The sequence below is a fragment of the Falco peregrinus genome, chromosome 5, assembly GCF_023634155.1.
Source record: "Falco peregrinus isolate bFalPer1 chromosome 5, bFalPer1.pri, whole genome shotgun sequence".
Classification (NCBI taxonomy): domain Eukaryota; kingdom Metazoa; phylum Chordata; class Aves; order Falconiformes; family Falconidae; genus Falco; species Falco peregrinus.
The window spans coordinates 65,042,234-65,148,345 of record NC_073725.1 but is presented as its reverse complement, the minus strand read 5'-3'; the positions used below and the strand labels follow the sequence as shown (position 1 = coordinate 65,148,345).

Here is a 106,112-nt window from a genome sequence, read left to right as displayed (position 1 = left end):
CCCTGTGGGACTGTGCTGTGGTGTCAGTCCTAAAGCACCTGAGCTCAGCAGTGATGCCCACTGGCAACGAGTCTGGGCAAAGGGATGATCCCAAAGTCCTCCCCTAGGACGCACCACCAAACAATATCTGCCTAGTCCCCAATTATCGCATGGCAGACGTAGTCAGAAGAGAGGAAAGATCATTTTATTGATGACATCAGCTGCGGGCTGGGGAGGTGGTGGCTACCCAGGAGCCCCAGGGCTTCAGGCGGGAAAACAGCACCTGCAACGGTAAGAGCCAGAAAGCACTGCTAAAGCCACAAAGCCAGGACAAGGCATGACTTGGTTGCCCTTGCTTTGGGGAACGCTTTGCAGAGTGCCTTGCCTCAGCACTCCTGCCCAAAAGACTGGTTCTTTTCATTTACTCCAGCACCCGCAGCAGACAATAAAAGCCTTACACAAGCAGCCTGCCACAGCAAGAAAGGATCTTCCTGACTTGCTGTTCAGTTCTCAAATGGAATGTTACTGCCTGTGGAACAGGGTTTAATAGGCTGTATTCCCAAGACCTCTGACTCCCCTTTACTGACCTGGGCCCCTGCGTCCGTGCTTTTCCCAAACGATATTTGTTCTAGTGTTTGGTCCATAGTTCCCCATTCTAGTATCTAATATTGCATTCCACCACTTCATACATTGACTTTTCAATCACTCCATCTGTCTCTGGCTGCCCCCCTTGCGGGCAACATGGAAACGCAGATCAGGACTTGCTTTGCAGTTAAACTGTGTCTCACACACATCACTGTTGGAGGAAAATGCCAGATCAGTGCTACTGTAGGCTGTACACCTCAGCTTTGTCCCCTGTATAGCCCAAACCAGGACTGCAAGCGCAGTCAGCTGATAGATGCTAGACAATAAAAGTTTAATATTAATAAGATTATGCCTGACAGTTCAAAGGAGCTTTATAGAACAGGAGACCCTGACCTTTAGAAGGCTGAAACGATGGAGATTGTCTATTGTGATTACTCAGAACTGGGACGTACGGAACCTGAAGCAATCATCCTTGAAAGCAGCAGCAAAATAGCAAAGTGATCAAGATACAGAACAACTTGTTAAGCCAACCGTCAAGATAGGAACTGATAGAAGATTTATTATGGAATCAAGAGATTATGTAATGTTTAGGTAGATACTATAAATATGTGACTGAAAATCTTGTAAGCTTGTCACTCTCTGGGGAGGTGACCCAACGCTGCTGGACCGATTAAAACATGCAAACCTAGAGTAACCCATAAGAGTTCGAGTCTCTTCTTTTACAATCACACTCGCCGGGCAGCCCTCAGCCACGCAGTCAGTATGTTACAAGGTACTGTGCACTTACATACAACTCTAGGAACACTGACAGTTTGCGTTAGCACACAGAGTACATGTTTCAATGAACAACTGCCAAAACCCAAGTTCTCATTTTTTCTGGCCCTAAGCAGCATGTTAAGTTTTCAGCTATTCACCTAGAATTACTAGAATATTTTTTACTCACAATTCATAACTAATTTTGAACATGTAACAGGACAACACAGACAAACAAGACACAGAGCGCCATGTCAGTTGTTACATTCTAGGAATTCCCCAAATCTTAAGACACCCTAAATGAAGTTTTCAGCTTCCTAGACCTTAAGACAATCAAATATTCAAAACAAAGAATAAATATAAATACCTTTAATGCTGTGTAGAAGTCCTTGTCCACCTGTGTGAGAAGTCCAGGTGTAGGGGACTCACCAACAGAAGATCCAGTTGAGGGCCCCGAGGGTCCCCAGGCCCCTGGATTCCAGCAGCGGCGGAGAGTTCTCCTGCCTGGCTCGCCAAATTGATGCCAAAATGGCACAGAGTAACTGCTCACAGACCAATTTTTTCTTTAAGCAGCAAAGTTATTTATTTCGTGCAACGTCAGGGAGCTAGCCGATTCGCACCAGACAAACTAGCTCCCAAGTTTTCAGTGAAAAGTTAGGTATTTTATACAGTTTTCCTGAGAGGTTACACAACATCTTTACATACATAGTCATTTGATTTGGACACCCAATCATTCCATTCATAATAGGGGGGGGGGGGATCTAGGTGGAATAGACCTTTCCATTTTCTTTCTTCAACTATTTCCTGACTTGGTCTTCTCTCCTTCAGGTGCCCACCTTATCTTTTCTAATTCAGAGTACATTCCTTTCAACACAAACAGAGCATTGCCATTTATTTATTTATTTATTTATTAAGACCTTGTTCTCTTTCAAAGGTGCAGCAGCTGTTTCTTGGCTTTCTCCACACCCTGGGCTGGGGCCCTGATGGTCACAGTGTCACTGCCAGAGCTCTTGGTGGGGAAGTGGATGTGGACTCCACCACACTCCTCCACGATGGAGCAGATGAAGCAGCCTTTGGCAACAATGAGGGAATTGTGCAGTTTGGAAGGAAGAGACCTCCACCTCTGTGCTGTTGGCCTAAGAGAGGACAGCACCAGCCTCTTGAGTCAAGCTGCAGAAATGTGTTTGCACCCACTTTGCTTACCCTCTCCCACCTTGCTAGGATCTTTATAGATCTGGAAGAAATGCCTGAGCAGAGGGCTTTGAGACTGGCTACTCCTGACAGGAGCAGTCACAAACTTCAGTTTACGAGTCAAGAACTGACTGACACATTTGTCTCCTCCCTGCCCTCACCCATTACAACCACATCTGTATCCGTGTCTTCTAGCAAGATTCTCCAGTCCCTCAACCGCAAAAGGCCAGTTGCTTCACTCACCAGCTCCTTCTGGATGACAAGAATCCTGTGGCGAGCAGCCTCACAGTTTGCTCTCTTGCCTGTGATAACAATCGTTTCTGAGTTGCTGCTCTTTGCTGGGAGATCAATTTTGGTGTTGCTTTCTTTATGGATCTGCCACAAAGGAAAAAAAGATCTCAGAAATGTCCCATGTCAGAAAAAAAAAAAAGCCCTTGCAGGCCATATTTGACATCACCAATGAGCAGGAGAGCGCATCCAGTGGGATTTTGCTGCAGGCAGTGATCATCACAAGCACTTGAGTTAGGAAAGATAGTTCACCTTCTTGATGTTGGCGCCTCTTTTCTTGTGGAACTGTTTGCAGATGGGGACAGAAATAGAAAAGCTGTTTTCAACCCAAGGGAGAAAGGAAGGGAGAACTGAAGATTACACTGTTGTGGCAAGTGAGGCTTACCTTCAGGAACTCTGATAAACAAGCTTTTGACAATAGGCTTAGACCCCAGGAGGTTCTGAGAGACTTGTAGGAATAAACAAAGGCAAGTATGTTCTCCTATAGCCTTCACATAACAGGTACTACCCCCCACCTCTATTCAGCCAAAACAGCGTTGACAGCTCCCTCTTGAGGTGTTTTAGCTCTACCCAAGCCAGCAGAGCTCTGCTTTGCCCCAGGGTTATCCAGGCACGTAGGAGGGAACAGCAGACAGAAGACCTCCTTACCAGGTCTGCCACTATCTTTTGCATGTACTCTGTGCACTTCACCTCATTTTTGGGACCTCTAAGTTGGACGATGTCACTCGTGTGCAGGGTCTGGGAAGCTGATGATAACCTGCAGGAGGTGGTCATTTACAGTCAATTCAAGCAAATGCAAGAACCCTTGTGTCAGACATGCAAAGGTTGGGGGGATCCTACACATCCCCTTTTCCCATTGAGAAAAGGGGAACCGTGTTAGCGGCCTCTGGCTAAAAGAACCATCTTCTCAGACACTTGCGCTACAGAGCCACTAAAGTTACAACTTCAGTGACAATAGGCCTACTAGCCATGTAGGAAATAACCCCTCTGGATTCCTCATCTCCTAAAAAGCCTTACCTCTGGGAATTTCTCCCAGATTTCCCAGATCCGCTCACCCTTCTGCCCAATGATGGTCCGGTGGAATTTCTGCTCAATGATTAGGTCCGCTGTGCGTTCATTTTCCTGATGGGAACAGAGCTCACACTGAGTGTTCAGCTGGAGAGCCATATACTTTTACTTACCGCTTTGCTGCCCGACAGTTTGCCAGCACTGTCCCTCTTTTCTCTAGACAAAATTCACTCTAGGTTGACAGAGAAGGGCTACCCGAGGGAACAGAGGAAGACATTTGTGAAGACGAACTTGCACTTGTCATGAGATCCAAGTGCTCGGTGGGCAAGGGGCACACACTTGCACCTGAAGGTTACAAGGGAACACGAGAGCCCAAACCCTGCAGTCTCCCAGACATCACATCCTACCCACTTACCTTACAGGAAGAGAGTTCCAGCAGCTCTTTCTTGGCCTGTGGGACCCCCCGTGGGTCTCCTTCAACTCTGATCAGGTTGCTCTTCTCATTGCCTGGGGGAATGCACACAGACACCTTGTAGAGGTCCTTGATCCTGTTAACTTCAAGGCAAGGACTGTGGTGACGCGGTCTGCTAGGCAAAGACTTACAAGCAAAGCACCTTGATTATCACTGCTCAGAGGCTGCTGAAGAAGTAAACCCACCTCTGAGAAGGGCTCAGTGGGGTAGGGTTGAGACAGGGGAAATTGCCTCTTCACCCTGGAGTTCAGTGAGAGCAGATCTGTGCCATACAAGAACCTGTACAAGTAAATACTGTGGCATCTACAGAGCCAATTGCTCACTTGTCAGAGCGAGGCATGTTTCTTCCCCAAACAGTATCACATTTAGAGCAGAAGGTAACCATTCATTTCTACCCCAGATTCTTTGCTGGGGAAGATGTTGCAGCACAATCAAACCAGTAGACAGCAAGCAAGGCCTTATCATTGGTCATACTCTACTGTCAGTGCTATATCACCTTCCTCCAGAGATCAGACCACACTGCTTCATCTTCCCCACCCCCCAATCCACAGGGCTATTTAACCACTTAGTGGGAACCAGCTACACCTGCACATCATCCGTGTCAATCAACCCACTGCCTCTGAGGCAAGGCCACAGCTGCATGTTATCAATGCTAATCAACCCACTGCCTTCATTCCTCTACAGAGAGAAGCTCACCAAGCAGATTTCCACCACCCACAGCTGGCTGCTAAAATGTAATTCACACAGAGCAATGCTTAAAAAAAAATAATCAACAAATTTCCTCCAGGACACGTCAAAGCAATTCCGCTACTGTTCAAGCTCCCAAGATACTTTCACACATTAAAGCCATCGCAAGGCCTCATGGCCCATTTCTCTCCTTGTACCACCACCGCTCCAGAAAAGCAGAGGAAATGTGATGAAGACAGCACACTGGGTGAGCTACAGAGCCCCTGATACGATCTACTAAACACAGAGTGTGAGCATGGGAAGGACTAGAAAGGCACTCCACTTACTGTTAGCTCCATTCTTGCCAATGAGGTGTCAGTGGAATTGGTGGTCAGCATTGATTTCTGCGTAATCCATCCGGTTGATCTAAAAAGAATTGTATAGGGCCAGGTAGGGTAGGCCACTGCTTCTGTCTCGTGCCCTAAGTAACTGCCTACTGCCCGTATTGGCACTGACACACCAGCAATCAGCTACAAGCACTTCTCCTGCTCTTAAGCAGAGCACAAGCATTCCTCTGGTTTGAGAAGAGAGCATTGTGCTCATGAAACCTTGAAAAGACTTACTTATATGCCTCTCCAGCTATAACAAAGAGAATCCTTCCTTCTTTGCACCAAAAAAATTTAATGCTGACTTTTCAAGAATGCTATGGATGAGTTTCATAACCAAGGGGTGTCATCCACCTGCCACACAATTTGTCTTCTGCAAGTTCGATTAAGCATGTCAAGACATCATATGGATGCGATAAACCCCTCATCACCTCTGCTCTGTTGCCCCTTCTTCCCCCAGTTTCTTACTGGAACTAGTAACTCCAGCTTACCAGATCCTTGACCATGACTTCAATCTGTTCCTGAGCCACATGCACATCTTCTGTAGGTCCTTCCAAAGTGATGTTATCCTCTCCTCCAGTGAATTTGATGTGAACCTTGAGATGAAAGACGATGAATCTCTTAAGAATTTTCCAAGATCCAAGCCAGGCCAATGCTGTTGGTCAGGCCTACACCATTGATCCCTGCCACTAAGAGACGCGCTTCTTCCCAAAAAACCCAAACAAAATGCCCACAATTTTACGAGTCAGTAACTTAACAATTTTGGCCATATGGCAGTGCCTAGAGCCCAAGGCTCTGGTGCTGTCTCGGAGTCTGCAAGGGCTTTGGAGAAGTTACTCATCTAGCCTTTATCTAGATACCATCTAACTCACCAGGGAGAAGCCTTGTTGCAGTCGGCATTTCCAGGTATCCTACTACATCAGTTCTCAAAACAGCACCACATAAAGCTTCCTTGGAAGGGCTCAACCCAGGACAATAACATAGGATGAGCAGTGTTTGCAGCAGTAAAAGAGAGGGTTCCCTTTAATAGCAAAAATCTGTGCCATTTCCCCCTGGTTTTACCCATGCTAGAATACATCTCTCTCTTCCGTGACGAGTGATCTGGACTAAACCATTTTCTACACTGGGGGTGCTAAGCTAACCAGCTCATCCATACCTTTGGCATCTGCTGAGTTATTTTGGCCAGGTTCTGCCCTTTCTTTCTAATAATGAAACGATGAAGCCAAGAGGGGGCAGAGACCGAGGAGATGGTAAAACTGTTGGCCTGAGAGACAGAAAAACAGAGAAGCTGTTTGATGGACAAACTGGAAGAGGCCTTCACAACAATTCCGTTTCAATTCCCATGCTGCACCTCCGGTATTGACTTCTAAGCTGCACCTCTAATGGCCCAAGAGAGTCCACCCCCACTACACCTGTCAGTGCTCACAAATGTATCTTCATGGGACCTTCAAAGAAGGCCTAGCCCATCTTGTCAGTACCTTTGCATAGACTTCAGTCAATGCTTGCCCAAGTTTTTCAGGCTCTCCTCGCAGTATCACCATCTCCAAGCTACTGTCAGTGGGTGGGATCTCGACAGAGACTCCAGTCTTCTCCAAGATCTCCTGCAGGGAATTCCCCTTGGGGCCGATGACATACTTGTGCTGGGACTTCTTCACCTCCACTGCAATGGTAGTAGCCTTCTTCTTCTGTAGGGGCAGAGACACTGAGGCATCAATCACAAGGGAGTGGGGAAGGACAAGAGTGAAAGGAAGAGGCACAAGATGTAGTCAAACTCTGCACCCAGCAAAGAGCAAAGCCAAGCTGAGCACAGGGGCTTGGCAGTACCCTAGCACCCCTTGGACCTCTGCCTACAGAAAGCCTTGTGCTCAAAAATTCACAGGGGAAGTACAAAACTAGCATGCTGTGTCAAGCTCCCTGGGACACGACATGGAAGAGACCACAAACGCACACAGGCATGTCATTGTCCCCATGCCCCTGTTGCACAACAGGGTTCAACTCCCAGCCGTCTCCCAGGCAGTGCTGTAATGCAACACTATGCAGGCTATAAGCTGATTATCCCTGTTGAAATCCAGACTGGTACAAATGCAGACCTAACCACGAGGAAAAACAGCCCAACAGCCCACAACAAGGATATTCACAGCAGCGTTGGCTGTGGGAAATAAACTGGAGTGACATTCACTCTTCAACAACTTCTACTTATGTAGCAACTTTGATACTGTCAGCTGGCCACCACTGTAGACTTCACACTTCTATCCTTCCTTAGTAGCACTGGTGTGAACAAGAGCCAGGGGAGCACCTGGTGGCCTGCTAATTCCCACGATACAGAAAAGCGAGAAATCTGTCACCTCCCTGATACTATCTCCCCAGCTCCCACTCTGCCGAGTGAGGAAACAGTAAGATTCGGGGTCATGTACTACAAGGGCTGCTGAGCCAGATGCAACAGAGGGATGTGCAAAAGTAGAACAAGAAGGGAAGAGTGCCTAGGAGCAGGTGCCAGGGGAAGGTGGGAAGCTTTATGGACCATCCATACCTTCTCCTCATAGATCTTCTTAACTCGAGCCACAGCCTGGGCTAGCTGCTCCTTTTCTCCGGTGAAGACTATCTCTGTCTTGTTGACACTGGGTGGAGGAATGTTGATGCACGTCCCTGTGTCCTGCATGAGCTCACTCACCAGCTTGTTGTAACGGCCAGCAATGAAAGGGTGGTACACTTTCTCCATGTCCAGCTGCTCCACAGCATGCTTATCCTGGAAGAGCCCACAACAGACCTTGGTGGGAACTGCCCTCTATATTACAGTCTTTGCCAGACACAGCTAAGTTCCCAGGGCTGTCTTGCCTGACACTCTGGCCCAAGCAACCTTCTCAGTTTGCGGGCTTGTAGATCTCCACCTCTTTCAATCTACAAATACAGTTGCTGCTACTGCTCCTTATTCACGATATTCACCCCTGTGATCTCCTGCCTTATCTCAGCTGGCACCTAAGACGCTTCACTTCAACTATCAAATGCTTGTTTTGACTTCAGAGATGGACAAAACACAGCACAAGAAGTTGCAGGACATGGCAGTGGTGCTCATACAGCCAGTGGCACAGTATACGTCTCCATTCAGGCTAACATTAGCCATTGACTGTAGCCATGGTGGCTACAAACTTCGACTATACCATGGGGAAGCAAAATAGCTGACCAGCTAATGCCATGAGAGAGATCACAGTACAGAGGTACCTGCTCAGCAGAGATAAGCAGGATCTCGTGCCGGGCCTTCTCAATCCCTTCTTTAGTGCCGCTAATCTTGATCTGGTTGCTGGGGTCATCTGGGTGGGGGATCTGCATTTTGCTTGCAGTTTTGAGCTTCAGGTCCTGCAGCTTCTCACCATTCTTTCCAATGACAAAATGGTGGTGTTCCTTGGGGATGGCAACTGTCGCTGAAGCCTGCAGCAGAAGAACCAAGCATCTGTGAAAAGCCTTGCCTGCACTGGCAGATCCACAGGAACAGAGCCAGGGAAAGCAAGTTAGACGCTGCTCAGTGGTACTACTGAGGAGCAAGCACAACGCCTTCCCAGCACATTCTGTTTGAGGGCTGACACTGTAACAGTGGATCTAGAGTGCCTCTATGCCAGGAGTATAAACCCCACCTTTCCCTCAAAACCCTTCTGTTTGCACAGGAGTAGTACTCTGAATTAGCAAAGGCCTTCAGACACAGACGAGGAGGTGCCTATCCTCTAGTGTAAGACACTGCATCAGTACACCAGATAACAACTGAGATGACAGCTCACAGGTGGAGTTTATCTGAACTCTGACATCTGCTGCCAAGGCTACAGAGAACAAGACATACAGTATGACTCCTAGGAAAGAGAAATTCAACACCAGAAACCTACTGCAGGAGGCACGCAGCTAGCAGATGCCTACCACTACTTAAGTGCTAAGGTGTCTTCAAGTGTAGCACATGCTGCTCCTGGGACTGCTTCTAGAAGGCCCCACATGGACTGCATTCACATGGATGTAAGCAGTGGTTACATCTGCAGGGATACTTGTCAAGGCATTGCTTTGTCTGTGTCAATCTGTTTTGCCCTTCACATTCATTGTGGCACTCTCTCTGTGTGTATGTGCGTGTCTGGCTCTTTGGAATGCAGCTGCACGCACATGGGAAGTTCTATTTAGGTTAGCATAGGAGCAGCCCTCCAGGTGCCCACCTCATTCAGATCAACCAGACTTGAAAGGAGAAATCCCACAGTGTTCAGAAGCCTGCTGGCTCTGGCTGCTCCGTAACAGAGTGGGCAAGGAAACCCAAAGCAACTCTGCAGCAGAGATCACCGGGTGGGCAAGGAGGCAGCACTGGCTCTGTCATATAAACTCCCAAATTAGGGCCCTCTGAGTGAGTGCTAAACTCTCATTTTGTGTTTAACTGCATGTGTAAGACTTGTGTGCACAAAGGTGAGGTCAAGCTGACCCCTTGTAAAGTTGTCAAAATTGATGACTGAAGAGATTCCTAATTAAGGGATTCAGCCTTGTGAAGGACGGGAGAGAAAGAAGAGATGGTGAAAAGCGTGGCTCACGTCACTAGTGACATCGCAATGGCACCACGAAGCCCCGCTGGCTGTGGGCATACTCCCTGGATACCGGCCGGCCCCAGCCCCCAGCGGGAGGTTGGCCATCCCACAGCAGCACTGGCCCCGCATCACCACCACCATGTGCCAGCGGGTCTGCTGGGCACTGCCCCCATGCAGGAGACAGAACAGGAGCCCCCGGACCAGCTGCCAGCGCTGATGGTGCAGTGGCACAGGGGCAGAGGTGCTTCTGGCGTTGACAGTGGCGTTGGTAATGGCACTGGTGCCGGCTGGCCCCATGGCCGAGGGCTGGGAGCAGTGATGGCTGCAGCCGCTCAGCGCTGGTGAGGTGGAGATGTGCTGACACGCAGAGATGGGCTGAAGCGATTGCCATCCTTTGGCCCAAAGGCACTTGCATGCTTCCACTCAATTGCCTGCCTGTGTGTGTGTGTGTGTTCTACCCGTTCTTTAAAAAATTGGCCAGAAAGAAAGGAAAGCATTTATGCACGCTCAACACAAAGTAAAGTTTGGCCTTGTGGCCCCTCTTGAGGCCAACCAACCGGCAGACATCCCCTAAGGATTCTCACAGGAGTCAAAGGCTTCACCATCCCCTCTCTGGAGGAAGAGGAAGTGCATGTTGCTGAAGCGACCACAGAGCATCTGCTCTGCTGTTCAGTGGATGAGCAGGTCAGCGGCAGCATGAGAAATGCTCCCTTGTCCAACATGTGCCAGATTACTCCGAGTTTGCAGGCTCTGGCCAGCAAGTGAAAACCAAAAGCCCAGGAAGGGAGAACTTGGCTGTGCAGGGTGGGGTGACAGCACAAGTGGAAAGAAACGCTAAAAGACAGAAGCAAGAGGCTTCTGGTGGCCAGAAGATTAAAGAAAAAAGGACAGAAAGGTGAAGAACGAAGACAAAAGATAAGCAAGCCCTCAGCAGCATCAGGAGAAATTTTTCCTACTCTTTGCTGGCTGTTTCAGGTGCAGGGCTCACAACATTCACTCTTCCCACTTGGCTTCCCACCACCGCCTAGAGCTGCCCATCACAAGCGAGCCAGAAGCTTTATCAGCATGAGGCTAACCTTCCAGACTTGAATTCTGTGACTGACACCACAACATTGCCATCAAACCCCAACCCAATCCCAAGTAGTGTTTCTTATTTTGGTCGGGGTTTTTCCCAGCTGAGAAAGATCTTTGGGGAGTTTCAACTCCCACGTTCAGTTCCACACTTACTGGTTCTGCTGATTCAGCTCTTCCAGGCTGCTCAGTTCCCCAGACCAAAGGAATCGCTGTATTCATGATTTCAGAGAGGGCTTCCATTTCCTCTGCCTTATAGTCAGCTTTCTTCGTTATCGAGTAATATTCCAGATATAACTGTGCCTTCCAGGCATTCTGTTGTGGAATATGTACCCCACCTTCATTCTGATCAAAAGTTATCTGTGCTCCAGTTCCTTCCATAAGCCTCTTCCCATCAGAGGCAGGGGACATTCTGCCATGGATGATCATTCATGTGTAAAGAAAGGTCTGGGTTCTCAATTTCCTATGGCAGCAATCACTGACATAGACAACTTCCTCGTAGGTCCTTTACAGCTCTTAGCACAGACTCTTGCTCCTGTACCAACTAAGAATGTCACTGTTTCACTCCCCAGCTTAACTGAAGCCAGGGTTTCAGCTGGGCAGTAAGTATAATTCCTTCAGACCCCGGTTCCCATCAATCTGAATCTTCTGTACCAATCACAGGCAGATCTGCCTCTGCAACAGATGCAGGTGGGGGTATCTCATTAGTTGATTGTTTCCTTAGTCATCTATTTTCCCCGTGTTCTTTTTCCTCTCAAATCACACACTGATCTTTCTCCAGAGGGACTCTAGTCCTTAGATTTCCTCCTCTTTGTCCTCTTCCACGTTCTCGTCCTCTCGGGAAACTCCTTCCTGAGATGAGCTTTGGATTTGGGTAAGTGCCAAAGCTGGGGCATTTTGTTTCTTTTTATTTGCTCTTTTTTCTTTTTCTTTTTCTACCACACAACCCCCCCCAACCCCCCCCCCCCCCCCCCAATTCCTCTCAGTTATTATAAACCTTTTAAGCAGTTTCTAGCAATCGAGTTACAAACATTTCCACACATAGCAGCGACCTTTTTGCATCTTTCTTCTTCTATCTGGAGCTGACTACCACACAAACAAAGCAGCGAAAGCCATTTATCCTCGCATCCTCTTCCTGAGCTTTCCCCAACACCATTCTTTTACCTTCAGCAAAAATCTCTCCCTATTACCAGCAACACTGCCCTGAAACCAGAAATTGCACATCCTCTTCTTCATTCTCCCCTTTCAAACTCCTTTTCCCAACACTACAAGCAGAACAACATCAAGGCAATTAATAATTATCTTCCCCTCCATCATTATCAATACATTACCATCAAGTATCATGAATGTGTATTTACTTCTTGTTCCATGATCCTTTTTCAAGGCCAAAAAACCAAACCCACTTATGGGACTTCTTCCCATTGTCCTTTGCATGTACCAAAAGAACATGAACTGCCATGCTGTATTGGAGATTATGCTTCCCTTCCTAGGCCATTTCTCTTGATCACCTAAGGTATACAAGGGCCACCAGTGATGACAATATTCGGCCCATTTTTTCTGAGTGAGGGGTCACCCCAAAACTTGCTCCAGCATCTTAATAAACAACCCAAAAGAACTCTGAAGAACCAACTCCCTCTAGCAGAATGACCAGATCCCATGTGTACAAAGTTTCAAAATCACAAACACTCAATACCTAAACCAGACCCTGCAAACAAAACTGGACAGAGGCAAAATCCAGCAAACAAAATCCAACAAAGTTTCACATGAGTGTGAGGCAAAATCCGGCCTCTGGGCATCCGCGTAACAGCATATGGATTGGACAATTGTGCACTTCAAATATCCCGGGGGGACTCTGACCCGCAAGGCGATACGACTTCTTTGTAAGCGACCTCAGTGTTTATGACCAATGTCGCTATTATCCCAGAGAGCTGTCACGGAGATTCATAGGTGTCATAGGGTGAAGCACGGGGTGCCACGGTGCCAGGCGCCAAACATCACCGTGCCCCATCCCACAGGGAGCAGATGCCTGAACACCGGCACCCCAGCATGCCGCTGCAGTGCGGCGGACGGCACACTCTCACTACCCTGCTGCAGCACTGGCCCAGCCTCCAGCCTCAACCACCCAGCACCCCGCGGCTGCACCAGCCCCACACCCAGCTGCCCATCCAGGTAGGGATGACAAAGGTAGGGACATGGTGGGGGTGATCAAGGCGGGGAGGGAGATGCTGAGCATTGGGAGGTAGGCGAGTCTCAGTTTCTGCAGGGAGAGCTGGGTGTGGGAGGGTTGCCTGGGGATGCTGAATTCAGCCCCATGTGTCAGCCAGGCTGCTCTCTCCCTCCCAGCACAATGACGAGGTGGAGCTGTTGGGCCAGGACGGCTGCACCTACAGGGGCCGACGGGACAGGCAGCTTCCTCTGCTCGTGGGCAAGGAGGGTACGGCCAGGGTACACTTGGGGATGGGATCCAGCAACAGCCAAGGGGACGTCATTGTGGGCAGGGCACCTCTGGGGTGCCAGTGTTCCCCCTGGCTCCCCCCAGCCTATCTCCCGCTGCAGTTTCCTGCCAGGATCCCTGATGGATAAGGCCAAGATCAGCAGAGGGACGTGCTGGACACCGGCTGCCTGCTCTCGCAGCCCTGCAGGGCGGGACCTCGTGCAGCCAGCTGGGTATGGCCCTGTCAGGGCACTGCGGAGGAGAGGGCACCCTTCTGTAAGCCGGTGGGTGGGGGTGAGCAAGGGTCGGTGCCCCCAGCCGGGCAGGGTGGGAGGGGGTCTGGAGTGGGATGGGGAGGGGTGAAACAGGATGGAGGGGGAGGGCTGGCAGATGGGGCAGCTGGTCCCCACGTTGGAGCTGTAGCAAGGTGGGGAGCTATGGCAGGGCAGCCCTGGCCAGTGTGGGACTGCAGCCTGTCTGCTTCAGGGTGGGGGCCAGGACCCCGTTTTGGGGTGTCTCTGGCCGGGCAGGTGCCCCTGCTGCCTGCCCCGTCCTGGGCTGGCAGAGCTGCCCGCAGCCAGCACCCGCCCTGGAGGCTGCAGGGGGGCTAAGCCCTGATTCTCGGCCCCAGGTACTGCCAGGCCAGCCTCATGCCATGGGCAGCTCTGCCAGGCACCACCAGGACTCCTCGTCCAGCCCCTTCGGAGTGACTCCAGCACCACGGCAGCTGAGCGGGACTGGGGGTCCCTTGCCAAACCCCCACCACGCCGGCCACCGAGCAGGAAGTTAGGCAGCTCCAGCCGTCAGCAATAAAGGATGACGGGCAGCCAAGCGCCTGTGTGGCCTGAGTGGGGTGGCTCTGCGTCGGGAACTTCTCATCATGCATAAGGGCGGCTGGCAGCACGCCTCGTTCTGCAGCCATGTGTCACCAGAGGAGCTGCTGGAAATGGCCCCTGTGCAATCCCCTCCTGCTGCCTAAACTCCTGAATTTCCAAACTGATCTCATTAACAGGGATATGCTGGCGGTTTGGGTCAGGCTGGGCCACCCTCTCATGTGGTTAGTTCTCAAGTGCCCACCATCTCAAGTCATCAGAACTGATGACTGAAAGGACTTCTCACCAAGGGAGTCAATCTGGGGAAGGAACAAATAACAATAAGAATACCATTACATAAACGACGCAGAAAGAAGTCTCCAAGTGAAAATGTTCTGGCTGCAAGAGGAGACGAGGCGATAAGATGTTGCAGTTACTAATTTGCTCTAGAAGCATGAAACTGGTAACCAGTTTTGTGCCTTGTTGGGAGAAGGGTTTGCCGGAGTCAAGAAATTACTCAATATGAGTTATGCATCTTGCTCAACTTTATTAGCTTCTAACACTACTTATATAGACTCGATACACATGCATATTCCCAAAGCAAAAATATAATTGGTTATTAGTCCCTAAGCACGCGCTGTTCTCACACCCCTAATTATCATGACTAAAAATAAGCATTCTATCCATGCAGCTATTTGCGTTGCTATGTTTCAGCCTTGCGGTTTGCTACTCCCTTTATTCCCATTTAACTCCCTATCTCCCTTGGCCTTGCACCTGCCTTCCCAACAGCTGTAGCTTGTTACAGCCAGGGCCTGTTAGCACAACAAAGTTACTTGGTCTCAGGATTCAAGAATAGCTCAAGGCTATTTTCTTGTTAACTTCAGCACAATTCTAATTACAGGCCTATTCTAATACCAGGCCTGGATTGTGCAGATCTTCAGGGATTCTATGGCCACGCTTCTGCAGCTATTCTTCTACAATTCCCCCTTTTTATTTTTGCACAAGCCAGGCCTGACTGGTTATGTTAAAAACTACTCTCTTTAAACAAGAAAAAGCACATCTAAAAACTAAAAGCATTACAATAATGATTATAATAAAGCGTATTCCTTCCATCAATAATGTCTTTAACCAACCTGTTATCCCCAGTCCTCTCAATCATTCATCGAAGGGTTTATCATCAGCAAGAATATGCTTCATGTTTCCCTGCAGTTGTGACAACTTATTGTGGATAGATATGGAATGATCAGAAAGGTTCATACAACACATCCCTTCAAAATCCTCACAACCCTGTCCATGTGCTAATAACAAAAAATCTACTGCAGCTCTATTTTGTAATGTAGCATGCCTAACACTATCTATATCAAGCAATAACGAACTTAAAATCTGTGATGTAAGATTAAATTTTTTCTCTCCCCAACACGCTAACCTTTGTATATTCTTAGCATTTAATGCAGTCATTGCTCCTGGCATAAATAGTGGAGGCTAAGACATTTGCTGTTACAGACTGCAAATCGACTCGGTCATTACATGTTTCATCAAAGGTGCGCAGTGCCCTCTGTGATCTATGAAATTGTGGAGGCATTTTCAATAAGTCTTTCAGATGTGGAGCAAAGAAAGTCAAACGCCCTAAATAACATGGTCCACCGACAGGATACAAAGGAATCCCTGGCCACGCTCTATCCCCACATATCAAAAAGGCTCCTGGTGGCAACTGATAACCCCCTGATACATTTACATGAAAGCTTCCAGTTTTCAATTCACCCCAAATAGGTGAACCAGTTAGATTTTGAAATCCTGTATAAAACCCCCGTTCACCTTGGCGTGCTAGCCACAACCGCCACGGGTCACCAAACCAAATTACTCCAGTGCCATCTACAGGTTGAAGTGGTGGTACCGTGTTGCCGCATTCTGACATTCCCGCTGCAGTTACATTAACATATTTAACGGGCACAATGCCACCCAATAGGTCTAACTCCTGCAACGGTAAATGATGTGGCTGATTTAAATTCTCAATAACAGTTTTCTGCCACGCTGCATTACGCATAGAAGGCCAAACGAATTGCCCATTCGGACTCAGACATGTTTCCCTTTCATTGGAAGTCAGATTCACAGTTGCAACATTCCAAAAACTATCAAGATCTGTTTCATTCTCCTGCAAGGGAATACCAATTAAACAAGTTCTAAAGTGGTTGTCTGCTTGTTGCAGACTTAAACAGCAGTCTGTTACCCCTGTAATATTTGCCCATGTCACCCATATGTTTGTCCTAGGCAAGATGTTAAAAATACCTTGGCCAACAGGTAAAATATTCATTAAGACCATAAACCAAGTCCACCATTTGAGCATGTCTAATCCTACAAAAATGTTACTTTCTGTGAGCTCTCCTTGCCCACTCATTCTGGGCCTTCCTCCACTTATTGGCAGGGACAGCATATTGTCGAGGTATAAAAATTTTTTCACCACACTCCCTACTTATAATTTTAGTCTGGCGTTGCAGCCTGAGGCTGTCCAAATATCTGCAAACCCGCCACTGCCACTGTGCTCGATTCGCGTTTTCAGTAGCTTCAAACAGGGCAAACAGATCTTGGGCAAACCGGTGGTTTCCTCTAATCCATTCTCGCAATTCCCACAAAGGATTCCTCTCTCTAACTTTCCATTTACATTGTAAACACCCTAAGTCCATTTGCAAGGTATATTCAGAGACCCACCATTCAAGTTCACATAAGCCACAAAGTAATAGAACCCAGCCACATTCCCTTCGTCCACAATCACAGGCATTTAGGGAATAGTACAGAGCTTTGTTCTCTAGTTCCACCCGTAGTTGGTCACATGCATCCCTTGGGGAGGCCCAAACTATCCTCTTCTGTAACAGTAGCGATGCCTCCAATGCCAGGGGCTGTGTGGCCAGTTGCCACCAATGTAGCTCCTGCTGGCGAGCTTCTGGTTCCAGTTTTATGACTACTGGTATCAGCACGTGTCCACTTACTGGGTACCTGTCGCGACGGAGGGAAGACACAGTCGCTCAATATGAGTGATCAGCAGACTTCGTTTATTGTACCTTACAGTCACCTTTTATGCCTTGTTATAATTAGCTCATACATATTACAAAAGTTAAGCTCATTATTGGTTAGTTGCCTAAATACCAAGCCCGCCGCTAGTTTCTCTTTTGTAGTTTTCTGTTCCCACCTGCAACATTCTTTTCCCACCGAAATCTTCCTGTTACTGTGTAACAAGGACAGCCAAAGACAGTGTATTTTGCTTTACTTCAGATAAGCTGAGAGCGACGTGCATTTTTGTCCAGCCAGCTGGACTATGTCTATGTGACCCTTTTCAGCTAGCCAGTTATCCACAGGTACCCACACTGGACCTGTAGGGGTGGAAACACACATATAACCTCGACCACTGAACAAAACAGGGGCAGGACCTTCCATTCCCCTGACCGCGGATTTCGATAATAGACAGATAATTCAGTTCTTGGGGCTCCAGTATTTACACAAGTAGCATGAATGATAGCTGGGGGCTCTGAGTCGTCTCCAAACACACACAAGTGATTGAGAACAAACAAGGTTCTGTGTAGGCGCTCCTTTGGGTCTGTAATGGCCACAAATTTCTGCAGATAATCCTTCAATGTTCTGTTTGTTCTTTCGACGATGGCTTGTCCCGTGGGAGAATGAGATATTCCAGTCTTATGCTGTACTCCCCACGTGATAAGAAATTTCCGCACGACTTGACTGACATAGGCAGGACCATTGTCCGTCTTAATCTGTTCTGGGACTCCCATGACAGAAAAACAGGCTGTTAGATGTTTACACACATGCAAGGCTCTTTCTCCAGGTTGTAGTTTCCCAAATAAATTTTGAATAGGTGTCTACTGTGACATGTACATATTTCAACCTGCCAAACTCAGGAACATGAGTGACATCCATCTGCCAGACCTCTAATGCCCTCAGACCTCGGGGATTGACCCCCATCCCTAGGCCAGGGCCATGGTGACTGCCCTGCGGGCAACTCCTAACAATACCCTGTGCCTCAGCATGTGTTAGTCGAAATTGTCTTTTTAATCCCTTAGCATTTTGATGGAACTGAGTGTGGGAGATTCATGCGGCTTCAAATTGATTGATGGGTGCAGTTCGTGTCAGGCTAACCAATTGATCTGCTCTGTGATTACCTCCTCCTAAGCCTTCCTGCCATTTGTGGCTTCTGATATGGATGATACAATATGGCGCAGTCCTCTGCTTTGTAGCTCTTTGAAGTTGTTGGAATAACTCATTTAGTCGTGGGTTTGCTACTTCTTTCAAAAGTGAATCCTCTATCCTTTGAGCTACTCCTGCCACATATAGTGAATCGGTGACAATATTCAGTGCCACCGTGCGCAATTTTGCCATAGCCCAACAAACTGCAAGCAGCTCCAAAGTCTGTAAATTATCTTTAGGGAGGGCAACAATAATGTGTTGCTGCCATAATTCCTTTTCCTTCCAGACCACAGCAGCCCTTCAACTAGCCTTGCCTGCATCTGTGAATGCTGTAAGACCATCCTGAAGTGGAACAGATGAATGCTTAGGCATTTCCATCCATGAATACGTTCTCAAAAAGTGGATATCTTTCCCCTTTAGTTGTTCTCGTGATATCTGTCCAGTATATCCTAAGAGTGCCAATTGTAGAGCAGCAGAGTTTCGCAAGGCCCATTCTAGGTCTGCTCCCTTCATTGGCAGGTGAATACTAAATGGTTCTTCCCCTGAAATAGCTATCATCCTATCACGACCTTTTCGAATGACTTCGCCCATTGCTTCCATACGAGTCTGAACTGTTTTCTTAGGTTGAAGGGATAAAAATATCCATTCCAAGACATGGAAGAGGTCATCTCCCCCTTTTTTCTTTTGCCACTGCATGATAACAGCAAAAACAGAGACAGGGCGAGAAATCACCAGTAGTCAGAGGAGGAGGGTAATGTCTCATCGAGCTGCCCATCGCGCTGATACTAGGTGTCCAAGATGTTGTATACATTTCTCTTGTTCACTAGTGAGGTGAATGGATTTAGCTGCATCTGTGCCTTGTAAAAGAAGCTGTAGGGGAGCTAAATCTTCATTGGTAATACCCAGGAGGGGACGTATCCATTGCAAATCCCCCAGCAGCATCTGCGCATCAGTAAAGGTTTTGATCTCAGTGGTAATGGTGGTTTTCTGTGGCGTTATGATGCTGTCATTAATCTTCCATCCCAGGTATTTGAATGGAGATTGCTGTTGAACCTTTTCTGGTGCTACTTGTAATCCTGCTTGTCCAAGTGTTTGCATAAGTTGTTGTAGGTTCTGTTCCGTAAAGGGTTGCGATTGAGCTACTAAAATATCATCCATATAACGATAAATGAGAGCATGCGCCACTGTCGACGTAATGCTGCAGCAACGAAAAGTTGACACATGGTGGGGCTATTGCGCATTCCCTGTGGAAGGACTTCGTGGCAAGGTGAAGGCGAAGCGCGGTGTATCTGCTGGATGTAATAATGGTATGGTAAAGAAACAGTCCTTCAGGTCTACAATTAATAAGGCCCAATCTTTAGGTATCATAGTAGGAGTTGGTAATCCGGGCTGGAGCGCTCCCATAGCTTGCATTTGTTCATTCACCTTGCGTAAATCATGAAGTAAGTGAAACTTTCCAGACTTTCTTGGTATAACAAAGATGGGGGTGTTCCAAAGGCTGGTTGATGGCTTAATATGGTGAGCATTTAGTTGTTCTTGTACCAGCTCATGCGCTATCTGCAGCTTCTCCTTTTGTAGCGGCCACTGCTCCACCCAGACAGGCTCATCTGTAATCCAGGTGAGTTTTAGGATGGGAGGCTGCCCTGCAGAGGCTGCCAGAAAACCGTACCTGGGGTAGTTAACACTACTCCCAATTGAGTCATCATTTCGTGGCCAATGAGGGCAGAAATGCCATCTGGTAAAGGTAAGATCATTACATGTGCTGATGCTATTTTGTCTTCCACTTGAATAATGATTGGCTCTGTGCTAGTATGTGGCAGTGAGATGCCTCCGATGCCGCTGACTCCTCCTGTGGCCGGTCTAGTAGGCCAATGTTTAGGCCACAGCTGTCGGGTGATGATAGTCACATCAGCTCCTGTGTCAAAGAGTGCAATAAAGGTACAAGATTCATTTCCTCTTAGTAATGTGACTCTAGCTTCTGGCTGGTTGTTCATTGACATAGTGAAGCATACAAGTTCATCTGTAGATCGTTTTTATTCCCATGATTTGGTAAAGAGTCACGAGGTGGCGCACATACTCTATCTGTGAAATTTTGCAGGGGAACTAATTGAGCAATTTAGCTTCCCTGTGGTATGTGGAGAGGTGTATATAATGTGTAAGCCACGATAACAATCTGTCCTGTATAATCAGCATCAATTAGCCCCGGTATTACAAAGATACCCTTTAGTCCAGCTGAAGATCGGCCTATTAATAAAGCTCCAAATTGTCGACACGAGGAGCGTATCAGGCCAAAGGTTGTGGATGGAATCTTTTGTGGTGTTGTGTCAAACAGAGTGACATCTACTGCTGTCGCCAAGTTGATTCCCAAGCTACCCTGGGTTGCTGGGAGGCCGGGCCCTGGGTTGACGGGACCACTTTTGTCTTCACGCGGCCGCCGTTCGTGCTCTGTTTGCGTTTTCCCGATCGCCAACAGACTTTAGAAGCATGAGAATTAATTGTCACACCATACAGACACCGAGCAGTTACGGCGTTGATGACCTTTCCCACCACAGCGGATACAAGGTCCGAGATAACTTTTTTGTTTGGCTCGTGGTCATACTGCAGGTTTGAGGACAGCTGCCAGTGCCTGGGTATGGGTTTGCATGGCTGTAACAGTGGAACTTACAGCATCAGAGACAAAGGTGGCTTGCTGGGCAGTTGCGCTGTTTACCATTCGTTCCAGCATTTCCTCCACCGGAGCTGTTTGGGGAAAGGTGGACAGAATCATCTTGGCCCTTGGATTAGCATTTTCAAAAGCTAGCATCTGGAGCCTTTGTACTTTAAGATCCTCCATCATACTGTGGTTTTGGTCCAAGGCTTGCACTAGCCGGTTCACAAAACTGTCAAATGGTTCCGTTGCTCCCTGTTTGACTGTTATAAAGGAAGGGGCCTTTCGTTCTGATGGGACAAGTGTCAGGGCTTGTTTTGCAGCCAGGGCGCAGGCATTATGCATTTCCATGGAAAATGTTAATTGTACCTTAGGGTCCGTATAAATGTCACGACCTAACAGCATGTCCTCTTTACCATCACAGAGGGGATGCCCCTGGGCCCTGGGCAGGATCAAAACCTTATGCACTTGTCGTTCCCATTCCTTTTCAAAAAGCAAATACTGTGCTGGTGTAAGAAGCAATCTGGCTAGTGAAGTACAGTCACTGGGTGTCATGATTTCAGAGTCAAACAAATAATTCAGCAAGTGTTTGACCAGTTCTGATTGCAAACCATATTGTATAACAGCTTGTTGTAGCTGCTGCATAAACTTCCAATCAAAAGGTTTCCACGCTGCGGCTGCTGAACCATCTGGTAAAGTGGTGGTCCGCACCACACATGCAACAGCAGAAGCAGCCTGCCCCTCTCCCTCCAATATAGCGTCTCATATAACCCTAGACCAACAACTCTGGGAAGCGGCAGGCTGGAGGATAACGCCTTCCTGGGTCAGGACTTGAACATCACGACCGGCAGTATGCAGATGGCATTCGTTCAATTGCTGCTGCAAGCGGTTTAAGGTCCAGTTGGAGGGTTTTGTTTGGGGACGGGGGATCGGGGCAGCAGCAGCTGGGGTGGGTTCATTTTCTTTATCGGACTCTGCACTCTCATTCAGAGGCGCGCTCAGACCCACTCTTGTACCCTCTTCCTCATCTAGCAGGGGGGGCGGCTCTTGGTAGCTTTCAGGTCGGCATGGAGCACCCGTTGCGGCGGCACCCTCCGGTGTTGGTGTTGGGTGTAATAGCTCTGTCGCAGATTTTTTAATAGGCACAATTATGCCTTTCGCAGACGGAGCGCCTTGACCAAATAATCAGGTAGACTCCAACGACTCGGTTTCCCGACCGAGGAGGTATGAGGCAGCCATAGCCATATTTTTCTCTGCAACCATTGATCGTAAATGGTTCATGACCTCCCGCCAGGTTGATCCCAAGTCCTTGGCTGACTTGCTGCCGACTTGCTGCCGCTAAGGATCGCATCCCAAAGGGAATCCCTGATCTCTCGCCACTCAGTCACACTAAACATCAATTGGGGGTCTTTTAAGTGTCCTTTTTCATTCGCCCACCTACAGAGCTCATGGAGCATCTTGCTCACGCTAGCCTCTTGCTTAGCAAGAGTATCAGATAATAGTGTGAGTGCTGCCTCCCTCTCCATTATCGAGGGAAAAATGGTCTTACTGGTGCAGGTCCGTGCAGGACGTCAATGCCGGATTCAGACGCCTTTACTCCTTATGGACGTCTTCCTGCTCAAACTCCTCTCTAGCGACTCTCAATTCACAAAGCCCACTGTCGCAATGCAAAGGCAGAGTTTTTCCAGCTTTCCCATTGTTCAGGTGCCAATTGTTGGGAGAAGGGTTTGCCGGAGTCAAGAAATTACTCAATATGAGTTATGCATCTTGCTCAACTTTATTAGCTTCTAACACTACTTATATAGACTCGATACACATGCATATTCCCAAAGCAAAAATATAATTGGTTATTAGTCCCTAAGCACGCGCTGTTCTCACACCCCTAATTATCATGACTAAAAATAAGCATTCTATCCATGCAGCTATTTGCGTTGCTATGTTTCAGCCTTGCGGTTTGCTACTCCCTTTAGTGCCTGAATGCAATGAATAGTACTGTATGATGCAAGTACTCTACCGTATATGCTGTGTACCCCCGAGTATGTTGGTGTGCGTGTTAGGAGGAAAGCTCCCCCATGCACCCCGTGCTGCCATAACCCAGGGTCGGCTTTGTGAACTATCATTTGGTTTGGAGAGTTTTCCTGGGTATAATTTTGGTAACACTCCCAGGGCCTGCACTGGCCCCATTCTGCCGGGCTGCTCCTGAACCCCCTGGCTGCCACGAGCCGCGCTTTGGCCCCAGTGGCCCCTGTCAGGGCAGCTGGCGGCCCCAAAGGGTGTCTGGGGTAGCGAGGCGGTGCAGCAGGAGAAGGATGCTCAGGTGCTGCTGAAGGTGGTGGTGGGAAACGGGGACCTCAGCGGGAAGGGCAGCAGCAGGACAGGGCTCTAACATCAACAGGGAATCCCTGGTGTAGTGCCGCCCTCCCCTGAGGGGATGCTCTCTCTGATTGGCCGCGCTGGGCTGTCACTCCGTCCTGGCCTTGAGCCCGCCCTCCCCTGAGGGGACGCTCGCTCTGATTGGCCGCCGGGGCTGTCACTCTCCTCTGCTGGGGGCCGCCTGTTAGCTGGGCTGCGGGAACTATGGCGGAGGCGTCCCGGGGCAGGGGGTGCGCGGAGGGCCCCAGCTCCGCAGCAGGCTCGCTCCCGGGGCTCGCTCCCCGTGCCCCGAGTAACCCCCCCGCCTCCCCCCCGGCTGCGTCCGCGCCCCCTTGGCCCCGGGCGAGGGGCTGCGAGGGAGCCCGGGGGAGGCGTCGGGCCAGGGCCCCTTTCCCCGCGGGGCTCCGGCTGAGGGCCGGGGCGGGGGGACCCCGGGGCGGGCAGCGGGGCCGGCGGCGGCGGCGGCGGGGCCGGGGCGGGGAGCGGAGCGGCCGCTGAGCGCCGCCGGGCCGCGGCCGCGCCGGGGCCGGTGAGCGGAGGCCGGGGCGGCGAGCGGCGGGCGCGGGGGGAGAGCGCCGGGGGGGCGGCGGGGCCCGGGCCGGGGAGCGGGGCCGGGGGTGCCGGAGCCGCGCTGGGGGGCGTGGGGCTGCGCTGCCGGGGGGCGGCCGCGCTGTGCCGGGAGCGCCGGGCGCTGCCTTGGCGCAGGTGCCCGTAGCCCCGGTGCGGGCAGGGAGCGGCGCCTGCGGAGCCCCCGCGGCAGGGGGAGGGTTCGGCCGAGCACCGGCGGGTTACAGAAAAGTGGCGCCTGGTAGAAGCAAGAGTATCACAGAAAGCTTTCTTCGGGGAAAGTACGGGTTCTGCTTTCAGGATGGCTGCCAGGCAGAGAATCATTGATTAAAGGGTTTTTTTGCTATTACACGCTTTCTCAGATGAGCTCGTTCGGAGAGTTCCTTCGGTGCTGGAGCTTCACAGTCAGTGATTAACCCAGGTTTGGTGCAGGATTTGTCCTAGTTTGGGCAGGTGCAGAATGAGTCCCCTGATACTGCTGAAAACACTGAGCAGAAACTTGAGGAGGAGGGGAGATGAAATAACAGTGAGTTCTCAATGAAGCAAAAGCGTGGAGTTTTGTCCTTGTAGCATGCCTTCCCTACTCAGATTTTTTTGGATAAGATCCCCAATTTTCATCCATTTGTCATTTTCATCGTTTGATTCTCTCTGTTTTTCTCCTGTGTTGCACAACTGCATGCAGCTGGCTGGGGAAAGCTGGCAGGCCTCATGTGCAGAGAACAGCTCCCGTCCCTCCAGCTCAGCCAGCAGTACAGATTTTCTGCTGCAGCGGGAATGCTTGTCACTTCCTGGAGAAGAAAATGGGTAAAGTAACGAACATTCCTTAGGGAATGTGGCGAGGCTGTTGGGAGGCATTATGGGATACAGCGGGGCGTTACGGGGCATCATGAGATACAGGGGGGGGTGTCAGGCGTCTGCCTGGGAGCTGATGGCGTGGGGAGTGCCAGGACCATGGGTGAGGCAAGTGAGCCCCTGTGACGGGTTGAGGCGGTCTCCTGCCCGCTGGCTGCCTCGAGGCGATGGTGGTGGGGGGAACGGGAAGCTTCAGCTGCCCATGATCTGTGTCTGGGCAGTCCTGGAGGGGCTGGGGGCTGAGGGGAGGGAGGAGGGGAAGCGGGAGGCCACCCCACAGGCACAGTCGCCAGCCCCGGGCACCTCCCTAGCTCACCAGACCTGCTGAGCCTACTGTGGCCCCACTTGCCCCATGCTGCTGCCTGCCCTGCTGCAGCACCTCTCCTGCAGCCGGGCCCCCAGCTCCAGGCAGCCCCTCAGTGCTGCCATGAAAGCGGCCACCAGCCCCGCACTGCTGCTCAGGAAGGCCCTGCGGCAGGAGGGGCCCCAGCCAGGGCCGAGCGATGCCAATAATGGTCACTTGTGCTTCTTTCCCTCTGCCAGGGGCTGGGCTGAGGACGCTGCGTGCTGTTCCTCCCCTGGGGATGCTGTTGGCTGCACCTGCCTTAGGCTGGTGGAGGTTGTTTCTGCCTGGCCTTGCTCCCCCCGCAGTGCGTGTGCAAGAGGGGACTGGGGGGCACGGCCTGGCTGTGGGCAGGAGCTGCTGCGGCAGGAGCTGGACAGGCCAGGGAAAGGCAAAGGAGAAGTTGTCCAAGGCCATGTGGCTAGCAGCTGCCTCCTGCTGCAGGCACCAAAGAGCCTGCCCCTGCGGATGGGGAAGGATCCACCTCTGCAGCCCGCAGCAGGCCTGGCTGCCAGCGTGCACAGCAGGGTCTGTGCGTAACCCAAAGTGTATTGCGGCCTCCGGGCATACAAGGGAGCGAGGTTACGTGTCTAGGAGTCCTTGTCTTGTGAGGAAGAGCTGTGAGGCGAGACACCCACAGGTGACCTTAAATGGAGGACAGACGAGCGACCGGGAGGAGAGAAGGAGAAAGAAGCATCTAAAATGTCACATTTTCACAGTGGTACCAAAAGTGAGAGCTGTGGTGAGTCCTGGGTCCGTGGAACGCTGTCTCCTCTCTGTTGTGTCGCTGGCCCTCCCTGCCACTCCTCTGCGCTGCTGTGATTTGTGTGTGTGGTGGGGTGATCCAGGCTGGACTGAAGCTGCTCTTTACCGCTCCCCCTCGTCCGCTGGACAGTGAAGACAAGATACAATAAAAAGCTCATGAGCCTGCGTAAGGATGGGGAGATGACTGCCATTACCTTCATGGGCATAACAGGCTGAACTTGGGGAAATGAGTGTGACTGATTAGCCGTCAAATCAGAACAGGAGAATGAGCAGTAAAAGCAAATCTTCAAAACACCTTCCGTCCTGCCCTCTCTTCTACTGGGCTTAACTTTACTCCCAATTTCCCTGTCTCCTCCATGCAGGGGGATGGGGAACGGCAGCTGCGGTCAGTTGATCACACATTGTTTCTTTCTTCTCCTTTTCCTCCTCCTCCCCAAACCTTGCCATACAAACCCATTGTGTTTTGATTCCCTGTAGCTCTCCATCCTATTTATTTGTCCTGCTTGCTCTTCCATTCTGCCTTTATCTGTCATTCTGTTGCTCCCTTCTCTTTTACTCTCTCCACTTCTGTCCTGGTCCTTTTCCCCTTTTCTTCATCCTCTGTCTCTGTCCTGCAGAGGAACAACCTTCTTTTCCTTGCTGACAGTTACGGGTTGCTTTTTCTGAGAATTCTGCCTGTCTGTTCAACAGTCATTGATCTGCTGCATGCTTTTCCCTTGAGGAGAAGGACTCAGTCTTTGTTTATTCACCGTTGTGCTCTCTGTTGTAGAAAAAATGTCTCGCCATAAGGCTCCGGTGCTTCCAAATGGTGCCTTGCTTGTCTGCATAATATATCTGTAGTCCCGTCTCACGGAACACGTTAATGGTGTTACAAATTATAAATAAGGTAGCTTCCTGCCATAGGAAGACAGTGTGTTGGGTTTGAAACCTTTGGGTAGGACAGAAGGAGGTTGCCATGCTGGGTCAGTGGTGAGTGCTGGCACGTGTAGTCTGATCTAGAGTTGATGTCTCTCACCACTTTAGCTCTAGAATTACTCTGAGACCCAGTGAACTCCAGTTCCCTTAAGCTGCAACCTTGGCACTTTTCCAAGCAGTGGAATGAAATTCCTGTCACAAGCTCTAAGGAACCTTAAGGAGAAGGGGGCACAGTTTGAGTTTTCTTCCATGTAGGCGTCAGGGAGGTACCGTTCTGAGCTTAATACTTGATACTGCTACTAGGAGACACTTTCAAGTGAGCTGAGTGTGGCTCTGGATACCCAGAGCTGGACAGGGTTAGCAAATGCTGATGTGGAGTTTTGGTGGTAAACTTGACCAGCCTGTCTTAATGTGCAGGCATGTTCCTTGTTTGTGTGGTCCCACCTAGGCATCTTGAAATTTTGAAGGGTCGTGGTCCCGTGGTCACATCTTGCTTTGGTCACAATGAACTGTGTGTGGTGTGCAGATTTGCTTTTTAAGGAGCATGTTGTGGCTATATTTTCTCTGTTTGGCTTTGCATTTGGGAAATAATGTAACAGTTACAGCTCAACTGAAGGAGCTTTAACTCAGCTCAAACTGAAGGATACCTGATGTGGCAGAGAAGGAGATGTCTTTTACTAATTTTTTGATGTGTGTCAGTTTGACCCCAAATGACATTGTGTCAAAGCATGTGGCCAGGTTCCACTGTAGATGTTGACTTGGCGTACGAGTGACTCCAAGTGTGCTTTAGGGGAGAGCTCTGTTGGTGTAGATGTGCTGAGCAATTGTTGTGCTGTGTGTGCAGCTGTTCTGGTTTGGCTTCCAGGTGTGAGCACGCAAAAGAAAACTGGCAAGTGTGGTCAGCCTTGCTGTAAAATGAGACCGGTTTCTACTGCTGCCTGGATATCTGAGAGCCTCCTGAACCTTTCAGGCAGGCCAAGCGTTGTGCCCTGGTATTTCTGAGTCCACAGCTCTGCAGTTCTCTAGGAGGTGTAAGAGACTGTGCCGGTGAGACCCACCATCGCCACAGCAGATGTGTTGTCTCAACATTGCTATGGCAGGAAACTCATGCCATCACCACAGTGAATGATCTATCTATATGTTGTTAAGGCAGGAAGATAACACCACTGCCACCACAGAGATTTATCTATACATTGTTAAAGGAGGAGACCGACTGATGCCATGGAGCAATGGGGCGGAGGAGGGGGGGGGGAAGCTGATCCTGCAAAACTTAACCAAACCCCTGTGCATGCACCCAGACCTGCGGTCAGGGGGATCAAGGTGCTTGGAGGCCCCCGAGGACCATGTTGGGCATGTACACCATTGCCGAGTGGAAGGTGTGACTAAACAGAACAGCTTGTAAAAACTGTAAAAAAACCCGGAACCAACTAACATTGGACAGAACGTTCCCCCACCGGACTTGGAAACGAATCAAGACTGTTGGGACGCTGTGCATCACTTGGGTTTTTTTTCCCCTTTTCCCATTTCCTTTGGATTTTACCCTTTTTCCCCACCTTTCCATCCTAATTGTTACTATTATTATTGTTATTACTGATGTTCTTACCTCTTTATTCTTATTTTTATATTAATTTTATATAATTTATATTTAGTAATTTATATTTAGTAATAAAATTATTAAATTGTTCTTATCTCAACCCTCAAGTTTTACATTCTTTTCTGATTCTCCTCCCCAGCCCTCCAGATGAAGGGGAGCGAGCAAGCGACTGCGTGGTGCTTGGTTGCCGGCCGGCTTTAAACCATGAGACCAGAGGATGAGGCTACTGAAACAGAAACACAGCCTCACTCCCTGGATTCATAAGCACAGCGTGTTCGTAGATGCCTCAGATAACAGTCTAGAAATTAAGTCCATGTCATATGTGGGGCTCAAAGCCAAGGCTCCCTCACCAGTGCCTGGTGCAAGCCTTAGGTCTTTCTAGGTCTGTGTTTCCTGGGCCCTGAGAGTCCACGTTCAAGTTCGCTTGCGCCTCATACAGACGCACACAGGGATCCCACCAGGAGCGGGCCTAAGGCAGTCTGTGCTTCCAGCTGCCATCCCCAAGGCCCTGAGCCCCGCAATGTCCTGCCTTCCCTTGTTCCACTGCACCCTCATCCTTCTTGCTGAGCAGGCAGAGCTTCAGCCCTTTGCTGTGACCCTTTGTGCCTGACTTGTCTGCCTGCAGCCTGCTTCCTCCGGCAGGTGCCGGGCGTGGAAGTCCTGGCCTTGCACACGAGACTGAAGAGGACTGGCGCCTGGTTAGCCACAGAACTGAAACACTTTATTGCAGGGACTCAGCCAGCTGAGCTCTTCCGTTGAGAGGAGCGCGGGCAGGACAGAGCAGGCCTTTGACACTGAGGCTGCCTTTGCATCAGCAGGCATTGCCCCAGCGGGAAATGGTGGTGGTGCGCTGCAGCCAGCCCTGGATCCTCTCCGTCCCGGTGATCAAACTTTTTCTCCTATTAGGAACTGCACCAACTTCTGCAGCCAAGAAAGGAAATCCCACAGCTTCTGCACTGGAAGTGGGCAGGGTATAAACCTTCCTGCTTCTGTTGGTGTTGGCCTGTGAACGGGGGTGGAGGTGAAGGCTGGCTGCGGCCTTGCAGTAGTCGCTACTGCTGTGTGCAGGCCCATCTGTTCCAGGATCCAGTTGTAGAAGTGCTGGGTGGAGGTGTAGACTCCGGGCTTCTTTGCTCTCGCACAGCCCATCCCCCAGCTGGTCACACCAACAAGCCAGACATAGTCCGCGCTCTTGTCTTGGCACACAAGAGGCCCACCGCTGTCCCCCTGCAGCAGAGGAGAGAGGATGAAGGGGTTGTTGGGTGGCCACCGTCAGCCCAGTGGCTGGCTCCTTCCCTCTCATGGCACTTCCAGAGCTGTATTTAGTGGCCAGCCAAGCTCTGGAGAAGCTTTCCTGGGAGGGGGCGGTGGGCCTGTAAGGCAGGGCTCGCTCTCCCTGCGGCACAGTTGTCCTGCAGGTGCTGCAGAAGGATGTTGCACGTATGGGATTGTGAAGCTCTGGGCTGCCAAGGGCACTGGGTGGGCTTTGTGGACATAGTGCCAGGCCTCTGGGACAAGGCAGGCAGGCCCTGGACAAAGGCGTGCAAAAGGGGAAGGGGGGTAAGGCCCTCAGCAGTGGGGACACAGCAATGGGAGTGTGAGTGGCCAGGAAAAGCCCGTGACGGTGCAGGTTTGGGCGGTTGTGGCGGGGCTGCCCGTGCTGCCGGGGCTTGGCTTGTAGCACGCTCCTACCTGGCAGGTGTCGATGCCACCCTGCGGATAGCCAGCACAGATGTTGTGGGTGTGGATGGCCCCTCTGTACCAGCCGCTGCTGTTACAGACCCCGGCATCAATGAGGTGCACCTGGGCCTCCTGCAGCACATACGCCGATCCTCCAGCTGTGAAGAGCACAGAAAGGAATGAACTCCCAGCAGCTCATTGCCAGTTCTCCTTCCCTGCGTGACTGAAGCCCTATCCCGGGGCTTGGCTTTGCATGTGGGGAGGCGCTGGACCGCTCCTTCCTTTCTGCCTTGCTCTGGGTCAGTGGCTCACGCCCCCCTCTCTAAGAGGCATACGTCCCCACAGCCTGATTCTGGCTTTCGCCTCTGCTGTCAGGAAGAGCAACCTGCCTCCCCAAGCTGGCCAAGCTTGCGCTCGCAACGTGACTACATTTTGGGAGCTCACCTCTTGCAGTCCTGGCACCCCAGCCACTGACGTAGCACTCTGTCAGCTCCGAGACTCTCAGCGAGGCATCGGGCACGCAGGCAAGCTGTACGTAGCTGTTGCACTGGACAGGCTGCTCCAGTTCCAGCAAGGCAATGTCGTTCCTCCGTGTGATATTACTGAAGTGCCGGTGAACCAGCAGCTGCTTGATGTTGCGCACCTGGGCCTCAGGTCCCAGCTGGGTCAGCCGGGTGGCACCTACCACCACCTGCCACATGGTGATGTTCCTGGAAGGCAGATGGAGAGAGGGCTCAGAGGGAGCAGAGCCACATACTGCAGCAGCACAGCAGTTGCCCTGCCTTCTGCTTGGCGAGGGAGAGAGGAGAGCAGCACTAGGGAGGTGCGACAGAGCACGTGCTCCTTGGGCTCAAGCAGTGTCGAGCTGGAGGCTGCTGGGAAGCAGTGGCATGAGCCCAGCCTTCTCCTGAGCAGCCTCTCAGGTGGCTGCGGAGTGCCCAGGCACTGGGCGTACTGCAGGGCAACAGGACATGCTGCAGCACGTGCTGCTGTGCTCAGGGCACCTGCTAGAGTGTGGGGCTAGCCCCGATCCCTGGTCCTCCTTACCTGGCCTCGATGAAGCAGTGGGCTGATGTGAGGACCCACTGTGGGCTGATGAGGGAGCCCCCGCAGATGTGCGCCGTGCCTCCTTCCAAGGGAGCCTGGATGCTGACGATCCAGGGCCAGGCCCCTGGCTGGGCATCTGTGCCACCCACAATGCGCGACATGCCGTAGTGAAAAGCCGCAGGCCGAAGGCCGCAGGTGCCTCTGTAACCAGAAACTCCATTCTGGTTAGCTCCATGGAAGCTTGCGCCATTCCGGCTAAAGGCCAGCTGTCTTCCCTCCCCTCAAGGCATGGCCAGAAGGGCCGAGGAAACCCGTGGGGTGCGTGCCCGCTCCCCTTTCCCTGCTTTCTGCTTCAGCCCGTAGACAAGTTGTGCCGGCAGCCTGGGTGATGGCAAGGAGCTGAGCCTCCCACGTGGCTTTTAGGAACCTTTTGCGGCGAATGAAGAGACGGAACGCAGCTTGAATTTAGAACCACAGCCTACGGGCACCTACAGCAACAGCAAATAGCAAGCAAGAAGAAGAACACAAAAACCTGTCAGGGACTGACACATGTACTGTCTAAGATACATAAAAAAATTGTATTAACAATAAAGGCCATTTTGTCCAAACCCAGCCACGCAGACATAGTGTTTTTTCAGTCTGCCTCCAACTGTGTCACCGCAGGTTGCTCCACATGGGATCCCTGTCGCAGAGCCACCAGACCCCTTTCCGCCCACAACTGACCATGTTCAGCCTGAGGGCTCCGCGGTGGCTTCGGCTCGGTGACACCACTGACTATCGGAGTGCTGGGGTAGCAAACTGTGCGTTGGGGACATTACCAAGCCTGCTAGGAGTGCAGGGGAGTTGCGCTCTGTGCTACGAGGAACACCTGAGGCCTCTGGACAGAAAGCCGGACTTGTTTGGGGAGGGAGCATGCTCCAGCATCATCCGCAGAGCCATAAGAACTCCTTTCACTGCATGATCAAGAGGAAGCAAAGGGCATGCCCATGTTTCCAGAGATCCCAGTTCAGCTGGAGGCATGCCCTGCAGTCCTGGGTAGGAACAGAGCTGGGAGCTGCAGCACCATGGCTTGCCGGGGCCCAAGCACAGAGCAAGAGGAGGACGGTCCTGGCAGCTGCAGAGGCAGGCCCTTCTGCAGCTCCCGCAGGGGGGGCATGCCTAGGTGGGCAGCAGCTGAGGGCATGCATGCTCAAGCACCTCCAAGTCCTTCCTGCCTCTGGGAGGTGGAGAGGTGGCCAGTGGTTGGCAGGCCTGGTCCTCTTGCAAGGTGGGGACGCTGGGGCTGAGCAGGCACGTCGGCTGACGCTGCAGGCCATCCACATGCCTGAGAGGCTCTCTCTCCCCTCTTGCTTGTCACCTCGTCCAGCTTCAGGTTCACTAGTGAGCTGTGCACGCGCACAGGGCTCCCAGCAGCAGCTGGCCCGAGACACTGGGGCTTTCCAAGTGCTGGCTGCCTGTGGCCTGTCTTGCCGTCGGCCTTTGCTAGCAGCCAGGCCTGGGGACCCACCGTGTGGCAGGTGCAGAATGGGACCACACAGGAAGGGCTTTGGGGTGGCTCTCCGAAAGAAGCCAGTGGGTACTGTGGTGATTAGGCACAGGGCTCAGGCAAGCAAGGCAGCCAGCACTTTGCTTCTGTGTGACCGGCTCCTTGATCCCCCCTTCTCTCCATTTGCCGTGCTTATACGTGCCCCTCATCTTCCCTGAGTCCTGCCTCTCTCAGCCCTGCTCTCCTCCCAGACACGGGGCCAACCCCAGTTATTTTTTCCCCCCTTTGCTCCCAGGTTTGCCCCATCTGTCAACACACGTGGTCTTTGGGTGTTGTTAGCTAGGTCACCTTGGACTTGTGTGCCATTACTGACGAGCTTGCCTGGGAACTGCTGTCCCTGCCAGAGTCCTCTCCGCCAAATGACCCCAATCTCTTCCTTCAAGCGTCTGTGAAGTGTGGCCACCTCTGACGGCATTCCCGACTAGCCACCTGCCAAATCTGATGCTTAAAGAGCAGTTTCCCCAGCAGACAAGTTGTCTTCTCCAAGGCCGCCTTCTGCCTGCTCTCAGCAGACACGTGGGAACCGGCTGCCGGTCCCTTTTCAAAACACAAAGCAGCCTTGAGCCCGCTTGCTTGGAGGCCAGTTCTGGGGCCTAGGAAGCTCTGCTGCACCTCAAGGGCCTTGAGAGCCGCTCTTCCACTTTCAGACAGAGCCTGTGTGGTCCTCCTCCTCGGGACCCGATTGCTCCCTCCGCTGTGCACCTTATGCCTCACCACAGAAGCCAGGATGGCAGCAGGGAGCTGCCGCACCTTTCACAAGCTTGGAGGCTGCCAACCTTCAAGCCACGGCTCTCGACCCTCCAGGGACCTAGCCCTGGTGTGCAAATGCAATGCACGTGCCTGGCTCCTGCTTCTCTCCTGCACTCCAGCAGGAGGGTGAGCAAGGCTCCTTCAAGCAGCGGCAGAAGACAGACTGACGAGGTGAGACTGATGCAAGCTCTTGCAAAGCTGTGAACAATGGCACGTTGGGCTGAGAGCAGGAGCATCCTTCTCTCTCTGGAGCTTCACGTTGATTGCCCTTGCCACAAGTGCCATGGTCAGTGGGTGCCCAGAACAGCAATCCAACTCACAGACAGCAAGGACACGACGCCTGCCAGAGCACATTGCTGTGGCTGACATGGCCAGTGAGGAGTGTGCTGCACCTGCATTTCACTGTGCTTTGTGCAGGAAGGTTGACGTTGCTGGGCTGTGCTTGGCTTATTTGGCTTGCCCAGCACTGCTTGGCTGCCACGGCCATCAACACATTGGCTCTTCAACACCCAAGCACGCGCATGCTACTGTAGTCATTGTGTTCTTTGTTGTGTGTCTGTTTATTGGGAAGGAGCCGGTGGCACAGGGCTGCAGAGAGCAGGGCGGCAGGGAACTCCCCAAAGAGGCTGTGAGGCCACGCTGGGTGTTGCCCTGTGAGCTGTTAGCAGGCAGAGCTGGGAGCCAGGCGCTGCTGCCTGCCACGGGGCCTGCCCACCCTGATCGTGCAAGCAGGGCATTGCGTGGGGCTCTGTCAGGGGTGTGCGATCCCAGCTTCCGCCTCCAGTCCTGCTTGGAACCCCTCCTGTTGCCACCCATCCCTCCCCCACCGCCACCACGCCCAGCACCTGGAACCAGGCACTCTGTGACATCAGCCCCGTGTCCAAGAGAACCCCAGGCAACAGGAATATTGCGGGCAGTACATCGTCGGCCGTACTGGTGGTGATAAGCCCTTGTTCTTTCAGCTGCCACATGTTGCTGGTAGTGATGGATGTTCTCCTCCTCCTCGTTGTCCTGCTGGCCATGTGCTGTCCTGTGCATGGCACATGGGATAGCTGTGGGTAAGTGGCCCGAGGCTCTGAGAGGGAGATTGGGCAACCCTTGTGAGCTTCTCTGGAGGGGTCCTGCTTGTCCCCCATGGCCTCCCCAGTGGCTCTTGAAGGCCATCTGGGAGGCTCAGCTCCTTGCCAGCATCCAGGCTGCTGGCACAGCTCGTCTATGGGCTGAAGCAGAAAGCGGGGGAAGGGGAGCGGGCACACACCCCACGGGTTTCCTCGGCCCCTCTGGCCATGCCTTTAAGGGAGGGAAGATGGCTGGCCTTTAGCCGGAATGGCGCAAGCTTCCATGGAGCTAACCAGAATGGAGTTTCTGGTTACAGAGGCACCTGCGGCCTTCGGCCTGCGGCTTTGAACTACAGTATGTCACACGTCGTGGGTGTCAGAAATGCCCAGCCAGGGGCCTGGCCCTGGATCGTCAGTATCCAGGCTCCCTTGGAAGGAGGCACGGCGCACATCTGCGGAGGTTCCCTCATCAGCCCACAGTGGGTCCTCACGTCAGCCCACTGCTTCATCGAGGCTAGGTAAGGAGGACCAGGGATCGGGGCTAGCCCCACACTCTAGCAGGTGCCCTGAGCACAGCAGCACGTGCTGCAGCATGTCCTGTTGCCCTGCAGTACGCCCAGTGCCTGGGCACTCCGCAGCCACCTGAGAGGCTGCTCAGGAGAAGGCTGGGCTCATGCCACTGCTTCCCAGCAGTCTCCAGTTCGACATTCCTTGAGCCCAAGGAGCACGTGGTCTGTCGCACCCTCCCTAGTGCTGCTCTTCTCTCTTCCTTGCCAAGCAGAAGGCAAGGCAACTGCTGTGCTGCTGCAGCATGTGGCTCTGCTCCCTCTGAGCCCTCTCTCCATCTGCCTTCCAGGAACATCACCATGTGGCAGGTGGTGGTAGGTGCCACCCGGCTGACCCAGCTGGGACCTGAGGCCCAGGTGCGCAACATCAAGCAGCTGCTGGTTCACCAGCACTTCAATAATATCACACAGAGGAACGACATTGCCTTGCTGGAACTGGAGCAGCCTGTCCAGTGCAACAGCTACGTACAGCTTGCCTGCGTGCCGGATGCCTCGCTGAGAGTCTCGGAGCTGACAGAGTGCTACGTCAGTGGCTGGGGTGCCAGGACTGCAAGAGGTGAGCTCCCAAAATGTAGTCACGTTGCGAGCGCAAGCTCGGCCAGCTTGGGGAGGCAGGTTGCTCTTCCTGACGGCAGAGGCGAAAGCCAGAATCAGGCTGTGGGGACGTATACCTCTTAGAGAGGGGGGCGTGAGCCACTGACCCAGAGCAAGGCAGAAAGGAAGGAGCGGTCCAGCGCCTCCCCACATGCAAAGCCAAGCCCCGGGATAGGGCTTCAGTCACGCAGGGAAGGAGAACTGGCAATGAGCTGCTGGGAGTTCATTCCTTTCTGTGCTCTTCACAGCTGGAGGATCGGCGTATGTGCTGCAGGAGGCCCAGGTGCACCTCATTGATGCCGGGGTCTGTAACAGCAGCGGCTGGTACAGAGGGGCCATCCACACCCACAACATCTGTGCTGGCTATCCGCAGGGTGGCATCGACACCTGCCAGGTAGGAGCGTGCTACAAGCCAAGCCCCGGCAGCACGGGCAGCCCCGCCACAACCGCCCAAACCTGCACCGTCACGGGCTTTTCCTGGCCACTCACACTCCCATTGCTGTGTCCCCACTGCTGAGGGCCTAAACCCATTTCCCCATGGGTAGGGCCTTTGCCCAGGGCCTGCCTGCCTTGTCCCAGAGGCCTGGCACTTTGTTCACAATGCCCACCCAGTGCCCTTGGCAGCCCAGAGCTTCACCATCCCAAGCCAGACACAGCCTCCTGACACACCTGCAGCACCAACGTGCCGCAGGAAGAGCGAGCCCTGCCTTACAGGCCCACCGCCCCCTCCCAGGAAAGCTTCTCCAGAGCTTGGCTGGCCACTAAATACAGCTCTGGAAGTGCCATGAGAGGGAAGGAGCCAGCCACTGGGCTGACGGTGGCCACCCAACAACCCCTTCATCCTCTCTCCTCTGCTGCAGGGGGACAGCGGTGGGCCTCTTGTGTGCCAAGAGAAGAGCGCGGACTATGTCTGGCTTGTTGGTGTGACCAGCTGGGGGATGGGCTGTGCGAGAGCAAAGAAGTCTGGAGTCTACACCTCCACCCAGCACTTCTACAACTGGATCCTGGAACAGATGGGCCTGCACACAGCAGTAGCAACTACTGCAAGGCCGCAGCCAGCCTTCACCTCCACCCCCGTTCACAGGCCAACACCAACAGAAGCAGGAAGGTTTACACCCTGCCCACTTCCAGTGCAGAAGCTGTGGGATTTCCTTACTTGGCTGCATGAACTCCTGCAGTACCTAAGCAGGAAATAGGTTTGATCAGCAGGACGGAGAGGATCCAGGGCTGGCTGCAGCGCACCACCACCACCATTTCCCGCTGGGGCAATGCCTGCTGATGCAAAGGCAGCCTCAGTGTCAAAGGCCTGCTCTGTCCTGCCCGCGCTCCTCTCAACGGAAGAGCTCAGCTGGCTGAGTCCCTGCAATAAAGTGTTTCAGTTCTGTGGCTAACCAGGCGCCAGTCCTCTTCAGTCTCGTGTGCAAGGCCAGGACTTCCACGCCCGGCACCTGCCGGAGGAAGCAGGCTGCAGGCAGACAAGTCGGGCACAAAGGGTCACAGCAAAGGGCTGAAGCTCTGCCTGCTCAGCAAGAAGGATGAGGGTGCAGTGGAACAAGGGAAGGCAGGTCATTGCGGGGCTCAGGGCCTTGGGGATGGCAGCTGGAAGCACAGACTGCCTTAGGCCCGCTCCTGGTGGGATCCCTGTGTGCGTCTGTATGAGGCGCAAGCGAACTTGAACGTGGACTCTCAGGGCCCAGGAAACACAGACCTAGAAAGACCCACGGCTTGCACCAGGCACTGGTGAGGGAGCCTTGGCCTTGAGCCCGCATATGACATTTCTAGACTATTATCTGAGGCATCTACGAACAAGCTGTGCTTATGAATCCAGGGAGTGAGGCTGTGTTTCTGTTTCAGTAGCCTCATCCTCTGGTCTCATGGTTTAATGCCGGCCGGCAACCAAGCACCACGCAGCCGCCTGCTCACTCCCCCTCATCCGGAGGGCTGGGGAGGAGAATCAGAAAGGAATGTAAAACTTGAGGGTTGAGATAAGAACAATTTAATAATTTAAACAGAATAAAGAGGTAAGAACATCAGTAATAACAATAATAATAGTAACAATTAGGATGGAAAGGTGGGGGAAAAGGGTAAAATCCAAAGGAAAAGGGAAAAGGGGAGAAAACCCCCAAGTGATGCACAGTACAACTGCTCACCACCTGCTGACTGATGCGCAGCCAGTCTCTGAGCAACGATCCCTCCCCAGCTAACCCTCCTACTTTCTATACCAAGCATGACGTCCCATGGTATGGAATACCTCTTTGGCTGGTTCAGGGCAGCTGACCTGGCTGTGTCCCTTCCCAGTCTCTTGTGCTCCCCCAGCACTCTGGCTGGCAAGACCCAAGAATCCAAAAAGTCCTTGACTTTAGTATAAACATTACCCAGCAACAACTAAGAACATCAGTGTGGCTATCAACATTGTTCTCGCATCACAGGCAAAACACAGCACTGTACTAGCCACTAAGAAGAAAATTAACTCTATCCCAGCTGAAACCAGGACATGTGGAAACCCAGGAAAGGCCTGGACTGCATTCACATGGATGTAAGCAGTGGCTACATCTGCAGGGATACTTGTCAAGGTATTGCTTTGTCTGTGTCAATCTGTTTTGCCCTTTCATTGTGGCACTCTCTCTGTGTGTATGTGCGTGTCTGGCTCTTTGGAATGCAGCTGCACGCACGTGGGAAGATCCATTTAGGCTGGCATAGAAGCAGCCCCCCAGGTGCCCACCTCATTCAGATCAACCAGACCTGAAAGGAGAAATCCCACAGTGTTCAGAAGCCTGCTGGCTCTGGCTGCTCCGTAACGGAGTGGGCAAGGAAACCCAAAGCAACTCTGCAGCAGAGATCACCGGGTGGGCAGGGAGGCAGCTCTGACTGCCCCACAAACAAAGCAGCGAAAGCCATTTATCCTCGCATCCTCTTCCTGAGCTTTCCCCAACACCATTCTTTTACCTTCAGCAAAATCTCTCCCTATTACCAGCAACACTGCCCTGAAACCAGAAATTGCACATCCTCTTCTTCATTCTCCCCTTTCAAACACCTTTTCCCAACACTACAAGCAGAACAACACCAAGGCAATTAATAATTAACTTCCCCTCCATCATTATCAATACATTCCCATCAAGTATCATGAGTGTATGTTTACTTCTTGTTCCATGATTGTTTCTCAAGGCCAAAAAACCAAACCCACTTATGGGACTTCTTCCCATTGTCCTTTGCATGTACCAAAAGAACATGAACTGCCATGCTGTATTGGAGATTATGCTTCCCTTTCCTAGGCCATTTCTCTTGATCACCTAAGGTATACAAGGGCCACCAGTGATGACAATATTCGGCCCATTTTGTCTGAGTGGGGGGGTCACCCCAAAACTTGCTCCAGCATCTTAATAAACAACCCAAAAGAACTCTGAAGAACCAACTCCATCTAGCAGAATGACCAGATCCCATGTGTACAAAGTTTCAAAATCATAAACGCTCAATACCTAAACCAGACCCTGCAAACAAAACTGGACAGAGGCAAAATCCAGCAAACAAAATCCAACAAAGTTTCACATGAGTGTGAGGCAAAATCCGGCCTCTGGGCATCCGCGTAACAGCATATGGATTGGACAATTATTGTGCACTTCAAATATCCCGGGGGGACTCTGACCCACCAGGGGGACTTCAACCCGCAATGCGATACGACTTCTTTGTAAGCAACCTCAGTGTTTATGACCATGTCGCTGTTATCCCAGAGAGCTGTCACGGAGATTCACCTGGCCAGGGAATCTCAGAACCCTGGCAAAACTACTCCGGTGTGTGCTTGCGGGGCTCACGATTTCTCTGGTCTGTCGAGATTCCGGAAAGCGGGTCCCATTTGGTCACCATGTTCTGTTACCGAAAATCATAACCAAGAAAGCTCTCTGAGCCAAAGGACAGTTTAGGAAGCTGACAGTGGTTTATTGCCATGCTGGATGCACGGTGGATTTTTCCTCCTAACCCACACACCAAGTTCTCGAGGGTACACATTACAGAGGATAATACGGCACACTGGAAGGACACGCTGGAGCAGCTCAAGGAGAAGGTGCTGCCGACAGAGGCCCATGATGCGGCTGGGTGAGTGCAGTGGGGATGGGGATGGCTTTGGGCATCTCGCCCTGTTCCTTCCAGCTATCCCAGCTGGTGCTCGTGAGGTACCCTGGCATCGGAGCACTTTAGCCAGCAAAGTGTGGGGACGCTGATCAGGAATCAGTGCCTTTTCCTCCCACCGGTAGCAGGTTCCTGACATGAAAGGAGGCAGGAGGAGGGGGCACGTGCAGGACAGAGCCCTCCCAAACCAGAAGTGGGGAGTGGGTGCAGAGGCTTTCTGGAGCAAGGCTGGGGGGTGACGGCTCATCTCCCCAAGCAGGGGTGTGACATGCAGTGCTGGGGAGCTGGGTTGTGACCTGCTCTCCTGGCAAGGCGCAGGGGGGTAATTAGCGCTGACGAAGGGATGAAAGCGGTGTGAGGGCTGGTTTGGATGGCAGGCATGGGAGCCTGCGCCCTTCCCCTCGCACCCCTGCGCGCCCTGGGCAGCCACAGGTGTGAGGGTGTCTGCCTGGGGGGACCAACCCTGCCAAGGTCCCTCTGCAGCCCTACGTGCCTGTGGGGGGGTGGGGACCCTTTCGTGGCAGCAGCAGGCAGGGGATGCCTTTGGCTACAAGCCTGTGGGCTTTGGGGCGCTGCTTTGAGCCAGGGTTGGTTGTTTGCCCCCTGTCACCCACCCGTGGCTCCTGCCTTCTCCAGGAGAATTACGGCCATCCCATTGCTGCCGCCGCTGACCCCTGCCTCACTGGGCACCCGGGTGCCATCATCAAGCAGTAGCAACGTCAGCATCACGGCCACAGGTAGGGGACACGGGGACCCATCCCCGGCTCCTGGGGATGTCATACCACAGCAAGGGAGGGCTCTTCTCCGGGTGTGGGCAGAGGGTCTGGGGGTGCCTGGGCAGGGCAGGGGAGCAGAGATGTGCTGGGGAGGGTCAGCTGTTCTTGCCCCAGGCCTGTGGGGTCCTACAGCCTTGCCCGGCGCTGCCCCATCGAGCCCATTTTTCTGCCTCAGTGGTGCAGAAGCCACGTGATGAGCTGTGCCTGGTCTCAGCCTGACCTCAGGTTTGCTGGGGCATCAGGTGCCTCCTGTGAGATAAGTCGCCAAAATTCAGCTCCGCAGCAGCCTCATCCACCGGGTGCTCTACGGCCACTCCAGCCCCCTATCCTGTGCGGCGAATGAAGAGACGAGGCGCAGCTTGATGCAAGCAAATGTCAATTTATTGGACAGAAGCACGCGTTTTCATACACTTTCAGAAACTGCGTGTTTTAAACAGATTGGTTCTTGAAGCTAAGCCTTGCATACTAGGCAATCCCTGATTGGTGGTTAACTACCAGCAATTAACCACAAGGTGTTACCGCTCCTTGGCGCCTTCCTTGGCGCCATCTGTCTCCCACTCCCCTGTGCTCTTCAAACATGCCTCATCATGTTAATTGTTGTCTAGACAAGCTCCAGCACATTCCCGTCCGCTAACTGATTGCCACTCATGGTCCTAGTTTCCAGCCCGCTCCGGCATCGCCCCCTTCCTGTTGCACAAAAGAACCCCTGAAACCGAGCAAAAACAAGGCACAAGTAATAGAACAAATAAAAAACCAACTAAGACATATTATCAATGTCAAAATAACCCACTGTCTTTGTTCCGTACAATTTTACAATTTCCCCTTTTTGTTTTTGAACAGCTAGTACCAGGTTTGCCATGTTCTGCAGGGCCCTTGACAACATGACAGCAACCAAGGTAATAGCAAACAAGCAATACTGCCAATTGAGTGAATGGATGCCAAAAAGGCTGACATTTTGTCAGATTTGGTAACATGTTGCTGCAATGGGGCGCCTAAAATCCACCCAGCACATGCCATCAAAATCCTCACAGCCATGTCCCTGAACCAACAACAAAAAGCAGTGGCAATTTTGACTCACATTCTGAACTGCCTAACAAACAAGGTGATTTAACTCTTTAATGCTTTCCCTGCTGTTACTCTGGATAAGAGAAGAACCGCTGCAATACGTTCCCATCATAGCCTCCTACTACATTAGCATCTACAGAAAGACAATTATTGACATTCAAAGTATAAACAATATCAACTTCTTTTGGATTAACATTATACATAGGTGGAAGGGCACACCAAACAAGGACTGGTTCAGTCAACAGGTTCGAAACATAGCATGCTTTCTCTGAACATACGTCTGGGGTCATTCCCTTCATTCCCTCTTTTTTTATGCAACCAGAGACACTTTACCATAACAGAGAAGCTCCTATTTACATCTCTGAGCCCGGACACAAACTGCAGCTGTATGCTCCACCAGGCTCAGGGCAGAAATCGTTCATGTAGTTACATAGCTATATATCTCTACAAGTATGCAGATACCTATTAAACACTAGATAACCATGTTTATCTTTCCTAGTCTCCTTCACAATACCTAGCTGTTCTCTCATCTATTGTTAGGTCAAATAATTCTCTAGTTTCCTCTCCTATCTCTCTCTTCAGACATTTTCTATCCTCTTTTTTGCTTGTTAATTGCGACAAGGCAAGGGTTGTTTGTAGCTGGGTGACCATGACCTGCTTTATGTTACAATCAACTAAACACTGAATACAGGAAAAAAAGGTATGGGAGACATAAGGCAAACATCAATAAGGTGGTTAAAGATAATTATAATAAATCTCATAATACTTTTGAGTCATGGCCCAAAGTTTCCCAGCTGTGAGAAGAGACCAAAGGCATCCCGCCCCTGGCTCTGTTGCAGATCTTTGTTTTAAGGCTTTTGAGTTTTGTATACTTTTGTAAATTAATTCACAGTGGCCACTCAGATTCACGTAACACATCCTATCAAAGTCTTCACACTTGTGTCCCTGTGCTAACAATAAAAATCAATAGCAACTCGGTTCTGTAGCAACATATGATGGACAGAATCAACATCTGTTAATAAGCCAGAAAAAAAAATATAGTATTTGTAGTATTACTTTGTTTAGCAAGCTAGCAGCCTAATTTACTAAGCAAGTTAAAAGCGAGTACTATTCTTACAGAAGAGATTAGAGAAGCAAAAATCTGTTATGCTGCATTCCAGAACTCAGCCTGAGAATTACAGTCTGCTGTGAGTTCTGCGTTACAATCATTTGACACATGTTGGGGTTGCGATTGTGAAAGTTGCCCGTTTACAGTTTTCATTGGCATTATCACAGCTAGTTGTTTTAAAAACAACTCTTGAGCTTCCTGATGTTCGACTTGTTGCAAAATATTCTGAAGACCATCAATCAAGTTAGTATTAAAGTTAGTGACTCTCTAGGACCCTGCAAGACTGTGGCAAGACTCCCGCATCTGGACTGCCTTAATAGCCATCTCATTCATTTGCAAACAGTTGTCCCTGGGATACCTTGCCTGAATCACAGAATCGGCACAGTTAATTGCTCCAGCTAACTGCTCATAGTTAACAGCAATTCCCCGATTAAGGTTTTCAGTCAAGGCCACTACACATAGCTCACAAAAATCAAATAACCACATCATATACTGTATCAGTTAGTACCATACAAAGCAATAACTTCCAATCATGCAGTGTGAGTGTATAAAGCTCTGCCATCACTTCAAGAAGGGACATAGCAAATGTATTATGAATCCTCCCTTCCCGCACTGCTTTGCTTAATTCTTTAACAGCCTCGTATTGCACAGGCTGCCACTCTGCAGGTTGATTTGTCTGACAAAATACTGAACATGCCCTAGCGACTCCCAAAACCTATCACTGAAGTGTTTCCCACTTGCATTCCTGCCACCAATCCCTCAGACTCCCTTTCACCCTCCCCCAAAATACAATCAATGCATCAGGAGAGACAAGGGGGTGGGGGAAAGATCTAGCTCCTTTTCCAGATCTATAGGACGTGGATCAAAAGGTTTATCAGTGTCAATGGAATCATTGTCCGAGTTGTCCTGTTCCCGTGCTTGGTCTAAACGTATTACCTTTGTTAAGTGGTTTGATCCAGGGCGATATTGTCCGTTCCGAGCGCTGTAAAAAGCGAAATCTAGATGCTAGATCCTGAATTTGGTTACCTGACGTTAATGCAAAACAGAAATCATCACGCAGTTTTTATTTCATTCTGTAGGGTCGGTGTCGGTATCAGTTGTCTGCGGTAAAGGTTCAGGGAAAGGTCGTACATTCTTTGCTGGGATCCATCTGGGTCCTCTTTCTGTGGAGACACAAGCGTAACCTTTTCCCCATGTAACAAGAGGATATGGTCCCATAATTTTACCTGTTTCTGGATCTCGAACCAATACTGGGGCTTTAACCCGTGCCTCGAAGGAGGTATTTGCAGTAAAATGTCGAACTGTCGGTGGGTTGTTATCTATTAAAGAACAATTTAAAAAATTAAAAACATACAATGCTTTCTGTAACCGTTCCTCCGGAATAGCCATTCCCCTTTTTGTTGTTGTAATAGACGTTTTAGAGACTGATGAGACCGTTCAACGAGAGATTGACCGGTGGGGGAATGAGGAATGCCAGTAATATGAGTTATACCCCATAGGGCAAAAAAGGTTTTTATAGTTGTTGAAACATAAGCTGGACCATTATCTGTCTTTATCTTTGAGGGAATACCCAAAGTAGCAAAAGCACGCATTAAATGTCTGCGAACATCTCGGGCCTTTTCTCCTGTGTGACAAGAGGCAAACAAGGCACCTGAAAATGTATCAATGGAAGAGTGGATATATTTAAGGTTACCAAATTCAGAATAATGTGTGACATCTGTTTGCCATAATTGTAGGCTTTGTAATCCTCTAGGGTTAAGTCCTGCAGCAATTGATGGGAAAGAATGTTTTTGACAATCAGGACAGACAGCAATAATATTTGACGCTTGTTGAGAAGTAAGGTCAAACTGTCGCTTAAGAGCTCCAGCATTTTGATGGAAAAAAGAGTGACTCAGTTTAGCTTGTGCAATGCGGTCTGGCAATACTTGAACTGGTAACGTCAACAGATCAGCTCGTCGATTGCCTTCTGCCAGAAAACCAGGTAGTGAGGTATGAGACCTAATATGCATAACAAAATAAGGTGCAGATCGAGAGTCCAAAAGGAAAATAAGTTCCTGTAACAGGGTAAAAAGTTGTGAATGTGAAACATTCCGCAGCACAGAAGCTTTGGCTCGTGTAACAATACCTGCAACATAAGCTGAATCAGTAACAAGCTTGAGTGGTACGTTCCATTTTCGGAAAACGCAAACAACTGCATTCAGTTCTCCTATTTGAGGTGAACCGGAGACTGTCTCTATGTCCGAGTCCCATCGTCTCCGTTGATCATCCCACCATAGGAGAACAGATTTATGTGATTTGCCTGATCCATCTGTAAAGACAGTAAGTGCCTGTAAGGGTTGTTCGCTTCTTTTGGGTTTTAACATCAGACAAAAGTCAATGTTAAACAGTGTGTGTGAAGGTGGATGAGAACTTAGTTGACCTGTATAGTCAGCAAGTGCCATAACAAAGGTGTCTGATTGCTGATAAAGCCATTGTAAGTATACCGTTGTTATTGGTAGACAAATACAGACAAAATCCTTCCCTGATAAGGTTAACAGGCGTGATCTAGCTTTAACAATCAGAGAGGCAAACATTTCATGTTGTGCCAAAATAGTTTTTGTAGACTGGTTAGGTAAAAAGATCCATTCAATAATTAACAGGGGGTCTGAGTTCTGAAGGTCCCATTGCAATACCAGGGCATGAGGCTGTCGAGCAGGGTTTAAAATAATCAAGTTAAAAGGTAGTTCAGGGGCCCATGGTGGGCCTGTCGAGAAGCAATAGCTGAGGCAACCTTTTGTAAAGATGCATCTGCTTCAGAGTTAAGATTACGTGGGGAACAAAGATTAGTGTCCCCTTTTAAGTAGGTCAAACAGAGGACCCAAGTCTGTATTAGAAATTCCCAATAGTGGTCGAACCCAATTTATTGTTCCCAGTAATTTTTGTGCATCGTGCAGGTTTTTTACATTGGTATTGATCTGCAATGGTTGAGGAACAATAGTTTGTGCTCTTATTCGCCAGCCCAGATATTTCCAAGGGGGAAACTTCTGGACTTTTTCTGGTGCTATAGAGAGACCTGCCGAATTCACGGCATCTGCGACAAGGGCTACAGCTTCCTCCATGACTTTGTGATGTTGTGCTGCCACTAAAAGTTCATCCATATAATGATACAATAACACAGTAGGCATAGCGTTTCGGACAGGACTGAGTATTTTCGCAACATACCATTGACACATTGTAGGGCTATTTTTCATACCTTGTGGCAGTACAACCCACTGATATCTGTGCAACGGAGCTTGCATGTTGATGCTTGGAATTGAAAAGGCAAATTTTGGGGCATCATCTGGATGCAACGGGATACTGAAAAAACAATCTTTAAGATCTATGACAGTTAGATGCCAATGTCGAGGGATCATAGTTGGGGACGGGAGCCCGGGTTGGAGGGCTCCCATATCTTCCATAGCATCATTAATTTTTCTGAGATCATGGAGCAAGCGCCACTTGCCAGTTTGTTTTTTAATAACAAAACCTGGTGAATTCCATGGGCTAGTAGAAGGTTCAATGTGTCCTTGGGACAGTTGTTCTGAGACTAAGTTTTGAAGTGCGCGAAGTTTTTCCAAAGGAAGGGGCCATTGATCCACCCAAATAGGAGCATCGGTTTTCCAGGTTATTTTTAGGGTGTCGCGCACTTCAATGGCCCCATCTAAAAATGTGTTTGGATAGACATCCCCCATTGTGACAATACGTCACGTCCCCACAAAACCATAGGGACTGGTAGCACAAAAGGTTTAACAGAAGCCACATGTCCCTCTGGTCCTTGAATTCGAATTAGTTCCAAACTCTGACGACTGTTACCGGTCCCCCCTATCCCAGCCAGTGTCTGAGAGACATTAGTCAGTGGCCATTGCGGAGGCCATTTGGCTTGAGAAATTACTGTGACATCAGCTCCAGTGTCAATGATTCCATTTAGTGCTATTTGTTGGTCATTGTAAATAAGGGTACACTGATACATAGGTCGCTGTGGAGAAATAGATTGTACCCACAAAATGTGAGGTAACCCTGTGGATCCAAAACCTGCTCTCCTCTGCGGAGGATGATCAGTGATAAGAGAGCTTACCCTTGCCGGAATCAGAATCAATTGCGCTATTCGACTACCCTGAGGTATCGTACAAGGTGGAAACGGAGTCCATGCCATGATTTTGATTTTGTCCACGCTGTCAGAGTCACTAACACCTGGTAAAACAAAGAGACCAGACGATGTTGTGGAAGATCTACCAATTAATAGAGCTTGTGTATCGGGGGGTAATGGTCCTTTGACATTTGTTGATAATAAATGAACCGAGGAATCGAGCAGTGTTACTGTGTGTGAGGTTGCCAGGTCCAATCCGGCGCTGCCTGAGGTTGCTGGACAGGGACTTGAGGTGTCGGTGCTTCTCTCCGAGGTTGTTGAAATGTCAGCTGTGGCACTTGTGTCTGCGCGCGTCGCTGCCCCGCGCTCCGCGGTCGGTTTCCCTGTATCGGTTGTCCCTGGAAGTCATACTTAGATCGACATTGATTAGCATAATGACGCCCTTTCCGACATGTCGGACAAACTCCAGGACCAGGAGGTTGTTGTCTATTCCCTGCAGCCCAAGCAAGACAATTTCTCTTTAGATGACCAGGCTTACCACAACCATAGCAATTCCCCACACCATGCATCGCTGCAAAAGCAGCAGCCATAGCTTCAAACTTGTGGTCAACCGTACCGATTCGGTTCCATGCTTTCACTATTTCCACCAAAGTGGGGTTCGGGTTGGGAAGAGACTTCAATAGCCTTTTACAATCAACATTAGCATTTTCAACAGCTAGTTTTGTTAACAATATATCCCGAGCTTCCGCATTATCTACTTGACGTTCCAAAGCCTGTTTTAGTCTATCAATAAACTGCATATAAGGTTCTCGAGACTCCTGAGTGATGTTAGTAAAAGCTTTTTGTGGCTTTTGTACGTCAGGAACCTGGAAAAAAGCCTTTTTGGCCTCTTCTCTAATTGCCTCGAGAGCCGCACGGGGGCAGTGTTGAGCCTGCGCTACAGGATCAGCGTGTGCACCGGTGCCCGTACGATGCTCTATTGTCAGTGCAGCTAATGCAGCATCATTATGATTGACATACGTGAGCAGGAGTGCTTGCAGTCCCCCTCTCCAATGCGACTCCCATAACGTGTACTGAGTTGGGGTTAGTAGCAATCGTGCTAAAGATTTCAAATCATGAGGAGTCATGACATAAGTATCAAACACAGAAGATAACAGACTTATAAACTAGGGAGAAGACATACCATGTTCCGTAACCGTGTGGTGCAGCTCTTTAACAACCGAAAAAGAAAGAGCCTCCCATCGTGCTCCCCCTGCCCGACCCTGAGAATACAAGACCGGAGCAACTATAGTTTTAGCCATTTCTAAATCCTCCTCCTTTAAGGCTTGTTTCTTTATTTTTGCCCACACATCACGCAGATCAGGAGGCTATAAATCAGGTTCTTGTTCAGGGTCTACTGGTCCCGGGTCAAAGGGATCTTCTTCTGGCGGATACTCCACTGCATTGACACCCAGGTTTCTAGAGCACTGTGACTTAGAGGCTGATAAGGAAAGAGCTATAGGAGCTTGCGATTCCTCCTGCTCTCCTTCCTCTGCCTTTTCTTCCTGTGCTTTCATAGTCTCAAAAATAACTCTCCATGAAGAGAGCAGACAGTGGGACTCAGTATTGCCTTTTGTCGCAGAATCCCACAATTTCACCCCTGTGTCGTCCCAACGTTCCAGCGTAAAAATTGTAGATGCAGTCACTGCGGGCATATTTACTTGCACCCACTTGAGCATTGCTTTAAGGTCTTGCCCAGAAATACTTTTCTTATGTTTGTTAAGGAGACCTTGCATAAGCTCATATACGTCTCTTTCTGAGGACGAAACCTGATTCCCCATTACGGATTTCCCACAGCTCACCTCTCAGCTCCGGAGGGATTTCTGGCCGGCCGGCTCCTGCTTCCTTTCAGCGGATCATTCAAAGTTCTGTGGGATTCGCTGCATGTCGCTCAGTTAGGCGATTCGAAAGCCCTTCACGTTAGATCCTTAAAAAGGATCACGTCGGGGTCACCAATTTGCGGCAAATGAAGAGACGGGACGCAGCTTGATGCAAGCAAGATGTCCGTTTATTAGTGATTTTCTTACACATATATACGTTTCTACCTTCTACATATTACACACTGATTGGTTAAATCTTAAGCGTAAAAAACACTGATTGGATGATATTTAAGGCACACCGTTAAAACAATAGGAACTTATTGGTTTACCTTGACATAGCAACAATTTCTATTCCAAAATTAGGGGGCTTCTTTCTACGCGGCTTTCTTGTTTAACAAAGTTACTTATCGGCGCTATGCGTTCCCTTACCTGGCTACTTGTTTCTCTGTCCGTCTGGTTGCCTCCTCAACTGTAACGGCGCAGGGGTCTGCAGTTAGCTTGTTCCTTTGTTCCCAGGGCTTGTGCCCTACAAGTTCTAACAAGTCTCTATTCATCAGGCTATCAGTACTTGGACTCTTGTCCTTGAGGCATTGTCCTACAGATAAACCCGCAGAAAATCCAAGTTCCAGGAAAAGGAGAATGCTGTCTTAATCGGAACAACAGCAATGGAATTTTTGTGGGTCACAGAGTGTGTAACTAGACATTTAAATATGGAAATCTTTGTATTATTCCAGGCTGTCGACCTATTAATTGTTCAACTTATAGCCAGTCTCTTCATGTCGACGGTGACATGTTATGGTGTTTGTAAAGCAACACCACCAATGGAAAAGTTATCTCTCGCAGGCTAAGTTGGGCACGGGCCCATGAACTGGACATACAAAACTATTTGATAACTTCTGGTCTAGTAGCAATCTTAGTGGAGCTAAGGTATTAAGGGAACCTGACCCTTGGACTTGTGGCATAACTAACCACACAGTAACCGTTAAGTGTAACTATAGTAGCCCCGTAGGAGCATGGCAATGTGATCTTTGGATTAAAGGGAAAAAGGCAAATAATTGAATTAAGCACCCTTTGGCTTAGAAGATACCACTTATTTTGAAACTCCATGTAATTCCATGTGGATAACTGGCTAGCTGAAAAGGGTCACATAGACATAGTCCAGCTGGCTGGACAAAAATGCACATCGCTCTCAGCTTATCTGAAGTAAAGCAAAATACACTGTCTTTGGCTGTCCTTGTTACACAGTAACAGGAAGATTTCGGTGGGAAAAGAATGTTGCAGGTGGGAACAGATAACTACAGAAGAGAAACTAGCGGCGGGCTTGGTATTTAGGCAACTAACCAATAATGAGCTTAACTTTTGTAATATGTATGAGCTAATTATAACAAGGCATAAAAGGTGACTGTAAGGTACAATAAACGAAGTCTGCTGATCACTCATATTGAGTGACTGTGTCTTCCCTCCGTCGCAACTAATGGCGCCTGAACAGGGACCCTAGAGAGGGCTGAACCTGCGAGCCACGGTTCGACGGAGATTCGGGGTACCGGTCCTGAAAGCAGCGCAGGAGGTGGAAGGGCACAGTCCCCGCGCCCGGGAGCACCTACAGAGGGTCCCGCCGGCCACGCGTCGCCGAAGTCTCGCAAAGCTGCAACAGCGCTGACGAAGGTATGGAGGGACAAGCGACGTACGATTCGCTCAAATGCTTTTTAGAAAAGCGGAGCGTTCAGGACATAGATTGTAACAAGGAATTACTCAGGTTATTAGCGTATGGGATAGCATCCGGGACCCCTGCGGCAGCGGCGAGCAGCGGCGCGCAGCCCGGCAGGCCCCTTCCCGGCCGCGGTTTCTCTCCGAGGCGGCACCCCCCCACACCCCCCCCCCCTCCGATCGGCGCCATGGCGATGCAAGCGGCCAAGCGAGCTGACATCTGGCTGCCCCCAGAGGTCAATCGGATCCTTTATATTCGGAACCTGCCGTATGAAATCACAGCGGAGGAAATGTATGATATCTTTGGGAAATACGGACCTATTCGACAAATCAGAGTTGGAAACACTCCTGAAACAAGAGGAACAGCTTAAGCTTCTCAAGGAAAAATACGGAATTGAGTACAAACCCACCAAAAAAAGTGCTTCAGATGTCCCCTACAAGAAATGGGTTTCTGCCTTGAACTAGCAAACATCTCTGTGTTTAACGAGAAGCCTTTTTGCCTTGATGGAGATAATTTATTCTGTATTCTGTATTTATGCTGTATTCTGAATGTGGAAATTGGTTGGGACTAGGAGGCTGACTTAAAGGCATTTTGCAAACAGGATTATTATTTTTGATCATTATTGTAATAATAGTTTTTTGATCAAAACCAGCCAAAATTATTTGTGAGCATTAGGCATATCTGAAGAGAATGCCTTTATTTGAATCAGCAGTTAAGGTGTAGTTTAGTCTGAGGCTGTGGTTTTATCTGCTTCTGGTGAATTTTTGAAGTGATGAAATCAGAGATACAAGGTATACTAAGAGTTATGAGGTAATAAGGTAATAATCTAAGTAAGGGTGCTGTCTTTTATATCTACAAGTGCAACATGCTTTTATGTAGCAGAGAGAAACTTTAACAATAATGTTGCTTGAGCGAGATGTGCATGTGACAACTTGGGAAAAGGGATATCACAACTGGAGTGCAACAGTGTTTCTATGTCTGGCAGAGTGAAATCTTTCAAGACCTGAGTTTAGACAGTCTAAAATAAATTGTTAGTATTCAGAAAACCCATCTTAAGCCTCTTTTGCTTACATAGTGTTATGGAAGTCGACTGCTATTGTAGAGAATTAATGATTTTTTTAATACATATTAGCAAATACTACTATTTTAACTTGAGGCAGTTGAGTGAGAAATACTCACGTGTAGCATTTGAGGGAATGTCAGCATAAATCGCACTTACAGTAAGACTGCATTTTTAATCACTGTACTCGTTAAGATTCGATGATGCCATAAGGCTAAGGCCTTTTATCACGGATTGGTTCTGAACTAAAAGGTGTGTGCACATGTAGATATGCACATTTGTGTTATTTTCCTTAATTGGCTACAAAATAATATAATTAGGTTGAGGGACTAGATCTCGGGAATTTGTCTATTATACTTCTGTTTGTTAAGGTACGTGCATAACACACAGCACCCATGTAGGCTTGGCTTGTGGCATAGTTGTCAAATTTAGCATAGACATTCAGACAGATAAGCAACGTACTCTTCTTGTGTGTATCACCTACAAGCCATCATGGCTTAGTGTGTAAATCTGTATGTAACTATTGAAAAATCCCCTTATGAATGTATATAGCTTAGAACTAATTTTTTCCCTTTGTTAATTCTCTGATATCAATGAGGTATTCTTCAGAAAATGTATGGACTGGTTGGTTGCATAAGGGCAGTTGTTATTTGGACAGAAAATTGTTAATGGTCAGGGATTTTCCACTAAAATATTTGCAAATATTCCTAGTCAAACATCAGTTTGGTTTCTTTTTGGGTTTTGAGCTTGCATTAGTCCATGTTCAGAACTTTAAAATTACCTTTGAATTTTTTTAAACTTTTTATATCACTGGAACAGAAAGAGCATCTAAATTAAAGTTTCAAGCTAACTTTATTTTTCAAGTATTTCAGGAATTATACTTCTGAACTGAGATTTTATAAGTTGGCTGTGTATTTTCCTGTGTTAAAACGCTGTTATTGAAAATGGTCAACCAAGCCTATGTCGCCCAAAATAAAAACGAGGGAATTGTGGATAACTGGCTAGCTGAAAAGGGTCACATAGACATAGTCCAGCTGGCTGGACAAAAATGCACGTCGCTCTCAGCTTATCTGAAGTAAAGCAAAATACACTGTCTTTGGCTGTCCTTGTTACACAGTAACAGGAAGATTTCGGTGGGAAAAGAATGTTGCAGGTGGGAACAGATAACTACAGAAGAGAAACTAGCGGCGGGCTTGGTATTTAGGCAACTAACCAATAATGAGCTTAACTTTTGTAATATGTATGAGCTAATTATAACAAGGCATAAAAGGTGACTGTAAGGTACAATAAACGAAGTCTGCTGATCACTCATATTGAGTGACTGTGTCTTCCCTCCGTCGCAACAATTCCAATGTAAGGCGCAAAGGGGATGGACCATTTATAAATGGAACTCTGACCCTGAAAGGTCGTTATTGGATTTGTGGTCATCATGCCTATTGAAAATTGCCAAATAATTGGAGTGGAACATGTTCTGTGGGTTATATGCGCCCCTTCTATTGCCTGCTACCAGAGGAAAATGGAGACAGTTTGGGAGTTAGGAGATACGATGACCTTAATCGACATCGGCGGTCCATTGACACTTCTGTAACAGGTGGTAGTAATCAAACTTGGGGCCAAGAGAAGTGGACCCCTCAATGTATGATAAAACACTGTGGACCTGCCACATGGAACCCCAATGAGTGGCTCAGCGGTGCTCGAGAACCTATCTATAATCTAAATCACATTATTCCATTGCAAGTTGTGCTGCAGATCATTACTAATGAGACAGCACATGCCCTTGGCCTATTGGCAGATCAGGCTACACAAATGCGAACATATGCAGCATCGCACGGTTCTTGATTACCTGCTAGCCAAAGAAGGAGGTGTTTGTGGTAAACTAAATGATTCGAATTGCTGCTTAAAAATTGATGATAGCGGCAAAAATGTTGAACAGGTTACTGCAGGAATATGAAAGCTGGCCCATGTTCCTGTCCAGACATGGAAAGGCTGGGACATTGACATGTTTTCCTGGCTCCCTGGTGGTCCATGGGTTAAGCGAACCCTATTTTATTTATGTGGTCTTGCCATGCTGATGTTTTTACCCTGTATCATTCCATGTTTTATACAATTGATTCAACATGTTGTAGCTAAGATGCATTTTATAACTACTGTCTGTGTTTAACGCTGTTTACACTCTGTTTATACTCTCAACTTATAAACTCAGAGTTTATACCATATTAACACTGTTCAACGGTGTTAAACAAATTTGTGCTGTGCACCAAACTACACCATCAGTAATACAGATTGTATAGTGTTATTGCTTATTTTCTTTTACCTAAATTGGCGACCGAAGTTTCTAGACCCAGACGGTACATGCGCATTAAGCTAAGGGGGCGTGGAAATCTATTTTCCTACTGCGTATCCTGACCGCGACTTTAGCAAAGCAGGGCAGCAGACTGCTTTAACCACGAGGACTGCAATTGCTTCGCTTTGTGTCGTCAAATTTGCAGGAAATAATGGAATACCTGTATGTTCTTGTACCAATTTATTTTGCCACCTTTGTTGTGCTAACTATTGCTTTGATTTTTATTATGATACTTCTACTTGCCCTTGTGAATGCACATTATCTTGTAATTATCCTTGTAAACCTTTACTTCTTCTTCTTCTTCTTCTTCTTCTTCTCCTCCTGAAACCAGGGACCATGTCTCTATTCCTTCCTCCTTTCTCTACTCTATCGTTCCTGCCACCTCAGAGAACAATTCATAAGTTAGCGATGTTGAGCCACAGGGTGGTGTAAGAGACTGCGCCGGTGAGACCCACCATCGCCACAGCAGATGTGTTGTCTCAACATTGCTATGGCAGGAAACTCATGCCATCACCACAGTGAATGATCTACCTATACGTTGTTAAGGCAGGAAGATAACACCACTGCCACCACAGAGATTTATCTATACATTGTTAAAGGAGGAGACCGATTGATGCCATGGAGCAATGAGGGGAAGCTGATCTTGCAAAACTTAACCAAACCCTGTGCATGCACCCAGACCTTGGGGTCAGGGGGCTAAAGGTGCTTGGAGGCCCCTGAGGACCATGCTGGGCACGTACACCATTGCTGGGTGGAAGGTGTGGCTAAGCAGAACAGCTTGAAACAACTGTATAAAAGCTGGAAGCAACTAACATCGGACGGAACATTCCCGCACCAGACTTGGAAACGAATCGGACTGTTGGGACACCACAGCACTGGGGTGTAGCTATTGCTGTGAATTCTTTCTTTCTTCCCGTCTTTTTTCCCTCCTTTTTCTCTCTGTATCTCGCTCTCTCTCTCCCTTGGCATTCGCAGATTTCTTGTTGGGCAAATAAAGTTCCTTGGCTCTTGACTCCGTTTTGAGTCTTAATTCTGTTCCCGAGAATACAGAGAGAACCATGCTCTGGTCACAGACCAGCATGCGACAGCCATGCACCTGAAACAGCCAGCAAGGAGTTAGGAAATATTTCTCCTGATGCTGCTGAGGGCTTGCTTATCTTTCGTCCTCGTTCTTCACCTTTCTGTCCTTTTTTTCTTTAATCTTCTGGCCACCAGAAGCCTCTTGCTTCTGTCTTTTGGCGTTTCTTTCCACTTGTGCTGTCACCCCACCCTGCACAGCCAAGTTCTCCCTTCCTGGGCTATTGGTTTTCACTTGCTGGCCAGAGCCTGCAAACTCGGAGTGATCTGGCACATGTCAGACATTTCTCATGCTGCCGCTGACCTGCTCATCCACTGAAAAGCAGAGCAGATGCTCTGTGGTCGCTTCAGCAACATGCACTTCCTCTTCCTCCAGAGAGGGGATGGTGAAGCCTTTGACTCCTGTGAGAATCCTTAGGGGACGTCTGCCGGTTGGTTGGCCTCAAGAGGGGCCACAAGGCCAAACTTTACTTTGTGTCGAGCATGCATAAATGCTTTCCTTTCTTTCTGGCCAATTTTTTAAAGAACGGGTAGAACACACACACACACAGGCAGGCAATTGAGTGGAAGCATGCAAGTGCCTTTGGGCCAAAGGGTGGCAACTGCTTCAGCCCATCTCTATGTGTCAGCACATCTCCACCTCACCAGCGCTGAGCGGCTGCAGCCATCACTGCTCCCAGCCCTCGGCCATGGGGCCAGCCGGCACCAGTGCCATTACCAACGCCACTGTCAACGCCAGAAGCACCTCTGCCCCTGTGCCACTGCACCATCAGCGCTGGCAGCTGGTCCGGGGGCTCCTGTTCTGTCTCCTGCATGGGGGCAGTGCCCAGCAGACCCGCTGGCACATGGTGGTGGTGATGCAGGGCCAGTGCTGCTGTGGGATGGCCAACCTCCCGCTGCGGGCTGGGGCCGGTCGGTATCCAGGGAGTATGCCCACAGCCAGCGGGGCTTCGTGGTGCCATTGCGATGTCACTAGTGACGTGAGCCACTCTTTTCACCATCTCTTCGTTCTCTCCCGTCCTTCCCAAGGCTGAATCCCTTAATTAGGAATCTCTTCAGTCATCAATTTTGACAACTTTACAGGGGGTCAGCTTGACCTCACCTTTGTGCACACAAGTCTTACACATGCAGTTCAACACAAAATGAGCGTTTAGCACTCACTCACAGGCCCCTGATTTGGGAGTTTATATGACAGAGCCAGTGCTGCCTCCCTGCCCACCCCGTGATCTCTGCTGCAGAGTTGCTTTGGGTTTCCTTGCCCACTCCGTTACGGAGCAGCCAGAGCCAGCAGGCTTCTGAATACTGTGGGATTTCTCCTTTCAGGTCTGGTTGATCTGAATGAGGTGGGCACCTGGGGGGCTGCTCCTATGCCAGCCTAAATGGATCTTCCCACGTGCGTGCAGCTGCATTCCAAAGAACCAGACATGCACATACACACAGAGAGAGTGCCACAATGAATGTGAAGGGCAAAACAGATTGACACAGACAAAGCAATACCTTGACAAGTATCCCTGCAGATGTAGCCACTGCTTACATCCATGTGAATGCAGTCCAGGCATCTCCTGGGTTTCCACATGTCCTGGTTTCAGCTGGGATAGAGTTAATTTTCTTCTTAGTGGCTAGTACAGTGCTGTGTTTTGCCTGTGATGTGAGAACAATGTTGATAGCCACACTGATGTTCTTAGTTGTTGCTGGGTAATGTTTATACTAAAGTCAAGGACTTTTTGGATTCTTGGGCCTTGCCAGCCAGAGTGCTGGGCGAGCACAAGAGACTGGGAAGGGACACAGCCAGGTCAGCTGCCCTGAACCAGCCAAAGAGGTATTCCATACCATGGGACGTCATGCTTGGTATAGAAAGTAGGAGGGTTAGCTGGGGAGGGATCGTTGCTCAGAGACTGGCTGCGCATCAGTCAGCAGGTGGTGAGCAGTTGTACTGTGCATCACTTGGGGGTTTTCTCCCCTTTTCCCTTTTCCTTTGGATTTTACCCTTTTCCCCCACCTTTCCATCCTAATTGTTACTATTATTATTGTTATTACTGATGTTCTTACCTCTTTATTCTGTTTAAATTATTAAATTGTTCTTATCTCAACCCTCAAGTTTTACATTCCTTTCTGATTCTCCTCCCCAGCCCTCCGGATGAGGGGGAGTGAGCAGGCGGCTGCGTGGTGCTTGGTTGCCGGCCGGCATTAAACCATGAGACCAGAGGATGAGGCTACTGAAACAGAAACACAGCCTCACTCCCTGGATTCATAAGCACAGCTTGTTCGTAGATGCCTCAGATAATAGTCTAGAAATGTCATATGCGGGCTCAAGGCCAAGGCTCCCTCACCAGTGCCTGGTGCAAGCCGTGGGTCTTTCTAGGTCTGTGTTTCCTGGGCCCTGAGAGTCCACGTTCAAGTTCGCTTGCGCCTCATACAGACGCACACAGGGATCCCACCAGGAGCGGGCCTAAGGCAGTCTGTGCTTCCAGCTGCCATCCCCAAGGCCCTGAGCCCCGCAATGACCTGCCTTCCCTTGTTCCACTGCACCCTCATCCTTCTTGCTGAGCAGGCAGAGCTTCAGCCCTTTGCTGTGACCCTTTGTGCCTGACTTGTCTGCCTGCAGCCTGCTTCCTCCGGCAGGTGCCGGGCGTGGAAGTCCTGGCCTTGCACACGAGACTGAAGAGGACTGGCGCCTGGTTAGCCACAGAACTGAAACACTTTATTGCAGGGACTCAGCCAGCTGAGCTCTTCCGTTGAGAGGAGCGCGGGCAGGACAGAGCAGGCCTTTGACACTGAGGCTGCCTTTGCATCAGCAGGCATTGCCCCAGCGGGAAATGGTGGTGGTGCGCTGCAGCCAGCCCTGGATCCTCTCCGTCCCGGTGATCAAACTTTTTCTCCTATTAGGAACTGCACCAACTTCTGCAGCCAAGAAAGGAAATCCCACAGCTTCTGCACTGGAAGTGGGCAGGGTATAAACCTTCCTGCTTCTGTTGGTGTTGGCCTGTGAACGGGGGTGGAGGTGAAGGCTGGCTGCGGCCTTGCCGTAGTCGCTACTGCTGTGTGCAGGCCCATCTGTTCCAGGATCCAGTTGTAGAAGTGCTGGGTGGAGGTGTAGACTCCGGGCTTCTTTGCTCTCGCACAGCCCATCCCCCAGCTGGTCAGGCCAACAAGCCAGAAGTAGTCAGCGCTCTTGTCTTGGCACACAAGAGGCCCACCGCTGTCCCCCTGCAGCAGAGGAGAGAGGATGAAGGGGTTGTTGGGTGGCCACCGTCAGCCCAGTGGCTGGCTCCTTCCCTCTCATGGCACTTCCAGAGCTGTATTTAGTGGCCAGCCAAGCTCTGGAGAAGCTTTCCTGGGAGGGGGCGGTGGGCCTGTAAGGCAGGGCTCGCTCTTCCTGCGGCACGTTGGTGCTGCAGGTGTGTCAGGAGGCTGTGTCTGGCTTGGGATGGTGAAGCTCTGGGCTGCCAAGGGCACTGGGTGGGCATTGTGAACAAAGTGCCAGGCCTCTGGGACAAGGCAGGCAGGCCCTGGGCAAAGGCCCTACCCATGGGGAAATGGGTTTAGGCCCTCAGCAGTGGGGACACAGCAATGGGAGTGTGAGTGGCCAGGAAAAGCCCGTGACGGTGCAGGTTTGGGCGGTTGTGGCGGGGCTGCCCGTGCTGCCGGGGCTTGGCTTGTAGCACGCTCCTACCTGGCAGGTGTCGATGCCACCCTGCGGATAGCCAGCACAGATGTTGTGGGTGTGGATGGCCCCTCTGTACCAGCCGCTGCTGTTACAGACCCCGGCATCAATGAGGTGCACCTGGGCCTCCTGCAGCACATACGCCGATCCTCCAGCTGTGAAGAGCACAGAAAGGAATGAACTCCCAGCAGCTCATTGCCAGTTCTCCTTCCCTGCGTGACTGAAGCCCTATCCCGGGGCTTGGCTTTGCATGTGGGGAGGCGCTGGACCGCTCCTTCCTTTCTGCCTTGCTCTGGGTCAGTGGCTCACGCCCCCCTCTCTAAGAGGCATACGTCCCCACAGCCTGATTCTGGCTTTCGCCTCTGCTGTCAGGAAGAGCAACCTGCCTCCCCAAGCTGGCCGAGCTTGCGCTCGCAACGTGACTACATTTTGGGAGCTCACCTCTTGCAGTCCTGGCACCCCAGCCACTGACGTAGCACTCTGTCAGCTCCGAGACTCTCAGCGAGGCATCGGGCACGCAGGCAAGCTGTACGTAGCTGTTGCACTGGACAGGCTGCTCCAGTTCCAGCAAGGCAATGTCGTTCCTCCGTGTGATATTACTGAAGTGCTGGTGAACCAGCAGCTGCTTGATGTTGCGCACCTGGGCCTCAGGTCCCAGCTGGGTCAGCCGGGTGGCACCTACCACCACCTGCCACATGGTGATGTTCCTGGAAGGCAGATGGAGAGAGGGCTCAGAGTGAGCAGAGCCACATGCTGCAGCAGCACAGCAGTCGCCCTGCCTTCTGCTTGGCGAGGCAGAGAGGAAAGCAGTGCTTGGGAGGGTGCGACAGAGCACGTGCTCCTTGGGCTCAAGCAGTGTCGAGCTGGAGGCTGCTGGGAAGCAGTGGCATGAGCCCAGCCTTCTCCTGAGCAGCCTCTCAGGTGGCTGCGGAGTGCCCAGGCACTGGGCGTACTGCAGGGCAACAGGACATGCTGCAGCACGTGCTGCTGTGCTCAGGGCACCTGCTAGAGTGTGGGGCTAGCCCCGATCCCTGGTCCTCCTTACCTGGCCTCGATGAAGCAGTGGGCTGACGTGAGGACCCACTGTGGGCTGATGAGGGAGCCCCCGCAGATGTGCGCCGTGCCTCCTTCCAAGGGAGCCTCGATGCTGACGATCCAGGGCCAGGCCCCTGGCTGGGCATCTGTGCCACCCACAACGCGCGACATGCCGTAGTGAAAAGCCGCAGGCCGAAGGCCGCAGGTGCCTCTGTAACCAGAAACTCCATTCTGGTTAGCTCCATGGAAGCTTGTGCCATTCCGGCTAAAGGCCAGCTGTCTTCCCTCCCCTCAAGGCATGGCCAGAAGGGCCGAGGAAACCCGTGGGGTGTGTGCCCGCTCCCCTTTCCCTGCTTTCTGCTTCAGCCCGTAGACGAGTTGTGCCGGCAGCCTGGGTGATGGCAAGGAGCTGGGCCTCCCAGATGGCCTTCAAGAGCCACTGGGGTGGCCATGGGGGACAAGCAGGACCCCTCCAGAGAAGCTCACAAGGGTTGCCCAATGTCCCTCCCAGAGCCTTGGGCCACTTACCCACAGCTATCCCATGTGCCATGCACAGGACAGCACATGGCCAGCAGGACAACGAGGAGGAGGAGAACATCCATCACTACCAGCAACATGTGGCAGCTGCAAGAACGAAGGCTTGTCGCCACCACTACGGCCACCGACAGAGTGCCCGCAGGATTCCTGTTCCTGGGGTACCCTTGGACACGGGGCTGATGTCACAGAGTGCCTGGTTCCAGGTGCTGGGCGTGGTGGCAGTGGGGGAGGGATGGGTGGCAACAGGAGGGGTTCCAAGCAGGACTGGAGGCGGAAGCTGGGATCGCACACCCCTGACAGAGCCCCACGCAATGCCCTGCTTGCACGATCAGGGTGGGCAGGCCCCGTGGCAGGCAGCAGCGCCTGGCTCCCAGCTCTGCCTGCTAACAGCTCACAGGGCAACACCCAGCGTGGCCTCGCAGCCTCTTTGGGGAGTTCCCTGCCGCCCTGCTCTCTGCAGCCCTGTGCCACCGGCTCCTTCCCAATAAACAGACACACAACAAAGAACACAATGACTACAGCAGCATGCGCGTGCTTGGGTGTTGAAGAGCCAATGTGTTGATGGCCGTGGCAGCCAAGCAGTGCTCGGCAATCCAAATAAGCCAAGCACAGCCCAGCAACATCAACCTTCCTGCGCAAAGCACAGTGAAATGCAGGTGCAGCACACTCCTCACTGGCCATGTCAGCCACAGCAATGTGCTCTGGCAGGTGTCGTGTCCTTGCTGTCTGTGAGTTGGATTGCTGTTCTGGGCACCCACTGACCATGGCACTTGTGGCAAGGGCAATCAACGTGAAGCTCCAGAGAGAGAAGGATGCTCCTGCTCTCAGCCCAACGTGCCATTGTTCACAGCTTTGCAAGAGCTTGCATCAGTCTCACCTCGTCAGTCTGTCTTCTGCCGCTGCTTGAAGGAGCCTTGCTCACCCTCCTGCTGGAGTGCGGGAGAGAAGCAGGAGCCAGGCACATGCATTGCATTTGCACAGCAGGGCTAGGTCCCTGGAGGGTCGAGGGCAATGGCTTGAAGGTTGGCAGCCTCCAAGCTTGTGAAAGGTGCGGCAGCTCCCTGCTGCCATCCTGGCTTCTGTGGTGAGGCATAAGGCGCACAGCGGAGGGAGCAATCGGGTCCCGAGGAGGAGGACCACACAGGCTCTGTCTGAAAGTGGAAGAGCTGCTCTCAAGGCCCTTGAGGCGCAGCAGGGCTTCCTAGGCCCCAGAACTGGCCTCCAAGCAAGCGGGCTCAAGGCTGCTTTGTGTTTTGAAAAGGGACCGGCAGCCGGTTCCCACGTGTCTGCTGAGAGCAGGCAGAAGGCGGCCTTGGAGAAGACAACTTGTCTGCTGGGGAAACCCTGCTCTTTCAGCACCGGTTTTGGCAGGTGGCTAGCGGAGAATGCCGTCAGAGGTGGCCACACTTCACAGACGCTTGAAGGAAGAGATTGGGGTCATTTGGTGGAGAGGACTCTGGCAGGGACAGCAGTTCCCAGGCAAGCCCGTCAGTAATGGCACACAAGTCCAAGGTGACCTAGCTAACAACACCCAAAGACCACGTGTGTTGACAGATGGGGCAAACCTGGGAGCAAAGGGGGGAAAAAATAACTGGGGTTGGCCCCGTGTCTGGGAGGAGAGCAGGGCTGAGAGAGGCAGGACTCAGGGAAGATGAGGGGCACGTATAAGCACGGCAAATGGAGAGAAGGGGGGATCAAGGAGCCGGTCACACAGAAGCAAAGTGCTGGCTGCCTTGCTTGCCTGAGCCCTGCGCCTAATCACCACAGTACCCACTGGCTTCTTTTGGAGAGCCACCCCAAAGCCCTTCCTGTGTGGTCCCATTCTGCTCCTGCCACACGGTGGGTCCCCAGGCCTGGCTGCTAGCAAAGGCCGACGGCAAGACAGGCCACAGGCAGCCAGCACTTGGAAAGCCCCAGTGTCTCGGGCCAGCTGCTGCTGGGAGCCCTGTGCGCGTGCACAGCTCACTAGTGAACCTGAAGCTGGACGAGGTGACAAGCAAGAGGGGAGAGAGAGCCTCTCAGGCATGTGGATGGCCTGCGGTGTCAGCCGACGTGCCTGCTCAGCCCCAGCGTCCCCACCTTGCAAGAGGACCAGGCCTGCCAACCACTGGCCACCTCTCCACCTCCCAGAGGCAGGAAGGACTTGGAGGTGCTTGAGCATGCATGCCCTCAGCTGCTGCCCACCTAGGCATGCCCCCCCTGCGGGAGCTGCAGAAGGGCCTGCCTCTGAAGCTGCCAGGACCGTCCTCCTCTTGCTCTGTGCTTGGGCCCCGGCAAGCCATGGTGCTGCAGCTCCCAGCTCTGTTCCTACCCAGGACTGCAGGGCATGCCTCCAGCTGAACTGGGATCTCTGGAAACATGGGCATGCCCTTTGCTTCCTCTTGATCATGCAGTGAAAGGAGTTCTTATGGCTCTGCGGATGATGCTGGAGCATGCTCCCTCCCCAAACAAGTCCGGCTTTCTGTCCAGAGGCCTCAGGTGTTCCTCGTAGCACAGAGCGCAACTCCCCTGCACTCCTAGCAGGCTTGGTGCGGCAAATGAAGAGACGGGATGCAGCTTGATGCAAGCAAGTTGTCCGTTTATTAGTGATTTTCTTACACATATATACGTTTCTACCTTCTACATATTGCACACTGATTGGTTAAATCTTAAGCGTAAAAAACACTGATTGGTTGATATTTAAGGCACACCGTTAAAACAATAGGAACTTATTGGTTTACCTTGACATAGCAACAATTTCTATTCCAAAATTAGGGGGCTTCTTTCTACGCGGCTTTCTTGATTAACAAAGTTACTTATCGGCGCTATGCGTTCCCTTACCTGGCTACTTGTTTCTCTGTCCGTCTGGTTGCCTCCTCAACTGTAACGGCGCAGGGGTCTGCAGTTAGCTTGTTCCTTTGTTCCCAGGGCTAGTGCCCTACAAGTTCTAACAAGTCTCTATTCATCAGGCTATCAGTACTTGGACTCTTGTCCTTGAGGCCTTGTCCTACATCTCCCTTTTCCTGTTGCACAAAAAGAACCCCTGAAATCGGACGAGTTGTTAATTTTTGTAAGCATTGTAAAAGACAAGGTATAAGTAATAGAACAAACAAAAAGCAACTAAAGCATATATAACCATCTATATATAACCATCTTCACTAAACTTCTTAAACATCCTGAAATGCCCCAACCACTAAACAGTTTATCTAACCAATCCCAAGTATCACGTTGTTGAAGATGAGAAACTCCATCCTTTAATCTTTGGATGCTAGCATGAATTGATTCCGAATGATCTGAAAGGTTCATGCAACACATCCCTTCAAACTCTTCACAACCATGACCTTGTGCCAGAAGCAAAAAATCTATTGCAGCTCTATTCTGTAATGTCGCGTGGCAAACACTATCAACATCTAATAAAAGACCAGACAGGGCACTGCTTGTGGCATTGGTTTGTTTGGCAAGCCAACAGCCAAGCTTATCTAATGTTGCTAGAGCCTTTCCTGCAGCAGCTCTAGGCAACCGAAGAGATGCAATAAAGCGTTGGCCAAAGGACCAAAATTGCATGTTATCATCACAATTGGAGGCAAATGCATGAACGCCATGCTTTGTCCTTCGAGAGTAGCGATGTTGTAAAATCATAGATGTGTTAGGAGTCAGGACGGAAAGTTGCCCTAAGCTACACGGACCTCCTTTTATATGAGAAGGAATGACAGGCCATGCTCGATCACCACAAATAAAAAATACTCCAGCAGGTAGTGAGAGCGGAGTATTGCTAGATTTAGACAAGTTGTTAGCAGTGTAATTACACCAGGTACTTGCATTTCTAAAAACAGGATGAATAGGGGAAACGTCCCATGCCCTAGACTGATTCTTTCCCGTGTAGTTAAATTTTATGCAAAAATCCATTTGTACTGAACCAAGGAGTTCAGTTTCCTGCGGTTCCAGAGTAGCCAGTGGGAGATGGGGTATCCATACATCCCAATTGTCTGTCACATTTTTTGATACGTTTTTGGGTGGAAAAAGACTTTGAAGGTCCCTAGGTATAGGCCATTCATCTAATGGTAAGCCCACAAGACATGTGGAAAAAGGCTGATCCGGAGTGGCCATAGCAAGACACAGAGTATCCTGTCCAGTCAAGTTCGCCAACGTGACCCAAACATTTACCTTTGGTAGAAAAGGGGGAGAAGAGCTACCTTCAATAGGCCAAGGTCCAGGTATGAACATCATTATCCATATTACTGACAACGCTTGTTTCTCTTTTTCTTTTTCCATTGTCGTTTTACAACCAGCCATTCTTCTGGTCGTACTGTGCACGACCGAGGCACTGCAATTGATCGTCCACTCTCTAATCCTACAATAATGTTCTTGTTAATAATATAAATTCTGCTTGCTAATACAATATATTGAAACAACAACCGTGCAATAGCCCGTACTTCTAGGCTTTCAATCAATGATAAAAAATTTGCAAAAACTAAGTTTGGAAAAATCTCAGAACCCAACCCTATAACTCCCTCTAATTCCAAAAGAGGTTTTCCCATAAAACGTTCAGCCCACTGTATATGATTAAACCTTAATATCTGATTATTACACTCAGAGCACATCCAATGACCCCATCTGTCCCTTAGTCTTACAACTCGCCAGCGATCGTGATCACAGAGTTCACAATGAATCTTGATCCACGGTTGACAAGATGGTCCACGCTCATAGCAACATAACTGTAGAAATCGAGACGCTGTCCAATCTGGTTCATGACAGTGTCGTTGAAAGTCGATGTAATGGAAGATTATATCTGCTAGTGGTGCCGTCAGTGCGTTGGGGATCTGGTCTGGTCCAAACGTATTCCCTTTGTTAAGGGGTTTAATCCAGGGCGATATTGTCCGTTCCGAGCACTGTAAAAAGCGAAATCTAGATGCTAGATCCTGAATTTGGTTACCTGACGTTAATGCAAAACAGAAATCATCACGCAGTTTTTATTTCATTCTGTAGGGTCGGTGTCGGTATCAGTTGTCTGCGGTAAAGGTTCAGGGAAAGGTCGTACATTCTTTGCTGGGATCCATCTGGGTCCTCTTTCTGTGGAGACACAAGCGTAACCTTTTCCCCATGTAACAAGAGGATATGGTCCCATAATTTTACCTGTTTCTGGTTCTCGAACCAATACTGGGGCTTTAACCCGTGCCTCGAAGGAGGTATTTGCAGTAAAATGTCGAACTGTCGGTGGGTTGTTATCTATTAAAGAACACTTTAAAAAATTAAAAACATACAATGCTTTCTGTAACCGTTCCTCCGGAATAGCCATTCCCCTTTTTGTTGTTGTAATAGATGTTTTAGAGACTGATGAGACCGTTCAACGAGAGATTGACCGGTGGGGGAATGAGGAATGCCAGTAATATGAGTTATACCCCATAGGGCAAAAAAGGTTTTTATAGTTGTTGAAACATAAGCTGGACCATTATCTGTCTTTGTCTTTGAGGGAATACCCAAAGTAGCAAAAGCACGCATTAAATGTCTGCGAACATCTCGGGCCTTTTCTCCTGTGTGACAAGAGGCAAACAAGGCACCTGAAAATGTATCAATGGAAGAGTGGATATATTTAAGGTTACCAAATTCAGAATAATGTGTGACATCTGTTTGCCATAATTGTAGGCTTTGTAATCCTCTAGGGTTAAGTCCTGCAGCAATTGATGGGAAAGAATGTTTTTGACAATCAGGACAGACAGCAATAATATTTGACGCTTGTTGAGAAGTAAGGTCAAACTGTCGCTTAAGAGCTCCAGCATTTTGATGGAAAAAAGAGCGACTCAGTTTAGCTTGTGCAATGCGGTCTGGCAATACTTGAACTGGTAACGTCAACAGATCAGCTCGTCGATTGCCTTCTGCCAGAAAACCAGGTAGTGAGGTATGAGACCTAATATGCATAACAAAATAAGGTGCAGATCGAGAGTCCAAAAGGAAAATAAGTTCCTGTAACAGGGTAAAAAGTTGTGAATGTGAAACATTCCGCAGCACAGAAGCTTTGGCTCGTGTAACAATACCTGCAACATAAGCTGAATCAGTAACAAGCTTGAGTGGTACGTTCCATTTTCGGAAAACGCAAACAACTGCATTCAGTTCTCCTATTTGAGGTGAACCGGAGACTGTCTCTATGTCCGAGTCCCATCGTCTCCGTTGATCATCCCACCATAGGAGAACAGATTTATGTGATTTGCCTGATCCATCTGTAAAGACAGTAAGTGCCTGTAAGGGTTGTTCGCTTCTTTTGGGTTTTAACATCAGACAAAAGTCAATGTTAAACAGTGTGTGTGAAGGTGGATGAGAACTTAGTTGACCTGTATAGTCAGCAAGTGCCATAACAAAGGTGTCTGATTGCTGATAAAGCCATTGTAAGTATACCGTTGTTATTGGTAGACAAATACAGACAAAATCCTTCCCTGATAAGGTTAACAGGCGTGATCTAGCTTTAACAATCAGAGAGGCAAACATTTCATGTTGTGCCAAAATAGTTTTTGTAGACTGGTTAGGTAAAAAGATCCATTCAATAATTAACAGGGGGTCTGAGTTCTGAAGGTCCCATTGCAATACCAGGGCATGAGGCTGTCGAGCAGGGTTTAAAATAATCAAGTTAAAAGGTAGTTCAGGGGCCCATGGTGGGCCTGTCGAGAAGCAATAGCTGAGGCAACCTTTTGTAAAGATGCATCTGCTTCAGAGTTAAGATTACGTGGGGAACAAAGATTAGTGTCCCCTTTTAAGTAGGTCAAACAGAGGACCCAAGTCTGTATTAGAAATTCCCAATAGTGGTCGAACCCAATTTATTGTTCCCAGTAATTTTTGTGCATCGTGCAGGTTTTTTACATTGGTATTGATCTGCAATGGTTGAGGAACAATAGTTTGTGCTCTTATTCGCCAGCCCAGATATTTCCAAGGGGGAAACTTCTGGACTTTTTCTGGTGCTATAGAGAGACCTGCCGAATTCACGGCATCTGCGACAAGGGCTACAGCTTCCTCCATGACTTTGTGATGTTGTGCTGCCACTAAAAGTTCATCCATATAATGATACAATAACACAGTAGGCATAGCGTTTCGGACAGGACTGAGTATTTTCGCAACATACCATTGACACATTGTAGGGCTATTTTTCATACCTTGTGGCAGTACAACCCCTGATATCTGTGCAACGGAGCTTGCATGTTGATGCTTGGAATTGAAAAGGCAAATTTTGGGGCATCATCTGGATGCAACGGGATACTGAAAAAACAATCTTTAAGATCTATGACAGTTAGATGCCAATGTCGAGGGATCATAGTTGGGGACGGGAGCCCGGGTTGGAGGGCTCCCATATCTTCCATAGCATCATTAATTTTTCTGAGATCATGGAGCAAGCGCCACTTGCCAGTTTGTTTTTTAATAACAAAACCTGGTGAATTCCATGGGCTAGTAGAAGGTTCAATGTGTCCTTGGGACAGTTGTTCTGAGACTAAGTTTTGAAGTGCGCGAAGTTTTTCCAAAGGAAGGGGCCATTGATCCACCCAAATAGGAGCATCGGTTTTCCAGGTTATTTTTAGGGTGTCGCGCACTTCAATGGCCCCATCTAAAAATGTGTTTGGATAGACATCCCCCATTGTGACAATACGTCACGTCCCCACCAAACCATAGGGACTGGTAGCACAAAAGGTTTAACAGAAGCCACATGTCCCTCTGGTCCTTGAATTCGAATTAGTTCCGAACTCTGACGACTGTTACCGGTCCCCCCTATCCCAGCCAGTGTCTGAGAGACATTAGTCAGTGGCCATTGCGGAGGCCATTTGGCTTGAGAAATTACTGTGACATCAGCTCCAGTGTCAATGATTCCATTTAGTGCTATTTGTTGGTCATTGTAAATAAGGGTACACTGATACATAGGTCGCTGTGGAGAAATAGATTGTACCCACAAAATGTGAGGTAACCCTGTGGATCCAAAACCTGCTCTCCTCTGTGGAGGATGATCAGTGATAAGAGAGCTTACCCTTGCCGGAATCAGAATCAATTGCGCTATTCGACTACCCTGAGGTATCGTACAAGGTGGAAACGGAGTCCATGCCATGATTTTGATTTTGTCCACGCTGTCAGAGTCACTAACACCTGGTAAAACAAAGAGACCAGACGATGTTGTGGAAGATCTACCAATTAATAGAGCTTGTGTATCGGGGGGTAATGGTCCTTTGACATTTGTTGATAATAAATGAACCGAGGAATCGAGCAGTGTTACTGTGTGTGAGGTTGCCAGGTCCAATCCGGCGCTGCCTGAGGTTGCTGGACAGGGACTTGAGGTGTCGGTGCTTCTCTCCGAGGTTGTTGAAATGTCAGCTGTGGCACTTGTGTCTGCGCGCGTCGCTGCCCCGCGCTCCGCGGTCAGTTTCCCTGTATCGGTTGTCCCTGGAAGTCATACTTAGATCGACATTGATTAGCATAATGACGCCCTTTCCGACATGTCGGACAAACTCCAGGACCAGGAGGTTGTTGTCTATTCCCTGCAGCCCAAGCAAGACAATTTCTCTTTAGATGACCAGGCTTACCACAACCATAGCAATTCCCCACACCACGCATCGCTGCAAAAGCAGCAGCCATAGCTTCAAACTTGTGGTCAACCGTACCGATTCGGTTCCATGCTTTCACTATTTCCACCAAAGTGGGGTTCGGGTTGGGAAGAGACTTCAATAGCCTTTTACAATCAACATTAGCATTTTCAACAGCTAGTTTTGTTAACAATATATCCCGAGCTTCCGCATTATCTACTTGACGTTCCAAAGCCTGTTTTAGTCTATCAATAAACTGCATATAAGGTTCTCGAGACTCCTGAGTGATGTTAGTAAAAGCTTTTTGTGGCTTTTGTACGTCAGGAACCTGGAAAAAAGCCTTTTTGGCCTCTTCTCTAATTGCCTCGAGAGCCGCACGGGGGCAGTGTTGAGCCTGCGCTACAGGATCAGCGTGTGCACCGGTGCCCGTACGATGCTCTATTGTCAGTGCAGCTAATGCAGCATCATTATGATTGACATACGTGAGCAGGAGTGCTTGCAGTCCCCCTCTCCAATGCGACTCCCATAACGTGTACTGAGTTGGGGTTAGTAGCAATCGTGCTAAAGATTTCAAATCATGAGGAGTCATGACATAAGTATCAAACACAGAAGATAACAGACTTATAAACTAGGGAGAAGACATACCATGTTCCGTAACTGTGTGGTGCAGCTCTTTAACAACCGAAAAAGAAAGAGCCTCCCATCGTGCTCCCCCTGCCCGACCCTGAGAATACAAGACCGGAGCAACTATAGTTTTAGCCATTTCTAAATCCTCCTCCTTTAAGGCTTGTTTCTTTATTTTTGCCCACACATCACGCAGATCAGGAGGCTATAAATCAGGTTCTTGTTCAGGGTCTACTGGTCCCGGGTCAAAGGGATCTTCTTCTGGCGGATACTCCACTGCATTGACACCCAGGTTTCTAGAGCACTGTGACTTAGAGGCTGATAAGGAAAGAGCTATAGGAGCTTGCGATTCCTCCTGCTCTCCTTCCTCTGCCTTTTCTTCCTGTGCTTTCATAGTCTCAAAAATAACTCTCCATGAAGAGAGCAGACAGTGGGACTCAGTATTGCCTTTTGTCGCAGAATCCCACAATTTCACCCCTGTGTCGTCCCAACGTTCCAGCGTAAAAATTGTAGATGCAGTCACTGCGGGCATATTTACTTGCACCCACTTGAGCATTGCTTTAAGGTCTTGCCCAGAAATACTTTTCTTATGTTTGTTAAGGAGACCTTGCATAAGCTCATATACGTCTCTTTCTGAGGACGAAACCTGATTCCCCATTACGGATTTCCCACAGCTCACCTCTCAGCTCCGGAGGGATTTCTGGCCGGCCGGCTCCTGCTTCCTTTCAGCGGATCATTCAAAGTTCTGTGGGATTCGCTGCATGTCGCTCAGTTAGGCGATTCGAAAGCCCTTCACGTTAGATCCTTAAACGGATCACGTCGGGGTCACCAATTTGCGGCAAATGAAGAGACGGGACGCAGCTTGATGCAAGCAAATGTCCATTTATTGTACCAAAGCATGAGCTTATATACACTTTCAAAAGCTGCACGTTTAAAACTGGTTCTTGAAGCTAAGCCTTGCATACCAGGCAATCCCTGATTGGTGGTTAACTATCATCAATTAACAGCAAGGTGTTACCGCTCCTTGGCGCCATCCTTGGCGCCATCTGTCTCCCACTCCCCTGTGCTCTGTAAACATGTCTCATCATGTTAATTGCTGTCTAGAAAAGCTCGAGCACATTCCCCTCAGCTAACTGATTGCAACGCATGGTCCTAGTTTCCAGCCCGCTCCTGCAGTCTGCCTGCAGCCTGCTTCCTCCGGCAGGTGCCGGGCGTGGAAGTCCTGGCCTTGCACACGAGACTGAAGAGGACTGGCGCCTGGTTAGCCACAGAACTGAAACACTTTATTGCAGGGACTCAGCCAGCTGAGCTCTTCCGTTGAGAGGAGCGCGGGCAGGACAGAGCAGGCCTTTGACACTGAGGCTGCCTTTGCATCAGCAGGCATTGCCCCAGCGGGAAATGGTGGTGGTGCGCTGCAGCCAGCCCTGGATCCTCTCCGTCCCGGTGATCAAACTTTTTCTCCTATTAGGAACTGCACCAACTTCTGCAGCCAAGAAAGGAAATCCCACAGCTTCTGCACTGGAAGTGGGCAGGGTATAAACCTTCCTGCTTCTGTTGGTGTTGGCCTGTGAACGGGGGTGGAGGTGAAGGCTGGCTGCGGCCTTGCCGTAGTCGCTACTGCTGTGTGCAGGCCCATCTGTTCCAGGATCCAGTTGTAGAAGTGCTGGGTGGAGGTGTAGACTCCGGGCTTCTTTGCTCTCGCACAGCCCATCCCCCAGCTGGTCAGGCCAACAAGCCAGAAGTAGTCAGCGCTCTTGTCTTGGCACACAAGAGGCCCACCGCTGTCCCCCTGCAGCAGAGGAGAGAGGATGAAGGGGTTGTTGGGTGGCCACCGTCAGCCCAGTGGCTGGCTCCTTCCCTCTCATGGCACTTCCAGAGCTGTATTTAGTGGCCAGCCAAGCTCTGGAGAAGCTTTCCTGGGAGGGGGCGGTGGGCCTGTAAGGCAGGGCTCGCTCTTCCTGCGGCACGTTGGTGCTGCAGGTGTGTCAGGAGGCTGTGTCTGGCTTGGGATGGTGAAGCTCTGGGCTGCCAAGGGCACTGGGTGGGCATTGTGAACAAAGTGCCAGGCCTCTGGGACAAGGCAGGCAGGCCCTGGGCAAAGGCCCTACCCATGGGGAAATGGGTTTAGGCCCTCAGCAGTGGGGACACAGCAATGGGAGTGTGAGTGGCCAGGAAAAGCCCGTGACGGTGCAGGTTTGGGCGGTTGTGGCGGGGCTGCCCGTGCTGCCGGGGCTTGGCTTGTAGCACGCTCCTACCTGGCAGGTGTCGATGCCACCCTGCGGATAGCCAGCACAGATGTTGTGGGTGTGGATGGCCCCTCTGTACCAGCCGCTGCTGTTACAGACCCCGGCATCAATGAGGTGCACCTGGGCCTCCTGCAGCACATACGCCGATCCTCCAGCTGTGAAGAGCACAGAAAGGAATGAACTCCCAGCAGCTCATTGCCAGTTCTCCTTCCCTGCGTGACTGAAGCCCTATCCCGGGGCTTGGCTTTGCATGTGGGGAGGCGCTGGACCGCTCCTTCCTTTCTGCCTTGCTCTGGGTCAGTGGCTCACGCCCCCCTCTCTAAGAGGCATACGTCCCCACAGCCTGATTCTGGCTTTCGCCTCTGCCGTCAGGAAGAGCAACCTGCCTCCCCAAGCTGGCCGAGCTTGCGCTCGCAACGTGACTACATTTTGGGAGCTCACCTCTTGCAGTCCTGGCACCCCAGCCACTGACGTAGCACTCTGTCAGCTCCGAGACTCTCAGCGAGGCATCGGGCACGCAGGCAAGCTGTACGTAGCTGTTGCACTGGACAGGCTGCTCCAGTTCCAGCAAGGCAATGTCGTTCCTCCGTGTGATATTACTGAAGTGCTGGTGAACCAGCAGCTGCTTGATGTTGCGCACCTGGGCCTCAGGTCCCAGCTGGGTCAGCCGGGTGGCACCTACCACCACCTGCCACATGGTGATGTTCCTGGAAGGCAGATGGAGAGAGGGCTCAGAGGGAGCAGAGCCACATGCTGCAGCAGCACAGCAGTCGCCCTGCCTTCTGCTTGGCGAGGCAGAGAGGAAAGCAGTGCTTGGGAGGGTGCGACAGAGCACGTGCTCCTTGGGCTCAAGCAGTGTCGAGCTGGAGGCTGCTGGGAAGCAGTGGCATGAGCCCAGCCTTCTCCTGAGCAGCCTCTCAGGTGGCTGCGGAGTGCCCAGGCACTGGGCGTACTGCAGGGCAACAGGACATGCTGCAGCACGTGCTGCTGTGCTCAGGGCACCTGCTAGAGTGTGGGGCTAGCCCCGATCCCTGGTCCTCCTTACCTGGCCTCGATGAAGCAGTGGGCTGACGTGAGGACCCACTGTGGGCTGATGAGGGAGCCCCCGCAGATGTGCGCCGTGCCTCCTTCCAAGGGAGCCTCGATGCTGACGATCCAGGGCCAGGCCCCTGGCTGGGCATCTGTGCCACCCACAACGCGCGACATGCCGTAGTGAAAAGCCGCAGGCCGAAGGCCGCAGGTGCCTCTGTAACCAGAAACTCCATTCTGGTTAGCTCCATGGAAGCTTGTGCCATTCCGGCTAAAGGCCAGCTGTCTTCCCTCCCCTCAAGGCATGGCCAGAAGGGCCGAGGAAACCCGTGGGGTGTGTGCCCGCTCCCCTTTCCCTGCTTTCTGCTTCAGCCCGTAGACGAGTTGTGCCGGCAGCCTGGGTGATGGCAAGGAGCTGGGCCTCCCAGATGGCCTTCAAGAGCCACTGGGGTGGCCATGGGGGACAAGCAGGACCCCTCCAGAGAAGCTCACAAGGGTTGCCCAATGTCCCTCCCAGAGCCTTGGGCCACTTACCCACAGCTATCCCATGTGCCATGCACAGGACAGCACATGGCCAGCAGGACAACGAGGAGGAGGAGAACATCCATCACTACCAGCAACATGTGGCAGCTGCAAGAACGAAGGCTTGTCGCCACCACTACGGCCACCGACAGAGTGCCTGCAGGATTCCCATTCCTGGGGTACCCTTGGACACGGGGCTGATGTCACAGAGTGCCTGGTTCCAGGTGCTGGGCGTGGTGGCGGTGGGGGAGGGATGGGTGGCAACAGGAGGGGTTCCAAGCAGGACTGGAGGCGGAAGCTGGGATCGCACACCCCTGACAGAGCCCCACGCAATGCCCTGCTTGCACGATCAGGGTGGGCAGGCCCCGTGGCAGGCAGCAGCGCCTGGCTCCCAGCTCTGCCTGCTAACAGCTCACAGGGCAACACCCAGCGTGGCCTCGCAGCCTCTTTGGGGAGTTCCCTGCCGCCCTGCTCTCTGCAGCCCTGTGCCACCGGCTCCTTCCCAATAAACAGACACACAACAAAGAACACAATGACTACAGCAGCATGCGCGTGCTTGGGTGTTGAAGAGCCAATGTGTTGATGGCCGTGGCAGCCAAGCAGTGCTCGGCAATCCAAATAAGCCAAGCACAGCCCAGCAACATCAACCTTCCTGCGCAAAGCACAGTGAAATGCAGGTGCAGCACACTCCTCACTGGCTATGTCAGCCACAGCAATGTGCTCTGGCAGGTGTCATATCCTTGCTGTCTGTGAGTTGGATTGCTGTTCTGGGCACCCACTGACCATGGCACTTGTGGCAAGGGCAATCAACGTGAAGCTCCAGAGAGAGAAGGATGCTCCTGCTCTCAGCCCAACGTGCCATTGTTCACAGCTTTGCAAGAGCTTGCATCAGTCTCACCTCGTCAGTCTGTCTTCTGCCGCTGCTTGAAGGAGCCTTGCTCACCCTCCTGCTGGAGTGCAGGAGAGAAGCAGGAGCCAGGCACATGCATTGCATTTGCACAGCAGGGCTAGGTCCCTGGAGGGTCGAGGGCAATGGCTTGAAGGTTGGCAGCCTCCAAGCTTGTGAAAGGTGCGGCAGCTCCCTGCTGCCATCCTGGCTTCTGTGGTGAGGCATAAGGCGCACAGCGGAGGGAGCAATCGGGTCCCGAGGAGGAGGACCACACAGGCTCTGTCTGAAAGTGGAAGAGCTGCTCTCAAGGCCCTTGAGGCGCAGCAGGGCTTCCTAGGCCCCAGAACTGGCCTCCAAGCAAGCGGGCTCAAGGCTGCTTTGTGTTTTGAAAAGGGACCGGCAGCCGGTTCCCACGTGTCTGCTGAGAGCAGGCAGAAGGCAGCCTTGGAGAAGACAACTTGTCTGCTGGGGAAACCCTGCTCTTTCAGCACCGGTTTTGGCAGGTGGCTAGTGGGGAATGCCATCAGAGGTGGCCACACTTCACAGACGCTTGAAGGAAGAGATTGGGGTCATTTGGCGGAGAGGACTCTGGCAGGGACAGCAGTTCCCAGGCAAGCTCGTCAGTAATGGCACACAAGTCCAAGGTGACCTAGCTAACAACACCCAAAGACCACGTGTGTTGACAGATGGGGCAAACCTGGGAGCAAAGGGGGGAAAAAATAACTGGGGTTGGCCCCGTGTCTGGGAGGAGAGCAGGGCTGAGAGAGGCAGGACTCAGGGAAGATGAGGGGCACGTATAAGCACGGCAAATGGAGAGAAGGGGGGATCAAGGAGCCGGTCACACAGAAGCAAAGTGCTGGCTGCCTTGCTTGCCTGAGCCCTGTGCCTAATCACCACAGTACCCACTGGCTTCTTTTGGAGAGCCACCCCAAAGCCCTTCCTGTGTGGTCCCATTCTGCTCCTGCCACACGGTGGGTCCCCAGGCCTGGCTGCTAGCAAAGGCCGATGGCAAGACAGGCCACAGGCAGCCAGCACTTGGAAAGCCCCAGTGTCTCGGGCCAGCTGCTGCTGGGAGCCCTGTGCGCGTGCACAGCTCACTAGTGAACCTGAAGCTGGACGAGGTGACAAGCAAGAGGGGAGAGAGAGCCTCTCAGGCATGTGGATGGCCTGCGGTGTCAGCCGACGTGCTTGCTCAGCCCCAGCGTCCCCACCTTGCAAGAGGACCAGGCCTGCCAACCACTGGCCACCTCTCCACCTCCCAGAGGCAGGAAGGACTTGGAGGTGCTTGAGCATGCATGCCCTCAGCTGCTGCCCACCTAGGCATGCCCCCCCTGCGGGAGCTGCAGAAGGGCCTGCCTCTGCAGCTGCCAGGACCGTCCTCCTCTTGCTCTGTGCTTGGGCCCCGGCAAGCCATGGTGCTGCAGCTCCCAGCTCTGTTCCTACCCAGGACTGCAGGGCATGCCTCCAGCTGAACTGGGATCTCTGGAAACATGGGCATGCCCTTTGCTTCCTCTTGATCATGCAGTGAAAGGAGTTCTTATGGCTCTGCGGATGATGCTGGAGCATGCTCCCTCCCCAAACAAGTCCGGCTTTCTGTCCAGAGGCCTCAGGTGTTCCTCGTAGCACAGAGCGCAACTCCCCTGCACTCCTAGCAGGCTTGGTGCGGCAAATGAAGAGACGGGATGCAGCTTGATGCAAGCAAGTTGTCCGTTTATTAGTGATTTTCTTACACATATACACGTTTCTACCTTCTACATATTACACACTGATTGGTTAAATCTTAAGCGTAAAAAACACTGATTGGTTGATATTTAAGGCACACCGTTAAAACAATAGGAACTTATTGGTTTACCTTGACATAGCAACAATTTCTATTCCAAAATTAGGGGGCTTCTTTCTACGCGGCTTTCTTGATTAACAAAGTTACTTATCGGCGCTATGCGTTCCCTTATCTGGCTACTTGTTTCTCTGTCCGTCTGGTTGCCTCCTCAACTGTAACGGCGCAGGGGTCTGCAGTTAGCTTGTTCCTTTGTTCCCAGGGCTAGTGCCCTACAAGTTCTAACAAGTCTCTATTCATCAGGCTATCAGTACTTGGACTCTTGTCCTTGAGGCCTTGTCCTACATCTCTCTTTTCCTGTTGCACAAAAAGAACCCCTGAAATCGGACGAGTTGTTAATTTTTGTAAGCATTGTAAAAGACAAGGTATAAGTAATAGAACAAACAAAAAAGCAACTAAAGCATATATAACCATCTATATATAACCATCTTCACTAAACTTCTTAAACATCCTGAAATGCCCCAACCACTAAACAGTTTATCTAACCAATCCCAAGTATCACGTTGTTGAAGATGAGAAACTCCATCCTTTAATCTTTGGATGCTAGCATGAATTGATTCCGAATGATCTGAAAGGTTCATGCAACACATCCCTTCAAACTCTTCACAACCATGACCTTGTGCCAGAAGCAAAAAATCTATTGCAGCTCTATTCTGTAATGTCGCGTGGCAAACACTATCAACATCTAATAAAAGACCAGACAGGGCACTGCTTGTGGCATTGGTTTGTTTGGCAAGCCAACAGCCAAGCTTATCTAATGTTGCTAGAGCCTTTCCTGCAGCAGCTCCAGGCAACCGAAGAGATGCAATAAAGCGTTGGCCAAAGGACCAAAATTGCATGTTATCATCACAATTGGAGGCAAATGCATGAACGCCACGCTTTGTCCTTCGAGAGTAGCGATGTTGTAAAATCATAGATGTGTTAGGAGTCAGGACGGAAAGTCGCCCTAAGCTACACGGACCTCCTTTTATATGAGAAGGAATGACAGGCCATGCTCGATCACCACAAATAAAAAATACTCCAGCAGGTAGTGAGAGCGGAGTATTGCTAGATTTAGACAAGTTGTTAGCAGTGTAATTACACCAGGTACTTGCATTTCTAAAAACAGGATGAATAGGGGAAACGTCCCATGCCCTAGACTGATTCTTTCCCGTGTAGTTAAATTTTATGCAAAAATCCATTTGTACTGAACCAAGGAGTTCAGTTTCCTGCGGTTCCAGAGTAGCCAGTGGGAGATGGGGTATCCATACATCCCAATTGTCTGTCACATTTTTTGATACGTTTTTGGGTGGAAAAAGACTTTGAAGGTCCCTAGGTATAGGCCATTCATCTAATGGTAAGCCCACAAGACATGTGGAAAAAGGCTGATCCGGAGTGGCCATAGCAAGACACAGAGTATCCTGTCCAGTCAAGTTCGCCAACGTGACCCAAACATTTACCTTTGGTAGAAAAGGGGGAGAAGAGCTACCTTCAATAGGCCAAGGTCCAGGTATGAACATCATTATCCATATTACTGACAACGCTTGTTTCTCTTTTTCTTTTTCCATTGTCGTTTTACAACCAGCCATTCTTCTGGTCGTACTGTGCACGACCGAGGCACTGCAATTGATCGTCCACTCTCTAATCCTACAATAATGTTCTTGTTAATAATATAAATTCTGCTTGCTAATACAATATATTGAAACAACAACCGTGCAATAGCCCGTACTTCTAGGCTTTCAATCAATGATAAAAAATTTGCAAAAACTAAGTTTGGAAAAATCTCAGAACCCAACCCTATAACTCCCTCTAATTCCAAAAGAGGTTTTCCCATAAAACGTTCAGCCCACTGTATATGATTAAACCTTAATATCTGATTATTACACTCAGAGCACATCCAATGACCCCATCTGTCCCTTAGTCTTACAACTCGCCAGCGATCGTGATCACAGAGTTCACAATGAATCTTGATCCACGGTTGACAAGATGGTCCACGCTCATAGCAACATAACTGTAGAAATCGAGATGCTGTCCAATCTGGTTCATGACAGTGTCGTTGAAAGTCGATGTAATGGAAGATTATATCTGCTAGTGGTGCCGTCAGTGCGTTGGGGATCTGGTCTGGTCCAAACGTATTCCCTTTGTTAAGGGGTTTAATCCAGGGCGATATTGTCCGTTCCGAGCACTGTAAAAAGCGAAATCTAGATGCTAGATCCTGAATTTGGTTACCTGACATTAATGCAAAACAGAAATCATCACGCAGTTTTTATTTCATTCTGTAGGGTCGGTGTCGGTATCAGTTGTCTGCGGTAAAGGTTCAGGGAAAGGTCGTACATTCTTTGCTGGGATCCATCTGGGTCCTCTTTCTGTGGAGACACAAGCGTAACCTTTTCCCCGTGTAACAAGAGGATATGGTCCCATAATTTTACCTGTTTCTGGATCTCGAACCAATACTGGGGCTTTAACCCGTGCCTCGAAGGAGGTATTTGCAGTAAAATGTCGAACTGTCGGTGGGTTGTTATCTATTAAAGAACAATTTAAAAAATTAAAAACATACAATGCTTTCTGTAACCGTTCCTCCGGAATAGCCATTCCCCTTTTTGTTGTTGTAATAGACGTTTTAGAGACTGATGAGACCGTTCAACGAGAGATTGACCGGTGGGGGAATGAGGAATGCCAGTAATATGAGTTATACCCCATAGGGCAAAAAAGGTTTTTATAGTTGTTGAAACATAAGCTGGACCATTATCTGTCTTTATCTTTGAGGGAATACCCAAAGTAGCAAAAGCACGCATTAAATGTCTGCGAACATCTCGGGCCTTTTCTCCTGTGTGACAAGAGGCAAACAAGGCACCTGAAAATGTATCAATGGAAGAGTGGATATATTTAAGGTTACCAAATTCAGAATAATGTGTGACATCTGTTTGCCATAATTGTAGGCTTTGTAATCCTCTAGGGTTAAGTCCTGCAGCAATTGATGGGAAAGAATGTTTTTGACAATCAGGACAGACAGCAATAATATTTGACGCTTGTTGAGAAGTAAGGTCAAACTGTCGCTTAAGAGCTCCAGCATTTTGATGGAAAAAAGAGCGACTCAGTTTAGCTTGTGCAATGCGGTCTGGCAATACTTGAACTGGTAACGTCAACAGATCAGCTCGTCGATTGCCTTCTGCCAGAAAACCAGGTAGTGAGGTATGAGACCTAATATGCATAACAAAATAAGGTGCAGATCGAGAGTCCAAAAGGAAAATAAGTTCCTGTAACAGGGTAAAAAGTTGTGAATGTGAAACATTCCGCAGCACAGAAGCTTTGGCTCGTGTAACAATACCTGCAACATAAGCTGAATCAGTAACAAGCTTGAGTGGTACGTTCCATTTTCGGAACGCAAACAACTGCATTCAGTTCTCCTATTTGAGGTGAACTGGAGACTGTCTCTATGTCCGAGTCCCATCGTCTCCGTTGATCATCCCACCATAGGAGAACAGATTTATGTGATTTGCCTGATCCATCTGTAAAGACAGTAAGTGCCTGTAAGGGTTGTTCGCTTCTTTTGGGTTTTAACATCAGACAAAAGTCAATGTTAAACAGTGTGTGTGAAGGTGGATGAGAACTTAGTTGACCTGTATAGTCAGCAAGTGCCATAACAAAGGTGTCTGATTGCTGATAAAGCCATTGTAAGTATACCGTTGTTATTGGTAGACAAATACAGACAAAATCCTTCCCTGATAAGGTTAACAGGCGTGATCTAGCTTTAACAATCAGAGAGGCAAACATTTCATGTTGTGCCAAAATAGTTTTTGTAGACTGGTTAGGTAAAAAGATCCATTCAATAATTAACAGGGGGTCTGAGTTCTGAAGGTCCCATTGCAATACCAGGGCATGAGGCTGTCAAGCAGGGTTTAAAATAATCAAGTTAAAAGGTAGTTCAGGGGCCCATCGGTGGGCCTGTCGAGAAGCAATAGCTGAGGCAACCTTTTGTAAAGATGCATCTGCTTCAGAGTTAAGATTACGTGGGGAACAAAGATTAGTGTCCCCTTTTAAGTAGGTCAAACAGAGGACCCAAGTCTGTATTAGAAATTCCCAATAGTGGTCGAACCCAATTTATTGTTCCCAGTAATTTTTGTGCATCGTGCAGGTTTTTTACATTGGTATTGATCTGCAATGGTTGAGGAACAATAGTTTGTGCTCTTATTCGCCAGCCCAGATATTTCCAAGGGGGAAACTTCTGGACTTTTTCTGGTGCTATAGAGAGACCTGCCGAATTCACGGCATCTGCGACAAGGGCTACAGCTTCCTCCATGACTTTGTGATGTTGTGCTGCCACTAAAAGTTCATCCATATAATGATACAATAACACAGTAGGCATAGCGTTTCGGACAGGACTGAGTATTTTCGCAACATACCATTGACACATTGTAGGGCTATTTTTCATACCTTGTGGCAGTACAACCCACTGATATCTGTGCAACGGAGCTTGCATGTTGATGCTTGGAATTGAAAAGGCAAATTTTGGGGCATCATCTGGATGCAACGGGATACTGAAAAAACAATCTTTAAGATCTATGACAGTTAGATGCCAATGTCGAGGGATCATAGTTGGGGACGGGAGCCCGGGTTGGAGGGCTCCCATATCTTCCATAGCATCATTAATTTTTCTGAGATCATGGAGCAAGCGCCACTTGCCAGTTTGTTTTTTAATAACAAAACCTGGTGAATTCCATGGGCTAGTAGAAGGTTCAATGTGTCCTTGGGACAGTTGTTCTGAGACTAAGTTTTGAAGTGCGCGAAGTTTTTCCAAAGGAAGGGGCCATTGATCCACCCAAATAGGAGCATCGGTTTTCCAGGTTATTTTTAGGGTGTCGCGCACTTCAATGGCCCCATCTAAAAATGTGTTTGGATAGACATCCCCCATTGTGACAATACGTCACGTCCCCACCAAACCATAGGGACTGGTAGCACAAAAGGTTTAACAGAAGCCACATGTCCCTCTGGTCCTTGAATTCGAATTAGTTCCGAACTCTGACGACTGTTACCGGTCCCCCCTATCCCAGCCAGTGTCTGAGAGACATTAGTCAGTGGCCATTGCGGAGGCCATTTGGCTTGAGAAATTACTGTGACATCAGCTCCAGTGTCAATGATTCCATTTAGTGCTATTTGTTGGTCATTGTAAATAAGGGTACACTGATACATAGGTCGCTGTGGAGAAATAGATTGTACCCACAAAATGTGAGGTAACCCTGTGGATCCAAAACCTGCTCTCCTCTGCGGAGGATGATCAGTGATAAGAGAGCTTACCCTTGCCGGAATCAGAATCAATTGCGCTATTCGACTACCCTGAGGTATCGTACAAGGTGGAAACGGAGTCCATGCCATGATTTTGATTTTGTCCACGCTGTCAGAGTCACTAACACCTGGTAAAACAAAGAGACCAGACGATGTTGTGGAAGATCTACCAATTAATAGAGCTTGTGTATCAGGGGGTAATGGTCCTTTGACATTTGTTGATAATAAATGAACCGAGGAATCGAGCAGTGTTACTGTGTGTGAGGTTGCCAGGTCCAATCCGGCGCTGCCTGAGGTTGCTGGACAGGGACTTGAGGTGTCGGTGCTTCTCTCCGAGGTTGTTGAAATGTCAGCTGTGGCACTTGTGTCTGCGCGCGTCACTGCCCCGCGCTCCGCGGTCAGTTTCCCTGTATCGGTTGTCCCTGGAAGTCATACTTAGATCGACATTGATTAGCATAATGACGCCCTTTCCGACATGTCGGACAAACTCCAGGACCAGGAGGTTGTTGTCTATTCCCTGCAGCCCAAGCAAGACAATTTCTCTTTAGATGACCAGGCTTACCACAACCATAGCAATTCCCCACACCACGCATCGCTGCAAAAGCAGCAGCCATAGCTTCAAACTTGTGGTCAACTGTACCGATTCGGTTCCATGCTTTCACTATTTCCACCAAAATGGGGTTCGGGTTGGGAAGAGACTTCAATAGCCTTTTACAATCAACATTAGCATTTTCAACAGCTAGTTTTGTTAACAATATATCCCGAGCTTCCGCATTATCTACTTGACGTTCCAAAGCCTGTTTTAGTCTATCAATAAACTGCATATAAGGTTCTCGAGACTCCTGAGTGATGTTAGTAAAAGCTTTTTGTGGCTTTTGTACGTCAGGAACCTGGAAAAAAGCCTTTTTGGCCTCTTCTCTAATTGCCTCGAGAGCCGCACGGGGGCAGTGTTGAGCCTGCGCTACAGGATCAGCGTGTGCACCGGTGCCCGTACGATGCTCTATTGTCAGTGCAGCTAATGCAGCATCATTATGATTGACATACGTGAGCAGGAGTGCTTGCAGTCCCCCTCTCCAATGCGACTCCCATAACGTGTACTGAGTTGGGGTTAGTAGCAATCGTGCTAAAGATTTCAAATCATGAGGAGTCATGACATAAGTATCAAACACAGAAGATAACAGACTTATAAACTAGGGAGAAGACATACCATGTTCCGTAACCGTGTGGTGCAGCTCTTTAACAACCGAAAAAGAAAGAGCCTCCCATCGTGCTCCCCCTGCCCGACCCTGAGAATACAAGACCGGAGCAACTATAGTTTTAGCCATTTCTAAATCCTCCTCCTTTAAGGCTTGTTTCTTTATTTTTGCCCACACATCACGCAGATCAGGAGGCTATAAATCAGGTTCTTGTTCAGGGTCTACTGGTCCCGGGTCAAAGGGATCTTCTTCTGGCGGATACTCCACTGCATTGACACCCAGGTTTCTAGAGCACTGTGACTTAGAGGCTGATAAGGAAAGAGCTATAGGAGCTTGTGATTCCTCCTGCTCTCCTTCCTCTGCCTTTTCTTCCTGTGCTTTCATAGTCTCAAAAATAACTCTCCATGAAGAGAGCAGACAGTGGGACTCAGTATTGCCTTTTGTCGCAGAATCCCACAATTTCACCCCTGTGTCGTCCCAACGTTCCAGCGTAAAAATTGTAGATGCAGTCACTGCGGGCATATTTACTTGCACCCACTTGAGCATTGCTTTAAGGTCTTGCCCAGAAATACTTTTCTTATGTTTGTTAAGGAGACCTTGCATAAGCTCATATACGTCTCTTTCTGAGGACGAAACCTGATTCCCCATTACGGATTTCCCACAGCTCACCTCTCAGCTCCGGAGGGATTTCTGGCCGGCCGGCTCCTGCTTCCTTTCAGCGGATCATTCAAAGTTCTGTGGGATTCGCTGCATGTCGCTCAGTTAGGCGATTCGAAAGCCCTTCACGTTAGATCCTTAAACGGATCACGTCGGGGTCACCAATTTGCGGCAAATGAAGAGACGGGACGCAGCTTGATGCAAGCAAATGTCCATTTATTGTACCAAAGCATGAGCTTATATACACTTTCAAAAGCTGCACGTTTAAAACTGGTTCTTGAAGCTAAGCCTTGCATACCAGGCAATCCCTGATTGGTGGTTAACTATCATCAATTAACAGCAAGGTGTTACCGCTCCTTGGCGCCATCCTTGGCGCCATCTGTCTCCCACTCCCCTGTGCTCTGTAAACATGTCTCATCATGTTAATTGCTGTCTAGAAAAGCTCGAGCACATTCCCCTCAGCTAACTGATTGCAACGCATGGTCCTAGTTTCCAGCCCGCTCCTGCAGTCTGCCTGCAGCCTGCTTCCTCCGGCAGGTGCCGGGCATGGAAGTCCTGGCCTTGCACACGAGACTGAAGAGGACTGGCGCCTGGTTAGCCACAGAACTGAAACACTTTATTGCAGGGACTTTATTGCAGAGCTGCAGAGCCAGCTGAGCTCTTCCGTTGAGAGGAGCGCGGGCAGGACAGAGCAGGCCTTTGACACTGAGGCTGCCTTTGCATCAGCAGGCATTGCCCCAGCGGGAAATGGTGGTGGTGCGCTGCAGCCAGCCCTGGATCCTCTCCGTCCTGGTGATCAAACTTTTTCTCCTATTAGGAACTGCACCAACTTCTGCAGCCAAGAAAGGAAATCCCACAGCTTCTGCACTGGAAGTGGGCAGGGTATAAACCTTCCTGCTTCTGTTGGTGTTGGCCTGTGAACGGGGGTGGAGGTGAAGGCTGGCTGCGGCCTTGCCGTAGTCGCTACTGCTGTGTGCAGGCCCATCTGTTCCAGGATCCAGTTGTAGAAGTGCTGGGTGGAGGTGTAGACTCCGGGCTTCTTTGCTCTCGCACAGCCCATCCCCCAGCTGGTCAGGCCAACAAGCCAGAAGTAGTCAGCGCTCTTGTCTTGGCACACAAGAGGCCCACCGCTGTCCCCCTGCAGCAGAGGAGAGAGGATGAAGGGGTTGTTGGGTGGCCACCGTCAGCCCAGTGGCTGGCTCCTTCCCTCTCATGGCACTTCCAGAGCTGTATTTAGTGGCCAGCCAAGCTCTGGAGAAGCTTTCCTGGGAGGGGGCGGTGGGCCTGTAAGGCAGGGCTCGCTCTTCCTGCGGCACGTTGGTGCTGCAGGTGTGTCAGGAGGCTGTGTCTGGCTTGGGATGGTGAAGCTCTGGGCTGCCAAGGGCACTGGGTGGGCATTGTGAACAAAGTGCCAGGCCTCTGGGACAAGGCAGGCAGGCCCTGGGCAAAGGCCCTACCCATGGGGAAATGGGTTTAGGCCCTCAGCAGTGGGGACACAGCAATGGGAGTGTGAGTGGCCAGGAAAAGCCCGTGACGGTGCAGGTTTGGGCGGTTGTGGCGGGGCTGCCCGTGCTGCCGGGGCTTGGCTTGTAGCACGCTCCTACCTGGCAGGTGTCGATGCCACCCTGCGGATAGCCAGCACAGATGTTGTGGGTGTGGATGGCCCCTCTGTACCAGCCGCTGCTGTTACAGACCCCGGCATCAATGAGGTGCACCTGGGCCTCCTGCAGCACATACGCCGATCCTCCAGCTGTGAAGAGCACAGAAAGGAATGAACACCCAGCAGCTCATTGCCAGTTCTCCTTCCCTGCGTGACTGAAGCCCTATCCCGGGGCTTGGCTTTGCATGTGGGGAGGCGCTGGACCGCTCCTTCCTTTCTGCCTTGCTCTGGGTCAGTGGCTCACGCCCCCCTCTCTAAGAGGCATACGTCCCCACAGCCTGATTCTGGCTTTCGCCTCTGCCGTCAGGAAGAGCAACCTGCCTCCCCAAGCTGGCCGAGCTTGCGCTCGCAACGTGACTACATTTTGGGAGCTCACCTCTTGCAGTCCTGGCACCCCAGCCACTGACGTAGCACTCTGTCAGCTCCGAGACTCTCAGCGAGGCATCGGGCACGCAGGCAAGCTGTACGTAGCTGTTGCACTGGACAGGCTGCTCCAGTTCCAGCAAGGCAATGTCGTTCCTCCGTGTGATATTACTGAAGTGCTGGTGAACCAGCAGCTGCTTGATGTTGCGCACCTGGGCCTCAGGTCCCAGCTGGGTCAGCCGGGTGGCACCTACCACCACCTGCCACATGGTGATGTTCCTGGAAGGCAGATGGAGAGAGGGCTCAGAGTGAGCAGAGCCACATGCTGCAGCAGCACAGCAGTCGCCCTGCCTTCTGCTTGGCGAGGCAGAGAGGAAAGCAGTGCTTGGGAGGGTGCGACAGAGCACGTGCTCCTTGGGCTCAAGCAGTGTCGAGCTGGAGGCTGCTGGGAAGCAGTGGCATGAGCCCAGCCTTCTCCTGAGCAGCCTCTCAGGTGGCTGCGGAGTGCCCAGGCACTGGGCGTACTGCAGGGCAACAGGACATGCTGCAGCACGTGCTGCTGTGCTCAGGGCACCTGCTAGAGTGTGGGGCTAGCCCCGATCCCTGGTCCTCCTTACCTGGCCTCGATGAAGCAGTGGGCTGATGTGAGGACCCACTGTGGGCTGATGAGGGAACCCCCGCAGATGTGCGCCGTGCCTCCTTCCAAGGGAGCCTCGATGCTGACGATCCAGGGCCAGGCCCCTGGCTGGGCATCTGTGCCACCCACAATGCGCGACATGCCGTAGTGAAAAGCCGCAGGCCGAAGGCCGCAGGTGCCTCTGTAACCAGAAACCCCATTCTGGTTAGCTCCATGGAAGCTTGTGCCATTCCGGCTAAAGGCCAGCTGTCTTCCCTCCCCTCAAGGCATGGCCAGAAGGGCCGAGGAAACCCGTGGGGTGCGTGCCCGCTCCCCTTTCCCTGCTTTCTGTTTTAGCCCGTAGACGAGTTGTGCCAGCAGCCTGGGTGATGGCAAGGAGCTGGGCCTCCCAGATGGCCTTCAAGAGCCACTGGGGTGGCCATGGGGGACAGGCAGGACCCCTCCAGAGAAGCTCACAAGGGTTGCCCAATGTCCCTCCCAGAGCCTCGGGCCACTTACCCACAGCTATCCCATGTGCCATGCACAGGACAGCACATGGCCAGCAGGACAACGAGGAGGAGGAGAACATCCATCACTACCAGCAACATGTGGCAGCTGCAAGAACGAGGGCTTGTCGCCACCACTACGGCCACCGACAGAGTGCCCGCAGGATTCCCGTTCCTGGGGTACCCTTGGACACGGGGCTGATGTCACAGAGTGCCTGGTTCCAGGTGCTGGGCGTGGTGGCAGTGGGGGAGGGATGGGTGGCAACAGGAGGGGTTCCAAGCAGGACTGGAGGCGGAAGCTGGGATCGCACACCCCTGACAGAGCCCCACGCAATGCCCTGCTTGCACGATCAGGGTGGGCAGGCCCCGTGGCAGGCAGCAGCGCCTGGCTCCCAGCTCTGCCTGCTAACAGCTCACAGGGCAACACCCAGCGTGGCCTCGCAGCCTCTTTGGGGAGTTCCCTGCCGCCCTGCTCTCTGCAGCCCTGTGCCACCGGCTCCTTCCCAATAAACAGACACACAACAAAGAACACAATGACTACAGCAGCATGCGCGTGCTTGGGTGTTGAAGAGCCAATGTGTTGATGGCCGTGGCAGCCAAGCAGTGCTGGGCAAGCCAAATAAGCCAAGCACAGCCCAGCAACGTCAACCTTCCTGCACAAAGCACAGTGAAATGCAGGTGCAGCACACTCCTCACTGGCTATGTCAGCCACAGCAATGTGCTCTGGCAGGTGTCGTGTCCTTGCTGTCTGTGAGTTGGATTGCTGTTCTGGGCACACACTGACCATGGCACTTGTGGGAAGGACAAGCAATGTGAAGCTCTAGAGAGAGAAGGATGCTCCTGCTCGCAGCCCAACGTGCCATCACTGTCCATGGCTTTGGTGAATCCTGCATCAGTCTTGTCTCATGAGTCTGCATTCTCCCGCTGACTGGAGGAGCCTTGCTCACTCTCCTGCTGGAGTGCAGGAGAGAAGCAGGAGCCAGGCACGTGCATTGCATTTGCACAGCAGGGCTAGGTCCCTGGAGGGTCGAGGGCAATGGCTTGAAGGTTGGCAGCCTCCAAGCTTGTGAAAGGTGCGGCAGCTCCCTGCTGCCATCCTGGCTTCTGTGGTGAGGCATAAGGCGCACAGCGGAGGGAGCAATCGGGTCCCGAGGAGGAGGACCACACAGGCTCTGTCTGAAAGTGGAAGAGCTGCTCTCAAGGCCCTTGAGGCGCAGCAGGGCTTCCTAGGCCCCAGAACTGGCCTCCAAGCAAGCGGGCTCAAGGCTGCTTTGTGTTTTGAAAAGGGACCGGCTGCCGGTTCCCATGTGTCTGCTGAGAGCAGGCAGAAGGCGGCCTTGGAGAAGACAACTTGTCTGCTGGGGAAACCCTGCTCTTTCAGCACCGGTTTTGGCAGGTGGCTAGCGGGGAATGCCGTCAGAGGTGGCCACACTTCACAGACGCTTGAAGGAAGAGACTGGGGTCATTTGGCGGAGAGGACTCTGGCAGGGACAGCAGTTCCCAGGCAAGCCCGTCAGTAATGGCACACAAGTCCAAGGTGACCTAGCTAACAACACCCGAAGACCACGTGTGTTGACAGATGGGGCAAACCTGGGAGCAAAGCGGGGAAAAAATAACTGGGGTTGGCCCCGTGTCTGGGAGGAGAGCAGGGCTGAGAGAGGCAGGACTCAGGGAAGATGAGGGGCACGTATAAGCACGGCAAATGGAGAGAAGGGGGGATCAAGGAGCCAGTCACACAGAAGCAAAGTGCTGGCTGCCTTGCTTGCCTGAGCCCTGCGCCTAATCACCACAGTACCCACTGGCTTCTTTTGGAGAGCCACCCCAAAGCCCTTCCTGTGTGGTCCCATTCTGCTCCTGCCACACGGTGGGTCCCCAGGCCTGGCTGCTAGCAAAGGCCGACGGCAAGACAGGCCACAGGCAGCCAGCACTTGGAAAGCCCCAGTGTCTCGGGCCAGCTGCTGCTGGGAGCCCTGTGCGCGTGCACAGCTCACTAGTGAACCTGAAGCTGGACGAGGTGACAAGCAAGAGGGGAGAGAGAGCCTCTCAGGCATGTGGATGGCCTGCGGTGTCAGCCGACGTGCCTGCTCAGCCCCAGCGTCCCCACCTTGCAAGAGGACCAGGCCTGCCAACCACTGGCCACCTCTCCACCTCCCAGAGGCAGGAAGGACTTGGAGGTGCTTGAGCATGCATGCCCTCAGCTGCTGCCCACCTAGGCATGCCCCCCCTGCGGGAGCTGCAGAAGGGCCTGCCTCTGAAGCTGCCAGGACCGTCCTCCTCTTGCTCTGTGCTTGGGCCCCGGCAAGCCATGGTGCTGCAGCTCCCAGCTCTGTTCCTACCCAGGACTGCAGGGCATGCCTCCAGCTGAACTGGGATCTCTGGAAACATGGGCATGCCCTTTGCTTCCTCTTGATCATGCAGTGAAAGGAGTTCTTATGGCTCTGCGGATGATGCTGGAGCATGCTCCCTCCCCAAACAAGTCCGGCTTTCTGTCCAGAGGCCTCAGGTGTTCCTCGTAGCACAGAGCGCAACTCCCCTGCACTCCTAGCAGGCTTGGTGCGGCAAATGAAGAGACGGGACGCAGCTTGATGCAAGCAAGTTGTCCGTTTATTAGTGATTTTCTTACACATATACACGTTTCTACCTTCTACATATTACACACTGATTGGTTAAATCTTAAGCGTAAAAAACACTGATTGGTTGATATTTAAGGCACACCGTTAAAACAATAGGAACTTATTGGTTTACCTTGACATAGCAACAATTTCTATTCCAAAATTAGGGGGCTTCTTTCTACCCGGCTTTCTTGATTAACAAAGTTACATATCGGCGCTATGCGTTCCCTTATCTGGCTACTTGTTTCTCTGTCCGTCTGGTTGCCTCCTCAACTGTAACGGCGCAGGGGTCTGCAGTTAGCTTGTTCCTTTGTTCCCAGGGCTTGTGCCCTACAAGTTCTAACAAGTCTCTATTCATCAGGCTATCAGTTCTTGGACTCTTGTCCTTGAGGCATTGTCCTACACCAGCCCTAACTTTAGCCTCCGTCTGCAATATCATGACCCTATCCACTACACTATAGTGGTTGGAACCACTGATTTTTTGCCCATTCTCACCCTGGGGAGCTCGGCGAGCATGATAGGTTCCCCAAAATCATCCCGTTTATATAACTCCGGCCCATACTTTAGTGGGGGAAACATCACGAACCTCTGTAGAAGTGTGGGCACTCCTTTCACCAAAGAGGGGTTATTTTGTCCTGAGATGGCCTCACTGTATGTTCGCTGCTACTACACCCACCTCCCTTCACCCTCTGGAGGTCACACTTTTAAACTGCTTTAGAGACTCGTCTCTTGTTCAATTCTGTCGCTTAGTCCTTCTTCACCTCTTTTCCTCACGGACAAACAGAACCGCGGACTCAGACTCTGCACTCACTTCGTACCAAGGTAGGTCTCAGGCACACACACAAGAGTCTCTCATAAAGAACCTGGCAATTTCTGTTTCACTGAGAATCCTGTCCGTGACACCAATTAAAATGTTACATGCCGGTCTGAGACCGGAGCGTGGTTCTGTTTCTATTCTCGGGAACAGAATGAAGACTCAAAATGGAGTCAAGAGCCAAGGAACTTTATTTGCCCAACAAGAAATACGTGAATGCAAAGGGGGAGTGAGAGTGACAGATTAAGAGAGGAAGGAAGGAAAGAAAGAAGTTAAGAAGGAAAGGCTTACAGCAACAGCTACCACCCCGGAGCTGCGGTGTCCCGACAGTCCGATACGTTTCCATGTCCGGTGGGGGAACGTTCCGTCCAATGTTGGTTCCTTTTTTTTATAGAGTTGTTACAAGCTGTTCTGCTTAACCACACCTTCCACCTGTCACCACTGTCACCGAAATTGGGAGTCAAACCTCTTAACACCATTGCAGCATTAGAGCAGCAGGCACTCCTTTATTGCAGCGCTGGGTGCTCGGTGGCATCTCCACAAATCAGGCACACCTGTGTAGGTTTTACTGTTACATTTATACAGAAAATTACAAGGTCATACACTCCCAATTACAATGATTGGTTAGTAATTTGCATATAACTGTTATATTTGCTGTGTCATCCTTTTCTGTTACTACGCTTGCACAGGGGAAGGGTCTTCAGCTGGGCAAGGGTCTACTTGACCTGTGGGCATGATTTTTTGGTATTATAATGAAGGTAGTTCACTTCAGGACACCTTAAAAGTTAGTTTTGTTGCCAAGTGGGACAGCTGGATATTGGCCTTGCCAAGCTGTCCAATAACTCATCCCATACACAACAGAACCTGGGCGCTCTGGTTGTGGTCTGAGAGTAAGGACTAAGCTTAGTATGGTCTATAGCACAGGGATTTCAAATAACAGTCTGCGATAACAAGCAGCACAGCGATTCATACCTCACTGGTCAATAAGTATTAATGTAATTCTATCATGAAGGTTAATTCCTTAGAATCAAAATCTTCTTGTAACTAGCTGTTACATAAACACAAAATATAGGAAGATTCAGTAAAATTTTGAGATAATCTGCACCACTAGGATAAAGTAATTGTGGTAGTGGGAGATCACGATCTCCTACTCAAATGCCCCCCCCCCCCCCCCGAAGAGGGGGAATCCCCCACTCGGGGAGCATGCCCAGTCAATTTAAAATGAACTGCACCTTTAAATTGAAGCGAGAAAGCAACTAACCCACAATTAGTTAGTAGGTGTAGACTTTGGGCAGAACTAACCAACTTCACTGTATAAAGATGTATTGTGAGTACAACTAAGTGTTAGTTAGGAGGAGCGATCCCCCTTGCACCCGGCGCCGCAATAAACATACCTGCGTTATAACTTATCGTGAGTTATAGAGTTTAATTCTGCACGTCACACTGGCCTAAAGCAGTGAGGGAGTCTGAGACGTGAGCAGCTCCTGGCTTCAGTTCAGCCCGCTGCCTTTAGCTTCCACTCAGGGTGGGGTTTGGAGCGGGGCCCCAAGATAACTCGGGCTGTGCTCCTGGGCATGACCCAGGGGGCACCCGCACCACCCTCTGCTCACCGGTGCCCTAGTTCCACGCTTTCTACCCAAATACAGCCCAGCAAATGCCAGCCTGAGTGGGGCAAGAGCATCCCACGAGTGCTGCCCTTGCTGCTGGCAGGGCTGATGAGCAGTTGGAAGGACAGAGAAGAGCAATACCACTCACACTCTGAGCATGGGCTTCCAGTGTGAAGAGCACCGTGCCATCCTGGCTCAGAACAAGGGGCCACGCAGACACCTGCCAGGGGCTTCACACCCTTCAGCCGATGCGTTCAGTAATCCTTGCAGCACTGTACTGTGTTACTCCACCGGGCTGGTTTTTTTAAACTGGTGTTTCACATTCACCTGGCAAACACCACCCCAGAAGCTCAGAGCTCTGTCCCCACCTCCAGCATTGCGTCTGACCTCAGCCCAGGGGGGTGGCTGGTGCGTGACTGCGGCTGTGGTGCTGTTTCCTTCAAAACACAGTTGCTTGAAGTTTTCTGGGGTTTTGCTTTTCATTCAAAAATAATGTAGGAAACAAAATCACTTGTTTAACACCAGCTGTCCTGGCCTTTTCTCTTTGCCGGGAGGATGATCCTGGCAGGGCACCAAGACTGGGAGCGAACCCCCCCATGCCACAGCAGCACCAGTGGGGACGGGAGGTGCCGGCAGCCCCAGGAAGCTGTGCCGAGTCTCAGCCCAGCCTGGAGAGGCCAGCGAGGGCTGGGGGGCTCCAGGCACAGCGGCGGCGCTGGCATGCCCCCCAGGGACGGCACAACCTCCAAGGAAAAAAGCGGAAAAGGCTCCAGCTGGGGCTACTCACCCGCTTCGGTGGTGCAGGCAGCACCCAAGGAGGGGTGGGAGGTGGGGGCTCGGTGTCTATAGGAGGTGGTGGGGGTGTTCATAGGGTGCAGCTGGGTCCCAGCATCAGCAAATGGGGCAGAGAGTGGGAGAGGGGCTGAGCTGGGGGCCATGAGCACCAAAGGCATCCTTTGCAGGATTTGTATCCTGCAAATGCCATTAGTCCTGGGGGTGCTTTGAAGCCCATTGATGCCTGAGCCCAGCCCTGGCGTGCAGGATGGTCCTTTGCTGGCTCTGCTCTGATGCCTACTGCTTTGCCCTGAGTGCTCCCAGTTATCCCAGTGCAGGTGGCACTGGGGGGACCCCAAATCCTGATGGATGTACCTGGGCACCCCCAAAGTGGTCCTTTAGCACCCATTTTTTCCCTGAAAACCCAAACCCACCGAGGGAAACATCTCCGCGGAGTGGATCCCTGGGGAATGCAGCGGGGTGGGCAAAGACGGGGTCTGTCACTGTGTGTGCAGGAGGTCTGGGGGCTTGTGTCATGCTCTCCCCCCCAGCATCCCCTGTGTACACAGCCACATGTCCCCAGCTGTGACACCCCCAGGTTCCCCCTGCCCCACTGCTTCCAGGGACGGCAGTTTCCCTGCCCGGTACCTCTCCACTCACAACACAACTTGAGACAGGTCTCAGCACACAGTGGGGCTTTCCCCCATCTGATAGGGAGTGGACTGGGGGCAAAAGGGGGCTGGGGAAAGCAACTCCAAGCCGTGGGGGTGGCATAAGGGAAAGGAGGGGACACGTCCCCCCAGGTTTGGGAGCAGGGAAGGGCTTGGGGTGTTTTGCTCTGGAGGTGGGGAGCACCAGCTGCCCTGGGCTGGGCAGCACGGCGGTCGGTACCTCCCTCTTCCCATCAATGGCAGCGCTGGAAGAGGGAGAGGGGGTTTCTCCAACAGGACAGAAGCAAACTGGTGCGGGGATGCTCATCCCTTGGCACAAGCGAGAACAAACCAGCGGGCTCCAAGTGGGATTCACTTCTGGCACTAAGCCGTGTGCGGCTGCTGCCCTTCTCCCTGAGGTCCCCATTCCCTACCATCTTCAGCAGCACCTGAGCATCATCATGACCCTGCTGCACCGCCCGGCTCCCCCAGACCCCCTTTGGGGCCATCGGCTCCCCTGGCAGGGGCCACGGGGGCCAAAAGTGGGGCTCGTGGTGGTCGGGGGGGTCAGGGGGAGCCTGGCAGCACGGGGCTGGCACAGGCCCTGGGAAGGGTTTGGACAGGGGCAATTTCCAGCAGCTCCTCTGGTGCCACGTGCCCGCAGAATAAGGGGTGCTGCCAGCCACCCCTTATGCATGAGGGGAAGATCCCAACCCAGAGCCACCCCACTCAGGCCACAGAGGCGCTGCACTGCCCGTCATCCTTTATTGCTACTGCCTTCAGCTGCTTGCTCTCCTGCTCGGTGGGGTGGGTTTGCTCGCGGACCCCCAGTCCCGCTCAGCTGCCGTGGTGCTGGAGTCACTCCGAAGGGGCTGGACGAGGAGCCCCGGTGGCGCCTGGCAGAGCTGCCCATGGAATGAGGCTGGCCTCTGCTCCAGCGAGGCCACGGTGCCTGGGGTCGAGAATCAGGGCTCAGCCCCCCTGCAGCCCTAGGGGCGGGCAATGGCTGTGTGCAGCTCTGCCAGCCCAGGACGGGGCAGGCAGCAGTGGCACCTGCCCGGCCAGAGACACCCTGAAACATGGTCCTGGCCCCCACCCTGAAGCAGACAGGCTGTAGTCCCACACTGGCCAGGGCTGCCCCACCATGGCCACCCACCTCACTCCAGCTCCAATGTGGGGACCAGTTGCCCCATGCGCCAGCCCTCCCCCTCCATCCCATTTCACCCGTCCCCATCCCACTCCAGACTCCATCCCACCCTGCCTGGCTGGGGGCATCGACCCCTGCTCGCCCCCACCCACTGGCTGACAGTAGGGTGCCCTCTCCCCCCCGGTACCCCAACAGACCATACCCAGCTGGCAGCTCAAGGACCCAACCCTCCGGGGCTGTGAGAGCAGGTGGCCGGTGTCCCGGGCATCCCTCTGCCTTGGGGACAGCTTGGCCTTGTCCCTCGGGAAGCCTGAAAGAAAGACCAGAGGGAGGCAGGCTGGGGGGCGCCAGGGTGAATATGGCTTCATGCCAACACTTCTGCCCCCTTGGCACCCGCTGGATCCCCTCCCCAAGCGTGCCTTAGCTGTACCCTCCTTGCCCACAATCACAGGCAGCTGCTTGTCCTGCCAGTCCCTGGGGATGCGGCTGTCTTGGCCCAACAGCTCCATCTTGTCGTGCTGAGGAGAGAGCAGCGTGGCTGACACATGGGGCTGAACTCAGCATGCCCAGGCAACCCTCCCACACCCAGCTCTCCCTGCGGAAACTGAGTCATGCATCCCTCCCAGTGCACAGCATCACCCTCCCAGCCTTGGTCGCCCCTCCAGATCCCTACCTTTGTCATCCCTACCTTGATGGGGCACAGGATAGGGGGCTGGAGTGGCCGTAGAGCACCCGGTGGGTGAGGCTGCTGCGGAGCTGAATTTTGGTGACTTATCTCACAGGAGGCACCTGATGCCCCAGCAAACCTGAGGTCAGGCTGAGACCAGGCACAGCTCATCACGTGGCTTCTGCACCACTGAGGCAGAAAAATGGGCTCGATGGGGCAGCGCCGGGCAAGGCTGTAGGACCCCACAGGCCTGGGGCAAGAACAGCTGACCCTCCCCAGCACATCTCTGCTCCCCTGCCCTGCCCAGGCACCCCCAGACCCTCTGCCCACACCCGGAGAAGAGCCCTCCCTTGCTGTGGTATGACATCCCCAGGGGCCGGGGATGGGTCCCCGTGTCCCCTACCTGTGGCCGTGATGCTGACGTTGCTACTGCTTGATGATGGCACCCGGGTGCCCAGTGAGGCAGGGGTCAGCGGCGGCAGCAATGGGATGGCCGTAATTCTCCTGGAGAAGGCAGGAGCCACGGGTGGGTGACAGGGGGCAAACAACCAACCCTGGCTCAAAGCAGCGCCCCAAAGCCCACAGGCTTGTAGCCAAAGGCATCCCCTGCCTGCTGCTGCCACGAAAGGGTCCCCACCCCCCCACAGGCACGTAGGGCTGCAGAGGGACCTTGGCAGGGTTGCTCCCCCCAGGCAGACACCCTCACACCTGTGGCTGCCCAGGGCGCGCAGGGGTGCGAGGGGAAGGGCGCAGGCTCCCATGCCTGCCATCCAAACCAGCCCTCACACCGCTTCCATCCCTTCGTCAGCGCTAATTACCCCCCTGCGCCTTGCCAGGAGAGCAGGTCACAACCCAGCTCCCCAGCACTGCATGTCACACCCCTGCTTGGGGAGATGAGCCGTCACCCCCCAGCCTTGCTCCAGAAAGCCTCTGCACCCACTCCCACTTCTGGTTTGGGAGGGCTCTGTCCTGCACGTGCCCCCTCCTCCTGCCTCCTTTCATGTCAGGAACCTGCTACCGGTGGGAGGAAAAGGCACTGATTCCTGATCAGCATCCCCACACTTTGCTGGCTAAAGTGCTCCGATGCCAGGGTACCTCGCGAGCACCAGCTGGGATAGCTGGAAGGAACAGGGCGAGATGCCCAAAGCCATCCCCATCCCCACTGCACTCACCCAGCCGCATCATGGGCCTCTGTCGGCAGCACCTTCTCCTTGAGCTGCTCCAGCGTGTCCTTCCAGTGTGCCGTATTATCCTCTGTAATGTGTACCCTCGAGAACTTGGTGTGTGGGTTAGGAGGAAAAATCCACCGTGCATCCAGCATGGCAATAAACCACTGTCAGCTTCCTAAACTGTCCTTTGGCTCAGAGAGCTTTCTTGGTTATGATTTTCGGTAACAGAACATGGTGACCAAACGGGACCCGCTTTCCGGAATCTCGACAGACCAGAGAAATCGTGAGCCCCGCAAGCACGCACCGGAGTAGTTTTGCCAGGGTTCTGAGATTCCCTGGCCAGGTGAATCTCCGTGACAGCTCTCTGGGATAACAGCGACATGGTCATAAACACTGAGGTTACTTACAAAGAAGTCGTATCGCATTGCGGGTTGAAGTCCCCCTGGTGGGTCAGAGTCCCCCCGGGATATTTGAAGTGCACAATTGTCCAATCCATATGCTGTTACGCGGATGCCCAGAGGCCGGATTTTGCCTCACGCTCAGGTGAAACTTTGTTGGATTTTGTTTGCTGGATTTTGCCTCTGTCCAGTTTTGTTTGCAGGGTCTGGTTTAGGTATTGAGCGTTTATGATTTTGAAACTTTGTACACATGGGATCTGGTCATTCTGCTAGATGGAGTTGGTTCTTCAGAGTTCTTTTGGGTTGTTTATTAAGATGCTGGAGCAAGTTTTGGGGTGACCCCCCCACTCAGACAAAATGGGCCGAATATTGTCATCACTGGTGGCCCTTGTATACCTTAGGTGATCAAGAGAAATGGCCTAGGAAAGGGAAGCATAATCTCCAATACAGCATGGCAGTTCATGTTCTTTTGGTACATGCAAAGGACAATGGGAAGAAGTCCCATAAGTGGGTTTGGTTTTTTGGCCTTGAGAAACAATCATGGAACAAGAAGTAAACATACACTCATGATACTTGATGGTAATGTATTGATAATGATGGAGGGGAAGTTAATTATTAATTGCCTTGGTGTTGTTCTGCTTGTAGTGTTGGGAAAAGGTGTTTGAAAGGGGAGAATGAAGAAGAGGATGTGCAATTTCTGGTTTCAGGGCAGTGTTGCTGGTAATAGGGAGAGATTTTGCTGAAGGTAAAAGAATGGTGTTGGGGAAAGCTCAGGAAGAGGATGCGAGGATAAATGGCTTTCGCTGCTTTGTTTGTGGGGCAGTCAGAGCTGCCTCCCTGCCCACCCGGTGATCTCTGCTGCAGAGTTGCTTTGGGTTTCCTTGCCCACTCCGTTACGGAGCAGCCAGAGCCAGCAGGCTTCTGAACACTGTGGGATTTCTCCTTTCAGGTCTGGTTGATCTGAATGAGGTGGGCACCTGGGGGGCTGCTCCTATGCCAGCCTAAATGGATCTTCCCACGTGCGTGCAGCTGCATTCCAAAGAGCCAGACACGCACATACACACAGAGAGAGTGCCACAATGAATGTGAAGGGCAAAACAGATTGACACAGACAAAGCAATACCTTGACAAGTATCCCTGCAGATGTAGCCACTGCTTACATCCATGTGAATGCAGTCCAGGCCTTTCCTGGGTTTCCACATGTCCTGGTTTCAGCTGGGATAGAGTTAATTTTCTTCTTAGTGGCTAGTACAGTGCTGTGTTTTGCCTGTGATGTGAGAACAATGTTGATAGCCACACTGATGTTCTTAGTTGTTGCTGGGTAATGTTTATACTAAAGTCAAGGACTTTTTGGATTCTTGGGCCTTGCCAGCCAGAGTGCTGGGGGAGCACAAGAGACTGGGAAGGGACACAGCCAGGTCAGCTGCCCTGAACCAGCCAAAGAGGTATTCCATACCATGGGACGTCATGCTTGGTATAGAAAGTAGGAGGGTTAGCTGGGGAGGGATTGTTGCTCGGAGACTGGCTGCGCATCAGTCAGCAGGTGGTGAGCAGTTGTACTGTGCATCACTTGGGGGTTTTCTCCCCTTTTCCCTTTTCCTTTGGATTTTACCCCTTTCCTCCACCTTTCCATCCTAATTGTTACTATTATCATTGTTATTACTGATGTTCTTACCTCTTTATTCTGTTTAAATTATGAAATTGTTCTTATCTCAACCCTCAAGTTTTACATTCCTTTCTGATTCTCCTCCCCAGCCCTCCGGATGAGGGGGAGTGAGCAGGCGGCTGCATGGTGCTTGGTTGCCGGCCGGCATTAAACCATGAGACCAGAGGATGAGGCTACTGAAACAGAAACACAGCCTCACTCCCTGGATTCATAAGCACAGCGTGTTCGTAGATGCCTCAGATAATAGTCTAGAAATGTCATATGTGGGGCTCAAGGCCAAGGCTCCCTCACCAGTGCCTGGTGCAAGCCTTGGGTCTTTCTAGATCTGTGTTTCCTGGGCCCTGAGAGTCCACGTTCAAGTTCGCTTGCGCCTCATACAGACGCACACAGGGATCCCACCAGGAGCGGGCCTAAGGCATTCTGTGCTTCCAGCTGCCATCCCCAAGGCCCTGAGCCCCGCAATGTCCTGCCTTCCCTTGTTCCACTGCACCCTCATCCTTCTTGCTGAGCAGGCAGAGCTTCAGCCCTTTGCTGTGACCCTTTGTGCCCGACTTGTCTGCCTGCAGCCTGCTTCCTCCGGCAGGTGCCGGGCGTGGAAGTCCTGGCCTTGCACACGAGACTGAAGAGGACTGGCGCCTGGTTAGCCACAGAACTGAAACACTTTATTGCAGGGACTCAGCCAGCTGAGCTCTTCCGTTGAGAGGAGCGCGGGCAGGACAGAGCAGGCCTTTGACACTGAGGCTGCCTTTGCATCAGCAGGCATTGCCCCAGCGGGAAATGGTGGTGGTGGTGCGCTGCAGCCAGCCCTGGATCCTCTCCGTCCGGCTAATCAAACCTTTTCTCCTATTAGGAACTGCACCAACTTCTGCAGCCAAGAAAGGAAATCCCACAGCTTCTGCACTGGAAGTGGGCAGGATGTAAACCTTCCTGCTTCTGTTGGTGTTGGCCTGTGAACGGGGGTGGAGGTGAAGGCTGGCTGCGGCCTTGCCGTAGTCGCTACTGCTGTGTGCAGGCCCATCTGTTCCAGGATCCAGTTGTAGAAGTGCTGGGTGGAGGTGTAGACTCCGGGCTTCTTTGCTCTCGCACAGCCCATCCCCCAGCTGGTCAGGCCAACAAGCCAGAAGTAGTCAGCGCTCTTGTCTTGGCACACAAGAGGCCCACCGCTGTCCCCCTGCAGCAGAGGAGAGAGGATGAAGGGGTTGTTGGGTGGCCACCGTCAGCCCAGTGGCTGGCTCCTTCCCTCTCATGGCACTTCCAGAGCTGTATTTAGTGGCCAGCCAAGCTCTGGAGAAGCTTTCCTGGGAGGGGGCGGTGGGCCTGTAAGGCAGGGCTCGCTCTTCCTGCGGCACGTTGGTGCTGCAGGTGTGTCAGGAGGCTGTGTCTGGCTTGGGATGGTGAAGCTCTGGGCTGCCAAGGGCACTGGGTGGGCATTGTGAACAAAGTGCCAGGCCTCTGGGACAAGGCAGGCAGGCCCTGGGCAAAGGCCCTACCCATGGGGAAATGGGTTTAGGCCCTCAGCAGTGGGGACACAGCAATGGGAGTGTGAGTGGCCAGGAAAAGCCCGTGACGGTGCAGGTTTAGGCGGTTGTGGCGGGGCTGCCCGTGCTGCCGGGGCTTGGCTTGTAGCACGCTCCTACCTGGCAGGTGTCGATGCCACCCTGCGGATAGCCAGCACAGATGTTGTGGGTGTGGATGGCCCCTCTGTACCAGCCGCTGCTGTTACAGACCCCGGCATCAATGAGGTGCACCTGGGCCTCCTGCAGCACATACGCCGATCCTCCAGCTGTGAAGAGCACAGAAAGGAATGAACTCCCAGCAGCTCATTGCCAGTTCTCCTTCCCTGCGTGACTGAAGCCCTATCCCGGGGCTTGGCTTTGCATGTGGGGAGGCGCTGGACCGCTCCTTCCTTTCTGCCTTGCTCTGGGTCAGTGGCTCACGCCCCCCTCTCTAAGAGGCATACGTCCCCACAGCCTGATTCTGGCTTTCGCCTCTGCCGTCAGGAAGAGCAACCTGCCTCCCCAAGCTGGCCGAGCTTGCACTCGCAACGTGACTACATTTTGGGAGCTCACCTCTTGCAGTCCTGGCACCCCAGCCACTGACGTAGCACTCTGTCAGCTCCGAGACTCTCAGCGAGGCATCGGGCACGCAGGCAAGCTGTACGTAGCTGTTGCACTGGACAGGCTGCTCCAGTTCCAGCAAGGCAATGTCGTTCCTCCGTGTGATATTACTGAAGTGCTGGTGAACCAGCAGCTGCTTGATGTTGCGCACCTGGGCCTCAGGTCCCAGCTGGGTCAGCCGGGTGGCACCTACCACCACCTGCCACATGGTGATGTTCCTGGAAGGCAGATGGAGAGAGGGCTCAGAGTGAGCAGAGCCACATGCTGCAGCAGCACAGCAGTCGCCCTGCCTTCTGCTTGGCGAGGCAGAGAGGAAAGCAGTGCTTGGGAGGGTGCGACAGAGCACGTGCTCCTTGGGCTCAAGCAGTGTCGAGCTGGAGGCTGCTGGGAAGCAGTGGCATGAGCCCAGCCTTCTCCTGAGCAGCCTCTCAGGTGGCTGCGGAGTGCCCAGGCACTGGGCGTACTGCAGGGCAACAGGACATGCTGCAGCACGTGCTGCTGTGCTCAGGGCACCTGCTAGAGTGTGGGGCTAGCCCCGATCCCTGGTCCTCCTTACCTGGCCTCGATGAAGCAGTGGGCTGATGTGAGGACCCACTGTGGGCTGATGAGGGAACCCCCGCAGAGGTGCGCCGTGCCTCCTTCCAAGGGAGCCTCGATGCTGACGATCCAGGGCCAGGCCCCTGGCTGGGCATCTGTGCCACCCACAATGCGCGACATGCCGTAGTGAAAAGCCGCAGGCCGAAGGCCGCAGGTGCCTCTGTAACCAGAAACCCCATTCTGGTTAGCTCCATGGAAGCTTGTGCCATTCCGGCTAAAGGCCAGCTGTCTTCCCTCCCCTCAAGGCATGGCCAGAAGGGCCGAGGAAACCCGTGGGGTGCGTGCCCGCTCCCCTTTCCCTGCTTTCTGTTTTAGCCCGTAGACGAGTTGTGCCAGCAGCCTGGGTGATGGCAAGGAGCTGGGCCTCCCAGATGGCCTTCAAGAGCCACTGGGGTGGCCATGGGGGAGAGGCAGGACCCCTCCAGAGAAGCTCACAAGGGTTGCCCAATGTCCCTCCCAGAGCCTCGGGCCACTTACCCACAGCTATCCCATGTGCCATGCACAGGACAGCACATGGCCAGCAGGACAACGAGGAGGAGGAGAACATCCATCACTACCAGCAACATGTGGCAGCTGCAAGAACGAAGGCTTGTCGCCACCACTACGGCCACCGACAGAGTGCCCGCAGGATTCCCGTTCCTGGGGTACCCTTGGACACGGGGCTGATGTCACAGAGTGCCTGGTTCCAGGTGCTGGGCGTGGTGGCAGTGGGGGAGGGATGGGTGGCAACAGGAGGGGTTCCAAGCAGGACTGGAGGCGGAAGCTGGGATCGCACACCCCTGACAGAGCCCCACGCAATGCCCTGCTTGCACGATCAGGGTGGGCAGGCCCCGTGGCAGGCAGCAGCGCCTGGCTCCCAGCTCTGCCTGCTAACAGCTCACAGGGCAACACCCAGCGTGGCCTCGCAGCCTCTTTGGGGAGTTCCCTGCCGCCCTGCTCTCTGCAGCCCTGTGCCACCGGCTCCTTCCCAATAAACAGACACACAACAAAGAACACAATGACTACAGCAGCATGCGCGCGCTTGGGTGTTGAAGAGCCAATGTGTTGATGGCCGTGGCAGCCAAGCAGTGCTCGGCAATCCAAATAAGCCAAGCACAGCCCAGCAACGTCAACCTTCCTGCACAAAGCACAGTGAAATGCAGGTGCAGCACACTCCTCACTGGCTATGTCAGACACAGCAACGCGCTCTGGCAGGTGTCGTGTCCTTGCTGTCTGTGAGTTGGATTGCTGTTCTGGGCACCCACTGACCATGGCACTTGTGGCAAGGGCAATCAACGTGAAGCTCTAGAGAGAGAAGGATGCTCCTGCTCGCAGCCCAACGTGCCATTGTTCACAACTTTGCAAGAGCTTGCATCAGTCTCACCTCGTCAGTCTGTCTTCTGCCGCTTACTGAAGGAGCCTTGCTCACTCTCCTGCTGGAGTGCAGGAGAGAAGCAGGAGCCAGGCACGTGCATTGCATTTGCACAGCAGGGCTAGGTCCCTGGAGGGTCGAGGGCAATGGCTTGAAGGTTGGCAGCCTCCAAGCTTGTGAAAGGTGCGGCAGCTCCCTGCTGCCATCCTGGCTTCTGTGGTGAGGCATAAGGCGCACAGCGGAGGGAGCAATCGGGTCCCGAGGAGGAGGACCACACAGGCTCTGTCTGAAAGTGGAAGAGCTGCTCTCAAGGCCCTTGAGGCGCAGCAGGGCTTCCTAGGCCCCAGAACTGGCCTCCAAGCAAGCGGGCTCAAGGCTGCTTTGTGTTTTGAAAAGGGACCGGCAGCCGGTTCCCACGTGTCTGCTGAGAGCAGGCAGAAGGCAGCCTTGGAGAAGACAACTTGTCTGCTGGGGAAACCCTGCTCTTTCAGCACCGGTTTTGGCAGGTGGCTAGTGGGGAATGCCGTCAGAGGTGGCCACACTTCACAGACGCTTGAAGGAAGAGACTGGGGTCATTTGGCGGAGAGGACTCTGGCAGGGACAGCAGTTCCCAGGCAAGCCCGTCAGTAATGGCACACAAGTCCAAGGTGACCTAGCTAACAACACCCGAAGACCACGTGTGTTGACAGATGGGGCAAACCTGGGAGCAAAGCGGGGAAAAAATAACTGGGGTTGGCCCCGTGTCTGGGAGGAGAGCAGGGCTGAGAGAGGCAGGACTCAGGGAAGATGAGGGGCACGTATAAGCACGGCAAATGGAGAGAAGGGGGGATCAAGGAGCCGGTCACACAGAAGCAAAGTGCTGGCTGCCTTGCTTGCCTGAGCCCTGCGCCTAATCACCACAGTACCCACTGGCTTCTTTTGGAGAGCCACCCCAAAGCCCTTCCTGTGTGGTCCCATTCTGCTCCTGCCACACGGTGGGTCCCCAGGCCTGGCTGCTAGCAAAGGCCGACGGCAAGACAGGCCACAGGCAGCCAGCACTTGGAAAGCCCCAGTGTCTCGGGCCAGCTGCTGCTGGGAGCCCTGTGCGCGTGCACAGCTCACTAGTGAACCTGAAGCTGGACGAGGTGACAAGCAAGAGGGGAGAGAGAGCCTCTCAGGCATGTGGATGGCCTGCGGTGTCAGCCGACGTGCCTGCTCAGCCCCAGCGTCCCCACCTTGCAAGAGGACCAGGCCTGCCAACCACTGGCCACCTCTCCACCTCCCAGAGGCAGGAAGGACTTGGAGGTGCTTGAGCATGCATGCCCTCAGCTGCTGCCCACCTAGGCATGCCCCCCCTGCGGGAGCTGCAGAAGGGCCTGCCTCTGAAGCTGCCAGGACCGTCCTCCTCTTGCTCTGTGCTTGGGCCCCGGCAAGCCATGGTGCTGCAGCTCCCAGCTCTGTTCCTACCCAGGACTGCAGGGCATGCCTCCAGCTGAACTGGGATCTCTGGAAACATGGGCATGCCCTTTGCTTCCTCTTGATCATGCAGTGAAAGGAGTTCTTATGGCTCTGCGGATGATGCTGGAGCATGCTCCCTCCCCAAACAAGTCCGGCTTTCTGTCCAGAGGCCTCAGGTGTTCCTCGTAGCACAGAGCGCAACTCCCCTGCACTCCTAGCAGGCTTGGTGCGGCAAATGAAGAGACGGGACGCAGCTTGATGCAAGCAAGTTGTCCGTTTATTAGTGATTTTCTTACACATATACACGTTTCTACCTTCTACATATTACACACTGATTGGTTAAATCTTAAGCGTAAAAAACACTGATTGGTTGATATTTAAGGCACACCGTTAAAACAATAGGAACTTATTGGTTTACCTTGACATAGCAACAATTTCTATTCCAAAATTAGGGGGCTTCTTTCTACCCGGCTTTCTTGATTAACAAAGTTACTTATCGGCGCTATGCGTTCCCTTATCTGGCTACTTGTTTCTCTGTCCGTCTGGTTGCCTCCTCAACTGTAACGGCGCAGGGGTCTGCAGTTAGCTTGTTCCTTTGTTCCCAGGGCTTGTGCCCTACAAGTTCTAACAAGTCTCTATTCATCAGGCTATCAGTTCTTGGACTCTTGTCCTTGAGGCATTGTCCTACACCAGCCCTAACTTTAGCCTCCGTCTGCAATATCATGACCCTATCCACTACACTATAGTGGTTGGAACCACTGATTTTTTGCCCATTCTCACCCTGGGGAGCTCGGCGAGCATGATAGGTTCCCCAAAATCATCCCGTTTATATAACTCCGGCCCATACTTTAGTGGGGGAAACATCACGAACCTCTGTAGAAGTGTGGGCACTCCTTTCACCAAAGAGGGGTTATTTTGTCCTGAGATGGCCTCACTGTATGTTCGCTGCTACTACACCCACCTCCCTTCACCCTCTGGAGGTCACACTTTTAAACTGCTTTAGAGACTCGTCTCTTGTTCAATTCTGTCGCTTAGTCCTTCTTCACCTCTTTTCCTCACGGACAAACAGAACCGCGGACTCAGACTCTGCACTCACTTCGTACCAAGGTAGGTCTCAGGCACACACACAAGAGTCTCTCATAAAGAACCTGGCAATTTCTGTTTCACTGAGAATCCTGTCCGTGACACCAATTAAAATGTTACATGCCGGTCTGAGACCGGAGCGTGGTTCTGTTTCTATTCTCGGGAACAGAATGAAGACTCAAAATGGAGTCAAGAGCCAAGGAACTTTATTTGCCCAACAAGAAATACGTGAATGCAAAGGGGGAGTGAGAGTGACAGATTAAGAGAGGAAGGAAGGAAAGAAAGAAGTTAAGAAGGAAAGGCTTACAGCAACAGCTACCACCCCGGAGCTGCGGTGTCCCGACAGTCCGATACGTTTCCATGTCCGGTGGGGGAACGTTCCGTCCAATGTTGGTTCCTTTTTTTTATAGAGTTGTTACAAGCTGTTCTGCTTAACCACACCTTCCACCTGTCACCACTGTCACCGAAATTGGGAGTCAAACCTCTTAACACCATTGCAGCATTAGAGCAGCAGGCACTCCTTTATTGCAGCGCTGGGTGCTCGGTGGCATCTCCACAAATCAGGCACACCTGTGTAGGTTTTACTGTTACATTTATACAGAAAATTACAAGGTCATACACTCCCAATTACAATGATTGGTTAGTAATTTGCATATAACTGTTATATTTGCTGTGTCATCCTTTTCTGTTACTACGCTTGCACAGGGGAAGGGTCTTCAGCTGGGCAAGGGTCTACTTGACCTGTGGGCATGATTTTTTGGTATTATAATGAAGGTAGTTCACTTCAGGACACCTTAAAAGTTAGTTTTGTTGCCAAGTGGGACAGCTGGATATTGGCCTTGCCAAGCTGTCCAATAACTCATCCCATACACAACAGAACCTGGGCGCTCTGGTTGTGGTCTGAGAGTAAGGACTAAGCTTAGTATGGTCTATAGCACAGGGATTTCAAATAACAGTCTGCGATAACAAGCAGCACAGCGATTCATACCTCACTGGTCAATAAGTATTAATGTAATTCTATCACGAAGGTTAATTCCTTAGAATCAAAATCTTCTTGTAACTAGCTGTTACATAAACACAAAATATAGGAAGATTCAGTAAAATTTTGAGATAATCTGCACCACTAGGATAAAGTAATTGTGGTAGTGGGAGATCACGATCTCCTACTCAAATGCCCCCCCCCCCCCCCCCCCGAAGAGGGGGAATCCCCCGCTCGGGGAGCATGCCCAGTCAATTTAAAATGAACTGCACCTTTAAATTGAAGCGAGAAAGCAACTAACCCACAATTAGTTAGTAGGTGTAGACTTTGGGCAGAACTAACCAACTTCACTGTATAAAGATGTATTGTGAGTACAACTAAGTGTTAGTTAGGAGGAGCGATCCCCCTTGCACCCGGCGCCGCAATAAACATACCTGCGTTATAACTTATCGTGAGTTATAGAGTTTAATTCTGCACGTCACACTGGCCTAAAGCAGTGAGGGAGTCTGAGACGTGAGCAGCTCCTGGCTTCAGTTCAGCCCGCTGCCTTTAGCTTCCACTCAGGGTGGGGTTTGGAGCGGGGCCCCAAGATAACTCGGGCTGTGCTCCTGGGCATGACCCAGGGGGCACCCGCACCACCCTCTGCTCACCGGTGCCCTAGTTCCACGCTTTCTACCCAAATACAGCCCAGCAAATGCCAGCCTGAGTGGGGCAAGAGCATCCCACGAGTGCTGCCCTTGCTGCTGGCAGGGCTGATGAGCAGTTGGAAGGACAGAGAAGAGCAATACCACTCACACTCTGAGCATGGGCTTCCAGTGTGAAGAGCACCGTGCCATCCTGGCTCAGAACAAGGGGCCACGCAGACACCTGCCAGGGGCTTCACACCCTTCAGCCGATGCGTTCAGTAATCCTTGCAGCACTGTACTGTGTTACTCCACCGGGCTGGTTTTTTTAAACTGGTGTTTCACATTC

General features: G+C 51.4%; 6 protein-coding genes, 2 long non-coding RNA genes and 1 other non-coding gene across 10 annotated transcripts; 4 read left to right on the top strand and 5 right to left on the bottom strand.

Annotated features, from left to right (window-relative positions):
• Window positions 1-2,245: 2,245 nt before the first annotated feature.
• On the bottom strand, window positions 2,246-9,063 carry LOC129784529 (vigilin-like). The gene is given in 11 exon segments (XM_055805168.1): window positions 2,246-2,388; window positions 2,670-2,760; window positions 3,814-3,918; window positions 4,220-4,359; window positions 5,290-5,368; window positions 5,820-5,924; window positions 6,485-6,592; window positions 6,807-7,013; window positions 7,859-8,074; window positions 8,548-8,754; window positions 9,028-9,063. Coding segments are annotated over 11 exon segments (1,437 nt in total).
• Window positions 9,064-9,310: 247 nt separating this feature from the next.
• On the top strand, window positions 9,311-14,602 carry LOC129784471 (uncharacterized). Its single transcript, XR_008747217.1, has 3 exons — window positions 9,311-10,556; window positions 12,959-13,661; window positions 14,009-14,602. It is a non-coding gene; the product is annotated as an uncharacterized LOC129784471 (long non-coding RNA).
• A 9,378-nt stretch (window positions 14,603-23,980) lies between these two features.
• LOC129784470 (uncharacterized) lies at window positions 23,981-25,900 on the top strand. Its single transcript, XR_008747216.1, has 2 exons — window positions 23,981-24,771; window positions 25,363-25,900. It is a non-coding gene; the product is annotated as an uncharacterized LOC129784470 (long non-coding RNA).
• A 988-nt stretch (window positions 25,901-26,888) lies between these two features.
• Window positions 26,889-26,973, top strand: LOC129784651 (small nucleolar RNA SNORD45). The gene has a single exon (XR_008747650.1). It is a non-coding gene; the product is annotated as a small nucleolar RNA SNORD45 (small nucleolar RNA).
• Window positions 26,974-29,135: 2,162 nt separating this feature from the next.
• On the bottom strand, window positions 29,136-31,497 carry LOC129784469 (acrosin-like). Its single transcript, XM_055804009.1, has 4 exons — window positions 31,164-31,497; window positions 30,543-30,826; window positions 30,129-30,268; window positions 29,136-29,663 (listed from the first exon to the last, which is right to left on the bottom strand). The coding sequence occupies exons 1-4, from the start codon at window positions 31,322-31,324 to the stop codon at window positions 29,322-29,324; spliced, it is 927 nt and encodes a 308-aa protein (XP_055659984.1). The 5' UTR covers window positions 31,325-31,497; the 3' UTR covers window positions 29,136-29,321.
• A 2,519-nt stretch (window positions 31,498-34,016) lies between these two features.
• LOC129784468 (acrosin-like) lies at window positions 34,017-36,921 on the top strand. 2 transcript variants are annotated; one of them, XM_055804006.1, is made up of 5 exons: window positions 34,017-34,517; window positions 34,835-35,035; window positions 35,374-35,657; window positions 35,932-36,071; window positions 36,538-36,921. In XM_055804006.1, exons 1-5 carry the CDS (start codon window positions 34,429-34,431, stop codon window positions 36,871-36,873), a joined length of 1,050 nt encoding a protein of 349 aa, XP_055659981.1. In that variant the 5' UTR covers window positions 34,017-34,428; the 3' UTR covers window positions 36,874-36,921. The 2 variants fall into 2 exon arrangements, with proteins under 2 accessions (XP_055659981.1, XP_055659982.1); XM_055804007.1 differs by lacking the exons at window positions 34,017-34,517; window positions 34,835-35,035 and having other exon boundaries at window positions 35,384-35,639; window positions 35,926-36,071; window positions 36,538-36,918.
• A 20,845-nt stretch (window positions 36,922-57,766) lies between these two features.
• Window positions 57,767-60,283, bottom strand: LOC129784528 (acrosin-like). The gene is made up of 4 exons (XM_055805167.1): window positions 59,611-60,283; window positions 58,989-59,272; window positions 58,575-58,714; window positions 57,767-58,108 (listed from the first exon to the last, which is right to left on the bottom strand). The coding sequence occupies exons 1-4, from the start codon at window positions 59,769-59,771 to the stop codon at window positions 57,767-57,769; spliced, it is 927 nt and encodes a 308-aa protein (XP_055661142.1). The 5' UTR covers window positions 59,772-60,283.
• Window positions 60,284-70,550: 10,267 nt separating this feature from the next.
• LOC129784467 (acrosin-like) lies at window positions 70,551-73,191 on the bottom strand. Its single transcript, XM_055804005.1, has 4 exons — window positions 72,581-73,191; window positions 71,959-72,242; window positions 71,545-71,684; window positions 70,551-71,078 (listed from the first exon to the last, which is right to left on the bottom strand). Exons 1-4 carry the CDS (start codon window positions 72,739-72,741, stop codon window positions 70,737-70,739), a joined length of 927 nt encoding a protein of 308 aa, XP_055659980.1. The 5' UTR covers window positions 72,742-73,191; the 3' UTR covers window positions 70,551-70,736.
• A 10,394-nt stretch (window positions 73,192-83,585) lies between these two features.
• On the bottom strand, window positions 83,586-85,746 carry LOC129784466 (acrosin-like). The gene is made up of 4 exons (XM_055804004.1): window positions 85,568-85,746; window positions 84,946-85,229; window positions 84,532-84,671; window positions 83,586-84,065 (listed from the first exon to the last, which is right to left on the bottom strand). Exons 1-4 carry the CDS (start codon window positions 85,726-85,728, stop codon window positions 83,724-83,726), a joined length of 927 nt encoding a protein of 308 aa, XP_055659979.1. The 5' UTR covers window positions 85,729-85,746; the 3' UTR covers window positions 83,586-83,723.
• Window positions 85,747-106,112: the final 20,366 nt, after the last annotated feature.

Excerpts from the sequence above, each read along its gene's own strand:
- LOC129784469 (XM_055804009.1), bottom strand. The coding sequence starts at position 31,324 with ATGTCGCGCATTGTGGGTGGCACAGATGCCCAGCCAGGGGCCTGGCCC. Across the intron at positions 30,827-31,163 it reads CACTGCTTCATCGAGGCCAG|GAACATCACCATGTGGCAGG; the intron begins GTAAGGAGGACC and ends TCTGCCTTCCAG. Across the intron at positions 30,269-30,542 it reads AGGTGAGCTCCCAAAATGTA|GATCGGCGTATGTGCTGCAG; the intron begins GTCACGTTGCGA and ends TCACAGCTGGAG.
- LOC129784468 (XM_055804006.1), top strand. The coding sequence starts at position 34,429 with ATGTTGCTGGTAGTGATGGATGTTCTCCTCCTCCTCGTTGTCCTGCTG. Across the intron at positions 35,036-35,373 it reads CACTGCTTCATCGAGGCTAG|GAACATCACCATGTGGCAGG; the intron begins GTAAGGAGGACC and ends TCTGCCTTCCAG. Across the intron at positions 35,658-35,931 it reads AGGTGAGCTCCCAAAATGTA|GATCGGCGTATGTGCTGCAG; the intron begins GTCACGTTGCGA and ends TCACAGCTGGAG.
- LOC129784528 (XM_055805167.1), bottom strand. The coding sequence starts at position 59,771 with ATGTCGCGCGTTGTGGGTGGCACAGATGCCCAGCCAGGGGCCTGGCCC. Across the intron at positions 59,273-59,610 it reads CACTGCTTCATCGAGGCCAG|GAACATCACCATGTGGCAGG; the intron begins GTAAGGAGGACC and ends TCTGCCTTCCAG. Across the intron at positions 58,715-58,988 it reads AGGTGAGCTCCCAAAATGTA|GATCGGCGTATGTGCTGCAG; the intron begins GTCACGTTGCGA and ends TCACAGCTGGAG.
- LOC129784467 (XM_055804005.1), bottom strand. The coding sequence starts at position 72,741 with ATGTCGCGCGTTGTGGGTGGCACAGATGCCCAGCCAGGGGCCTGGCCC. Across the intron at positions 72,243-72,580 it reads CACTGCTTCATCGAGGCCAG|GAACATCACCATGTGGCAGG; the intron begins GTAAGGAGGACC and ends TCTGCCTTCCAG. Across the intron at positions 71,079-71,544 it reads GTGGCATCGACACCTGCCAG|GGGGACAGCGGTGGGCCTCT; the intron begins GTAGGAGCGTGC and ends CCTCTGCTGCAG.
- LOC129784466 (XM_055804004.1), bottom strand. The coding sequence starts at position 85,728 with ATGTCGCGCATTGTGGGTGGCACAGATGCCCAGCCAGGGGCCTGGCCC. Across the intron at positions 84,672-84,945 it reads AGGTGAGCTCCCAAAATGTA|GATCGGCGTATGTGCTGCAG; the intron begins GTCACGTTGCGA and ends TCACAGCTGGAG. Across the intron at positions 84,066-84,531 it reads GTGGCATCGACACCTGCCAG|GGGGACAGCGGTGGGCCTCT; the intron begins GTAGGAGCGTGC and ends CCTCTGCTGCAG.